Raw genomic sequence first — 144,179 nt, 5'->3', positions numbered from 1 at the left:
CCAAGAATAACAAGGCTAATAACTTCCTTTTCCCCGGGACAGCCTCTGACATACCCAGAGACATCGATTACATTTCCCTTACTTCTCCTCTCTCCAGGCTAGACTTCCACAGTTCCTTTGATCACTTTTCACTTGGCGTGAACAAGGCGTGTAACAAGGTGGCATGCAGGGTCTGACTGGGGCAGAGGATAGGGTGACCTCAATTCTGTACTCCCGGAAGCTCCACCTCTCAAAGCTTATGGAAGTGGGACTGGAGGAAGGTTGAGCCAGGTTGAATTAAGGGGGGCAGAGCAGTCCTCAGTCAAGAGGGAAATAGGCTTAAGCTGAACTTGACCTAGGAAAGTGAGTTCATGCCAGGGACTGGTGGGAGTGGAGGGGGAGCTCTACAACCTTCTTCCTGTTGCCTGTGTCTTTCTGGATATTATTTCTGACACGGAACAGAAAGGCTTCCTTCCTAGGTGCTGTCCATGGGGTAACACCACTGCTGTCCAGAAGGCCCTGGCATAACATCCTTCAAAGTACAGGTTCTACACAGCAGAAGGTTGATTTAAGCAGGCTAAGAGTTAATCCGTATCCACTGAATTCTCTCTTCCTCATTCTCCAAATCTTATCAGTCCCAAGTCTTGGTGGTTCTTCAGTCTATGAGGGCATACGATTAAGTGCTAAATTCCCTTCAAGTCCAGTCAACAGATGATGAACACGGAGAAGAGACTTCTCTTTGTCTAAGGTTATCTCGAGTGGTGTCTTTCCTGGGGGTTCCAGCACAAGCAAGGCAGTGAATGAAGCTGTGTACTTTTTTTTTGGTGAGGCAACTGGGGTTAAGTGACTTGCCCAGAGTCACACAGCTAGTGAGTGTTATATGTCTGGGACCAGATCTGAACTCAGGTCCTCCTGACTTTAGGGCCAGTGCTCTGTCCACTGTGCCACCTAGCTGCCCTAAGCTGTGTACTTCTAATCACCCGTCTACACAATAGGAAAGGAGTTTTGTTCCAGGTAGGACTGTTAATGATGTCTCACTCTTGAGGAGTTCTGGGAGATGGAGAAGGAGAAAGGCTATGACCCCTGTCGGTTATCTTCATCTTTCATCACTAAAGCATTGGGAGTTGCTATCACTGCCTACGTGTGTACTGGATGGAGGGCTAGCCTCAGAGCCAGGATGTTCTGCCTTTGACACGTATGGGCCATGATGATGTTGCACATGCCACTCAACCTTGTGGTTCTCTGGGCAACTCTAAGACCCTTAAATTGTGGCGAGGGTGCTGCCTTGCCATGGCAGGAGTGTCCTCAGCAGGGAATTCCTGCGGCAGAGCAGTCCCAGGGCCAGCCTCCCTCCCCTTCCCCCGCTGACAGGCCGAGGGCGTTTGTCCTGCCCTCCTCAGCCTAACCTGATGTGCTCTTCACACACACACACACACACACACACACACACACAGAGCAGGCTAGGGCACAGGAATGAACTTTAGCCAGGTAGTGGGGGCCAGGTCAGGGGGCACTGGAAGGCAGGTGTTAAGAAGTGAAGGGGGACGGCTCCTATGGCCCCAGGCTCCCATCTCAGCTGTCCTGATGTCCTTTCCCAGAAGCCTTAGCAGGGTGGCCACTGCCCACAGATGAGCCAAGGGGTAGGGAGGGGAGGGCAGCTAAGAGGGGGAAGGCTCTGTGATCTTGTCCCTCTGCCCATAAGCTGGAAAGACAACACCTCCGCTGTCTGGAACTGCCTGCTAGCACAGAACCAGCCTCAGGGAACACATCTTATATCAATTACATTACACTTCCCACTCTCAGCAGATGATTTCGTTTCTTACTTAAAAAAACCAAACTGAGCATATGAGTGTAATAATATTACTGCACCATGGGGATAAGTATGAAGAATGCAAAGAAATATGGGAAGACACTCATGAAGTGATGCCGAGCGATGCAAGGAGAGCCAAAAAAAACAACAGCTGTTATCATCACGACTATGGAAACGAAGGCACCTCGAACAACAGGAAAAGCAGCCCCACGGCCCAGAACGAAGTGACTGCTGACTTGGGAAGCTCTCTCTCACTCTCTCGGTCTTCTGTTAATGGAAACCCCGCCCGGTGGTGAGACCCAGCGGCCCAAGCCCACCGACACCCTGTTAGGCTTTTGGGGGAGCATTCCCCAGGGAACATTCCACCAGGACCATGTTGTGGGTTTGTGCAATGGGTGAAAACAACATTTATCAATCCTAGATAACAGGACAGTCTTTCCTTACCTGTTTGCTAATTCATTTGGCTCTGCTGTGTTAAAATCTAAGGGTATGGTGTGACATTTTACCCCCTTTTTAAAGTATGTTTAATTGTCTTTGCTGATGTTTGTTAGGTTTACAATAGATTTTTTTTTTAAAAAAACACAAATGTTTGTTGAATTGAACTGAAGATGGTCACAGGCCTGTCCCAAAGCAAGAAAGACTCTGATGTGGCTTCCCAGTCTTGAGTGTCCCCCTTCTCTGGGGTCATCCTCTGGACTGTTGCTAGAGTGATACTTCTGAAGCCCAGGGATCACCACTACCCTCCCCTGCTAAAGAAAGGCAAGTAGCTTCCTACTGCCACTAGGGTTAAGTTCAAATTCCTCCGCCTGGCATTGAAAGCCCTTCACGACGGGCCTCTAGCCAGCCTCTCTAGAACGATCACACACATACACTCTATGTGCCGGCCAGAACAAAGAAACCTTCCACTTCCCACCAACGCGCCTTTGCACGGGCTGCCCCCCATGCCTGGAATGTCCTCCCCCCTCCCCCATCTCTAGGATCTCTGGCTTCCTTTGAAGCTCAGCCCAAGTGCCACCTTCTCTAGGAGACCTTTCCTGATCCCCTCCGATGCTACAGCCTCCCACCACCGCAGAAGGGACCCAGTGTTCACCACACACATATGTGGCACAACCTTGTCCGTGTCCATGTCGCTCCGCACCCCCCTCTCGTGGACCCTAAGACCTTGAGAACACGGACTGTTTCATCCACTGCATCTGCACGGCCAGCGCCTTGCACACAGTAGGTGCTGACTGGACTAATCTCTTGATGGTTGTCTGGGACATACCCCACTGATGCTGCTCCTGCCCTCTGACGGTGTCCCCAGATTCTCCCCCAGTGACTCTTATTAGGGGGATGCCAATCAAAGGCACAGGATCAGAAGACGGAATGAGGGTCTCATGCAGGGCACAGCAGTGAGATGGGTTCCACTAGAAAGCAAAGGGCATGAGGGGAACCAACATGAAATCAATCTGGAGAAGCAGGTTGGAGCCAGATGGTAAAATGCTTTAAATACCAAACAGGGGGGTTTGCCTGTTATCCTAGAGGCCAAGACCCGGGCCTGGAATCAGGACGACCTGAGTTCCAATCCAGCCTTTGACACTTACTAGTCATATGACCTTAGGCAAGTCAATTAACCTGTCTCCCTCAGTTACTTCATTTGTAAAATGGGCATAATACACAGGGTGGTGGTGGGGATCTAATGAGGTGTTTGCAAAGTGCTTTGGCCCGATGCCTGGCACACAGCAGGAGCTTCCTAATCGCCTGCTCCCTTTCCCCACACAGAGCCACGGTCAGACCGAAGCTATCCTGACGTCAAGTGACGGCTGATATAAAGGCAGGATTGGAGGGGAGGGCCCAGAGGCAGGGAGTCCAACGACGAGACCATTTCAGTGGTCCAGGCTGAGGGCTTGAGTCAAGATGGTGGGAGGACTCTGGCCAAGGGGAGGGACACGAGATGCTGAAGAGCCGGTATCAGCAAGGCTTGGTAAATGCTTTGGGGAGGAGTCTGAGGTGGTGAGCCCCTGGTGCTGGCTGGCAGGGTTTGGGAGGTAGAATAACCAGGCCGACTAGAATTCACTGCTGAATCCCCCAGCTCCCAGGCCCATCTCTGCTCATGCATCACAAACCCGGTCTCGCCCCACCATCCACCTCTTCTACTCCTCCTCCGCTGAGAGCCCCAGCGGCCCCTCTCTGACGGACATCATCAGACCCCCTCCATTGGGTGGGCCAGACTGGATTCCTACACCACATCTGTCCTTCTTGGCACAGGACTTCCCCTCCTACTATCCTGAGACGATGTTGGATAATGCTAATTTAACCAAGTCCCTAATTATACAGAGTCAAAATATGCCTTCACCCCACAGTTCTAATTCTCTGAAATCACAATGGAGAGAAAATCTAACCTCTTGTTTTCAGAGGACAACCCTTGAAGTGTTGGGAAAAGTGGATCATCTGCTCCCATTACATGAGGCAGGCACTGGACAAAGAGGAGGAGGAAGGATGAGCAAATGTTGGGTGGAGGGGACCCCCAAAGCAAATAGAGAAAACCATCTCCCATCCCTGTGGAGGTCATCACCACCAGAAACAGCTTCATAAACACGGCTGAACTTGGGAGTCAATAAAGACCTGGGTTCAAATCCCATCCTTGAAACTTACTAGTTGTTGGCCTCTCTGGACCTTAGTCTCTTCATCTAGAAAAGGGGAGAACTCTGTAAGTACCGACCTCTGGGAGTTATTCAGTTCAATGAACATTCATTGACTCCTAGCCATACAGAAGATGCCTTGTGGGAAAACCAGAGATAATGTTCACGTAAAGTACTTTGTAAAGCTTCACATGTTATAGAAGTATCAGTAATTCACATGATTTAGTCTTCAAACAGAACCCAGCTTCCTGGGGAAGGGGAATTAGGTCTCAGTTCCCCTCAACTGGGCTGGTTTTGGCAGGGCAGACACATTACAGGATAAAGGGGAGAAATGTGGGTGACACAGATGTCATGTGGGGTAAAAAAAAAGATTCCCCCCACCCAACTCACCTGAGGCCCAGCAGTCAGAATCCCAGCTGCCATTCCCTCCTCCTCCTGAAGAAAGGGCAGAGTCCTCAGAAGACCGAACTAAGAGAGAAGAAAGGAGGCACGAGACAAAGACAGGCTAGCCATTCACACATCCATGCACGCACACACACACACACACACACACACACACACACACACACACACACAGTTGGAGGATGACTCCTTTCCTGTCCAATCCCAGGGCTGCGGGTGAGGCTGGTGGGGCCTCCATCCTGACCTTGTAATCACAGCAGGCTGGGAGGGACAGGTGGGGCCTGGGATTCGGACACAGAGGTTGAATTTGAAGCTCTGTGCATGCAAGCTGGTGCCCTGGCACACATGACTGAAAACCTTCTATGCCTTGGGGATTTTGTTTTTTTTGTGTTTTGTTTTTTTGTAGAAGCACCTTCCCTCCAGGCTCCCGATAAAGAAAAAATAAAATCTCAAATGGGACATATAGAAAGCTAAGGTCACACATTACTGAATGAAGGCTGGTAGAAAGATGGGCTTCCAAAAAGTATCCCCAGAGAGGAGCACAGTGGTGGGTATTCTCCTCAATAAGGCTTCAGAGGATACATCACCAAACAGATTGCTATAGGTGGAGAGCCCACAGAAGTCTCGGGCCAGGGAGATCTTCCACTACCTTATTCTACCCAATGACTCCTTCTCCCTCCCAAACCTCACTCCAATTTTTCTGAAGTCTCACTTTTCAAGCAGATGGTTCAAATATTGCAGGTCACGGCCTCCTTACTTGGGCTCTGGATGCTGTGGCTTCTCCAAGGTCCCCCCACCTTCCCTGCCAAATGGACAAAAACCACCCTGGGGTCTACCCAAAGAGTCCTCCAGAGGTGTCTGCCCCTTGGGCCGGCCGACCTGAAATAAAGAGGACGACCAAAGTAGCAACCAGGGTCTGTAATGGAGGCATGGCGCACAGCACCCCAGTACTGGAGAGCCCCGGAAGGCCAGAAGAGTGGGTTTAAATGCACTTCAACAGGGAGGGAGTCTTTGGGGAGGCACAGCCAGGAGCAGCTGCTACAGAAGTTGTTTTGCATACAAACTAAAGTCCACAGAGGGAGGGGGGGGGCTGTCACACCTGGTCAGTGCAGAGGGCTCCAGGAGCAGTCACAGGAAGTTTCCAGAGAAACCACCAGACTCCATCCAAGTGGTTTGAACCTGCTCTGAACCATGGGGGCAGGGTCGGGCAGCACCCCCCCCCCCCATGGCAGCAGGCAACAAGGGGGGGAGCGGAAAAAGGGGAAGAGAGGGAGAGAAAAAGAGACGGGGGAGCAGGGTGGTGAAGGAGACAACAGGGGGAAGAGAGGAGGGAGGGGGAGAGAAGAAAGAGAGAGAGAGACTGGGGGAGAGAGAGAGAGAAAGAGAGAGAGAGAGAGAAGGGGGAGGGAGAGAGACAGGGAGAGAAAGAGAGAGAGGGAGGGAGAGAGGGAGAGAGAGAGAGAGGGAGGGGAGAGAGAGGAGGGAGAGAGAGAGAGAGAGAGACTGGGGGAGAGAGAGAGAGAAAGGGGGAGGGAAGAGACAGGGAGAGAAAGAGAGAGAGGGAGGGAGACAGAGAGGGAGGGGAGAGACAGAGAGAGAGGGGGGAGAGAGAGTGGGAGAAAGAGAGAGAGAGGGAGAGAGAAAGAGAGAGAGAGGGAGAGAGAGACTGGGGGAGAGAGAGAAAGAGAGAGAGAAAAGGGGGAGGGAGAGAGACAGGGAGAGAAAGAGAGAGAGGGAGGGAGAGATACTGGGGGAGAGAGAGGGGGAGAGAGAGAGGTAGAAAGAGAGAGAGAGAAGGAGGGAGAGAGACTGGGGGTGAGAGAGAGAGAGAGGGAGGGAGGTGAGGGGAGAGGGAGAGAGAGGGAGAGAAGGGGAAAGGGAGGAGAGAGGACAGAGAGAGAGAGAGGGAGGGAGAGAGACTGGGGAGAGGGGAGAGAAAGGGAGAGAGAGAGGGAGAGACGGGGGAGACAGAAAGGGAGAAAGAGAGAGAGAGAGACTGGGGGTGAGAGGGGGGAAGGGAGGGAGAAAGAGAGAGAGAGAGAGGGAGAGGGAAAGAGAGAGAGAGGGAGAAAGTGAGAGAGAAGGAGAGAGGTGGGGGGAGAGGGAGAGAGAGGGAGAAGAGAGAGAGAGAGAGAGAGAGAGAGAGAGAGAGAGAGAGAGAGAGAGGAGAGAGAGAGAGAGAGAGAGAGAGAAGAGGAGAGACTGGGGGGGAGAGAGAGAGAGACTGGGGGGGAGAGAGAGGGAGAAAGAGAGAGAGAGAGGGAGGGAGGGAGGGAGGAAGGGAGAAAGGGAGAGACAGAGAGATGGAGACACAGAAAGGGGCACACACCCACACCCACACCCACACCCACACAAGGTCTGGGCGGGGAGCCCCTCTGACCACTTGAGCAGTCCGTGGGAGGGCCACGCACAGTGAACACTCACAAATGTACACTCTCACAAATGCACAAGCTCACGCCCCCTTGGCCTGCAGTGCACACAGACACAAACACACTCACACGCACCCGGCCACACCCACTCTGACACTCTCAGAGAGTGCGCACACAGAGACACACACACAAACATACCTGGCCACAGACACACCCACAGCAGCCCCCCTCCCCCCGCCCCATTTCCCCCACGCACGAGCACGCGCACACACGCGCACACACGCGCACGCCCTGCGCACAGTCCCGCGCGCTCCCACAAGGAGCTCACCTTCAGGCCTGTAAGCAAGTGCGCCTGCACGGAAAAGGCCGCGGGACTACACTTCCCAGAATCCTCCAGGCGGGAAGTGGTCGGGGTTGGTCTCTCGTCCAAGACTCCATTTCCCAGAGGCCTCCGCGGCGGCCCCCTACTCCCCTGTGATTGTTCAGACTCCACCTGTTTTTCCGAATCCGCTCCTCCCCTCTCCCTAGCCTCCCCACACAGCTCTACGTCCGGGGGCGAAGCGCAATTTAGACAGACAGACAGACAGACAGACAGACACACACACACACACACACACACACACACACACACACACACACACACACACACACCCTTATACAGACAGCGATGGACAGAGCATTTATTCAAACACACTGACAGAAACGCACACTGACACCAGTATTGACATCCACGTGTACATCCACAATCATGCACACATACGCTGGCTCAGGTGGGTATAGATAGGGGCACAAACACACAGTTAATCTGGGAAACACAAAGACCCACAAACACATACACACAGGCACGCCCGAAGCTGCAGACAGACGCAGGGACACAGGCACAAAGACACACATTAGAGGTGGAAGGCCAAGGCAGGGGTGTTCACCCTGAGAAGGGGTTCCAGGAATTCCCCCATAGATAACTGATCAAAGGCTATCAACAGTTTTTTGAAAGAATTTCTTTTTTTTTTTTTTGGTTAGGCAATGGGGTTAAGTGACTTGCCCAAGGTCACACAGCTAATACGTGTTATGTGTCTGAGATTGGATTTGAACTCAGGTCCTCCTGACTCCAAGGCGGTTACTCTATCCACTGCACCTAGCCCTGAAAGAATTGCAAAGTATCACTGTCTGCAGGAAAAAAAATATTCTGAAGCACAACTAATGAGAGAAATTCAAATGAAAACAACCCTGAAGTTTTACCTTTGACCTAAAAAATTGTCAAATATGACAAAAGATGGAATAGTCGATGCTGAGGGGCTGGGGGAAGGCAGGCACCAGAACATGCTACTAGTCTACACTGGTCTGACTGTTCTGGAAAACAATGTGGAATTATACCACAAAGGGCTCTGAACTGTTTGTATCCTTTTGATCCAGAAATCTCTACTGGACCTATACCCCAAGGAGTTAAAGGTAGAAAGAGAAGTCCCCTATTTACCCAAGTATGCACAAAGTGGGTGCCCAAGGACTGGAAGACAGTTGAACATACACATGTGCAATGAATGTAATGGAACATTATCGTGCCATAAGAATTCAAGGAAATAATGAATTCAGAGAAATTTGGGAAGACTTCTATGAACTGCTATAAACCCTTCTTGGTATTGGAAAAGTGACTACTACTCATCAGTCCCTCGTGTTTGCCCTTGCCCTGGTCTGGCCACTGCCCTCTTTAGTCATTAGAGGGTGGGTACACTGAAGTCGGGAAGACTTGACTTTAAATCACACCAGAGGCGCGTCCTGGCTGTGTCCCCCCGGGGCACAGGGCGCCCTCCCTGTGCCTTTCATCCTCATCAGTAAAATGAAGAGCCATTACTTCATGGCCTTCCAGCTCTGAATCTAGGACCCTCTGAATGAGCTTGGTCAACCAAGAGCAGGAGGTTTTTCAGACATGGGGTGAGGACTGAGAGCCAAATTAAGACCGACATCATTTTAATATTTCAAGGTCTCATCCTATTGTCTACCCTACTTTGCCAGCTGGGAGGTTGGTGGGTGGGGAAGGCTAAAAAGTTGTAAACCAGCGCCCCTTGGTGGGCAATAGGGATACTGCACCCCCTTGAAGCACTGAAACCTAACAAGTCACTTGAGTCAAGTCAAGAAGCATTTATTGAGCACCTACTGTGTTCCAGACGCTGTGCTAAGTGCTGGGGATACAAAGAAAAGTAAAAAAAATGGCCCCCGCCCTCAAGGAGCTCATAGTCTAACGGGAGAAACAGTGAAGACATGTGCGAACAAGACATGGTGGAGATGATGAGGGTGCAGTGCCACCTGGTGGACAATCCATGTATCACACTGCCCTGACGGTTAATCCATTGACAACCTTCATTTTTGTAGTTTGGGGAAAACAGGGCAAGGAGCAGAGTGTGAGCTGCTATTGCTATGGCAGCACCTCACGCTTCATCTGGGAAGCCCAGCAAGGGCAAACCTAGTCCACTGTTGTCCCAGGAATAGAGGACAAAGGGTCCCTAGCTCCCTTCTGCTCCTCCCTCTGGGATAGCAGTCATGGCGGGGATGAGTTTTCCATTGCACTGCCATCTTCCTGGGCCCTTCTGCAGATTCTGTGCTGAACCGATGCCATCTGCTGAGTCTTGGCTAAACTTCAGCTGTTGTGTGGACTGGTCCATCTAGCCCCCATCTTAGCTCTTTGGATTAACTGCACTGGTGATGAGAAACATGTTAATAATACAGGGCAGCTAGGCAGTATGGTGGATAGAGCACCAGGCCTGGAGTCAGCAAGACCTGACAATGTTCAAATGGTCTCTGCCCCATCCTCCCTCCCTCCTTCCCATTCTTCAAACAGAGGCTATAGAGGAGGGTTTCTGTTCAGCCACACATTGGACTACTTCACTTGCTCCAGCTTGGAGATTCCATGAATATTCAGTCCCCTAAAACCTTCAGTTGTTTTCTTATTTGAATTCATCTAGACAAGCCTCTTCCAGCCCCATGCAGAGACTAGAATGACAAGTTATTGCTGTAGGGTACTCTCTAACACATAATGAAAACCTCTTTGAGGCTGGAGAGAGACTTCCAATGATTTGCTTGTGGGACGAGGCTGATGGTATCACTCACTAGTCAGAGCTCGCTACAAGCCTCATCTCACCCAAGGGAATTAGGGTGTGTGAGCTAGGCTCAGCCACCAGCACTTGGGAACTCTGCAGCAAGGGTGGGGATAGAGAAGGGTCTACGCTGCAGAGGGGAAGTGGGGGGCTGAGGTGATAAACACTCTGTAGGAGCATATCCCCTATAAGTTGGACTATAACGAAAGCTGAGCTCTCCAGAATCGATATTTTTGAATTATGGTGCTGGAGATGTTTGAGAATCCCTTGGACAGCAAGGAGATCAAATCAGTCAATATTTAAAGAAATTAATTCAGGCTATTCACCAGAAGGTCAAATACCGAAGCTGAAGCTTAAATACTTTGGCCACATAATGAGAAGACAGGACTCATTGAAAAGACCCGGATATTGAGATAGTCTGAAGGCAAAAGGAAAAGGGGATGGCAGAGGGTGAGATGGACAGATAGCATCATGCAAGCAATGAGCATGAGTGTGGACAGACTTCAGGAGATAGAGAATAGAATGGCCTGGTGTGCTATGCTTTTTGGGCTCATGAAAAGTCAGACACAACTGCATGACTGAGCTACAACCATATTCCCTTTCAGAAGTGGTGGAGGACTGGACTTCTGGCCCAGGGTGATGGTAGATGTAGTAACTGTCCCTCTGTCTGGTGGCTCTGTATGACACAGGGTGGGAGGAAGCATCCTGAAGCCCAGCATGAAACACCACCTATTGGATGGAGAGTGGGAAGTCTTACACTTGACCCACACCATCCCTACTTTTGCAATAGTGGCCCTGCACTGGGACCCCCTGGGAGCCGAGGCAGCAGCTGGGGATGTTCCAAAGACCAGGAGCAGCCTTCTGCTTGGTTAGAATGCCCTCTTATTCCCACTGCCATCTGGCTCTCCCCTCATCTCTCTCCTTCCTATCTGCTAACTTGTCAAAATCAACTCAAAATTGTTGAATACAAACACAGGAGTCATATCAGGGGTAGTTGGAGACTGTGTTCATTTGGGTTTGATTTGGCAGTTGCCCATGACCGGACAGCCAGCAAGTATCAGAATGATTGAATGGGTACATTTGTACAACCTCCTTGCTGGAAAACCCTCAAATATTAAGAAATAACATTTCCTCTGGTTTATGAAGCCCTTTCCAGATACCTCCAAAAGGTCTCTTGGAAAGGGAGGTGAAAGGTTGAGGACTAAGAGGTCTCTCATAAGGAAATGAATGTAGGGTGGTCCTGGTGTGAGAGTGGGCACAGAGAAGAACTCTGCTCTTAGAGTTGTTGCCTTCCTTATCTCCAGAAAGAAGTAGCCCCAGATCCCCTCAGGGGAAGAGCCTCTTCTATTCAGAAGGATTCTGGATATTGATATAGACACTGATCTCTGTGAGGAGTGGTCCAGGAAGCAATGAGGGTGACTGTGTTACTCTGATATTCAGGGATGTTAACTTCAAACTGTATTTTATGTACGTGATTTTTCTTCTCTAAGATTTCTAAATTTGTTACCTTGGGGACAGATATACCAGAGGGCATGAGAGAACTAGGCTGCCTTAAATGTCTCTCTCTAAGCCAGAAATGGCCCAGTTAATAATGTTAAATTAAATAAATTTGTTTCTGACAGACTTGTGCCTAAAACAGAGTACAATATTATTATTTTTTTTAAACAGCTATCTGAAGGGGGGGAGAAGGGGGTAGACTAAACATTTGAATCTGCCATTCAAATAACAGAAAATTTTTGTGTGTGCCTATCTGCCCAGTTATTACTCAATGTGCCGAGTTTCCTTTTCTAGCTTGTTTTATAGATAAGGAACCAAGGCAAACAAGGTTGAGTGATTTACCGAGGGTCACACCACTAAGTGTCTGAGGCCAGATTTGAACTCAGGAAGAAGAGTCTTCCTGATTCCAGGTCCAACACTCTATCCACTGTGCCACCCAGATGGCCCGTTTGGTAATCGCATTAAAAAAAATTCACAAGGAGGTGAGGGGAGATGCCCCAACCATTTTATAAAGCATACAGAACAGAATCATTCCCCTTTCAGACTCAGATGTCTCTCATTCCATTGGGCAGGAGATTAGAAAAGATCGTAGAGAAAGGAAAAGCAGACAGAGGCTCTACTTCCCCTAGGAAAGGATGGGAGCAATACAACCCCAAGAAAGACTTCTTAACTAGGATCCATGAACTTGATTCTTTTAAAGAATGTTCTGATAACCCTGTCTCAATAATCCATGTAATTTTATGCATTTAAAATGCAATTTTGAGAAGGGGTCTATAAACTTTGTCAGGCTACCAGAGGGGCCCATCCATGATTCAAAAAAGGTGAAGAGGGGGCAGCTAGGTGGCACAGTGCATAGAGCACCGGCCCTGGATTCAGGAGGACCTGTGTTCAAATTCGGCCTCAGACACATATCACTTACTAGCTGTGTGACCCTGGGCAAGTCACTTAACCCCATTGTCTAGCCAGAAAAAAAAAAAGGTGAAGAACTCTTGCCTTCGAGTGATGCCCAAGGCCCTCTTGGCTCAGGGAAGCTTCCTGTCCACTTATCCTCCCATATGGACACCCCTGTTGCATCCTTTACTCATCCAGGCTCTAGGCAGGCCACGATAGGAATACTCCTAGGAATAATTCCAAATTAAGGGGACCCTCTGTGGTCCTGGCCTTGAAAAGGCTAAACTTGGGGCATGTTGAATCCTTACAGCCTACAAGACATGAGGATTATACAAATTCTTCATGGAATCAAATAGAATCTCAGAATAGGAAGGGACCCCAAGAGGGCTTTTTATCCAACCAACCCCTCCTGGGAACACAAGTCCCCTCTACTACAAGCCCAGCCAATGATTATCTACCCTCTGTTTGAAAAGCCCCCATGACGAGGTACCCGCTACCTCAAGAAATGGCTTATTTCTGAAATAGGGAGCTGAGATGTCCCCTTCTAACTTTTCCCAGTTGGACCTACTAGTTCTCCCCTCTAAGAACAGGCCATGCTTTCCTTCGGCAACTCAAGGAGCAGAGGGGCTTGGCCAGCCTTACGCACAAGAGACATGCTTCTGGGTATTTTTTCTGGCCTTCCTCTCACCCTGTGCTCCAGCTGAAGACCACAACTTTTAGGCAACGTTAGGGGCTGCATGTTTTACTGAGTTCTGTGGGCCTGAAAGAAGTTCCTGTCCTTTCTTTTTGTTTCTCGGCCTTAGGGTTTGGTCTTCGTACCAAGTATAGTGACTTTACATCCTGTTGGAGATGGTTTCTCTCTGTTTTCTTATAGCCAGGATGGGGAAAAGGGGAAGGTGGTGATTAACAGTTTTTTCTACTCTTAACATTCACCCTTTTTGAACTCTTCTTGAGTTCAAATTTGGCCCTAGACATTTACTAGCTGTGTGACCCTGGGCAAGTCATTTAACCGTCTGCCCCAGTTTCCTCCTCTATAAAATGAGCTGGAGAAAGAAATGCCAAAGCACTCCAGTATCTTTGCCAAGAAGACGCCAAATGGAGTCATGAAGAGCTGGACATGACTGAAAAAACTAAATGCTTTAAAATTTATTTAAAGGCAGCTAGATAGTGCGGGGCTTGGAATCAAGAAGACTCATCTTCATGAATTCAAAACTAGCCTTAGACACGTACTAGCTGTGTGACCCTGGACAAGTCACTTCACCCTGTTTGCCTCAGTTTCCACATCTATAAAATGAGCTGGAGAAGGAAATGGCAAACCACTCCAGTATCTTTGCCAAGAAAACCCCAAAAGAGTTCACAAAGAGTCAGAAATGACTGAAACAAGCCAACAACAACAATGTCGACCTATCAGGACCACCTTTTGAAGGCTGGAAAGTCCCACTTTGGGAATTTCTGGAGGGGGCTCTGATTGATATCTGTGAATCACCTTAACTATCAATGATTCTATAAATTTTAACTAAGGGCTTCCCTGGATCTGTCCCAGGAGTAGGTAAAAGAAACATTCAATGAAATAATCCTTAGGTGGTCTTTTCCAAGGCCTCTTGTTCTTGTATGACAAAACAAGTAAATAGTTTTCAGGCCCACCCTTATTCTTTTTTCCTGTAACTTGTCCTGAATTGAGATTTCACTGGCATAGGAAACGCCGGAGGAAGAAACCCTTCCACCGATGCTTATTGGCAACTGTTGAGAAACTCACTAGTTTTACAGTTTCCTGGGTCACAGAGAAGTAAATTGCCCAGGGCACCACGGCCTGTGATATGTTGGAGGCAGATCTGAACCTCGGTCTTCCTGACACTGAGGCTGGTTCTATGTCCAGTGTGCCATGCACACTTAGGTGGTGCGATGGTGAGTCTACAGACATCTCCAGCTACTCTAGAAACAGCCGGAAGAGAGAAGCTAAGGAAGGAACCGAGCCCTCAGAAGACCCAGGTCGCTGGGCTGCTAAAATCAAGATAAGCTTGGGGTGACTTTAAAGATGCAGGGGGCTGGGGGTGGTGATTTCCTTTCTTTCTTTTTTTTTGGACTGGTTGTGGGTGTTAGGCCAGGAAGAGAGCTGAGGCTGGTGATAGAATCAAAGAATACTCACAGATGCACAGTCTAAACCATCTATTTCTTTACTTCCTTTGCTTTAAGAAGTGATCTGTACATGTCTTTGTGTTGTTTAAAACTCAAGTTTGTGGCTTTAACGAACAGATTTCTTCAGGAAGGTGCCCCAAATGGCTGTTATTTCAGACCACAGACTTCGTATCCTACAAATTTTGAGGATGTGACTGACTCCAGGTAGAGTCTAACACATACCAAAAGGGAAAAGGAAAACTAAGGGGCAAAAATTTTTTATAATCAATCAACCAATAAACATCTATTAAACACCTACTGTATACATGGCACTGTGCTAAGTGCTGGGGATACAAAAAGAGGCAAACAACAGTCCCTGCCCTTAAGGAGCTTATAATCTAATAGGGGAGAAAACAAGCAAACAAATCTATACAAAGAAGCTACATACAAGATAAATAGGAAATAAATAACAGAGGGAAGGCACTGGAATTAAGAGGCGTTGGGGGAAGGCTTTCTATAGAAAGTGGGATTCTAGGTGGGAAGCCCAAGAGGTCAGCAGCCCAAGCAGAGGGAGGGTGTTCTAGGCATAGGGTGTTCAGAGAGAATGCCCAGAGCTGAGACATGGAGAATCCTGCATCTTGTTTGTGGAATAGCCAGCAGGCTAGTGTCACTGGATTAAGGAGAATGTGTTGGGGGGTACACAAGAAGACTGGAAAGGTGGGAGAGGGCTAGGTTTGAAGGACTTTGGAGGTCAGACACTCCGTATTTGCTCCTGAAGGCGATAGCAAGCCACTAAAGTTTATTGAGTAGGATGGTGACATGGTTGAATCTGTACTTCAGGAAAATCACTTTGGTGGCTGACTGCAGCATGGAGTAGAGAGAGACATGAGATAGGCAGACCCCCAGCCAGCTACTGCCACAGTCCAGGTATGAGGTGATGAGGGCCTGTACAGGGGAGGTAGCTGTCATCAGAGGAGAGAACAGGGTCCGTTCACAAGACGTTGAAAAGGTAACACTGGCAAGCCCTGACAAGAGCTTGGATACGGAGGGGGTGAGAGATAGTGAGGAGTCCAGGATGACTGCTAGGTTGCAAGGCTGAGACACTAGGAGGATAGTATTGCCTAGGGAGGGTAGGAGGCAGGGAGACTTGAGGGGAAAGATGACGAGGTCATTTTTGGACATAGTGAGTTTCAGATGTCTACTGGACATCCAATTTGAGATGTCTGAAAGGCCACTGGAGATGTGAGACTGGAGGCTGGTAGAGCTACCATATCTGGCGATAGTTTGGTCGTTGGCTATTCAATAAAGAGATGAGCTTGACCCATGCTTTTCTCGGTGAGCCTCATACTCCAAGGCTTACTCTCCTGTGTGAAGTCCTATGTTTGATAAGGGATGAACGCCACCTGAAGAATTTCCCACATTCCTTACACTCATAAGACTTCTCTCCAGTATGGGTTTTGACATGCTCTGTAAGAGATGAGCTGTAGCTGAAGGATTTCCCACATTCACTGCACTGATAGGGCTTCTCTCCGGTGTGAGTTCTTAGATGGTGGGTAAGGGATGAGCTATAGCTGAAGGCTTTCCCACATTCACTGCACTGATAAGGTTTCTGACCAGTATGAGTTTGATGATGTTGAGAAAGGGAGGTACAGTAACTGAAGGCTTTCCCACATACCTCACATTTGTAAGGTTTCTCTCCTGTATGAGTTTTCTGATGTTGAATAAAGGCTGAGCAGTACCTGAAGGTTTTCCCACATTCGGTGCATTCATAGGGTTTCTCTCCTGTATGAATCCTCTGGTGCTGAGTGAGGAAGGAATTCTGGCTGAAGGCTTTCCCACAGACACTACACTCATAAGGCTTCTCTCCAGTGTGAATTTGCTGATGTTGATTAAGGACTGAGCAGTAGCTGAAGGACTTTCCACACTCACCACATACATAAGGTCTCTCCCCAGTGTGAATTCTCTGGTGGTAGTACAGGGAGGCCCTTTGGCTGAAGGCTTTCCCACAGCTACTGCATTCATAGGGTTTCTCTCCAGTGTGAATCCTCTGATGCTGAGTAAGGAAGGAATTCTGGCTGAAGGCTTTCCCACAGACACTGCACTCGTAAGGCTTCTCTCCAGTGTGAATTTGCTGATGCTGAGTAAGGACCGAATAGTACCTGAAGGCTTTCCCACATTCACTGCACAAATAGGGCTTCTCTCCAGTATGAGTCCTCTGATGGTAACACAGGGATGATTTCTGGCTAAAGGCTTTCCCACATTCATTACACTCAAAAGGTTTCTCACCAGTATGAATTCTCTGATGTTTGGTAAGGCATGTGCTCCAGCTGAAGGTCTTCCCACACTCATTACACTTATAAATTTTCTCCCGACTGTGTGTTTTCTTGTGGGTGACTGTCCCCTGCCCTAACAGCTTTTCCAGATTCCTCTGCTGTTCCTTTAACTTGTCCTCACATTTCCAGGTTTCTTCCAATTTCAAATCCCAGGAACCATCCTTTATAACTCTTTCCAACATTGGAGATGACATTTGGGCCTCAGACATACAGTCCAAGTCTGAAAGGAATAAAAAAATACACACATTTCCTGTTCTCTGAGCTGGGGGAGAAAACAAAAGCCTTCAATAGAAATATGAAAATGAAATCAGTGTTTGTCAGTGTCAATTCAGAAAGGGCACAGTCAGGAGAGACCTACAGCCAAATCTAGCCCTGCTACTCACTATTTGTAAGTTGTAAGACCATGGGAAGTCAGTTTTCTAGTCTGTACAATGGGGATAATAAAGTACATAACATAGCCACCTCCCAGGGCTGATGTGAGGAAAAGGCTTTGTAGATTAACGATGGCTCTATGGATGGGAGCCAGTGATTCACATTTATGCATATCCCAGTCCTGTGAGGTCTGGGGCAAGCTTTCTTCCCTCATCACCACACCCTAGAGCATAGGCAGCTTGGCCTTACAGGACAGGAGGAAAATGGTGGGAATGGTCACTGGAGGATGAGTTTAGCTGTGATGGGATGAGGGGAAAGACAAGAGGATGTATCCAGGGGAGATGGCCTTTCTGTGCATCTTCTGACACCCCCTAACCCAGCAATGGGTGTGGACAGTACACCTCAGGTTTTACAGACTGACTCTCACTTCTCTTTGCTTTCCAAGCCAGACTCCTAGAAAAAGCTGTGTACACTTACTGCCTCCAATTTCTCACCTCCCATTCACTTCCCAACCTTGTGATCTGGCTTCCATCCCTACCCCTTGATGGAAACTATTTGTGGCAAGGTCATCAAAGATCTCTGCATTCTTAAAGCCAAGGGCCTCTTCTCAATCCTCAGCCTTCTTGACCTCTCTGCAGTATTTGATGGTACCGACCCTGATCTGGCATGGTTTGCTTCCTGGCGATCAGAACAGTCTTTCCCAGTTCCCTTTGCAGGTTTATTGCCCATATCCTGCCCCCTGCACAAAATGCATGCACAGGGTTCTACCTGGGGCTGTCTCCTCTTTCTACACACTTTTTTTGTCAGTCTGTCAGTCCCAATGGATTCAGTGATCGTCTCTACACAGAGGGCACTCACATCTACCTCTCCAGTTTTCCTCTTTCTCCTGAGCTACAGTTCCACATCTCTAACGGCCTGCTTGATCTCTCTGCTTAGCTGTCCTAGATGTCCCAGAGGCACCTCAGATTTCACACGTCCCAAGCCGAGCTCTATTTCCCCAGCCATCCTCTGGAACTTTTCTCCCGCAGGCAAGGTCCACCATCCTTGCAATGACTCAGCTTCACAACCTGGAGACTCTCACAACCCTTGACTCTCACTCATCTCTCATATCCAATCAGTTCTTGAACCCGCATCCCAAGGGAAGGGGTTCTCCATTTCTCTAACAGATACCTAGACTGGGATGAGGGGCTTGCTCTGAACCTTCTATTCTTTGGTTACCCTCCCCCATAAGTAGATCCTCTGTGTGTGTGTGTGTGTGTGTGTGTGTGTGTGTGTGTGTAATGTTGCACACACTATCAGACACAGTTGATGGGCCAATTGGCTTTTCTACCTTTTGTTAAAAAGGGAAGACTCAATTGGTTAAGGGACGGGACATATTCAGAAACAAAAGGAATGCAAAAATAAAAAGCAACCATAAAACAAACAAACAAACAAACGATGGGAAGAGGAGTCACATCCCAAATAAAGGTATAGGTGTAGGGAAAAGGAGGCTACAAGCTTGCATAGAAGAGAGGGCACATGCTGGGAAATGAAAGAATATGATATTCAGCCTTGATATGGTAGTTAATAAGGAGTCACTATACACCCGTAAGCAGGACAGTGACGTGACTCAGTGCTCTGCAACCAAGGGGATTTGAAAGCATAGAATAACAGAGGGAAATAGAGAAATGAGCTGGGCTCTCAATGCATTCCATGAGTCACCCCAGGCGGGGATCCTGTGGGCAAGCAGAAACAGAAGTCAGGACTGAAGATGATCAGAGGGAGAAGGGAGAGGTGAAACCCCCAGTGGGTGAGCTTCCTAAGGATGTGCAATGGCGAGTGCACTGACCAAGAGAGGGCCTTTAAGACCTCCTTCAAGATCGGGATGACGAGGGAAGAAGACAAGAAGGAATTCAAAACGTGAGACAGGAAACCAGTGAGTAACTCGGGTGAAAATCTTTCTTGTTCAAAATGCACTTCAATGTTCAGGGGAGCAAAGGCCTCCAAGAAGCTGGGGAGCCAGACAAAACCCACTGGACTGGGGTCTTCTAGGAACACTCACTAGTACCTGCTAGAAGGGGGACCGAGGGACCGGAGGGGGAAGTAGCCTTGGAGTAACTTCTTCCTGACTAGAAGAGGGAGTGGAAGGGTCTTATCAGTCAGGGAAAGAGAGGCAGATTGATTTTTTTCCATCCCCCCACCCCCACGCCATTTCTGACCTAGAAGAAGAAAGATCAAGGAATAGGGGATGTAGGAAAATTCTCCCTTGAAATTAAACGTGGAGCTCTTATTCCTAAACCCTTTGTGAAGAGAAGGGTGAGCTGAGTAAGATGGGCCATGGATGACTCCCAACCAGGGGCATTATTAGCAAGGAGCCACCCAAGGACTTCTAGTATTCTAGCAATCATCAGCTTCCCAGAAGGCTGCAGCCCAGCTGAATGATCAGCCTGTCAATGCCTGCAAACACTTTGAGTAAAAGAAAGCGAAAGTGGTCTCCACAGAAGAGAGACATGTAAGCTTCTTGAGAGCAAGAACAATGTCATTTTTGTTTGTGTATGCGTGGCAGCCAGCACAGGGCTTGGCACATATCTGGTGAATGGACAAAGTTGACAGTGAGAAAATGGAAGTATTTTAAAAATTGTATTCCTAAGTATCATAGGAAGTGGTCACCTCATTTTTAGGTTTTTTTCCCCCTACTATAAAAAGCACACAGGTAATAAATTTTATATGCAAAAAAGTAGGTAAAAGAATCAAGGAGAACCACAGAAAAAAGTGATAAAAGTGAAATAGCCCCACTAGATTTCAAATATGCCTTAGAGCAGTAATTACACAAAACTCTCTAGTACTGGATTTTTAAAATAGCTCCATGAAGCCCAAGAGGACCCAGAAAAAAAACCAAATAAATGTAAGAGATTAGTGTTTTATAATTCCAAACACTGGGGAAATTTGACTTAATAAAAATAGCTGAGAAAAATCAGCAAACGGCATGAGAGAAAACGAGTTTAGTCCCACTCGTCATATAAATCACTATGCCAAATTTCAGAAGGATTGCTGATCTAAATATAAATGGATAGAAGGGGGCATCAAGCAAAAGGGAGAAATTAGAGACAAACACATAAAAGGAGTTTGTACATCAAAAACAATATAACCAAAATTAAAACAAAACATTTAAAGTGGGGAAAAATATTTGTAGTAAATATATATGATAAAAATCTGACATCCAGAATCTGTAAGGAATAGATACAAATTTCTAAGAGCAATTAATGCTCATTCCGCTGGACAAATAGTTAAAGGGTATGAACAGACAATTCTCCAAAGAAGAAATGCAAATCAATAATCATTTGAAATGGTTCAACCTCTCCATTAAATAAATATAAATTAAAATAGCCTTGAGTTACCACCTTGCTCATCAAATTAGCAGAGATGGTTAAGAACAATAAAACTTAATGTTGGTGAGGCTGGAGGTAAATAGGCATACTGTTTACACTCCTGTTGGAATTGGGAAATCAGTGCGATTGCTTTGGAAAATGAAGTGGTAACATGCAATAAGAGTTACAATACAGACTACAACTTTTGCCAATGATCCGACAACAGGACTAGGTCATGAGAATGATATTAAAAGGGCAGAAACACTTCCATCTCTATAAAAATATTCCTAGATGCTTTACTGGTAATAGGACAACCTTGAACATAACCTATATATTCAATAGGTAGGTGATACCTTACTAAATGGTAGGACACTACTATGACAAAATATTCCTATCCTATAAAAATGACATATATGAATACAAAGAGAGAAATGAGAAAAGACAAAGTGAGGTGGAGCAAAGAAAGAATGAATGAAAAGAACAATAAACATTTACTGTGACTTAAAAAAAACACAACCACAACTACCTACAAAGAACTATTGTATGAAAAAGCAAAGATGGAAGAGCTGGGAAAGGGACAGAGCATATCAGCTGTTACTGTTATCAAGTGGCTAAAGTTTATATGTGTGTATAGAACATTATTACAAATGTCTACTTTAACATCTGCGTGCAGTCTAAAGTCACAGTTCTCTTCAGGAATCTGTTCCTCATTTTATTTCAGTATTTGCTGAGATTAAAACAAAAACAAAAATAACACTCTACTCCATTAGGACAAGGGTCTCCTTGAGCTTGGAAGCTTGTGTAGACCAAACAGTCTATGTCTTTTCTCTCAGGTCTCACCTGGGGAATAGCCTCTCCTGCCCAAATCCAAGGGATCCCAATGTAAATCCAGGAATAGTAGCTACAAGGTCAAGACTGGCCTCTTCTGGGTCAGCACCTTGAACTCAAATGTACTGAGGGACAGCATCAGACAGACGCCCAGCAGATCCTGAGTGTTACACAGGACAGTGAAGGGGAAGGGTTTGGATTGGTGTTTTTTTTTTTTAAAGACAGGACCTGCTCAGTCCTGTCAAATGTCCAGGAGGACAAAGACTGAGGAAAAACCATGAGGTCTGGGCACCTTGACAGGAACAGTGTCAGTAGAGTGGTGAAGATGGAGGCCAGGATGAGGCAGGGTGTTAGGAAAGGGACCTCGGAGGCAGGGAGTACAGGAGCTCACTCCCATGGTTAGACAGTAGAAGGAAGAAGAAAAAGAGGTAACAGAGTCAAGGAAAAGGTATTTTTGTTTTGTCTGTTCTATTTTTTTAAATGGAGAAACCTGAGATGTTTAAAGGCAGAGATGGTGAATCTGTGACAAAGGCCAGACTTGGCAGGGTCAGGAAACAATGGCTGTGAGAGTGTGACCCATGAGCACAAGGAGGGGATGCTGAGGAGAGGGAGATGTTGGGGGGGGGATGCTGAGGAGGGGGCATGCTGAGGAGGGGGGATGGTGAGGAGGGGGGATGGTGAGGAGGGGGAGATGGTGAGGAGGGGGGATGTGAGGAGGGAGGGATGCTGAGGAGGGGGAGATGTTGGGGGGATGGTGAGGAGGAGGGATGGTGAGGAGGGGAGATGGTGAGGAGGGGAATGGTGAGGGGGAGATGGTGAGGAGGGGGGATGGTGAGAGGAGGGATGCTGAGGAGGGGGAGATGGTGAGGAGGGGCATGCTGGGGGGGATGGTGAGGAGGGAGGGATGGTGAGGAGGGGGAGATGGTGAGGAGGGGGAGATGGTGAGGAGGGGAATGGTGAGGAGGGGGAGATGGTGAGGAGGGGGGGATGGTGAGGAGGGAGGGATGCTGAGGAGGGGGAGATGGTGAGGAGGGGCATGCTGGGGGGGATGGTGAGGAGGGGCATGCTGAAGAGGGGGGGATGTTGAGGAGGGGGGATGCTGAGGAGGGGGTATGCCTTGGGGGGGATGGTCCTAAGGAATGAGAGTACAGGAGTGGAGATAAAGATCCCTTACGTTCACTTCAGTCCACGACTGCACATATGCCTAATGCTCTCGAAGGCCCCACAGACTCGGGGGCACTAGGCAGAGCCCCCCATGGAATCCTCCCTGCCACGCTGTCGCTCTGAGTCCTCACCGCCTCCCTGGGTTCGTCATTTGCTCACCTGGATGGGTGCCTCGGAGCTCTCCTCTCTCCGGCCTCCATGGCTCGTCCCCTCGTTCCAAGTGAGAGACCACCTCAGACTGGGCTCGGACCAGCCCTGCTCATGGGGAGAGAAATGGGTGGTGTCTGCTTATGCTCAGGGAGAAGGGAGTCAGCCAAGAGCTCAGCGCCAGCCCCTGGCCTTGAGGGAAGAGAAGTCATAGCCTGCAGGGTGGTTGGGGAAGGGAGAGGGCACCTCTGTGCTCTTTGGGAGGGAGACTGCCTGGGCTCAGAGAGAGGAAGGGCTTATTGGTCCCAGCAGGATGGGAACCTGGCCTCTGCAAAGGCCTCCTCGCTGGGAAGGACCCTGGGGAAAGAGAATAAAGAAGGGACAGTCCACTGGGCAGCCCAAATACTCTGGCCAAGTCTAGCTCTGCAAAGCACAGGGCTTTTTTTTTCCAGGAACAGAAGTAGAAACACACTGTGTATGGGCCACAAACGGACTGAGAATATGTACCCGGAGCCCAATATCAAGAACAGAGCTGATCTCCAGAAGGCCCGTAGCCAATGATAATCGAGAAGGCCAAGGTACCCAAAGGGCAGACTCTGAGTCTCAGAGGCAACTGCTCTTACCCAGCGAGACCAGGTTCCTGTAGTTCTCCAGCATCACGTCCCTGTAGAGGTGCCTCTGGGCAGTGTCTAGGTGTCCCCATTCATCCTGGCTGAAGTCCACGGCAACATCCTTGAATGTCACTGGCTCCTGAAACATCACATGCATTCTGGCTTGTCCAGGGGCCGTGCCCCACCTGAGCTTGGGGAAGGGCTGTGATGGGGTCGAGGTGCAGAAGAAACGGTTCTGACATCATTCAAGGCTTTGAGTATTTTAACTGGCATCTTTATTGAGCACCTGCCATGTGCCTCCTGCTGTACTAAACACAGTGCTTGACCTTGGCAAGTGGAGAAAGCTAGAAGCTGGTCCACATCTCTAGGTTAAAAGTGGGACTCACCTCTTCAGGAAACCCCAAATGGGATTACTTTCCAAGGGGGGTCCAAACCACAGGTTGGCATCATGAGTCTGGGGAACTAAATGGGGGACAGTGGGAGAAGATGAGGTAAAGAAGTGAACTGACTATATAGGGGTGACCACATGAGTCTTTTGTATATTTTCTGTGGAGTGAAATAGAGGTTGTCCTGTAACTTAGCAAAACTGAGTATAACCCTTCAGGGGGAAAATGGATATTCAATGAAATTGAAGACTTTTAAGCATTCCTGATGAACAGACCAGGGCTGAATAGAAAATTTGACTTTTAACTACAAGACTCAAGAAGTAAACATGGAAGAGAAATCATAAGGGAATAAACAAGGTTAAAATGTTTACATTCCTGTGTGGGAAGATGATATTTATAACTCCTAAGACGGTTGTCATTATTAGGGCAGTTAGAAGAAACATAGGTAGACAGAGAGGGTGTAGGTGGGAATTGACTATAATGGCATGATAAAAAATGAAGGGGTGAGGGGCAGCTAGGTGGCGCAGTGGATAGAGCACTGGCCCTGGATTCAGGAGTTCAAATCCGGCCTCAGACACATAACACTTACTAGCTGTGTGACCCTGGGCAAGTCACTTAACCCCCACTGCCCCCCCCAAATGAAGGGGTGATAAAAAGGGATGCACTAGGAGAAAAAGGAAGGGAGAGGAAGAATGGAGAAAATTACCCACATAAAAGAGGTGTGAAAGGAAGAGCTTTTACAATGGAGGAAAAGATAAATGGTGGCAGACAATGCTTAAACCTTACTCTCATTGGAATTAGCTTAAAGATGGAATAACAAACACACTCAGTTGGATATTGAAATCTATCTTACCCTACAAGAAAGTACGAAAGAAGTGGGGGATAAGAGAAAGGAAGGGAGGGCTGACAGATTTCAAATACAAGACTCAAGAGAAGCATAAAAAGGCAAACAGCAAAGAGAAATCACAAGGGATTTGATGAGACTAAACTGTTTATATTCTTATATGGGAAAATGCTATTTATAACTCCTAAAAACATTCTCATTATTAGGGCAGTTAGAAGACATGGACAGAAAGCAGAGGTGTGAGTTGAATGTGATGGCATGATTATTTAAAAAAATAAAATTGAGGGATGAGAAAGAAGAATTCATAGAATGGGGTAAGTTGTCTGACATAAAAGAGGCCTATAAGAGATTTTACAGCGGAGGGAGAAGTGGGGGAAGCAGGGAGGGGAGCACATAAATCTTACTCTCATCAGAACTGGCTCAAAGAGGGGATAATATGCACACTCAGTGGGGTGCAGAAATCTATCTTACCATACGAGAAAAGTAGGAAAGGAAGGGGATAAGAGAAGGGGGGGTAGCTGATATAAGAGAAGGCGGTTTGGGAAAGGGAAAAGTCAGAAGCAAAACCTTTTTGAGAATGGACAAGGTAGAAGGACAGAGGGAGAGAACAGGATAAATGGGGAGGGGAAGAAGGGAACAGAATGGAGGGAAATACGTAGTTGGTGATATTGCTATGAAAAAAAATTACAGTGATTTTCTCTGATAAAGACTTCGTTTCTCAAACATACAGAAAATGGAGTCCAATTTATAGGAATAGGAGCCATTCCTCAATTGATAAATGGTCAAAGGATATGAAGAGGCAATTTTCAAACAAAGTAATCAAAGCTATCTATAGTCACATGAAAAATGCTCTAAATCACTATTGATGAGAGAAATGCAAATTAAAACAACTCTGAGCTACTACTTCACACTTGTCAAATTGGCTAATATGACAGAAAAAGAAAATGACAAATGTTGGAGGGGATGTGGGGAAATTAAAACAGTAATGTACTATTGGTGAAGTTGTGAACTAATTCAACCATTCTGGAGAGCAATTTGGAACTGTACCCAAAGGGCTATAAAACCATGCATAGCCTTTGACCAAGCAATACCACTGCTAGGTCTGTATCCCAAAGATAAAAAAAAATAAAAAGGAAAAGGACCTATACGTACGGAAATATTTATAGCAGTTCTTTTAGTGGTGGCGAAGAATTGGAAATTGAGGGGATGCCCATCAACTGGGGAATGGCTGAACAAGTTGTATATGATTGCAATGGAATACAATTGTGCTATAAGCAATGATGAGCAGGATGCTCTCAGAAAAACATGGAAAGACTTACATGAACTGATGCAAAGTGAAATGAACAGTACCAGGAGAACACTGTACACGGTAACAACAGTATTGTGGTGATGATCTACTACGAATAACTTAGCTATTCTCAACAATACAACGAATGATCCAAGACAATTCTGTAGGACTTATGATGAAAGGTGCTGTCCATCTCCAGAGAAAGAACTGGTGGAGCCTAAATGCAAATCAAAGATACTTTTTCTTTCTTTTTTTTGTCTGCGTTTTCTTTCGAAGAATGACTTACATGGTTTTGCATGACTACACATGTATAACCTATGTCAAATTGCTTGCCTTCTCGATGCGGGGAGAGAGGGAGAAAATTTGGAACTAAAAATTTGAAAAAAAAAAAGAATGTCAAAATTGTTTTTACATGTAATTGGGAAAAAATAAAATATTAAGTGGGAAGGCCCTGTGTCCTAAAGATGAAGGATGAGGGCTCAGGTCTCTGCATGAGTGAAGACTGTCTGGGCAAAGAAGCTTGGGCACAACAAAGAGATGCGTGTGCACATTCTGGCATTTCAGACAGTGGAGAAAAAACCCACCTCACCTGAGAGCCGGCTGTTGGCCGCCCAGCATCCATTCCCTCTTTCTCGGTGCTCCCCTCTGTAGGAAAGGGCAAATCCTGAGACAGCACAGCTGGGGAAACATAAACAACCACCAGCACAGAAATCTCCAAGTGCTCCAGAAAGAGAGGTCAGAGAGGCTCTCCCCCCCCCCCCAAACACAGCAAGTGCTTGGCGATCATTCACGAGGACTTATACCTGTGGGACATCCATGGAGGGCTGGGAGGTTGGCAGAGCGTGTTAGGGCAATAATAAAGAACAAAAATGCACGTGGCATCTTTGTGGCAATGGATAACAACCCTTAGCACACTCTGAGGCAGCTAAGGGAAATTTCCCAATATGGATCAAAGCAACGTCATCGGTTCAGTTGTTTTCCCGTCATGTCCAACTCTTCATGACCCCATTTGTGGTTTTCTTGGCAAAGGTGCTAGAGTGGTTTGTCATTTCCTTCTCTAGCTCACTTTATAGATGAGGAAACTGAGGCAAATAGGCTTAAATGATCTGCCCAGGGTCACACAGCTAATGAGGGTCAGGCTTGATTTGAACTCAGGAAGATGAGTTGTCCCGACTCCAAGACTGGCACTCTATCCACTGCTCCAAGCAACAGCAGAAGCAGAATAATGTAGAATGGAACCTTCCTGAGCGCAGGGTTCTTCTCACTTTTATCCAGCACTCCTCACTTCTTCTGTCCCCTCCAGCACTTAGCATAGTGCCTGGCATAGAAATGCTTGTGCTGACTGACCGAAGGTACACTGGTGATGGAGATCTGCTCCCTGGGCAGCCTTTGGAAGAACTGGTAGAGTGTGAGGAGCTGAAGGCCCTCCCTCCCCTTCTTTGTACTCAAACCTCAAACATGGGAAGCATAAAATGCCACTGGCATCTTGGGTGAGTCACTTCTGGTCTCTACCTCTTAGCTGACTCAGTTGTAAAGGAGGGGCCTCTAAGGTGGCTTTCTATTCTCAGTCTGAGGTCCTCTGAACACCTAGGATTGTCTTACTCAGAAGGGAAATGACAGAGATGGGACAATGCTGTTTGTAAAGTTCTCCATAAAACTTCATGAAGAGCCACCTAATCAGCCGCTACAATTACTGCTAAATGTTTGGGGATGTGGGGATGGGAGCCTAGGCCTGGGGAAACGTTCGAGACAATGAAGAGGACACTGGCGGTGCGTTCAGGGCAAGATTGTGGAAGGGATATTCTCTGTGTCTGGCAGATTATATGTCAAGAGACAAAGAGGAGAAAGCACGCCTCATAAATTCCTCTTTTGTTCTGATCTTCTATGAGAAAAAGAAGGGGTTAAATGAGAAAATGTAAAACACACACAATTAAAAAGGAATTTGAGTCCAAGATGGCAGGAAGCTCCCCAGAACTTTGGGTGAACACCAGCTCCTCAAGTCCAGACAAACCCCCTGCCTGGATCTTGAAGTAGTTGTAGACGGGCTCCTAGGAACAACTGGTAATCTTTAAGAATGAATGAAGAAGTAGGTAAAAGCCAGAGGACTGGAGACTGATTTAAAAAATAAAAAAAAACACAAGAAAGGGATTGTGGAATTCAAGACAGATGACCTTGATTTTAATCATCAGCATAACTCGAGGACAGATCATGAGGCAGATCACAATGAGCCCAAAGAAAACAAAACCATGATTTACGAGGAGCCAGGAAAAGCTTTGCTGAACACAATTCAAGATGAGCTAGTGTTACCTTCCTTTTTTGGAGATGATGATTGAGTGAGGAAATCAGGGGGCCAGCTGCAGACTAAAATACTTGTCTGAATTTCAGCCCAACAGCTGACAAAGTGTGTCAGGACAACCTTGCAGACGAGATGTAGAAATGGGGAGTGAATGATAAGTCAAAGGGCCAATTTGTGGCTCACTGAATCAGTGTCCCCAAAGGCAGTGGCTTAACAGCTGGTGTCAACCTGCAATGTCAGGGACATACCCAACAGGGCCCTACCCTTAGCTCCTTTCTCATCAGTGTTTCTTATTAATGGCCTTGAATGGAGACAGAAAAGGTGTGCTTAGAAAAATGTGTGTCTCACACCAAGGTGAGAGAAGTAGGAAATGTAGTTGTGAGCTGAATTAAGATCCCAACAGAATGGAATGATGGACCCAAGCCAACAAGAAGAAACCCCACAGCAGTAGATGCCAAGACTCTTGAGTGTAATAACTCTAAAGAATAAACTCTAGAGTTTGTTTTAAAAAATCACAGACATCTTTTTACTGTGGTTTGCATGGGCCTTCCTCAAGAACAGCCCCAGTGGTACAGAGTGGTAGGTGGGACTATGCAGCCATGGAATGTGTGACTGATAACTGGAGCATGGCATCCTGGCCAAGAGGCAGCAATCCCAGTGTCTCCCGCCATCGTTGAAAGATCTGGAATATTTTGTGTAGCCTTAGACACTGCCAAACCAGAGACTGTGCAGAGGAGAGGGATAAGGACAAGGTCTAGGGAACACGGTGTGGTTATGAAGAATGGTTTCGAGAACTAAGGAACAGTGATGACCGCCAAAGACCCAACTCTGGGCCAATATGGATCTCCATCACTCTTCTTTAAAACAACATGGTTAGATTAGATGATCTCAGAAGGGTCCTTCCAACTCTAAATGTCCATGATTCTCAACTGGATGGAGAAGGAAAGGCTGAGGGATGTCATCGACTACCCAAAGGAGGAAGCCACAGGTATTCTGTCTGGCTCCAGGCAGCATGACTAGAACCAAGGACAGAAGGGATAGGAAGGTAGGTGTGGGGGCAGTGAGCAGAGCAGGCCATCCATGGAGTTCCCCATTACTGGAAATACTCCAGCAGGGGCTAGCTGACCACCCACCAGAGGCCGGGGCTGAGGCAATTCCTGCCTGGTCTGGGGCTTCCCTGGTTTCTCAGGTTTTCTAAGGTCTGACAACAGCAGCCTCCGGAGCCAAGACTGAGAGAAGAGGATAATGGACATCAACCGAAATTCCATCTTCCCAAGGGAATGCATAGAGGTCACCTCTGGAAGGCGGGACACACAAGGAGAATGTGAAGCTCTGTCTCCAAGGCTGTTTGGTGGTGTGAAGGGTGCTGGACGCCTCCATATTTAAGAAGGCAAAAACATCTCTCTTCACCCTCCTAACTCATAAGATGTGAATCAATTTTCTGAGTGAAGAGATCACCCTCATTAGGAGAGAGGCCTTGGAACAGAAGGGGCAAGGAAGCTGAGGAGCCCCAGGTTCCCTTCCAGTCTCCAATATGTCCTGGTCTTGAAACTTCATGACATTTGCTCAGTTTTCTTGTTTGTAAAGTAGAGATAACCACATCTCCTTTACTTGCCTCAAAGGACTCCAAGAAGAACCAAGTAAGACCACAGATGGGATATGTGAAAAGTCAAATTCAAAGACCATGAGAACCTTGCAACAAACCTTGCAGGTTGGCATTATGATTATCTCCATTTTACAGAGGAGGAAACCGAGGCAGAGGTTAAGTGATTTGCTCAAGGTCACATAGCAAGTCAGTAGCTGACTGTGGATTTGAACTCGGGTCTTCTCGACTCTGGGACCAGTGCTCTATGCACTGCCCCAATGTCACCACGTTGGAGAATATTCTCCCCAACCAAGCTTTTTTTTGGGGGAGGGTACATTATTGCCCACAGTGGCTCTGGAAGGACCATCTGCAAGGGGGCCAGGCTCCCCCACTCTTTCTAATAATGATCAATACCAATGGTGTCTTTTTAAAGTTTGCAAAACACTTCTCATACACGATCTCACTTGGGCCTCAAAACTACACGGTAAGGTGGGAGGCACTTTTCTGTTTTGGTCCAGAACTGTGATTTCATCCGCCTGCAGGGGATCTTCACCTCATCAGTAATTTACAGTCTTATAGCTTGGCCTCTTAGTCTGGGGGCCCTTAACTCTTTTTTTTTTTAAACCATCTTGATAACTGTATTTCCACATAACTGGTTTGCTCTGTTATCCTACGTACTTCACTTTAAGCATTTAAAACCTTGATTCGGAGAAGAGGTCCATAGGCTTCACCAGACTGCGGCCAAAAGGGTCTAGGACACAAAGGAGGTTAAGGATTCCTGTCTTGGAGAGTTGTCTGGGGGGTGAGAGTGACATACTGAAAGGTTAAGTGGACTTTAGAGGCAGGACCTGAACTCAGGCCTTCCCAAATCCCATGTTCTAGCCTCTCATTACCTTTCCAAGACCAACCCTCCCCATCTACTCATCCACGTGCACCCCCAAACCCCCGCCTACCTCCCTGATTCTTCTGTCAATCTCACCTTTCTTCTCAAGAATCTGGGTCCAATCCTTGTGCTCTGGACGCTGTGGCCTCTGGCAGGTCCCCATCATCCCAGGCAGGATGGTCAAGGATTGGTCCCCACCTTGGAGGAATCCCTGAGGCCCAGGGTCATTTTCCTCCATCTTTGGGCTCAGGAACCCAATTTGTTCTGGGGGAGCTGGGACCTGGAGGGACAGAGGGGTGGCCATAACCCAACCCAGGCCTGGGCAGGCTCTTCAGATCGGATGTCAGCTGGAAGGGTCCAGTAACCTCGGTCCAGATCTACTCCTGCACCCTGCTGAAACCCTGCAAGGTCCAAAGGGCCCACCAGCTGGGTGCCAGGTAGATGGCAATGACCTCTTGGGAGATCCACAGAGCTCCTGGAACTATGGCGTCACACACAAAGACACACGTGCACATGTTTCACCAGAAAGACTTCACCTAACACAGACCACACTTGTGCCAAAAATTACACACGCACAGACTGCCCCAACCTGGGCCCCTCCCTCACAATCAGAAGGCACCTAGGCGGCTCCTCGAACCCAGCCCCCCTCCTTAGAGTCACTCTGCCACAGCAAACACCTGTAAGGTATAGACACACAAGTGGCTGCTCAGACAGAAACACCACGGCTTCCACAGGTGTCTGGAGGAGGAAGCTTGAATGGGTGGGTGGGAGTGTGGGAGTGACAGAGAGGTGGGGAGGGGGAGGAGGAGATGGGGGAGGGAGAGGGGAGGAAGGACAAGCTGGAGGAGGACAATAATGGCTGGGGGAGGAAGAACTGGGTAGAGGGAGGAGAGGGGGAGGGGGAATTAGGGAAGAGGAAGGAAGGATGAACTGGGGAAGAAGAGAGGGAGGATGAACTGGGGAAGAGGAGGATGAATTAGGGAAAGGGAAAAGATCGTTGGGGGAGGGGGATGACGAAGAGAAGGGGGATGGACGGGGGCGGGGCGCTGCAGTTCCTCGTCCCCCTCCCCAGGCCCGGCTGCGGCCACAGGAATGGGGTTCAGGGTCAGAGTGTGAGGTGGGCCAGAGGAGGGGAGGGGCAGGAGCACCCCTCCCCGCCTGGAACCCCGAGGCCGAAGACACTTCAGCTGCTGGCGATCAGAGCAGACAAAAAGGACAGCCTAGCCCCCCAACCCCAACTCAACGTCCGCCCTACCCCCCCCCCGCGACACTGCGCCTGCGCGAAAGTCACCGATGCACTACGAGTCCCAGAATCCTCCATCGCATTTTTGTTTTCCCAGAAACCTCCGCAGCCCTAGCAGGGCCAGGGAGAGCGGGATTCTCTGGGAACAGACTAGGGGAGCCCGGATGTGCCCATCTACAAAGATTCTGGGAGGTGTGGTTCGGGAGTCGCTCGCCCCATCGTCCTCGAAGTGGAGCTGCTTCGTGACTTGTTCTTGATCCATCTTTTTATCAACACCCCTTAGTGAAAGCTACAACAAGTCTAGTGAGGAGAGCAGCGGCTGATCCACGTGTCGCCTGAAAGAGCATCGCTATTTCTTTCAATAAAGATTTCAGTTCTGGTGCCTGGGACGCCAGACCAGCTCTCCCCGAAGCGCCGATGTCCGCAACGGGGAGGCCAGGGTGGGTCCCTGGGGACCCCGTTTTGGGCGGCCGCCTTGGAATGAGCGCAGGGGCTCGGGTCTGGAAAAGACACTGATAAACGGGACAGGATTGCGTGCCGTCCTGGCTTAGATGTACAGGGCATATAACAGAGGTCTTCCGCTATTGGAAGGGTTGGATGTAACAGGGGGAAACTCCAGCTTTATTCTTAAAATAAGAGGCATCCCCAAATAAAATGGATCACCTCCAGAGGGGGTGGGTTCTCTCACTAGAGGTCTTCAAGCTGGGGGTGGTGGTGGCATTTTTTGGTCTATTTGTAGAGGGGATTCTTGAGAGGGTCCAAGAGGGCCTAGATGGCCTCTGAAAGTCCTTTGAAACTTGGACGTTAAGGAAAAAAGGAAACAAAGGGGAAAGAGGTCTATTTCTCAAACTCCCAGCTGGGATACTTTACCAACAAAACAAAACAAACTAAAAAAAAAAAAGAAAAACCCCAACAAAAACACCAAACCTGTATTTTATTCAAGGAGACATGGACACACAAAAGAAAAACGAAATGTGTTTGAAAACCAATGATTCAAATATTCAGTTCCAAAAAAGCCACCTATGTCAGATATGTATGAGGATCTCTATAGAAAGGAAATTCTTTATGTAAAATGACATTGAAGAATCGAGGATGAGAAAGTGGTTTTAGATATTTATTTTTAAAGGACTACATTTAGATGGTTTAAATATATAGTTCCAAGAGAAATACTTCAACAAAAGTGGCACATCTTGTAGAATGTTTTCACATTCAATCATTTGCTAGCAATGCCTCAGTCTTGATTTTTTCTTTAAAGAATCAAAAACTTTATTGGTATACACCCTGTTTGCCTGAAATGCAACCTCCTGTGAACACATTACTTTTTTTTTTGGTCTGTGTGAAATCCAAATTCCCCTTGCTTGGCCATTGAAATTTCTACTTGGTTCAAATGCTCCAAGCTGAGATGATGAACTCTTTTGTGGATCTATCTTTTCACAGAGATGTAGAGGACACAAGTCTTTGATGTTGACCAGCATCAGAAGGGTGAGTCACTATACTGGTAATCCACCTGTAGAACTATACCTGAAACCTGTACTGTACTGGGGCCCAGGCCCCGGGACTCTGCCCTCCTTTGCTGACTACCTGGGGTGGGCGGGGCCCAGGCTTGGGCCTGCTGCTTAAAGGCTGCTGGACACAGATGGTCCCGGGACATAGGCCACCATGGCTACACAGACCCAGAGTCCCACTCTGTGACATCTTGACTCATGAGTATGAACAAAATGTTAAATCAATATGAAGCCTAGCCCACGATCACTGCATATACCCTCTGCAGTGAAGATTTTGGTGCTTGGTGAGGGCTGCACGCCTACTGAAGGCACTCCCACATTCATCACAGCCATATGGTCTCTCTCCAGTATGAATTCTCTGATGCTGAGTAAGAAATGTGCTCCGGCTGAAGGATTTCCCACATTCATTACATTCATATGGTTTCTCTCCAGTGTGAGTTCTCTGATGGTAATAAAGGGACTGTCTCTGGCTGAAGGCTTTCCCACATTCACTGCACTCATAGGGTTTCTCTCCACTATGAGTTTGCTGATGACGAGTAAGGAATGTGCTCCGGCTGAAGGCTTTCCCGCATTCATTGCATTCATAGGGTTTCTCTCCAGTATGAAATCTTTGATGTTCAGCAAGAGATGAGTTCTGGCTGAAGGACTTCCCACATTCACTGCATTCAAAGAGTTTCTCTGTAGTATGAATCCTCTGATGCTCAGTAAGGTATGTCCTTCGACTAAAGGTTTTTCCACATTCGCTACATTCATAGGGCTTCTCCCCAGTATGGGTTTGCTTATGCTGGGTGAGGGAAGCATTGTAACTGAAAGCTTTCCCACATACATTACATTTGTATGGTTTCTCTCCAGTATGAGCTCTCTGGTGATAATAAAGGGATGAGTTCTGGCTGAAGGCTTTTCCGCATTCGCTGCATTCGTAAGGTTTCTCTCCCGTGTGAGTTCTCTGATGTTGGGTAAGGCACGTGCTGTGGCTAAAGGATTTCCCACATTCATTACATTCATAAGGCTTCTCTCCAGTGTGAATCCTTTGATGTCGAATAAAGACTGAGCAGTAACTGAAGGACTTCCCACACTCATTACATTTGTAAGGTTTCTCCACATTATGAACTCTCTGATGTCGGAGAAGGTTTGAGCTATCGGTAAAGGCTTTTCCACAGTCAGCACATTTATAGGGTTTCTCAATAGTATGGATTCTGTGATGCTGAATTAGGGACGAGCAGTACCCGAAGGTCTTCCCACACTCACTGCACTCATAGGGCTTCTCTCCAGTATGAATCCTTTGATGTCGGATCAAGGCTGAGCAGTAGCTGAAGGACTTCCCGCATTCGCTACATTTGTATGTCTTCTCCACATTATGAATTTTCTGATGTCTAAGGAGGGTTGAGTTATCACTAAAGGCTTTCCCACATTTACTGCATTCAAAGGGTTTCTCTAAAATATGAATTTTCTGGTGCTGAGTGAGGGACGAGCAGTATCTGAAGGTTTTCTCACATTCGTTGCATTTATAAGGTTTCTCTCCTGTATGAATTCTCCAGTGTCGAATAAGCTCAGAGCAGTAAATAAATCCTTTCCCACATTCACTGCATTCGTAGGGTTTCCCTTGACTTCCCTGCCTTATGTTTAAACTGCCCTCACTTCCTCTGGCTTTTAGTCCCCTAAACTTGGAGTACAAGGGACTATTCCTTGGGAGTCTTTCCATTACCAGCCCCTGGAAAGAGCTTTCTTGAGAAACTCTCTGCTTTGGAGTTGATGCCTTGGCCTCAGGCCTGGTCTCTGAGTCTGAAAGGAAAAAGAAAAAAAAAAAGAAAACCATATATACTTTGTTCATTGTGCTAAAAGAAAAGAAACCACTGCAGTGAAAGGGGATAACAAAAATGAAAATAATGCCTAGGAGAAGTATGTTTTTCACAGCTCTGAAATCCATTCAGTGCAGTTGGGCAATCTTGGAAAAACCAGGGCACAAAAGAGGAAAAATGAGCAGGAGACAGAAGTGTAGAGGGAACCAGTGTAGTATATGAGATAAGCCTAAAGAAAGATTGTTAGATGGTCAATATTGAAATATATTTTACATGACTTCATATGTATAATCAATATATTGCTTATTTTCTTAAAGAGTAGGGAAGGGGAGGGAGGGAGGAAGAGAATTTGGAACTCAAAATTTTAAAAAAAGAATTAAAAATTTTTTACATGTAATCGGGAAATATTTAATGAAATAAATAAATCTGTACTTTAAAAAATAGGGAAAAAACTAGAAAAATAATTAAAAGGAATTACTTAGGAAAAAAAAAAGAATGATTATTGGCTCTTTCAAGAGACGAAGGAGGTGGGAAAGCTGAGGGAACATATGGCCCTAGGTCAGCATCACAAAAGTATGTTTCAGTCTGTATTCAGACACCATCAGTTCTTTCTCTGGGGATGGATAGCATTTTTCATCATAAGTCCTTCAGAGCTGTCTTGGATCTTTGTATTGTTCAGAAAAGCTAATAAATCCTTTTGTTAGGGGCATTTGTTCTGTGAAGTTTGGATTTAGTCAAAGGGCCGCACTTGAGGACCACATGTGGCCTCAAGGCCCAAAGGTTCCCCACCCCTGGCCAAGTCCTTTACAGCTGATCATCTTACAATATTGCTGTTACTTTGTACACAGTACATTTCACTTTGCATCAGCCCATGTGCGTCTTTCCAGGTTTTTCTGAGAGCATCCTGCTCATCATTTCTTTATTTATTTTGCAGGCAATGGGGATTAAGTGACTTGCCCAGGATCACACAGCTAACTAGTAAGTGCCAGAGGTTGGACTTGAACTCAGGTCCTCCTGACTCCAGGACCAGTGCTCCATCCGCTGCGCCACCTAGCTGCCCCGCTGCTCATCATTTCTTATAGCACAATAGTATTCCATCATAACCACATACCACAACTTGTTCAGCCATTTCCCAACTGATGGGCCAGCCCCTCAGTTACGAATTCTTTACTTCCAGAAAAGAGCTGCTATAAATATTGTTGTACATATAGGTCCTTTTCCTTTTGGATTTTTATCTCTTTGGGATACAGACCTAGCAGTGCTATTGCTAGGTCAAAGGGCATGCACATTTTTATAGCCCTTTGGGCATAGTTCCAAATTGCTCTCCAGAAGGGTTGAATCAGTTCACAACTCCACCAACAGTGCATTAATGGTTCATGTTCCCCACATCCTCTCCAACATTTGTCATTTACCTTTTCTGTCCTATTAGCCAATCTAATAGGTATGAAGTAGTACCTCAGAATTGTTTCAGTTTGCATTTCTCCAATCAATAGTGAGTGAGAGCAGCGCTCTCCTCTTTCTGACTAGCCACCTTGTCCTTCTCCACAAACCACAGACCCACATGGCAACAGGATGACTCTTAATCTATTAAGTTGCTATTGTCTACAGGGCAGGACATTTAAAAAAAGTCAACATGGTCTTTGCCCCAAAGGAATTGATGAGCTGCCCAGGAAGGGGTGGGGGTCTCCTCACTTGGATCAGTCAAGCAAAGGCTAGATAAACTTGCCAGATATGGAGTGTGGGTGTGTGTGGCAGCCTCTCTTTAGGTATTGTGCGTATTAGATGGCTTCTGATTTCCTTTCCAATGCTGATATTTTGTGATTCTGTAAGGAAAAATGTTGTACTCTAGTGCAGGGGTGGGCCAAATCTGGCTGGCCACCTGATTTGATATGGCCTGTGAGCTAAGAAGGGTCTTTATGTTTTAAAATTCAACTGTAACATGTTTAGAGCCATTCTTAGCTCTCTGACTGTACAAAATCAAGCAGCCAGGCTTCTGCGTTAGGCCCCCAGACTGTAGTTTCTGGGCCCCACGTCTAGGACACCAAGAGGACTGGGCCGCTCTGTATCACTGGTCAGCCTGGGGAAGCAGATGCTGGGACCTCTACACACTGAACTGAGAGCAACAGCATGTGGAAGCTCTTGGGGTGAGGGACAGCAATGGTGCCCACCCTTCCCTGGCTGAGCAGCACCATTGGGGAGTTCAGATACCAAGCAAGAATCAGGGAATATGTATTTAATAGGATCCCACAAAGAATCACAGAATTTCCAGGGCTGGAAAAAGACCATCTGGTCCAACTCATACCCCATTCCTCCCCCCAAGAATCCCTTCTACAACATTCCTGACGAGTCACTGTCCAGCCTTTGCCTGAAGACTGGGAGGGCCGAGGTCTATGGAGAAGTGGCAGACAAGGACAAGTGATGGATTAGAATCCTGTAGGGCAACAATAGCCTGACAGGATGGGGCCAGCAGAGCAACTCTGCTCCACCCCAGCTCTGCCTGGGGGGCATTCACCATAATTAGTCCAACAGAGAACTGCCCACCATCTTCATGCCATGCTCCCACCTTGTTACTCATCTCTAGCTCTGACAACAGGAATCAAACCAATTCTGGAAAGGGTACCAACTGACTCCCTTCACTGGCCCTGGGACATCCCCAGTGGAAACAATCCTGGTTGGCCACCATTCCTCATACGTGTTGTCCTCCCTCAAAAGCAGGGGTGGTTTTATTTTATTATTATTATTATTTTTGTTTTATTTTTTGTATTTGTATCCTTAGCGTTTAGCATGGTGCCTGGCACACAGTAAGGACTTAAAGGCCTGTCCATCCATTCATTCCAGGGATAAATCAACTGTGGACTCAGACATTAAGCACTGGTGACTGAAGGCACTCAGCCCCAGGCCAGATGCCTTTACTGTGGTTCATGATGGCAGCAGGGCCTTAAGAGCCAACCTCACAGGGCCCACAGCTGGTACTAGGCCAATCTGATGGGTTATGAAGTGTCTGAGATATGAGCTCTGATGGCTTCTAATGCTGCCACCCCACACCCCCTGAAATGCCGCTGCTGAGGACCCCACCCTCTCTCTTGCAGCCATCTCATCTTCTGGATAATTCCAATTGTCAGGGAACCACAACTCTGGGACTACAGGTGGGCATCTAATTAAGAAGACAGTAAACAGGTAAGGAATACATTCAGAAACAAAGGTGGGGCAAAAAGCAAGACATTTTTTAAAAGATGACAAGCAGGTTAACCAGACATCTGAAGTGTGTGTGAAGGGCCAAAGATAAGGGCAAGCTCTGACATTCTGAGAAGAGGTCCTTGGTTAGCATTTCAAAGTTGCCACTGGCCCTAACTGACCAATTGGTCTTCCTGTGGCTATGTTCTTTCCTGGCTACATTCACTCACCTGGACAGGGACCTCTTGGGACTCTTCTCTTGTCAATATCCTGTAGGTTCCACGGTTCTTTCCTCTGTTCCAAATGGCAGATGACATCCGGTTTGGAAACTACAAGTCCTGCTCATGGGAAAAGGTACTCTAATTATTTACCAGTAAGCTTGTTTCAAAAAGTCTTTGACATTTCTGGCAGCTATGGAGGTAAACAATGTTCCTGTTCTACCTCGGAGGTCTTAGAGGGTTTTGTCCATCTGGGCATCTACAGTAAGTGACAGGGTATGTAAATGGCCAAACGCTATTCCTCCCGGACTTCTCTGGGTCTTGGGATTAGGTGAACAAGTGGTTGGAAGGGTCCCTGGCTTACAACTCAGCAGCAGAAGGAAGGACACATCTACAGAATGACAAATTCACCCAAAGCGTCTGGCAGTGAGTACAACGGGGACTCAAGAAGCCGGACCACCAGGCAGTGGGCAGCTTGGTTAAGATCAGAAGAGCTGAGATTTGCAGTCCAAGGCTAGTGCTAAATAACAGAGCATGATGGAAGGCTGGAAAATGAATTGTAGACTATACAAAGGCACATCAGGGAAAGGTGACACTTTGGTGAACAGGTACCGGAGGGTGTGGCCTCTGTCTTCTGAAGAGGAAAAGACCAGCTTCCTCGCAACAAGGAAAGAGATGCCACTTCGTGCCAGGCGAGAAGGAGCATAGGCTCACCTCTGACCTACTGGGTATCAAGAGACTGGGGGCAACCTTTCTGCCTCTCCCCATGGAAATATGATCTTGCTTTTAGTACGGGGACAGAAATGTCCCACAGAAAAAAATGAAATGTATTGTTGAAAAATGAACCTGGATTTTATTCCCTCCTAAGAGTGAGATTCTATCACTGATCAATATGTAGGAGGGGATTATGCCTTGGGGGTACAGGGAGCACCAAAGCCCCTCGGGAGGCTGCATCTGGACTTCTACAAACGAGCTACATGGCCTAACCCTCGTTCACTATCCTGCCTCAGGATGAAAGCTTTTTTTTTTTTCAGAGGAGATTCTTTGACGAAGAAGAGAAGGAGCAGCAGGGTCCCTGAAGGAGGTGAGGAGACCCTTCCTCTATGTTGAGGGGTATGCTGACCTTACCGCTGAGATGAGTAATTGGCCCCTGCTTATTTGCCCAAGTCTCTCTCCATAAAAACTGCTTCTTTCCCTGGTATGTGGTAAGCTCTCAATAATTTTTTTTATTCATTTTGTTTTAAATACAAGTTTAAAGATAACTGGCCACAGCAAGTTGTTTTTGGAAACAGGTGTGGCATAAATCACACCTGAGTAAGGGTTGCCCAAAGGACCTCGACCAGTGGGCTTCTGGGGCCAGAGCTGTCTGGACCTTGGTGGGCTTGGTTCTCCTTCCTGGGAGCCTGGGCTTTCCTGGGGCTCAGGATTTAACCGTGGCCTGTGAGATCTCTGTTTGCATCACACAAGCACTTTGCAGACCCTTCTGCACCAGACACATGGCGACCACCAGCAGCAACACTCTTATGCAAGCTCTAGTCTGCCTGGTCAGTTGCCAAAAGCAAAGGGGGCTCTTGACCTACATTTTTTTTTGCTAAGGATGAGGGGGAGACTTTGGTATATTTGTGAAGAAATCCTGGGGAAATAACACTAGGAGGATTATTCCCCCTCCTGCCAGGCCCCCAGGAAAGCAGGATTCTTCTTTCCTTGGTTTCCAGTGCTGCTCAGGAAGCACTAAACTCCCTCTGTTAAGAACATCAGAGGCTCAGTGGAGGGAAGGTGCAGGGACCATGCTGTGCCCAATGCAGGGGTGAGCCCAAAGGAGCGGTTCAGACAATGGTATACCCATGGATCTTAGCGTTGCAGAGTGAGAGGCAGAAGGGATTTTAGAAGTTATCTCACCCAACCCTCTTATTTTACAGACGAAGAAACAGAGACCCAGAAAGTTGGCGAGATTTGCCCAGAATGGCACAGGAAGCAAGGGGGATATGATTCCCACCCAGGTCCTGACTCCAGATGTGATGTGTTCCACTGCCCCACCCTGAGGGGGTGGTTGATAAGGGGACAGAGGATTGACACTTATACCAACTCACTAACTTTGGAGGCCCTCGGTAGAGGACATCTCTGGGAGAGGGAAGGAGGATGGGAAAGGGGCAGGTGGAGGCCCATGTAGAGAAGTGTCCACGTGTAAGAGAGCCCTCAAAAACACCCCCATCCTCAAGGGTTCCCTAACATGTCAGGGGGCTTCTATGGTGAGGAGCAAAGGAGTGGCCTGCAGGAGAACCAAAATGGCATCACTGTGCTAGAGTCATATATGCTATGTATGCTAGAGTCCATGCTGGAGTCGGACACAGTGTGTCCGGCTGTGGCTGCTCAAACTAACACGAGCTCGGAAGGCTCTAGCACAGGCCGGGCACCGATAGTCCATGTGAACGTTTGGAAGCGGTTCATTTAATTAGCTGGGAAAGGACCAACTCACCTCCTTTGATGAAGCGGAAGCCCTCTGGTGATGGGGGAAATGAGAGAGAGAAATCCATACAGAAAGGTTACTACAAGAGGGAGGGTCTGTCCTCAGCAAGAGAAGATGGTCCTCCCTTTTGGAGAAAGGAATCTATTTCTAGGGGGAAGATGTAGGGGTAGGGGTAAGAAAGAAGGACATTAATAGCAGAAGGGGGTATAAAAAGTAGCTAAGATGTTACCTCTCAAAACCTGAATGCAAGGGCCTGGGAAGGGAGGTCAGGGACCGGGGGGGATGTGTTGTTAAGAAGGGACCCCCCGACCTGGAGGGCAGTGCCCAGGTCCTGTAGGGAGGCATAGAAGCAGAATCGCTGTCCGCCTTGAAGAATAAGTGACTGTGTTTTCTCCCAATTAAGAAAGAGATAAGGAAGGGGTCTGTCCTGGCTGCTGGGAGGGAAGCCTGATCTAGAGAGGTGAAAGCAGCTAGACAATAGTGGACATGAAGGCACTCGGAATCACTGCTTGGTGAGTGATTAGAGTCCCAGGCCAAAAGCTAGGGGATGAGGAAACACCCCTGGCTAACACCCTGCAGGTGGGATGAGTCAAAGGGAAGCAGAAGAAGCTTCCCCTCCCTGACATTGACAGGCAGAGTCTAAAAGCCTCTGGCTGAGATGGAGGAACATTGAGGCCAGCAAGGGCCCTACTCTGTGCACCCGCCTTTGAGTGGGAGGGTTGGCTGAGAAGCTGTGGCCCTTTTTATATCAGAAAATGTGCTTCCGGGGCTCGCAGGGACCAGTTTTGAAAAACCCTGGGAAGGTATGAGAAGGGCATCTGACCTAACAGCCACCAGGAGGGCAGCTCCTATCTGTGCTGACCCAAACTCAGCTCTTTGTTCTGGGGATCAAGAGCTGTCCCAGAGTTCATCGGCCCAGCCTGCTTTTCAGGAGTCAAAGGAGGGGACAGAAAGCCTGAAGGAGCCTAAGAAAGGTCTGAGGGATCTGACTGTGCCTCCCAGGGGATTGATAGAGGCCCAGAAGGATGGTGGGACGAAAAGAACAAGACCCCATGTCCACACAGGATGAGTCCCTGCCTGCCCCCTGGCACAGGAACCAGCCCAGTAAAGCATGCACTTCCAACCACCCTCCTAACAATGGGGAACAGAAAACCCCCCTCTCCAGCTGTGGCAGGGTTAGGAATGTCTGTTCCCCAAACCCTCAGACCAAACCTGGCTGGGCTCTCAACAGGCCCCAGGAGTCTCAACAATCAAAGGAGACACTCTGGCAGACTGAGGGATTCTGCGACTTGGAGGAAAGCTGTCCTTACCCAGGAAGACCAGGTTCCTGTAATTCTCCAGCATCACCTCCCTGTAAAGGTCCCTCTGAGCAGGGTCTAGGTACCCCCACTCCTCCTGGGTGAAGTCCACAGCCACATCCTGGAATGCCACTGATTCCTGAAATGCCAAAGACATTCCTGCTTACGCTGCCCACCCTCCCCGTCCCTGCCGTCTTCACTGTGGGGGATGAAGCAACCTCCCACCTGCTCCAGAGCTATAGCTAGGATGGGGTGAGGCAGACAAGACAGATGTCCATTCAGCGGGGAAGAAAAGCATAGGAGCGAGCGTGCTAATTCACTGCGGCGAAGCTGCAACCCAGTGAGCCTGACCATTCTGGAAAACAGTTAGGGGTTATGCAAGAAAAATGTCAACACTATTAGTGCCCTATGACTAAGCGATCCCATTACTGGGCTGAAACCCTGAGGAAGCTATTGTTAGCAAGAAAACACCAATCTGCACAAAATTATTCATAGCAATATTACTTCAAAAGTTTGGAAACATACCACAAGCCCAATGGGGGAATGGTTGCCCAAAATGTGGGATGAGTATAATAGAACATAGGAAGGCTGTGGTGCCGTGGAAAGGGGACTGACTCCAGAGGGAGAGGAGCTGGGTTCAAATCCTACTACTGGTGTGACCTTGGGATGTTATCCAAACTTGCTGAGCCTCAGTTTCCTTGACTGTAAAATGGGGGAATTGGATCAAACAGGCCCTCGGGCTCCTTCCGTGATTTCTGCACCATAAAGAAGGGTGACTATGAAGACCCCACAGATACATGGGAAGACATGTATGAAGCGATTCAGCAAGAAAGAAAGCAGAGCAAGAGGAACGAAACACGGTGACCAACAGGGAGAAATGTCCAGTCTCAGGCTTGGGTTTTTAAAAATCCACTTCCTAAGTAGAAGAGAAGCAGTGGGCAGCTAGGCGATGCAGTGGATAGAATGCAGGGCCTGGAGTTAGGAAGACCCAAGTTCAAATCCGGCCTCAAGCACTTACTAGCTAGGTGAGACCCTAGGCAAGTCACTGAACCCTGCTTGCCTCAGTTTCCTCATTTGTAAAATGAGCTGCAGAAGGAAATGGCAAACTGCTCCAACATCTTTGCTTAAGAAGACCCCAAAAAGGGCCACCAAGAGTCAGACATGACAGAAATGATTAAACAACAACAAAAACAAAAATGGCTAATTAACAGTAGGTATGAAAAGGATTTGGTGTTTTGGTGAACTAGGTGCTCAGTGTGCCTCAATGGTACAAGATGGCAACATTGAAAAATGATATAATCTCAAAAAATTAAATAATCTTGGCCTTTGAGAAGCTAACAGTGTACTGGGGGCTCACTGGCAAAGGGGAAATCCAGACAAAATCAGGAAATGTTTTCTAGAGAAGGGAGCAGTCAACACAGGCCTAAAAGGGGTAGGATTTCAAAGGGCAGAGATAAACAGAGTTCTTTCCAGATGTGGGAGGCAGTCTGCACAAAAGCATGAGTTCTGGAAAACTGGCATCAGGAAGATGAAGATGGCCAGCCAAGATTGCTGTCTGCATGAAAGCAGATCCTCAGTTCCCAAACACCCATTTCTGCAAAAATCTAAAATTCACTCCAAATCGAATAATGACCAAGAAACTAGAACAATAATGAGAAACTAGAGTCAACGTAGCCATGGCCACCCCAGAACTGCACAAAAAGTCACTCAGAAGCCCATGGGCAGTCTGAAAGGAGTCTGCTGGCAAAGCCAGGGCCAAGGTAAGCAAACACATCTGCAGTCTCCCACAGGCTGGAGACTGGCCAGAGAAATGGACAGTCTTCAAGTCTGTGTCTGCAGGCAGCAAAGCTCCTCTCAAAACCCTGCAAATGGTTAGGCTTCCTTGGCAGCCCTAGGGAGTGTCACAGACAGCCCGTGTGATTGGGGCGCTCTGTCTGGAGACACCCCAAAGGCCCCGGAGGACTGAGTGCTTTAAACCTCAAAGTGCAAGGGCACCATGCCCCAGGAGGTAGAGGTCAGTTTAAGCACCCAGGTATTCTAGGCTGAGGTCTACTACCGACAACAACCCCATCCACAAAGTACTGCACGGGGTGGAGCCTGGCCCAGGCACAAAGACCCAATTCAGGAACCAAAGTTAGAGAGATGAATAAATCCAATGTAAGTAGAAAAAATTCTTTAAAAAAATCAAAGATGCCCAGAAATCTGGCTTAGGAGAAAGTAACTGTAAGAAGGGACTCCAAGAAAAAGAACAGATTTCCCATAAGGACTACGTAAATACTTAGAAGAAATAAAGCAAAAGACAAAAAAAAAAAAGAAATACAAATCTTGGAGGAGAGAATTTGAATAGTTCAGAATGAACTATCAGGATGGTTCTTACTCAAGAAATGGAATCCCTAAAAACCAGAATAGATCAAACAGAAATTAACGACTCCATGAGACAGCAAGAAACATTAGAATAAAACCAAAAGACTAAAGAAATAGAACAAAATGTAAAGATACCTGATGTCAAAAACAACTGACCCGGAAAATGGGTCAAGCAGAAAGAATTTAAGAATCACGGGACTCCTTGAAAACTAGGATTAAAAAAAAAAAGTGCGGACACTATATTTCAAGAGCTCATAAATAAAAACTGTTCATATCTATTGAAATCCAAGCGCAAAGTGGAGATAGGAAGAATCCACTGACTGATTCTACTATAAACTATAGAAGATATTGGCAAAAAAAAAAGATATTTCAAAAGGCAAAAGACAAAGCTTTAGAACCAAGAATAGATTACCTTGCAAAGCTGAGTGTATAATACTACAGGGGCAAAACTGATCTTTAATGAAATAGTGGATTTACAAACATTCTTGATGAAAGGCCAAGAGATGAGTGGGTCTTTTTGGCTGCAAACAATCAAGAGAAAGGTAAATTTGTATGAACAATGTGAACAGTCTGTATGATAATGTAGCACTAACGTTCCAATAGAGGGAGAGGAAATAAGGGTCCCTTCAGAGTACGGAGGAAGCAAAATAGGAGAAAACAGGATCTGGGAGTCGATGGTTCTGTTCTGAGGGTTTTAAGAGAGGAAAGAAGAGGGAGGGTCGAAGGAATAAGCTAGTGTAGAAAGGAGGAAGGAGGGGGTGGAACTTGCTGTGTAATCTGGGTGGGTAAGAAGAAGAATGTGGAGTGACTGGTAGGGGAGCGAGCACAAGGTCTGAAAGGGACAAAGGAGGGTTGAACACACAGAGACACTTGGATGGAGAAATGCAGTACAACAAATTCAACAGGGGAACAAATGGGGAAGGGATGAGTGGCCTCCATTCTCTCCTGGCTCTCCTCCTACCTCTCTGACAACAACTCCTCTGTTTCCTCTGCTGGATCTTCATACAGGCCATTGCCCCTCTAACTGTAGGTGTCCCTCAGGGCTCTGTCCCGGGCCCTCTTCTCTTCAACCTCCACACGACTTCACTTGGGGATCTCATCAGCTCCCACGGATTTAGTGACCATCTGTCTCTATCCTGATGTTTCTCAAATCTACCTTCCTTGCCCCAAATTCTCTTGCATCTCCAACTGACCTTCAGACATCTTGATGTGGATGCTCAGTAGACACCTGAAACTCATGCTCTCCAAAACAGATCTCGTGATCTTTCCCCCAAACCCTCCTTCCTCCTACCTTCCCTATTACTGTTGAGGGCACCACTATCCTCCCAGTCCTCCAGCTCTCAACCTAGGAGTCATCCTCAACTCCTCACTACCTCTCAACTCCCATATCCAGGCTGTTGCCAAGGACTGTTGATTTCACCTTTGTGGAATCTCCCCAATATGCCCCCTTCTCTCTTCTGCCACTGTCCCAACTCTGGTCCAGAACCTCATCACCTCATGCCCTGACTGGTGCAACAGCTGCTGGGGCTGGGGTCTGTCTACCTCAGGTCTCTCCCCATTCCAATCCATCCTCTATTCATCCACTAATGTGATTTTCCTGAAAGGACAAATCCAACCACATCACCATCCTGCTCAATAAACTCTGGTGGGGTTTCCCTACTGCCTTCAAGAGCAAATACAAAGTGCTCTGTTTGGCATTCAAAGCCCTCCCTCACCTGCCGCCTCCTACCTTCCCATCCTCCCGATTGGGACAGTTTGAAGTCACAGTAAGTCTACCTTACTCCCCCACACTTACTCTTTGATCTAGTGACACTGGCCTACTGGCTGTTCTGTGAGCAAAACTCTCCATCTCTTGGCTCTGGGCATTTTCTCTGGCTATCCCCTAAGCCTGAAATGCTCTCCCACCTCTGCTCTGACTCCTGACCCTTCCTTTAAGTCCCAATTAAAATTCCACCTTCTATAGGAAGCCTTCCCCACCCCTCTTAATTCCAGTGCCTTCCCTCTGTTAATTATTTCCTATTTTTTCTAGCTATCGATTGTACATAATTTTTGCTTGTTGTCTCCTCCATTACAGTGTGAGGTCTTTGAGGACAGGGACTGTCCTTTGCCTCTTTTTTTGTATCCCCAGTGCTTAGCACAGTGCCTGGCTCACAGTAGGCACTTTATTTTTGTGTTTACTGATTGACAGGGAAACAAACGGGGATGGGATGAAGGTAAGCAGCATGAGATAGTTCCAAGGCTCAACAAATTTCCTAATTTGGAAAGTGGGGAGGGGGAGGATTTAGCGTTTATTTAGTACTTTATAAGAAGGAAAGAAAAGGATTAGAGTCTAAGGAGGAGGCCCAGATTGCAATCTATGAATGGACTGTAATATTAGTGCATTAACAAAAGAAATGATGAAAGAGATGATTGCAGAGAATCCTGGGCAGCATGTGATATAGAGAGAAGTGACCAGAGCCAGGAGAACAATTCACAGGAGGACAACATTACCCAGAAAAACACCTTTGAAAGACTTGAGAACTTCAACCAGTGTAATAACCAAGAGTGTCTCTGCAGAATCCATCATGGGGCATGTTACCCATCTCCTGAGGGAGAGGTAATGATAGACTCAGGGGTCAGGTCCTACATTTTTGAATATTTGACTATGCTTATTCCTTAGGAAATGTTTTCCCCCTGGGTGGGTTTGGGATGTGAAGAAGGAACACCAACAATGATCGCACCTCCCCCCCCCCAAGTAAAAAAACCCTTTAAAAATGCATAAAAGAGAACTGAAGGAAGTTCAGGAGGGAGCACAGACAAGCAGGACAGTTTTGAAAGTAACAAGTGGAATTCATCATAAGACCAGTAGCATAAAATGGAGACCCATGGTTCCATATACAATTTTCCTTTTGGGTGTATGGAAATACTCATTTTTGAAGATGTTAGGTTTGAAATTTTTAAAAAGGTGAATTTGGTAGTTGAAGGAAGGAGTAGGGGGAGGCCAATATGGAATCTGTTGCCATAGTTCAGGCTAGAGGTGATATTATGGGCTGAACTAAGATGATGGCAAGATGTATAGGGAGAAGAGGAGATGAATTTGAGAGATGACGTGGAGAGAGAATCAAAAGGACGTGGAAGACGGGAGAGAAGAGAATGCACGATGAAGTGTGACTTCAAACTGTCCCACTTGGGAGGATGGGGCGCCATTAAGAGAATGAGAAACCAGGAGGGGAAGGTTTAAGGGCAAAAATTATAAGTTCAGAGGAGAGGAGAGAGCCCAAGATGCAGGACACAGAAAATGGTCCAGCGTACCCAAGAGCAGAGGGTGGCAGCTGGAAAGATGGGATGCGATTGGCTTTTGAATAACTTTAAATGCCAAGTGGAGGGCTTAAGGTCTAATCCTGGAAGGAACAGGGAGCCACTGGAATTCCTCCAGTGCCTGTGTGGGTGTTGGGAGGACCACATCAGAGGCAGGCGCTAGGAAATTCCCTTTGGCAGCCATGGGGAGGCAGGGAGCCCAGACAGGAGGCTATAACAGTCCAGATGGGAAGTGAGGAGGGTCTGTCCAAGGGCAGAAGCTGTGTGAGTAGACGATGGAGGGTGATATGAGGGCAGAAGTGACAGAACTGAGCCAGATTTGGGGGACTGTGCAGGCAAGCCACAGAGGATGAGGACTGAGAAGGGGCTGTTGTCCATGAAGGGGGCAGTTCTGGCTTTGGAGGGAGCCCCTTCCTCAGCTGGATGCAGCAGAAGGAGCCTAAGGCCGGAATAGAGATATGAAGGACCCCCCTGGAGCCGTCAGACAGCCTGGGGACCTCTTATGGGCCTGATTCCCTGCCGTGGGGGAGGGAACCAAGGTCAGGAGAAAACCTGCCAAGGATTTTTGGGCACAGTCAGGTTTAATGCAGCCTAGTGGAGAACCACAGTCTGACTTGGTCACTCACCTGTGCCCCCATGTGCCCCCACACTCCTCGAATCTTAGGGCCTAAGCTTCCTCTCTATCCCCCGACCCCTTTCACGGTGGCCTGGAGAAAACCTCATCCTTGGTGGGCAGACTCCCCTCTTTGCTGAATCTTTTTCTTACCTCTTCCCTACATGTTTGCACCTCCACAAGGTAGAGGGGGTGCAGTGCAGAGGTAGCAGGAACTTGGCATCAGAAAGTCTTGGGTTCCAATCCCACCTCCTCCTGCCCAGTAGCTGGGTGACCAAGTCCTGTAAGCTCTGGGCCTTGGTCTTGGAAGTAAGGATAATTATAGCACCCTCTTCACAGAGTGGCTAGACAGTGTTCTCTCAGGATAAAAGCTCTCCATAACCTCTGTCTAGACCCCTGCCCCCAGCTGCAGATGCTGATTCTGGGGGGGGTCCAGCCTTCTCTTCTGCCCAGTGTTCTCAGGGAGACCAGGAGGATTAGCCCCTTGGCACTCAGCCCCACAACCAGGGCATGGGGGCAATTTCTCAGTCTCTAGCTACTCTCATTTTTAATCAAGGTCTTCCATCTGAACTATCCCCCCTTGAATCATCCTCTCCAGCCCCTGTGAGACCCCTGCTCACCAGCCACAGCCTCAGCAGTCCTGTGCCTGGCTGCCTCTGCCCACCCTGTCATTCTCAAACACTCCAGCATCCCTGCTGATGGCCCCTGGAATGTCTCTAACGACACACTTCTTGGATCTCTGAGGCTCTTGGTCAAGGCCACCATTGATGGCAAACCCTTATTCTGCCTCACACAAACCCCAGAGAGCTGAGAGCGAGGCTGCGGACATGAGAACATGCCGAACAGGACACAGCTCTTCAGGTACAGCCAAGACCGAATCCTGTTCTTGAGCATGTCCACCCGGGGCACGGGGTTTTGTTCCTCTGAGGGGGGGAGGGATTTATGGGGGGAGGTGGCAGATAGCGGCAGAATTGTCAAAAAAAGAAAGAAAAAGGAAAGAGCGCCACTGAAGCGTTTTCTTGATGTGCAGAAGGAAGGCAGGGAGGCAATGCAAAGAATCAGGACAGCGTTGAAAGTCATGTGCTGAATTTATTACATCCTTTAAATGAAAACTGAGCTGCACGGAGTGGAGATGGGGGCTTTGTGCAGGAGCCTCCTTGTCTGCTCTAAGCTGTGGACAGAGATGTTCCAGAAAAGCCAAGGAGGAGAGGAGACTCAGCACAGCGAATGTGAGTCAGGAAGACCTGGGTGCAAATCCTACCTGCTACACTTTCTAGCTGGGTGAGCATGGGCCCATCCCTCAGAGCCTCACCTACCTCCCCCCATAAAATGGGCTAGTTTGAGGCCGATATATGGAAAGGCAAAGTCTGGCAATTTTAGCTACTGCTGTTCTTCCAAATCTCCCCACTCCCTAGCCACATACTTACTGTCACCCTTCCCACTCCACATGCAGTGAGCCTCTGCTCTTTTCCCAACCAGCCCACTGCTGCGGGCAGCTGGATCTGACACCTGAACTCCGTGCTCAGTCACGTATGGGGACCCTGCCCAACCCTGGGCTCTCCACAGGACTGTCCCAGAAATCCCTAATGTGGGATCCCTCTGCACAAGAGCCCATCACCTTTCTAGGCCCACAGACATCCCCTAGCCTGTTACATCTACCACCCTTCCTGGGAGAACAGTCCAGAAAACCCTTCAAACACCACCATACCCTTTCTTCTTAGCACTCCTAGCATCCCGAGCCCCACAATCTAGGACCATTTTTCTTTCCTGGCCTCAAGAACAAGGGTCTGTGAAGGCTCTCTATTCTCAGAACAAAGAGTTTCGTCTTTCCTCATGAATGTCTCTATTTCCCAAATCTGACGTGACCTCCCAGACAGAGTGATACTGGATCTGGTGGGAGTTCCAAGGGAAGAAGTCCCATGAGGCTCCTGTCCCAAAGAATGATTTGGTAATGCCTGGACCATCAGGGAGACGTTGGCAGTGGGAGACTTTGTGATGTCGCCCTTGGGGGGCTTTTGTCAAAGTCTTTTAGGCCCCTACGTTCGACAAGGAAGTTCACTGTTGTGACAGCCCTCTCCCCAATTTAAATAGATATGTTTTCTCTCCCTTTCTCCAAGACTAAATGATGCCCCTGTCCTCAGGATGCTACTGTTCCCAGCCTCTGTCCTCAGTCTCTGCCTTGCATGGAGCAGCCTCCCACGGCGCTCAGGACCATGGGCTGCCCCTCTGGTAAATGGACGGTTTCTCTTCGGTCAGTCTTGCTGAGTTAACTCTTTCGGTGAGCCTATGCCCTGGCACCCAGCCCCTACTAACCCACTTGTCATTGGCCAAATTCAAGGACCAGTTTTATCAGTCTCTGCTTCCCCTCTGCCCTGAAGGCCGCCGAATAACGCCGCCTGGAACGCTCTCTTCCTAGGTGTGCGGGACACAGGTCTACTCTGGTTCTCCTCATGGGCTCCTCTTGCCTCCCCAAAGGAGGCTTCCTCCTAGGGCTGCCTCTACCCCTAGGAAGTTCGCACAGCCTCATAGAAGGCTCCACAAACACACCTCTCTGGCCCTGGCTGTCTCACTCGGAGCTTGGGACCTCTCCCTCATGTTCCAGGCCTATGTTCCATGTCCACAACTGACCTCGTCCTCTTTCTCCAATAGCCTACGCTAGGCATGATGATGGAACAGAAGAGGCCCACATCTCTGTAGCTCTGGAGGGCAGAACAAAGGTCAATGGGAGGGAGTTACAACTAGAGTGAAGAACTAGAAATGAAACTGAGACCCAGGTGGGATAATCTGCCTTCCACTGCACCATCCCAGCGTCTGCTTGGCTGTCAAGGGTTTGAGTAATCCAGCAGCACGCTTTCTCAGTCACCAGCTCCTCCTAAGACCCTGCTGAGTTCAAAAACCTTCAGAGGATCCTCCACACCTCACACCTCAAGGACAATGTCCAACCTTCTGAGATCTCTCCAGACTGATCTGGTTCTGGATCCCACCTTCTCTTCCCCGGGCCCCCAACACAAGCCTCCTGCTTCTTAGCCAGACCCTCCACTCACGTGTGCACAGAGAGCACCCTGGCACTCATCATTGTCTGATGGGATCCTGCCTGCCTTCCTGCCTCTTCCATGAGAATCCCGCTCCCTGAGGGCAGGGATGGTGCACTGACAGTGGTCATGGAAATATCTGCAGGATGAACGAGTGAAGGACGAATGGGTAGAAAGAAGAGAAAGGGCATGAGGAAGGGCAGGAGGCAAACAAGGAGACCTCCCCACGGAGCCTGCCATCTACCAGGGGCTCAGGGTCCTGAATCTGGCTGGGGAGAGATGCTTCATTCGGGAGAGTGGATAGACAGGAGGCCACCACCTCAGCACAGAGAAGAAACCCTGACTCACCTGGGATCCAGCTGTCAGAGGCCTTTCTTCTTCTTCTAGGATTCCCTCCCGATAAAGAGCAGAGTCCTGGAAATGAAAATCTAGGAGAGAAGAAAGACGCTGTGAGAGACATAGTCATGGCGGCACCAGCACTGGGTGTGACAACCATCACCCCACCATATGCAGGACATGGTGGTAGGTGTTGGTGCCCTCCTGGAGCTTACAACCTGCTCTGGGCTCCCCTCTACTCCTGCTCCCCACCTTGGCAGGACCCCGTGTACCCCGGAAGTCACAGCAGACTGAGGGACAGAGCATAGTCTAGCCCACAGAGAATGAATTAGTAACTCTGTCCCCACAGGCTGGCAATCTGAACATGCCACTGCATTAAGTCAAGCTTGGGGACGAGCAGATGGGAAGCAGCAGGCTGGCTGTCCCCCACACTGCTCAGATCAAATCTTGAGGGACGCAGACCCAACATCATGGGCAGTCGCTGTGAGGGCTGGCTTCGCTGAACTGTTTTTCTGCTACCAGAGAAGGCTTGGGGTTGGGAAGAGGAGGGCATGTCTGCAGGTCTGTCTGTGGGGTAACAACAAAGGGGAGCAATACTTTGTTTTAAAGAATGGAACAGGGGCAGGTAGGTGGTGCAGTGGATAGAGCCCTGGCCCTGGATTCAGGAGGACCTGGGTTCAAATCCGGCCTCAGACACATAACACTCACTGGCTGTGTGACCCTGGGCAAGTCACTTAACCCCATTGCCTATCCCCCCCCACCAAAAAAAAAAAAGAATGGAACACAGTTCTAGGTACCAAGCCATAAGAATGACACTGACTGATGCAATATATTTCTATGCCATAAGAAACGAGGAACATGAAGAATTCAGGAAAGCGCGGTAAGAGTCACATGAACTGATACAGAATAAAGGCAGCGGTTCCAAGAAAACAACACACACGGTGAGCAGCGCACCTAAAAACTCCTCCCTGGCGTAAAGTCCAACAGTCCAAAAGAGAACGCTGAGCGATTCTAAGGACCCAGCATGGACCTGGGGAAAGGCTCAGAAAGGCACTCCTCTCCCTGACTGCAGAGGTAGGGGCCGCGGGTGAGACATACTGCACGTGCTGTTGTCAGATCCAGCTGCTGGCTGGCCAGATTTGTCAGGACGCCTTCTTTCTCCCTTTCCTTTTAAAAAGGCTTTGCTACAAGGGATGGCTCGCTCACTGGGAGTGAAAGTGATTAAAAACCAAGGATATCAATAAAAATAAGACCGAAAAAGAAAGCTATTAGCCAAATGGAACACCTCCAGGGGATGGTAGGCACCTGGATGGTACAAGGCCTGAAATGTTTGCCTTTGTAGATGCCTGAAGGAATGAGGAAGGCTCAGCCTGGAAAGGGGGACAGCTACATCTTTGTCTTCAACAGATCCCTTCATGTTGGTGTTCCTGTCCTTGTTTTCTGCTTTTCCTCCTGGACTCTCAGTACAATCTCATGACTGACACTTAAATGTTTGCAGAATGTTGGAAATGAATCTGGAAAAGTGATTAGGGCTTTGTGTCATGGCTAAAGAAAAAATCAGGACCATCTCCTTGAACAAGGAAACTGACCTTTTCACCTTCCTTACTCAAAGGATGTGGAAGGAACCCATTTTCGGAGCCCTCTGGAGAAATAACTTCCATAAGGCATGACCTTTGTTATCAGAGGGGCTGGGTGGCCCAATGGAGAAACTCAGGCTGAGGAATCAAGTGGCCTGGATTTAACATTAACTTGTGTGATCTTGTGAAATTCACTCTGTAGCTGCTGTTTCCTCATGTGGAAAGAAAGAGAAAGAAGGAAAGAAAGAAGGAAAGAAAGAAAGAAAGAAAGAAAGAAAGAAAGAAAGAAAGAAAGAAAGAAAGAAAGAAAGAAAGAAAGAAAGAAAGAAAGAAAGAAAGAAAGAAAGAAAGAGAGAAAGAGAGAGAGAGATCATAGCATCTACCTTCTCCGTTTCACAGAACTCCCACAAGAACAAAATGAAATCACAGACATAGTGAGGGCCAAATAGGATTTAAAGCCAGCCCAGCAAAAAAAAAAGCCTTTGGTGGATGAGGTTTCCAAGTGGGTGGGGACGCTGGCCACATCCACCAGCCCAGTGACCTGGGATGTCCCCAGGCCTGGAATGTTCCCCCTCTGCAACTCTGCCTGCTGCCTTCCTTTAAGTCCCAACTAAAACCCATCTTGTCCCAAAGCCTTTCCCCACTCCTCTTAATTCTGCTAATTCTTTCCCGTTGATCCCGTCTATCCCTTGCCTTGTGTATATTTGCTTGCAGGTTGTCTCCCCGGTCAGACTGTGAGCTCCTTGAGGGCAGGGCCTACCTTTGGCCTTTCTCTGGATCCTCACTGATTAGCACGGTGCCTCGTGGGCGCTGAGTAATAGTGGCTAACGTTGATACAGCACTGACGATGTGCCAGTGCTGTTAAGCCCTTTATAATTATTATCTCATGTTTTTCCTCCTTGAGTCTTTTGCCTCTTTTTGTACCCCCAGCACTTAGTCGAGTGCCTGGCACATAGTAGGTGCTTGACAAATGTTTACTGATTGTTTCCTTCAAGTCTTAGCCCAAGCATCATAGCGCCCCTTATGAGGTCTTTTGTCCCCCCAGCCTCTGTTTTACATATCATGGTTGTCTTCCCCAGGTGAGCTCCTGGGGCGGGGAGGGGCTTTAACGAAAGCCTAGGGCTCTTGGTCATGGAGCCCAGGCCCTCTCCCTCCTCAGCTGTGTGTGCCACTTATCCAGCCCTCCTCCCAGCAGCTCTCCCTTCCCGGATGCTCCTGGACATGGGAGTCCAGTGCACTCACTGTGGTCTGGACGCTGTGGGGCCTTCACCCAGATGCCCAACCTCACAGGTACAGCAGACAAAGGTGCCTCTGACCCAGGTCCTGCTCTTTCACATGCATCTCGGAGTCCTGCCCTGAAGCACTGCCCAGAGGGCCCAGGGTCAGATCTGTTTCCTCCCAGGAAGAATTCCTGATGCTCAGGAGCACCTTCTTCCACCTTCACTCTCAGAAGACTGACTGGTTCCTGTGGGGTCAGCAGCATGGCCATGAACGGGCTCTGAGGCAGCTGCTCTGGAAGAGAAGCTGGGCTCGGGAGGGACCCAACTCCCTGGGATCCTCTGGGATAAACAGGCTAACGCGGAGGGATCCAGCAGCTTTGAGCACCCCAGAGCCCTGCACAGATGGCCAAGAGACCCTGAAAGAGATAAAAGATCCACAGGATGAGCTCCAGGCAGCAGTTTGGCAGGGATCTCAGCTAATCCCCCATAGAGCTTCTGCTGGCCAGCTAGGGGGCCCTGGGCAGCTAGGTGATGCAGTGGACGGAGCACTGAGCCTGCAGTCAGGAAGACTGAATCTGGCCTCAGACACTTACTAGCTGTGTGACCCTGGGCAAGTCACTTCACCCGGTTTGCCTCAGTTTCCTCATCTGTAAAATGAGCTGGAGAAGGAAATGGCAAACCACTCAGTATCTCTGCCAAGCAAACCCCAAATGGACTCGTGAAGAGTGCAACATGACTGAAAAATGACTGAACAACAATTTCTCATATGAAATCATTATCATATGAAGACATGTGTGCATGTGTTCTGGTGAAAACACACACTTATATGGGTCCAGGGAAGACATAGTTCCATGACTCTTCTGCATACAAAGGTCACACACTGACTCTTCCTCAGACCACAGCCCTTTTCTCACATCAAGAAGACAGCCAACATTTATACAAAGCTTTAGAATCTGCAAAGTACTTTACATACATTATCTCACTGGACCCGGCTGCAGGGGTTGTTAATTCCTCGTTGTACCCGTAAGGACACAGAAGGTCAGAGCTGGCCTCAGTCAGGATTTGAACCTGGCTCTTCTCAGTTTCAAGTCCAGCACTCTACAGAGTCAAAGTCCCCAGTGGATTCAGGGGCATTAGCACACAAGCTACCAGCCCTCCCATGATCCAAGACCCACTCTCACACAAATACAGAATCACTGAACCTAAGATGGTTTGGGGAGCAAAGAGAATGTGAGAGGAGGCCAGAGACATTTTGAGGAAGGGAAGCAGGAAGAAAGTCTGGAATAGAAAGGCAGAAAGAAAGGGAAGAAGAGGTGGCATTAATGGGGAAGACAGAGAAAAAGAGGGATAACGGAAGATGGTGAGGGATGGGGGAAATGGGGAGGGATGGGGAAGATGGGGATGGATGGGAAAGATGAGTAGGGATGGGGGAGATGAAGAGGGATGGGGAGGGACGGGGAGGGATGGGGGAGATGAAGAGGGATGGGGTGATGAGGGATGGAGGAGATGGGGAGGAATGGGGGAGATGAAGAGGGATGGGGAGGGATGGGGGAGATAAAGAAGAATGGGGGGAGATGGAGAGGGATGAAGAAGAAGGGGAGAAGGATGGGGTAGATGAAGAGGGATGAAGAAGATGGGGAGAAGGATGGGGAGAGATGAAGAAGAACGGGAGAAGGATGCGGGGAGGGGAGAGGGATGAAGAAGATGGGGGAGAAAAGGAGGGATGGGGAGGGTCTGTCGGGGGAGAGATGAGGGAGCACGGCGGGGGGGGCAGGGGGATGGAAGGGCTACCGGGGAGGATGGGGATGACGGCGCAGGGAGACCTCTCTTGTCTCCGCGGGCGGCGCCCCCCGGCCCAGGGCTCCCCGCCAGCGTCACCTCGGTCGCTGCCACCGTGGTCCAGCGCTCTCTCTGGCAGCCCGCACCGCCGCGCCTGCGCAGGAACAGTTCCAGAGGAGCCAGTCCAGGCTAGTCCCAGAATCCTCCTCGCGCTGTCAAGGCCTCCGCGGCGGGGGGGGGGGGGGGAAGGGAAGGGGAGAGAACTGTGGACCACGTGGGTGAGGCTGAGAACCAAGGATGCTGGGAAGTGAAGTCCAGAGGGCTCTGGCGCAGGCGCACTGCCACATTGCTGGGCTAGGGAGTCAGAAGTGGGAGCCCAATAAACCCAGTGCGGGTGGAGGTGGGAGTGTTGGACGAGATGACCTTGGAGGTCCCCTCCAGCTCTAAATCTAGAATTCTGCGAACCTCTTATCCATGTAGACAGCTCTCCTGGGACACTGAGCATCCCCATCTGCATTATCCCCAGTATGAGCAAACCCAAAGAAAACTCTTTAATGGGCTGTAGGGAGGTCTCTAGGGGGGTGACCAAGGGATCTATGCTTGGCACCGAGGTGATTAACGTTTTAATCAACGGCTTGAGAGGCAGCGGTGACACAATGGATGGAGAGCTGAGCTCAGTCAAGAAGTCCTGGGTTCAAGTTCTACCCCTAACACCAATTACCTGTGTGACTCTGGGCAAGTCACTTAACCTCCCAGTACCCTAAGTAACTCTCTACAAGTAAAAGTTGTGGAGTAGGCACCAACATGCATACATAGAGAGAATTAGAAATTAGAAATTCCTTACACCAATGAAAGTCAGCATGCATTTATTAAGCACCTACTGTATGTCAGGCACTATGCTAAGCACTGGGGATACAAAGAAAGGCAGAAGACAGTCCTGCCCTCAAGGAGCTCACTTTCTAATGGAAGAGACAAACTATGAGCTTACAAAATAGAGACATGGTAAATTGGAGGGAATTTCAGAGCTTTGAGGAAGACCATGAAAGGCTTCCTGTAGAAGGTGGGATTTTAGCTGAGATTTGAGGGGAGCCAGGGGGTGAAGATGAGGAGGGAGAATGTTCCAGGTATGGGGGAGAAGCAGAGAAAAGGTTCTGAATAAGGAGATGGAGTGTGGTTTGTATGTGCGAGGAATAGCCAGGAGGCCAATGTCCGTTGGATCACAGAGTGTCCGGAGGTGAGTAAGGGGTGAGGACACCGGAAAGGTGGGAGAGGGGCCAGGTTATGGAGGGCCGAAAGACCAGAGGATTTTCTGTTTGATCCTGGAGGTGATAGGGAGACACTGGAAGTGATTGAGTGAGGGTAGGGTGTCCTATCAGATACTATCAGATCTGCACTTTTGACAGCTGAGTGGAGGATGCACTAGAGTCGTCAAGACCAACCAGCAGGCTAGTTCAGTGGTCCAGGACCAAGGGGATGAGAACCTGCACCAGGATGATGGCATTGCCCGAGGACAGAAGACGGTATGTGAAAGAGATGCTTTGTTGCTGTTCAATTGTGTCCGACTCTTTGTGATCCCATTTGGGGTTTTCTTGGCAGAGAGACTGCAGTGGTTTGCCATTTCCTTCTCCAGCTCAGTTTACAGATGAGGAAACTGAGGCAAACAGGGTGAAGTGACTTGCCCAGGGTCACCCAGCTAGTAAATGTCTGAGGCTGGATTTGAACTCAGCAAGATTAGTCTTCATGACTCCAGGCCTGGCATCTATCCACTATGGCGCCACCTGGCTGCCTCAGGAGAGATGTTACTAAGGTAGAATTGACAGGAGGGGACATTGGAGGTGAGTACAAGTGAGGAGTCAAGGATGACGGCTGGCTTGTGAACCTGGGTGCCCTCATTAGTAATAAAGAAATTATGAAAAGAGGAAGGTTTGGGGGAAAAGATAATGATTTCAGTTTTGAACACGTTGAGTTTAAGATGTCTATGTGACATCCAGTTTGAGATATACAAAGGCAGTTGAAGATGTGATAGTGGAGGTCAGGAGAGAGGTAAGGGCTGGATAGAAAGATCTGAGAATCACTTGCAGAGAGATGATGACAGAATACATGGGAGTTGATCAGATTGCCATTCAAAATAGCATCCACGGAAAAGAGAGTCCAGGACAGAGCCTTGGGGGACACCCACAGTTAGTGTGTTTGGCCTGGAAGAAGATCCAGTAAAGGAGATAGAGAAATAGGGAGTCAGGCAAATAGGAGGAGAACCAGCAATGACAGGAGAGTGTATCAAGGAGAAGAGGGTGGTCAACAGTGTTAAAGGCTGCAGAGGTGAAGAGCAGTGAGAAAAGACCTTCAGATTGGGCAATGAAGGGATTATTTGGAGAGAGAAGTCACAGTTGAATAATGAGGTCGGAAATCAGATTTGCAGAAGGTTTAGAAGAGACAGAAAAGAGGGGGTGTAGGCACCAAGGGGAGGCAATTATTTTTTCAAGGAATTTACCCATGAAAGGAAGAAGAGAGATACGATGATAGTTAGCAGGGGGAAGTGAAGTCAGTGAAGAGGGGTGCAGGGATTGGAGGTCCCAGGGTGGACAAATAACCGAGTCAAGGACTGAAAGACAAAGGGAAAGATCGAATGATCTTTTAAATCGTGATCAGGTAAAGGAATTTCAGATTTCACGAACAAGGAATTGGAACATTTATGAACTTCTCTGTGTGTAGTAGAGGTGGGGTGGAGGACTAGGTCATGGGAAATGAATGGGTTAAGGAACTGGGAAGTTAGGATGGTTGAGGAAGTATCGAGATGTATGTCAAATCCCCTAGTACGAGGGCAGGGGTTGGGGAGGAGAGACCATGAGGCAGGCATCAAACTCACTGAAGAAGGAAGGAGAGGGTCCAGGAGGTCTGTAGACAACAGCCACCGGAATCTTGATTGGGTCACAAACATGGATTGATTAAATCTCAGTGATGACAGGTTACTGAGTGACTGTGGGAGTGAGAGAGTCTGGAAATGGCATTGGGGAGCAAATTGGAAATAATAATAGTAATATAAGGCAACTACATGGTGCAGTGCCAGGCCTTGAATCAGGAAGACCTGAGTTCAAATCTGGCCTTAGAGACTTACTAGTTGTGTGACCCTGGGCAAGTCACTTCACTCTGCCTGCCTCAGTTTCCTCATCTGTCAAATGAGCTGCAGAAGGAAATGGCAAACCACTCCAGTAGCTTTGCCAAGAAAACCCCAAATGGGTCACAAAGAGCTGCACGTAACTAAAACAACTGAACAATAGTAATATAACACCTAGCATTTATATAGCACCTACTATGTATAGGCACTGTTCTAAGCACTTTACAAATCTTATTTCACTTTATCCTCACAACAAGCCTGCAAGGTAGGAGCTAATAATAATACTTCCTATTTTATAGTTGAGGAAACTGAGGCAGAAAAAGGTAAAGTGACATGCCCAAGGTCACACAGCTAGTAAGTGTCTGAGACTCGATTTGAACTCAGGTCTTCCTGACTCCAAATAGAGGCCTAATGCTCTACCTATTGCACCATCTAGCTGCCCCATATTACACATTATTACTATTATGCAAACAATGTGATTAAAACATCCATAACCTTTCACCAAGTAATTCAGCTTCCTGAAATATACCCCAAAGAGGTCAATGAATTTTTTTTAAAGGCTCCACATACACCAAAATATTTATGGTGGTACTTTTTATGGTAGCAAAGTATTGGAAACAAAGGAGATATCCATTGGCTGGGGAGATGGCTAAATGAGCTGTGGTCCAGTGTTAGTGATCTGTAAGAAAAAGTGTCTATGATGAATACAGAGAAGTGTAGGAAGACACACATGAACTGATACACCATGAATGAAGAAGAACTAGGAAAACAAAATATTAACCATGACTACTCCATTGTAAACACAAAGAACAACAGAACAGCTGAGACTGAATGCTCCTGAGTGGTGAGTCTCTAACCAGGGCTGCCATCTTGTAAGGTGACCTGGCCATGCTCTTTTCACTCTCAGCTCAGCTTACTCTCTCTCTCTCTCTCTCTCTCTCTCTCTCTCTCTCTCTCTCCCCCCCCCCGTCTTTCTCTGTCTCTGTTTCTGTGGCTCTATCTCTCTGTTTTTCTCTCTCTCCATTTCTCTCTCTCCTTTCTCTCTCCCCTCTGTCTCTGTCTGTCTTGTCTCTCTCTCTTCCATCTCTCTGTCTTCTCTCTGTCTCTGTTTCTCTCTCTCTCCCTCTTATCTTTCTCCCTCTCCCTCTCTGTCTTCTCTCTGTTTCTGTATCTCTCTCTCTCTCTCTCTCTCTCTCTCTCTCTCTCTCTCTCTCTCTCTCTCTCTCTCCATCTCTCTGTCTTCTCTCTGTCTCTGTTTCTCTCTCTCTCCCTCTTATCTTTCTCCCTCTCCCTCTCTGTCTTCTCTCTGTTTCTGTATCTCTCTCTCTCTCTCTCTCTCTCTCTCTCTCTCTCTCTCTCTCTCTCTCCACCCCTTTCTCTCCCTCCCTTTCTCTCCCTCCTTCTCTCTCTCCCTTCTGTCTTCTCTGTCTCCCTCCTTCCCTTCCTCCCTCTCTTCCCCCCAGTGAGGAGGTAGAACTGTTTTGAGTTGCCTTCCCAGAGCCCTCTGGGAGAAGTGACCTATTTCCCTCCAGGCCATTGGTGGTGGCTGTGAGCACAAGGCTACACCTGTCTCTTCTGCGTTTGCTCCCCTGTTTAGGAGACTGAAAAGCAACCTTGAGATGGAAGTGCCAGGCCTTCAAACTTGGCCAGGTCTGGAGAGATTGCTGATGTCTGGGGGAGCAAACACAACCAGAGGTTCAGGGGAAAGGGGTGTGCCCAGGCTTGGAGCTGCCTGGAGTGGGCTCAGCAGAGATGCTATGCCTGGCAGGGACCCGTCCCGCTGAGCAGCAGAAGGACTCCTCCATCACCAAGCCAATGCCCTGGGAGAAAGCCACAAAGGGAGAAAAGGACTTCCAGGGCTGGCATCAGAAGCACCTCTTACACAAGCCCACTTTACTGTTGCTGATCTGTAGATCTCTTCCTATTCAAACTAACACCTGGCACTGGGCCTCTAGTAAAATGCTAGACCAGAGGATACCTCCCTTAGTTTCCCTTATATTTTCTATGTGTGATAACCTCCATCAGACCTAAGATGGGGGAGCTTCCTTCCCGTTATTTGCTGTAGGCAGGTAACCACCCCACAAGAGAATACAGCCCTGTGTGCCCAGACGGTTTTACAGTACAGACTGAATGGGAGCTCTGAGATTAAACAGCAGATCCCCTCTGGGGACTCCAACCTGGTGACTGTGAATGGCCTGTTAGGGGAATGTCCAAAGGAGACAGAAATATGCAAACCAATGTATTCAACCAAGGTCAAGACAGGAGTCTGTATAGATCCTACAAATGGAAAGTGAGCCAGGCTCCAAACAGAGCAGGCTGGGTTACCTTTGGGGAAAAGACAACCTTTTAACGAAGCCAGGCTCTTCCCCGAAATAGACCCGGGAGCCTCTGTGCTTAGGAAGGACTCATCCCGCTCTGCTTGCTTAAAAAACTAACAAATTTTAAAACGATTCTATCAGAGTGGGAAGATACTTGTACAGATGTCACAAATATCACTGATTAGGAAGTCAGGGGAGAAGTGAGTATCCCACCCAGGAGAAACAGCAAGGGAGGGTGGACGGTAGTGTCAAGGGTTCAAGAAACATGAAGGAAGGTCTCTGGATTTGAGCAGCTAAGTGGCACAGTGGATAGAGCCCTGGGCCTGGAGTCAGGAAGACCTGAGTTCAAATCTGGCTTCAGGTACTTCCTAGCTATGTGACTCTGGGCAAGTCACTTAACTCTGTTGGCCTAAGTTTCCTCCACTGAAAAATGTAGATAATAATAATAATTATAATAATAATGTCTATCTCCCAGGGTTGTTGTGAGAATCACATGAGCTAATAATTATAAAGCACTTAGCACAAGGCCTGGTTCATAGTAGGTACTTAATACATATTTCCTTCTTTCCTTCATTGGTGACCTTAGAGAGACAAGTGGGCCCAATTCTAGGGTGGGTGGTAATAAAGTGAGTGGTGATGTGGGATAGTGGGAATGACATGGAATCTTATGTCAGAGGATCATGATTTAGGGAAGGCTTTCCCCACCCATCTGTAAATTAATGGATTGGGATTTGATTTCTAAGGTCCCTTCCAGTCCTAAAGTTTATGATAAAACATGGGGGAATGTTGGTCTAAGATTCCTGGACAGAGTTGGCTCACAACACACATACAAACATCATAAAACCTTTATTCAGGGGACTTGGCACTTTGGGGTGTTAAATATTTCCTCCCTGCTGCCCTGAGCTGAAGCTGATACCTGGAGAAAAAGGATCACTTGTCCAGTGAGGGCCAAGCTGTAGACCAGGAAGTGGGATGTCCATCTCAGAAAGTGCCGAGGCGCCCCAAGGGTCTCAGGCCATAAACTCCAGACGCCACAGAAAAATCTACAATCTAGGAGGTTTCCCTTCCCTCCCCTCGCCCGGCCTCAATAGTGACTGTTTCTATTCAGTTACTTTGCTCACTCTGGAAAACACAAAGAAATGGACCAAAGGCTCCAAAGTCAGAGGAGCTGGATTCAGGTTCTGGCCTGAATGCCTGACAGCTGAGTAGCTGTGAGCCAAATGCTCGAACCCATGGAAGCTCAGTTCTCTCACCTGTCTAATGGAGGTAATATTCATGTCACCTCTCTCAGGCGGTTGTTGTAAAAAGAGAGTGGTTGGCAACTCTTGAAGCTCATGAGAGAAAACCCCCCACAATCCAAAGCAACACAGCCAACTCCACTCTCTCCTCATCCCTGACAGGCGCCCCCCCTCCCCCAACTGCATGAACAGAAATGGAAAGCTTGGCTGGTGTGACTGTCACAGAAGAGAAACAGTTAAGAGGGCAGCAGCAGCAGACAAGATCGGGGATGCAGAACCGAGTCAAAGAATTGGAAGGAAACTGAGGCCATGAAGTCTAACCCCGGCCCTTACCAAGAAGCCCCTTTAAGCCCAAAGTGGTCACCTACCGTCTGCTTGAAGACCTTCGGTGTTGAAAGTCCCCTATCTCCCAAGGCCACCCATTCCAATCTGGGATGGCTCTAATTGTGATACATTTTCCTTTACAAAGCCAGGTTGCTATCTCCCTCTATGTACCTTCTACCATGGCTCCTAGATGGGGCCCTCTGGAGCCAAGGAGAACAAGCCCTCCCCCATGGCACAGACCCTCCAAATATTTAAAAACTGGCATCATTTCTTCCTTAAGTTGTCTCTTCTCCAGGTTAAATCAACACCTGCAGTTCCTCCAACCAACCATCTCATGGAAGAACCAACCGTCTTGGCCGCCATCTTTTGGACACACCCCAGTTGGTCTCTTTCTTCAATGAGAGGCCCAGGACTGAGTGACTGCACTGCATATATGGTCTGATCAGGGCAAAGTAAGGCAGTGATATCACCTCCCTTACTCTGGACACTGGGCCTCTCAATGCACCCTAGGACAGCACGGGCCTTCTTGGCTTCATGTAGTGGACTATTTCTGGGCTGCAAACGTTCACGTCTTTGTCAAAGGATCTGACGTCTCCTCATCCTTCTCTTGTCCTCTATTTATGAATTTAATTTTTGGTATTCAAATGAAGAATTTTATTTAAATTTCAATTTGGCCAGCACCTGGGTGCTGTCACTAACACATTAGCCAGGCAACTAGGTGGCTCGGCGCATAGAGCACTGGGCCTATGGTCAGGAAGACCCAAGTTCGAATCTGGCTTCAGACCGTCACTAACTATGTGACTCTGGGCAAGTCACTTAACCTCTGTCTGCCTCAGTTTCCTCATTTGTAAAATGGGGATGATAATACTAGTACCCACCTTCCAGGATTGTTGTGAGAATCCAATGAGACAATAATTATAAAGTGCTTAGCAAAGTTCCTGGCACATAGAAAGCATTCTGTAAATGTTAGCTATTATTACAATTATTGTTGAATCATTTCAGTCCTGTCCGACTCTTCATGACCCCGTTTGGGACATTCTTGGCAGAGATACCAGAATGGTTTGCCATTTCCTTCTCCAGATCATTTTACATGTGGGGAAACTGAGGCAAACAGGGTCAAGTGACTTGCCCAGGGTCACATAGCTAATATATCTGAAGCTGGATTTGAACTCACGGAGATAGGTTGTACTGACTCTATCCACTGTACCACCTAGCTGCCTTATTATTGTAATTACTATCTCCTTAATAACCAGGTCTGGAATTTTGCTAAGAATCAAAGTGAAGCTCCTGGTTCTACAGTTTGTAAATTCTGCCTTTTCCCTTTTTATTAAAATTGGGACATTTCAGCTCCGTTCTTCACCTCCACCTCTTAGAATCCTTAGTATCCTTCCAGACTTGAGTAAAGCGCCCTCTTTGACGTGTGCTCCCAGTTGCTGGCGTATCCCACACTCCTGGTACATACCTCTCTTGGAACCTATTTTTCCCCAGTAGAATGGAAGCTTCTTGAGGGACCAGCTATTTCACTTCTGCCTGTGTATCACCAGGCCTGGCACAGAGTAAGGGCTGGATAAATTGTTGACTGATTTTCCAGTTCTGTGGCATCTCTTAGACTCCCCAAGCTCCTTCACAGATCCTATAGCACCTTAGTAATCACTGATTGCTTTCATTTTTTCCTCTTTAATTTTATTGAAAAAAATGTTTTCCTGATGCTTTCTGTTTTTATATCACAGTCATGTCCAGTGGACTCTAGAATGAATCCTCCTTTCTGAGAAAGAACTGCAATTAAGCAAAACCATCCAGTACAAAAGACTTGCCTGACAGCGTACACAATACTCTGTCCTGGTAGCCCCCCACCCCACCTCTCTGCTGTGACAGAGGAGGAGGAGGTACATCTCTCTTCTCCATCATCTCTTTTCTGTGACTCACAGTCCAGCCTCCTTTTAGTGGCCTCTGAATTGATGCACTTGTCACCATTGTATACATTGTTCTCCCAATTCTGCTTACTTCAATCTGCATCAGTTCATAGAAATCTTCCCATGATGTTCCAAGTTCCTCATGCTCATTTCTGCATCAGTTCACAGAAATCTTCCTGTGATGTTCCAAGCTCCTTGTGCTAATTTCTTCCTGTGATTACATTCATGTGCCATGATTTTCTCAGCTATTCCTTTATTAATGGGCATCTACTGTGTTTCCAATTCTTGTTGACCACAAAGAGTGCTATTACAAACATTGTGGTATCTATTCAGCATCTGTGTCTGCCTTTGGCTTCTTTAGGGTATAAGCTGGTAGTGAGATGGCAGGGTCAAAGGTGAGGCCAGTTTAATCACTTTCTTGCCTCATCCCAAAGTGACATCCAACTGGACTAGTTCACACTCCACCAACAATGTAAGTGTGCCTATTTCCCTCAGCCCACCAGCACTAACCATTTCCATCTTTCTTCATCTTTGTTAATTCGGCGATCACATCCCCCACTTCTCTTGGTATTCCAGGTGGGATGTAGCTCGTCGGGACCTGGTGTCTGGAGCTTACTGAGGGCAGCCAGAGGCTTCCTAGACACCTCATTTGTTTGGGGTTTCCACTGTCTGCTAACCATTTTTGTTCTTTCCTCTCTAGTCCAAAGACCATCTTCTTGGCATAGAAGATAGAAGCAAAAGTCAAGCAATTCAGCTTTCTCACCGTCTTCCATTATCATCAGTTCATGTACTCCGTTTATTAGCCTTAACCTCTTCTTTGATTCTTCTCTGGAGCCTACCACTTACCACATCTAGTTCTTAGGACTCATCACCAGATGCCCCTCATTTTGGGCTTTGAAATTCCTAACTTTCCTTATAGAACCATGTTACTCTTGTTTTTGCTTTTAAGTTACTTGCCCTTAATTTTATCTACATATTTTTTTAAAAATCTTATTTTACTAACATCCTTTTTTACATTATTTTAATTTTTGAATCTTCTTCCCCTGGTTCCCTACCCATCAAGTGACACTTTCTATGATTTAAAAAGGAGGGGATAGGGCAGCTAGGTGACTCAGTGGATAGAGCACTGGCCCTGAAGTCAGGAGGACCTGAGTTCAAATCTGGCCTCAGACCAAACACTTGACACTTACTAGCTATGTGATCCTGGGCAAGTCACTTAACCCCAATTGCCTTAAAAAAAAAAAAGGGAAGGGAAAAGCAGCACTTTAACTACATCTGACAATATCTGAAATATTTTACAGCCATAGTTGTCCAGCTTTGCAAAGATGGAAGGGATGTACATTAAAAAGACAAAAAACAAAAAATACTTCTCCAGGGCCAAGTTTAGTCATTATAATAGTGTAGCCCCCACTCTGGGGAATCCCCCTAACTTTCAGTTAAACTCCTGGGCTGGTCTCTATAGGGTGGTTGCCATCTCATATCCTGCGCTGTGGGGTAGTTACTCCCACTATTGTAGTTATGAGCCCCCACCAGTGTGTTTCCTATTAACAATCAGCCAGCCAACTTAATTAGCAAAGGCATTTACTACAATACTATAGTAAGAACAAACTGGAGAAAGAAAAGGCAAACCTCTCTAGTATTTTTGCCAAGAAAATCCCATGGGTCATGAAGACTTAGACATGAGTGAATGACTGAACAACAAATCGTAAGAATAATTGGTATTAAATGTTCCCCCTGAACAAAAATTGGAGTGAACTCTCCCATAAGTACATACAGGCCTCTGTGGGAAAAGTGATCCCCAACTTAAAGTGAATTGGTAATGAAGCATACATGAGAGATACACTGTATAGGGCATAGGGGGACTCACAACTCATGCTTTTGCATGGCCTGGAAGTCCTTTCTTTTTCTGTAGTCCTCACACAGCTTCTGTTTGGCTCAGTATTTCTACTGGGCAAGCTGCCTAGCTGAGTTCTGCTCTTTTTTTGAGCTTGCAGTGGGCATTCTTCCTTATAAAGGGTCACGCTTTGTGAAACCGTCTCTCCCCTTGGGTGACTGACTGCCTCTCTGTATCGCTGTCCTCAGGAGTGTCTACTGCTCCTTACTGGATATCTTGCCTCCTACTGGTCTAGTACCTTGGATGGAGAGGCTGATGGGTGACAGGAGTCAATCAATAAACATTTAGTAAGTACCTACTATATGCCAGGGACTATACTGAGCACTGGGGATACAAAGAAAGGCAAAAACCTGTCCGTACTTGCTGTCGAGGAGTCACAGCCCAACGAGGAAGAGAAAAGGAGAGAAAAGTCCCGCACCCCTTCACAAGGTATTCCCAAGCATGGAATCTTGAAGTCCTGAACTGGTTGCTGTTTTTATATAGGCTTAAAGAATGTGACTGATTCTCTGCTTTCTCCTTTTTTTCTGCTGTACACTTCATAATGGAGTGCTCATTTGCTTCAGCCTCCAGCTGGTGGGAATCAGGTCCAGAACAGTAATTCCTCATGTCGTCACTTCCTCCACCATTGGAAGGCTGAAACTCTCATTAGGGAAAGTTACAAGTTTACCAGCCAAATTTCTATAGAAGCCTCCTATGGGGGCTTTTCTCTAAGCGAAAGAAGAAAGTATCCTATAAAGTAGCCTTACTTGGGGGGCAGCTAGGTGGCACAGTGGATACAGTGCCAGGCTTGGAGTCAGGAACACTCATCTTCCTGAGTTCAAATCTGGCCTCAGACACTCACTAGCTGCGTGTTTACCAGGGGCTACAGTTTACCAGGCACTGTGCTAAGTGCTAAGGATCCAAAGAAAGTCAAGAGATGGTCCCTGCCCTCAAGGAGCTTACAGTCTTATAAGGGAAGACAATGCACAAAAGCTGAAAAGGGGGAGAGAGAAGACGCAGTTCTTCTGTTTCTGATCCTGGGGTGCAGCTGCTTGCCTCTTCTGCCATGCTAACAGTATTAATCATGCTGTTGTATGATGACATTAAAAGGGGCATTCTTAGAGGCAACTGTGGTACGGTAGGGAGGCAAGTGAATTTGGAATCAGAAGGAATGAGGTTGAATCTTCACTCTGTTTAGGCAGTCAGGTGGCCCAATGGATAGGAGCACTGGACTGGGGAGTCAGGAAGACTTGGGTTCAAATTCTGCTGCAAACATTTAGTAGCTATGTAAATGACCCTGGACAAGTCAATTAACTTCTATTTTCCTCAAATTCCCCATCTGTAAAATGAGGATAATAATAGCACCTACCTTCTAGGGTTATTGTGAGGATTTAATGAGCTAAGTTATATAAAGTGCTCTGCAAACCTTAAAGCATCATATAAATACAATTATTACTAATTTTATTACCTGTACCCTGTGTGAGGCCTGAGAAAATTTTTTCACCTCTCTGGGCCTCAATTTTCTTTTCTTTTCTTTCTTTTTTTTTTTTTGTTAGGCAGTTGTGATTAAGTGACTTGCCCAGGGTCACACAGCTAGTAATGGGCCTCACTTTTCTAGACAGTAAGATGAAAGGCTTGGACCAGAAGACATCTAAGATATCATCATTCAGCTCTAAATCTTATGAACCTAGCCCTGCTGATTACGAACAATTGTTTTTGTTGTTCAGTCATGACCCCATTCGGGGTTTTCTTGGCCAAGATACTGGACTTGTTTGCCATTTCCTTATCCAGTTTATTTTATAGATGAGGAATTGAGGTAAACAGGGTTAAATGACTTGCCCAGGGTCACACAGCTAGTAAGTGTCTGTCGAGTAAGGGGCAGGATCTGAACTTTTGTCTTCCTGACTCCAGGCCTGGTGCTGTCTCCACTGTGCCAACAACCAGTTTTAAATCCATTTGGAGATAAGGAAATCATTTTGGCACAGCCATCGCAGAAACCTGTCTTACGTCTCTCAAAATGTCCAGGAATCTGAGTTCAAATCTGGCCTCAGATCAAACACTTGACACTTACTAGCTGTGTGACCCTGGGCAAGTCATTTAACCCCTAATGTCCACAAACCAGGATGGAGATCACCCCAAAGAATTTGGAAACTTCTCTCCAGATGATTTATGGCTAAAAACCAAACAGACAGATGACAAACTAACCTACACATGAATGGCAGATGAGAAGGTTTTGAGATTTGGGGAAAGGGAAGTTAATTATAAAGAATGACAGCCTCAAATGCTAACTATCCCTGATTTGAATCCCAGTTACTTTAGACTACAAGGATTATATTAAGGCAAGACTCTATGTGGTGCAGTGGAGAGCATGCTGGACCTAGAGTCAAGAAGACCTGAGTTCAAATCTGGCCTCAGACACTTACTGGCTGCGTGGCCCTGGGCAGGTCACGTAACCTCTGTCTGCCTCAGTTTCCTCATCTGTAAAATGGGGATAATAATAGCACCTTCCCCCCAGTGTTGTTGTGAGGATAAAGTGAGATAATATTGGTAAAGTGCTTTGCAAACCTTAAAGTGCTATATGAACGTTACTGCTACTGCTACAGAGTTGCTTGCATTCTGTCTCTCCAATGAGGCTGTGGGCTCCTTGACAGCAGACTGTCTGTTGCTTTCCTTTGCATCCCCAGCGCTTAGCACAGTACCTGGCACGCAGCAGGTTCTTAATAAATGCCAGCTGATCATTTAACATAAAGGGAAACCAAAGACACATCTGTGGTATTAGATCATGGTAGTTAATAATGTAAGAGAAAGGATTATTTCTCTCTTGTATTTAATAACTAATTACTGAATTACCACCAAGGTTTTCCCCCTTTTCTACTTCCTCATCTGGAGATCAACCAGCGTGGGAAATCTTACTCAAAGACTTACCCAGCCAGGAATGCTAAAATCTGATTAAAGACAGTAAAGAAATTCTAAGTTTAGGAGAATAAGTGGATTCCTGCTCCTTGTGTTTACTCAGACAGGTCTGGGAAAGTACGGATTCTTCCCTTTGTTAGAGGATGATATGGAAATGGATAAGTCTCTTTGACCAAGATTTGGGGGCTCAGTGTCACATACCTCAACACTCTCATTGGAATAAGCCCACCTCTCATTATAATATTAATTTTCTCATTAACCAATCAGAGTTGATTGTCAACCTCAGGAACACCCACTCTTCCAAGGGCATGTAAAGTGTAAGCCCACCACCATGATTGTCTTTGGCATTTGAGAATGTCACTGACCCAGTTTACTGACAATATGCAAGCATTATTAATAAAATGACTAAAATCAGGGGCAGCTAGGTGGTGCGGTGGATAGAGCTCCGACCTTGGAGTCAGGAGGACCTGAGTTCAAATTCAGCCTCACACACTTACTAGCTGTGTGACCCTAGGCAAGTCACTTAACCCTGAATGCCTCACCAAAAAGCAATAAATAAATAAAATGACTAAAATTCCAGAAACTATGTCTCTCAAACTTTTTAAATGTCACAGAAGTAAATCTTTACTGACTTTAGGATGAGACAGTGATGTTGCAAATGTTAGACTCAAAACAAACTATTATGAAAAAGAAGGGAAATTTTTCTAGTCACATGACAAAAATTCTTTGTGTTTAATAGGCCTCATAGTATATGCCATTTATCACGATCAATTGTTGTTGTTAAGTTGTTTTCAATTGCATTCAACTTTTTGAGATCATGATTGGGATATTTTTGGCAAAGATACTAGAGTAGTTTACCATTTCCTCCTCCAGCTCATTTTACAGATGAGGAAACTGAGGCCAACAGGGTTAAGTGACTTGCCCAGGGTCACACAGCTAGTAACTGTTAACTGTCTGAGGCTGGATTTGAACTCAGATCCTCCTGACACCAGGGCTGGTGCTCTATCCACTGCACCACCTAGCTGCCCCTATCTTGATCAGCACCTAACAGTTTAAGTTGAGAGGTCTAGTCAATTCTGCTTTTTCAATTTTAATTTACTTATGAGTTTAAGACTTAAACATTCCCCTTCTACACGAGGTTGTATCATATGTGGGGTATTCTTACTCCCATAAGTCTCAGGGACTTCTTGTCAAGGCTAAGACTTGTGAAAGAGGGTTATGAATAACTATGCAAAAATATTACAGTAACCTATGAACTGAATGTTGAATTCTAGGGAAGTGGCAGACATTTCTTTGCCAATCTCCTTCTCCCTCCCTGACTGATCTCTTTCCAGTTATGGGGGTAAAGGTGGAGGAAATCAAGAACGGAAAAAGGAAGGAATAGTTTGAAAATTGGAGACAGATAAATGCTGCCTGGGGTTCTGATACCACAGCACAAAGTGAATTTAAAGAACTTTGAGCTTTTATCTTTTTCCATTGTCCTTTTAAGCCCAGCAAACACAGTTTGCAATTAGACCAATGTAGAGAGCTAAAAGTCTAGTAACAAAAGAAAGACTTGATAATTTGCCTATTCTTTGAATTTGATGGTGTTACTGAGCTGTTTCGATAAAGAGATTTCTAGGGGCAGCTAAGTGGTGCAATGGATAGAGCACTGGCCCTGAATTCAGGAGGACCTGAGTTCAAATCCAGCTTCATACACATAACACTTACTAGCTGTGTGACCCTGGGCAAATTACTTAACCCCACTGCCTAGCCAAAAAAAAAAAAGGGGGGGGGAGACAGAGATTTCTATCCTTATTTTTTTTTTTTGGAAAGTTCAGAATGCTGTGGCTAATATTCTAGATTTCAGACCAGTAATCTCCCTGTTGTACCTAACTTGACTGTCAGCACCAAAAAGAAACAATTCATATATTTCGGGAAACAAAGCAGGGAGGGAGCAAGGCTTTGGTCATCCAGACTCCTAATTTTCACATCTTGACACTTGAGTATTAAAGTGATCAGTCTAAAGGAAGCTTTCCTCACATTCACTCCATGATCAGATTGGCCAAAGGGAGAGCTAGTTTCCCGTGTGAAGTTTCTGGTGTTTCACAAGCCCTGCACGCCTACTGAAGGCACTGACACATTCAGAGCATTTATAGGGCTTCTCTCCAGTATGAATCCTCTGATGTTCAGTAAGGTATGTCCTTCTACTGAAGGATTTTCCACATTCAATACATGTATAGTTCTTCATTCCAGTGTGAATTCTCTGATGTCCAATAAGGTATTCACTTCGACTGAAGGTTTTCCCACATTCAATACATAAATAGGGTTTCTCTCCAGTATGCACTCTGTGATGTTGAATTAGGAATGAGCTACGGCTGAAGGATTTCCCACATTCATTGCATTCGTAGGATTTCTCTCCAGTATGCATTCGCTTGTGTTGAGCAAGGTTTCCTTTGTCAACAAAAGGTTTCCCACATTCATTACAGTTGTAAGGTTTCTCTCCGGTATGAGTTTTCAGATGGCAATACAGGGACATGTTGCGGTGGAAGGCTTTCACACATTCACTGCACTCATAAGGTTTCACTCCAGTATGGACTTTTTGATGACGAGAAAGGCATGAGTTACTGCTGAAGAATTTCCCACATTCACTGCATTCGTAATTCCTCTCTCCAGTATGACTTTTCTGATGATCAGTAAGGGATATCCTCTGAATGAAGGATTTTCCACATTCAGTGCATTTGAAAGGTTTCTCTCCAGTATGAAGTCTCTGATGTTCAGTGAGGGATCTTTTTCTGTTGAAGGATTTCCCACATTCAGTGCATTCGTAAGGCTTCTCTCCAGTATGAAGTCTCTGATGTTCAATAAGGGATCTTCTTTTACTAAAAGCTTTCCTACACTCACTACATTCATAGGGTTTCTCTCCTGTATGCATTTGCTTATGTTGGGCAAGATTTGATTTATAAATGAAAGCCTTCTCACATTCATTACATTTGTATGGTTTTTTCCCAGTGTGAGCTTCCTGATGCAGAGTAAGGCATGAGTTACGACTGAAGTATTTCCCACATTCTGTGCATTGGAAATTCTTGTGCTGGCTTCTTTGACTTAGTGCTGTTGGGTCTTTACTTCCTCTAGTCCCTGTTCCTTTCATCTTGGGGTTCAAAGGACCATCTTTCATCAATCTTTCCATTAGGAGCCTTTGAAATGATTTTTCTTCAAATAATTCCTGCTTTGGAGTTGATATTTTGTATTTAGGCCTAGTTTCCCAGTCTGAAAGAAATAAAAAATATACATATACATACATATATACATACATACATACATACATACATACATATATATATATATATATATATATATAATATATATATATATATATATATATATATATATATATATATATATATATTCTCCAATCTTTGTCCAGGGGACAAGGACCAGGGCACCATAACAACAATAAGGGAATAATAAAATTAAAAATGATGCCCAGACGGAAATTGGTCTTTTCATGGTTCTCAAATGCAACTCTGTAATCAGTAGAAAGGCATGAATGGGTTGTATTTCATGTCAGCAGAGGGAATACCAATACTGATGTAATCAGGGATCCTTGAAGTGGGATAATTGCATAAAGGCTGCCACAGACAAGACAAGCTACAGGAGTTCAGAGAGGGCTGAATTCATTCTGCTGTGGAAGTTATATAAAGCTTTGGAATGGAGGGACATTTGTGCTGAGCCCTGAAGGATGGGTAGCATCAAACAGAACAGAAGGGGAAAGCATTTCAGTTTCAGGGATCAGTCTGTAGTTGGTTTTCAATCTATCCACTCTGAGATGATTTCTATCTAGAATAACAGTAGCTAACATTTATATAGAGCTTTAATTGAAAATTAAATTAAATTAAAATTACAAAGTGCTTTACAACTATTACCTCATTTGATTACAACAGTCCTGGGAGTAGGTGCTATTATCATTATCCTCATTTTAAAGATAAGGAAACTGAGGCAGACTTGTCTATGATTGCATGGCTAGTCAGTGTCTGAGGCAGGATTTGAACTCTGGTCTTCCCGACTCTAGGTCCAATGCTCTAGTCATTGGACCCATCAGACCACCTAGCTTAGATTTCCATCTAAATGAAAATACCCCGAAAAGAATTCAGAATCCGCAACTGAAGGTCAAGCTGAAGACAGATGTAGATTTGGGAGTCACCTGCACATAAGAGATATTTGAAGGGTCATTAAAATACTGCCAAGGGAGGCAATTTGAAGGAAAAGGAGCATCAGGTCCAGGACTAGACCTTGGAGAATACCTGCATCTGCTTCGGGGGCAGAAGAAGGAATAGCAATGTGGTGGTGGGGGTCAGGGTGAGATGGGGGTAGAGTATTCAGAATTTCAGCAGAGCAATAATTCTACCAATTCTAGTTTCTAGGGAAGTGAGTCAAAGAAGAGAGCTCTTAGCACAAGATGTTTTACTCCTCTAGGAAAGAAGATATAGAATTTGGGGGACTGACAATCTACTTGCCATCACAGGGAAGATCTGTGATTTAACTGTCATCTCTGAGAGAACTAAGGGGAAATTCTTTCCTGAAGAGACTTGGACAATTAATTGTGTGAGAGAGACAATGAGTCTAGGAGACCATGAGGGTTAAGTGTCATTTTTGCCAAAGACTGCAGAGGAAAAAAAAAGACAGAATCGAGAAAGGGGTCCTGCATTGGGGGTTAGAAGATTGTTGGTAACTAAGTCTTCTTTCAGTACAGTGATAGGGGAGCAAGCCAGGATGCAGAGAGGAAAGGAGTGACTAGATGGAGGCCATAGATTTATAACTCTAGTTCAAGAAAGTATTCCATTATATGATAAGCTCTCATAAAGAACCACCGAGAGTGTGTTTTCATTTTACACTTGAGGAATGTAGATTCCCAATATTGGGCTACCCTAGAATTTTTTTTTTGAGGAAAACTTATGGATTTTAAAAGAACAGTTTGGTGTCGAGTTATAAAATACTATCCCTCTGACTTTTGCAATCCTCAAGTCCCAGGAGTCTGGCCAAAAGGACTTAAGGATTGCAAATGCCAGAAGGTATGTTATAGGGGAGAAAAGTATTAGACTTAGGACCAGGAGAGATCTGGGTTCCAATCCTACATAGTAGGTTCTGTGGTCATGGGCAAGTACTTCATTGGTCTCAATTTCCCCAGATGTAAAATGAGGATAATACTTATACTACCAACCTTAGAGAGATTTTAAGAGGAAAGTGTGTTAAATTTTAAATTGCTATATAAACATGAGATGTAATTTTTAAAAATTTTGAGAGATGTAGGGACAAGTGGTTAGGAAGCACAGTCAGGGAGTATAGACTACTCTTTCTAGAATCATAGACTCATGGCTGTAAGGTACCACTTGCAACCCCTTTTCACTTTTCAGCACTGTTCTTTGGCGTTTTGTGGCTTGAGGGCATATGCAGTGCAAGGTGCACATGTTTTGTGTTCAGAACCAAGGCTGCAGTGAAGTTGTGTGATGCTACATGGACAAGTGCTGCCAGAAACATGATCTTTAATTAATTTTTGGTTGTTGCATGTTCAGAAACCTTTTACTGCTGCCAAATTGGGGTCACGACCCACAGTCTAAGAAGTGCCGATTCTAGTTCAACCTGGGCCTGGATAGGTATCTCTTCTGTAACACATCCCATAGGGTCCATCCAGTTTCTGCTCAAAGCCCTTCCTCTACTTCCCAAGGTAGGCCATTCCACCTTTGGACAGCTCTAATAGTTAGGAAGCCAAACTCCAGGTCTCCATTCGGGCATCACATTAAGGAGATGGTAAACAGGCTAACCTGGCAGCCTCACTGACTGGCTGGTCTTCCAGAGATGATCTTTTTTTTTTCTTTGTGAGGCAGTTGGGGTTAAGTGACTTGCCCAGGGTCACACAGCTAGTAAGTGTCAAGTGTCTGAGGTCGGATTTGAACTCAGGTCCTCCTGACTCCACGGCCGAAGCTCTATTCCACTGCACCACTTAGCTGCCCCTGAGACTCTTAAATACTAGACTGTTTTCACTCCCCTAGACAAGTATGTCTTGGGATTCTCCTCTTGTCAGTGTTCTGTAGATCAGATATCCAAGGTTCTTTCCTTTGTTCCAAATGGAACATGACATCAGGTTTGGAAACTACAAGACCTGCTCATGGGAGAAGAAATTCCAGTTATCATTAAGCTTGCCTCTCTAATGACTTTTCATTCCTGGCAACTATTAAAATAAATGATGCTCTTCTCCCACTACTGTTCTGCAAATGTTTCACTGATGTCTTCTTGCCCTGCCACTGAACCTCCTTCTCCCCTGCAATCCCCCCTCTCCTTCTAGCACTGGAACTATAATCAAATTAATACTCCCACTGCTTCTGGAAAGGGGATATCAATCCACTGACCCATCGATCCACTCAATATCTTTGTAATTCTTTGACCAAAAACCTCATTCTCTAGTTACTGCTCCCCTATACATGTTGTCATCTCCCCATAGAATATAAATTCCTTGGGGCCTAAGACTGCCTCTCTTTTGTATGCGCATCCCCAACAGTTAGCACAGTGCCTGAAACAGAGGAAGTATTCAAATGCTTTTTTGTTCATTCTTGGAGAATTTTTTTCCTTCCTCTTGGCATTGATAGCATTGATCTCTAAATCTGTGATCCACATGTCCTTCTGTTGCTTGGCATAGAAACAACCTCACCTCTAGGAGGTGAAGGGTCATCTCCACAAGGGGAACTAGTTGTATCAGTGAAAAAGGAGGCAGAGGGAAGGGTCACATCTCAGGAGAACTACTTCCAACTCAAAAGCACAAGAAATACAGTCATTAAAATGGCAACCAGCGTTAGAGCCACCAGGAAACACCTGCCATGATGTAAGGCTGTGAAATCCTCCTGAAGGGCTGTAGGAGGTCATCAGCATAGAGGGCATGATTGTCACATCTGCAGATGGCACGCAGTTCAGAGGGACAGCTCATACCCGGGAGTGGAGTCAGGGTCCAAAAAGATCCTGATGGCAACAACAGTGACCTGGAGCAAAGTCTTACATCTGGCTTCAAAAACACACCTTCACAAATGAAAGATGGGGAAGGCATGGCTAGGCAGAAGTTGGTCTGAAAAATATCTGGAGGCTTTAGTGCCCATGGCAGCTGGGTGGCGCCACAGTGCATAGAGCACTGGGTGTGGAGTCAGGAAGACCTAAGTTCAAATCCAGCCTCAGACACTTATTAGCTGTGTGACCCTGGGCAAGTCACTCAACCCTGTTTGCCTCAGTTTCCTCAGCTGTAAAATGAGCCGGAGAAGGAAATGGAAAAACACTCCAGTATCTCTGCCAAGAAAATCCCCAATGGGGTCATGAAGAGTCGGACAAGACTGAACAAGAAGGTCAATATGAGTCAGCTATGAGATATGGCAGCCGAGAAAGCTAAAACAAGCTAAGGATAAGCTACTGTATCTCAGCGGCAATAGGGAGCCCCTCCATGTTCTTGAGCAAGAGAGTCCCATGCTCTGTGCTTTTGGAAGGTGGAGGAGATTATAAAGATGCTAAGATGCTAAGACTTGAAGTAAGACCAATTAGGAGACCATTATAATATTAAAGAAATGAGCGTGACACAGTGGAAAAGGTACCGGGACTGGAATCACAGGACCAGGGTTCAAATACCAGCCCTGCGACCCCTGTAAATGATGGTGTTCAATTAAATTACCTACAAGTTCCTTCCATTTGTAAAATATATGATGCTAAGGAAATGTGATGAGGGTGGAAACTAGAGAGCAAGGGATATACATGAGAGGTATTGTGGAGGCATAGTCAGCCAGGTTTGGCAAAAGACTGGACACAGGCATAGGACGAGGGAAGAGGAGAAGATGAAGGACTGGTAATACCTACAGCATCCACCACTAAGGGCTGTGATGAGGATCCCAGAGGACGGTGCATGTATAACACCTGAACTTTCTCTCAGAGCCTTTGGATGCTGTGGCTGTACCCGAAAGAGCCGGGAAATAGAATCCGGGGGGGCTGACAGACCACTGCCATCACCAAGAGTATCTGTGACAGATCAATTACTTCATCTCCAAGGACTCTCTGAGATGACCCTGTGAGAGAAAATTAGCCCCGGGGGACTATGAGTGTTAACTGCCATCTTGCAGAGTAGGAAGAGACAGGACCGAATTTAGCTTTTCTTTAGTGAAGAAGAGAAAGCCTGAGAAACCAAACCCACCATCCTCAAGGAACTGAATTGTTAGACTGAGTTTCCTTTGTTGAGGAATCAGCTGATGGACATGGGTGCCTCTGGCTGTGATTTCATATTGTTGAAACATCTATGTGCATATCTCTTCACCTTTGCATTATCTTTACTGTTAATACATCATATCACCAATAATACCGATGTTTGTTAAAGCCTATGAGACTGGGCTTTCAATACTGAAAAAGGAGAGAAAGTTTATAAGAAAAAAAGACTCATCAGTTTTTACAAACCATGGTAGGGAGATAATCAACTAATGAAGGAAATGTTGTACTTTGAATAATTGACAAGGCTGTATCACAGGTGATTGCCTTAGGACTCGACGTGAGTTAGTTAAATGAGGTGAAGGAGTGGCACGAGGCTGGGTACTTGTTGCTAAAAGGTGCTGTTCTTACCTTCTAACACTCACACTCTTCTCTGTAGTATTCCTATAGTAAGCTTGCAACCCTTCTACATGTTGGGACTCATCCTGTTACCTCTGAGTTGAACGTTTAAAAGCCTAATACAGATGTAAAATACCTTTAAAACCCCGAAGTGCTATATAAATGTTAGTTATTACTGATGTCCCTATGGGAGAAACCAGGCAGCAGGTGCTGGGTAAAGGGAGGCTAGGGATGCCAACCATCTATTGGTGGTCAAGTCATACTGATTGGGTTGGCCTAGGTATTTAGTCATTTGCAGTTGCGTCTGACTCTTCGTGACCCCATTTGGGGTTTTCTGGGCAAAGGTACTGGAGTGGTCTGCCATTTCCTTCTCCAGCTCATTTTACAGATGAGGAAACTGAGGCAGACAGTGGCAGGACTTACCCAGACTCACATAGCTAGTGAGTGTCTGAGGCCAGATTTGAACTCAGGAAGATGAGTCTTCCTGACTCCTGGCCTGGTGCTCTATCCACTGCACCACCTGGAAAATCCCCTAAAACACTTTAAACTGCTCTGTATGAGCAGAGACCATGTCTCCGTTTTTCTAAGACAGCCTCAATGCTTCTCACTCACCCCATACAACCAACAGATGAGGGCTTTTCTTAAAGGGAGAAAACATTTTTTGGTCATTTGATAAGTGAAAGGAATAAGGTCCCTCCCACTTAAGCCTTCAGAATGCGGGAATATCCTTGTCTTGGCATCAAGGTGAACGAAGTTCCTTGCCTGCCAGGAACTTTTAAAATATTTCCAAATCTTGCCTGCTTTGAATTGTACCTGTTTTTTGTTTAAAAAGATAATTAACTTAAATCGTGTCAAGAGAGGCAGCATGGCATAGTGAGTAGGGAGCTGGCCTCAGAGCCAGGAAGTCCTGGGTTCGAGTCCCACATATGACCCCCACGGGCTGGATGGATTAAGTCACTTCATTTCTTGGCAGCCCAGGAAACTCTAAGACTATTTACATCGATAGAAGAGGTTCATAACTGGAAGCTTCCTATGGCTGTGTGATCACAGGTTGCCATTCCAAAGCGATGCCACATTGTTTCTTGAAGCACTTGGTGTATAAATGATAAATAAACAGTAATCGCCCTGACTTGAGATCTCTGACTTTCCTGGGAATGATAGGCTGATGACCAGGGCTGGACCTTGGTAGCTTTGTGTCTCCCTATCTGAAACCCTTGCTGCTGTGGAGCTCAGGAGACTGAACTATGGGATGGGGCCCAGAGGATGGGGTCTGGAGGGTTCCAATTCCATTCAGTAGATTTTAAAAGCCTGCTCTGTATTGGTCTCTGCCCTCGGGAAGCTGGCTGGAGAGTGGGCGGCACAAGACATGCACAGATGAGCCAATACAAAATAAATTTAAAAGGTGTAAAGCTCTAACACCTTGGGGGGGGGGGGCTCGGGAGTGGTGGGGTATAGGAGGCAGCACCTGAACTGTGTTTTGAAAGGAGGCAGGGATTCTAGGAGGCCAGCCTGAGAAGGGAGTGCATTCTGGAGGGGGAGATGGGATGTACACTGTAGGGACTGGTCAGATAATGAAAGGAGGGCACATTGGGAATATATAAAACATAGCTATTCTCATGCTATAGTACACAATTTGCCAGATTCATTTGTCTCTAAGTTGGCAAAAGGAGTCACCATTTTTTCCCCTTTGGAAGTGAGCATAGGGGCTGCTAGGTGGTACAGTGGATAGAGCACCAGCCCTGGAGTCAGGAGGACCTGAGTTCAAATTTGACCTCAGACACTTGACATTTACTAGCTGTGTGACCCTGGGCAAGTCACTTAACCCCATTGCCTAGCCAAAAAAAAAGAAGAAAGAAAGGAAATGAGTGTGTTTAATCAAGGATTGTTCTAGGATGGATAGCCAGAGAGATAAAGCAGACAGATCAACCTTTATAAAATCCCAGTTGACGAGGGGGTGCAAAGGGCCATGGTCTACTCTCCTTGTAGACACCATATCAAATCCAAAACAGTTGTGAGTCCCAAGCAGACACTCAGTCGATAACATACTCATAGACTGTCTAATTGAGGTAGAGATGGAGATAGCTAAAGTGTTCGATTATTAATAATATATTTCAAGTTTGGGAAAAGACACTTATTTGGAAAAGGGAAAAGATTAGAAGGGGGATAGATGGGGCTGTCAAAGTGCAATAAGTCCTTCAGAAATGACTGCAGAGGAGAAAGAACTAATAGAGTCCAAACGAAGATTGAAGCATACTCTTTTCACTTTTTTCATGTTTTTTTTTCTTTTTCTACTGCTTTCACAATATGACTAATGTGGAAATGTGTTTTACATGATTGCACACGTATAACCTATATCAGATTGCTTGCTGTCTTGGGGAGGGAGAAATTTGGAACTCAAAATCTTTCAAAAAATGAACGCTGAAAATTGTCTTTATATGTAATTGGAAAAAAATTAAATACTATTAGAACTGGAAAAAAAGACTATAGACGTCAGGGGTGGGGGAAGGGGACTAAACATTGGTTTAGTGCCTACTGTGTGCCTAGGAGAGAGTGCTAAGTGCTTTGCAGACATCCTCCCATTTGAACATCACCATGGCCCTGAGAGGTAGTTCATGAGACAGACTCCTGTGTGCCTTCCCTCTAGGGCACCCAAGGATTCCCCTTCCTCTGAGGTTTCTGTGACAGGCAAGAAAGGCACGAGGAAGGGTCCTCTCTTATCTGATCTATGGACTTCCCTGCAGGAGGTCCCTTTCCTAGGGCAGAGAATAGCCAAAGGCAGGGAAAATCCAGGAGGAAAATGAATTAGCTCAGTTTAACAAGGGGAAGAATGAGCTCCCTGTCTTCTGAGAATCAGGAGCCCTTTTGTCCTTTTCAGAACTCACTGGGAGGCTCTGACACCAGGAGTTTCCACTAATCTATGAGCTATACCCTTCAGGGCCTTGGGTATGGGGTACAAAGGCATGGTTCTTGCCCTTTTTAAAGAAGGTGCCCTCTTCCTGTAAGAAAGTGCTTCTAGCTGTCCTTGGCACCAGAAGGAGAACCTAATTTAGAATCACTGGGGCTCCCACATGAAAAAGGAGAAAGCCCATTCAGAACTCTGGAGATGGGGTCCCTTGCTTAGTAAATGATTCCAGCACCAGACTGAAAACTTAGGAGAAGAAGAAGAGTCCCATGCTAATGATGAAAAAAGTGCCCAGATTAGCCAAGGGGAAGCCAGGGAGACTGATTCCCCACATTCCCCTGATTTCCAGACAGCCAGGTTATAGAAGCCTCCAGCTGAGATGCTGGAGAGAACAGAAAACCCCCTGATACACAGTGCGAGCAGTGTCTGGCCTCTCCTAGATCAGGAAATGTACTTTCAGTGCCCTCAGGGATCAGATTAAAAAAAAAAAAAGGAGCTGAGAACACTGGGATAGTGTGAAAGAGCCACCTAATAAAACACAGCTGCCAGGAATAAATGTTCCCATTTATGGATAACTGTTCTGTTGTGCTGGAAAAAAGATCCATCTCAGAGCTCGGTCCCAGAGCCTTGGTTTGTCAGGAAGACAGAACAGGTTGGAAAGCTCTGGGGGAGGCACAAAGGGGCACAGAGTCCCACTGTCCACATAGGCCGTGGTAACACCCAAGGCAACTGCCACAAAACATGAGCATGAGAAGCCCCCTCAGATTAACATATAAAGACAGTTTCAGTTGGGCAGTGGTAGGGGAAGAGACCTCAGATGTGGGAAGCTCCTAGGACATCACCTTAGAGTGAAGGACAGACAATGGCTCCCCATGGGTGGAGGCCCCAAGACGTCGCTGTTACGGAGGCCTCCACAGGTGGAGGCAGTATGTAGGGCCAGCAAGGCTTCATCCTGGCTGAGAAATGGACAATCTAAGTATCATCCTTTCCTTCTAAATTTCAGGCTAAAGCCCAAAGCAAAAACCTGGATCACTTTGCCCTAGTTATGCTCTGGTTACCAGGGAGAGGTGGTTGGCCAAGGAGACAAGGTGAACTTGGACAGATAATATGGCCAGGTACCTACAGCAGGTTAGGAATATGCCTGCCTCCTCCCTCCCCATTTGGATTCCTCTGCCCATAGGGAGGAGCCTGAGGAAAATTAGCCTGAGCAACAGAAACCTCAGGGGCAGGTAGGTGGATAGAGCACCAGCCCTGAAGTCAGGCGGGCCTGAGTTCAAATCTGGCCTCAGACCAAACACTTGACACTTACTAGTTGTGTGACCCTGGGCAAGTCACTTAACCCCAATCGCCTAAAAAGGAAAAAAACAAAAAACAAAAACAGAAACCTCAAAAGGGACAGAGGATGACAAAGGGACAATGATTTCATGGAAGCACAAGAAAGCTACCTATTTCCCAGTCTATAAAGCACAGAACATTCTCTCGGGAACACACAACATTCTCACCTTGAATAGATTAAGAATGTGTGATCACTGAACCCCCAAACAAAAGCCAGCCAAACTCTCAAGGGACCACAGGGATACTAACGCTCATGGTGAACATCCTCTGATTCTAATCCCGAGTGGGAAGTGATCCTTACCCAAGACCATGTTCCTGTAATTCTCTAGCATCACATCCCTGTAGAGATCCCTCTGACCAGGGTCTAGCCATTTCCTCTCTTCCTGGGTGAAGTCCACAGATACATCCTTGAATGACATGGATCCCTGAAACACCAAAGGCATTCTTACTCATACCTTTTTCCTTGTAAAAGATCCGCCACCCCTCCTCCCACCTTTAGAATGCTGTTGCTGTTGAAGGGATTCTGTATCTTGTGGGAAGCTGGACTAACTAAATTTCCAAGGAAGAATAGACTAAGCAGCCTTTAAAACTCCTTCTAACTCTAACATCCTAAGATGTGGCCAGATGGAGAGGGCAGTGGAAGTGGGGACAAAAGGAAAGAAAAGCATATAAGACAAATGTGGTTTTGATTTTCAAACCAAGAAGGGATTAAGAAGAGAAAGAAAACTGGACACCTGTATCACTAATGGATATTGTTATGTACCAGACACACTGACTAAAATAATAGGAAAGACATTACAGCAATATATATTAAAATATACTTATTATAACCAAAAAAGATTTATAGTAGAAATACAAGGATAGTTCAACATTAGGAAAACAATTAGCATAAGAAGTCTTATTTTTAAAAACCACCAAAATCACTTGACTATGTTGGTAGATACAGAAAAGAATTTTAATAAACTATGGCCATAATTTATTTTAAAAATACTCAAGCTCGGGAATGAAAGGCTCTGTCATCAAATATGATTAAATTTGTTTAGCTAAAATCATGTTCTAGCATTGTGTGCAATGGAGAAACACTAAAAGCTTTCCTAATAAAATAAGAAATGAAAAAAAGATACTATTATATCACCATTATTACTTGACATACTACTTGAAATGCTAGCTATAGAAATAAGAAGGAAGAGAAATTAAAGGAATAAGCATTATCAAAGAAACAGTAAAATCATATCTAATTACAGAAATGATAATTTACTTAGAAAACCTTAGAGAATCCGAATGAAAATTAAATTCAGCAAAATAGCACATACAAAACAAATCCACAAAACCATTAATGTTTCAGTATTATTAAGAAGATTCAGGAGAAAGAGAAATACCATTAAAATATAAATGAATCTCATTAAATAGTTGGACGTTAGCTTAGCAAGTCTCACACAAGACTTAATCAAATATAACAACAAAACTATTATAACAAAAATAAAGGAAGATAAGTAATTGAAGAGGGAGTCAATTTTCATGGCTGGGATGAGCCAACAAAGTAAAAATGATGCCACTCAAATTAACTTACAAATCTAATGCTATGACAATGAAACTGATATTTATAGAATTAGACAAAACAATAAAATTTATTAAGAGGAACAAAAGATCAAGAATATCAAGAAAAATCACTGAAAAAGCAGCAAAGAAAGGAGGGGTTGGGACTCTCAGATCTCAAATGATAAGAGTAGTAATTATCAAAACCATCCTGAATTGGATAAAAAATAGAAAGGATGGTAAACAGAATAAATTAGGTAAGCAAGACTTTGGAGGGAGGGAGTGCATATAGCAGTCTGGTCTTTGATAAACCCAAGAAGCCAAAGTACTGGTGAAAGAAAGCTAAGTATTTGGAACTTTGGGCAAAACTGGGTAGCAGTTTAGTGGAAAATTAGTTCAGACCATATATGGACCACATCATATACCATATACCATAATAAATTGCAAATGGATACATAACTTAAATATGAAAAGTCATCTCCTTCCCAAATTAGGGAAGGTAAGGTTGTATCCTTCATAATAGTAGATAAAATTCTTAATTTGTCACAATGTGGGGAGTAAATAATAACAGACAAAATGCGTAACTCTGAATATACAAAAATTTAAAATGTTTGCACAAATGAAACAATGCAGCCTAAATTAGAAGAAAAGGTATGGACTACAAAAGAAAAATTAGAGGAAAAATGGAGGAGGTACCTTTCATAGGCATGGTTAGGGATAGAATTCTTAACCCAGCAAAGGATAGAAAAGATCATAAGAGACAAAATGCACAATCTCAATTATGTTAACTTAAAAAGCTTTTGGAGGGACAAAAATCAAAGCACTTTATATACAGAGTATTTTATTTGGGCCTCAGAACAACACTGTGAGGTGGTATTACAGCCAAATTTATCCTCATTTTATGGATGAAGAACTTGATAAGACCTTCCAAATCAGGTCAGCATACACCGTGACACTAGATGACCTCAGTGCAAAGGTTCCCACCTTTGTGGGATAATTATATATATATATATATAATTTGACAGAAGAAATGTGAACGGTCAAAGACTTATATAGAAGTCTCATACCTTTGCATCATGAATACTTTCTTTTAAAAAAATCACATTGATAGAAGCTAGACACGGCAATCGTCAAATAATATTACAAACAGTAAAAGTGACTATATCTTAAAAGGCAGAAGAGACTTATTATTGATATGAGAGTTATCCTAGAGTCAGCTTGGGGCAGGTAGGTGGTGCAGTGGCTAGAATATTGGGCCTGGAGTCAGGAAGACCTGAGTTTTAAATCCAGCCTCACACATACTAGCTGTGTGACCCTGGGCAAGTCACATAAGCCTGTTTGCCTCAGTTTTCTCATCTGTAAAATGAGCTGGAGAAGGAAATGGCAAACCACCCCAGTATCTTTGCCAAGAAAACCCCAAATGGGGTCACAAAAACTCAGACATGACTGGACAACAATAAAAAAGAGTCAACTCTTTGCTCACCATCAGACAATGGGCTCTTCAGAGCTAAGTTCAGAACTTATGATAATCAAGAAGAGTAAGAATGAGAAAAATATGTTATGTACATTTAAAAAGACTTAACCTTGATTTATTTCAACAAAGTACTGAAAGATTTTCTAAGTGGAAATGGACAACAGAAATGATATCAACTCTGACTATAATTTCATCCAGAAGTTAAAGCAATGTAAATTAAATGTCACAACAAGGAGATCAAAAGAGTCCAGAAAGCATCTTAGTCAGCAGATATTTGACATAGTTGCCATACAGAGGGAGGTGGCTGCTAAGGGTAACACTGGGTTAGCATAAAAAGTTGCCTGTAACAAATAATGATGGATGATTATGAGTAGTACTGTCTCATAAGACAGAGAGAAACATCGGAGGGTAAAACCAATTTAACAAAGGCTTGGAAAGATTTCCAGCTACACAAAGTCATCACAAGGGTATTCAAAGATGAAGAAGGAAAGAGAACTACGAACAGAGGAAAAATGGAAAAGATTTGCAAAAATCATTTCAACAAACTATTTTCTCTGTCAAGGACAGTGGAACTACCATGCCTGGACTGTAACATCACAGTCTCTGAGGTGCTTAAAGAGGAGATGGAAGTAGCACTGAAGAGAACAAAAAACAGGAAAAGTAAATGAACTGGACCAAATATGTACAGAGAAGATCTGTGCCAGAGGTGATTCAATTGTGAGAGTGTCAGGGAACTGTTATACACTGCATCTGAAGGAGAGGAAGATACGAAAGTCATAGGAAAGTCTTGAACTTTATAAATACTCCCCCCTGCAAAGGTCCCCCCAAAAGAACATCAATTACCACTGACCCATATGCCTATTCTCTCATCAACACAAAATCCTTATGAAGGTCATCTATAAATGAATTGAGGGCATACTCGATAAGGGTATTGGTAGGGAATAAGCAGGCTTTCACAAGAGCTGTTCAACAACAGACCACATGTTTGCCATTTTGCAATTAACTTAAAAATATAGAAAATATAAGATCCCATTTGCTTGTTCACTGATTACAGAAAAGCACTTGATTCAGTAGAACAAACCACTGCTCTGCAGACTCTGTTATGACAAGATGTCTCCTACTCACACATCGAGAACATTTAGGATTCCTTAGACGATCTCACAAGAGAAATAACCCTGTTCAATGGCCCTGTGATAATAAACATCATATAAAGCACATATCAGGAGGTTTAAGCTTGCCCAAAGTATGCATCACTATGTTGGAGGAGACCCAGTGCAGAGTTTAGATCCAGGAGGGATTTCCTGTGGCTGGTGAGGTCCTCCAGAGGCTTCTGACATTGCGAAGCTTCCTGGAAGAGAGCTACCGTCACTCAAAGGAATTTGGCCCATCCATCCATGCAGAGAAGACCAACTGGATGAAGAATATTTACTGCCTAGATTTCAACAAGCATTTCACTTGACACCCTCTAGATATTGTCCAGTGGTATGTGTATTTGTGATGGACAATAGAGCTGGGCAATGACCTGGGCTGAATTGAAAAAGAAGAGATTACTTTGGGAAAATGCAGAATTCGTTGCCTGAGTCTGAACTTCCTATGAAATTAAAGGTCCATCTTTTGAAGACAAACACTTAAATGGTATTGCTATATAGCAGCAAGCCCCGAAATACCCCTGCCTCTCTGAAGAACTAAAAGATGAGGGTCACAAACAGGCAATGGTGGATATGGGTAGGCTGTTCCCAATAGCCAAACAAGATTTCACAAGATGAGGAAGAAAGATGTCATGAGGAAGAGAAGATGGGCTGGCCATATGGCTATGTGGTCAGGAGAAGATAGCCAGAGTGTGTCACTGGTAGCCTTGAAGAAATCAATGAAGGCCTCCATCATATTGAGTGGGACTTCCTCTTTCCTTACTTCTGTGGAAAACTTCATGGGGGAAAGTGTATGAGAGTCATATGGAATAGGCAGGCATGGGTGGACTTTGAGCTGCATTACTGGAAGAAATTCCCACACTAATGAGACTCCAGACTGTATTGAATATTTACAGATAAGAAAATTGAGGCTTGGGGTGATTGTGTAACTCACCATCGTAGCTTGGCTACTGTGGGAGAGAGATTCGAACCTGGGTCACTTGTGACTATCGCCTCAGCACACCTGTACTCCACCCAACATGGCAGCAGAAAGTACAGCCTGTGGGAGAAATGAACTAAAAGTGCACAGCCTGGGTCAAGGGATCGGAGACATAGCACTGGAAGGGGTTTGGGAGGCTATAGAAGCCCACCTCCTTATTCTCCACAGGGAATAACAGAAATAAATGTGGATTCAGCTCAAGAGTCGAGGGGAAGAGAGTCCAGTGGTCTAGTGTGTGAGTCATTCTACCACTCCACTGAATTAAACAAGTATTGTTAGGCACTGACAAGGCTTTGTACTCAATTCTGTTGATGAATAATGACAGGAGCCTGCAGTCTTCTGGGAGCATGTGATGTATATGCAAATAAACAGAATCACTAGGGATGTATTAAGTCCTTCTGGTCTCCTGTGGCCTGGATGGTGACAGTGCCCAAGGAGAGATCAATCAATCATTCCTGGGTGCCTTGGTTTGCTCATCAGTAAAATGGGGGTGATCCTAGCACCTGCTTCTCCGAGCTGTGAGGATCACATGACATAACACATGTAAAGGACTTTGCAAAACAAGGTGTCTACACTTCCTCTCTTCTGACTCCTCAAGTCTTTCAATCTGGCTCCTGGTCTCCCTCACGACTAAAACGAGATTGCTTGCTTTGGCTATGTGGCATTGAGGTCAATCAAAAACACCAGCCAGAAAGCAGTAGGACTAGTGATTGGTAGGTCAAGAGGAGAGAACCTGAAGGAAGGGCCTGAGGCAAGTGAAGAAATGTCCCTGTGGAGTCCTCCATCTACAGGTCTCATTTCCTATGGGAGAAGGTGACTACAGAGGGAGAGCAATCTGTCTGTCTGCCCTCTTAGAATGGACTTTATCTCTTCTGAGGAAGAGATAAAATGCCAACTTACCTGAGATCTGGCTGTTAGGATCCCCCCAGCAAGTGTGTCTTTCTTCTCTGTGCTCCTCTCCTGGTGAAAGTCTTCCAGGAAAGCTGTAACTGGGAGAGAATAAAGGGGCCAAGAGGGACAGAGAGAGAAAGTCAAGGCTAGAGGTGACAACCACCACCATGACGTTCATATAGCCCACTATGTACTAGATGCTAGAGATGTATGGAGAAAAAAAATGAAACAATTCCTGTCCTCAAGCAGCTTACGTTCTGCTAGGGCCAAGCTTCATGCTCAACACTTTCCAGGGACAAGGCAGGGGCCCTGCTGTCTGAGTGCTTGATCCGGGATCACTGAATTTGAGAACTGGGAGGAACACCATTGAGCATCTAGTCCAATTCTTACAACCAAAGGAATCCCCACAATAACATGTCCATGAGTGGTCATCTATCTTCTGCTTGAAGATCTCCAAGCAGGGGGAACCTACCACTTCTTAAGAGAGCCTGCTCCATTTGGGGACGCCTCTAATTTTTGAAAAGTTGTTCCTGATGTGAAACATAAATTGGCTTCTTTTCAACCCTCTGCCCTTCCCCCATAGTGCCTGGTTCTGCCCTCTGGGGCCAAACAGAACAAAGCTAATCCCTTCTTGGCATGACTGGCTCTTCAAATACTTGAAAACCTGGTTTTCTTTTCTCCAGGCTAAACACATCCAATTTCCACAAATAATCCTCAAAGGTAATCAAGTCAAGGTCCCTCACCATCCTGTTTGTCCTTCTCTGGACATCTCTGGCTTAGCAATGTTCTGATCTACCCAGCACTCCAGATGAGGTCTGACAAGGGCAAAGAACAGTGGGATCATCACCTTCTTGTGCCTGGAAATTATGGCCTTCCTAACATATCCCAAGATGGCACTGGCCTTTTGGGGCTGGCCCATCACAATGCTAACTCACGTTGAGTTTGCAGTATACAAAAACATTCAGATGCTCTTCAGAACAAATGTTGTCTATACGTGGTTCCCTCAATGGTGGAGTTTTTGTTTTGTACCCAAGTGTAAGACTTATATTTATCTCTATTGAATCTATCTTATTAAATTAAGCCCAAATCTCTGGCCTGTCATTCTCCTTTTAGAGTGTCCCTCGGCTAGGCAGTGTGTTAGCTAGCCCTTCCATGTTTGTGTCATTTGTTTATTTTATTGATTATACCAAACTGTTTCCCTGCATTCACTGCAGATGCCCAGGGATGGATCTTGTCCCTGGGTTGGTGAGCACGTGGGGGGAGGGGAGTAAAGTATAAGAAGACTAGAAAGGCAGGGGGGAGCTAGGTTATGAAAGGCTTTAAATGCCAAACAGAGCATTTTGAGGTGCTAGGGAGGTATTAGGGAAGCGTTTATTGACTAGGGGCGACATGATCATATCTGCAATTCGGATAGAGTCTATTTACCAAGATACACACAGGAACTATATAAATATAATTACAAAACGCTCTTTAAACAAATAAAGACAGCCCTAAACAGTTGAAGAAATATTGATTGTTCATGAGTAAGCTGAGCCAATATAATAAAAATAACAACTACCCAAATTAATGCCAGACTACCAAAGGATTATTAAAAAGAGCTAGAAAAAATGATGAAGAAATCCATCTGGGGAAACAAAAATGTCAACAATCTCAGGGGAAATAATGGGGAAGGGGCAGCTAGGTGGCACAGCAGATAGAGCACCGGCCCTGGAGTCAGGAGGACCTGAGTTCAAAACCAGTCTCAGACCAGACACTTGATACTTACTAGCTGTGTGACCCTGGGCAAGTCACTTCACCCCAATTGCCTCACCCCCCCCAAAAGGGAGAGAAAGAAAGAGAGAGAGAGAGAGAGAGAGAGAGAGAGAGAGAGAGAGAGAGAGAGACAGAGAGAGAGAGAGAGAGAGAGAGAGAGAGAGAGAGAGAGAGAGAGAGAGAAAGGAAATAATGGGGAAAAAAAACAGGAAGGAAAAGGGTCTAGTATCACCACATCTCAAACTGCAAAGTGGTAGTCATCCAAAACTATTTGATACCGTTTAAGAAAAGGAAAATGGAAGACATGCAAAGTGGAACTCATCAGTGGAAGAGATTAGTAAATAAGCACAGAAGCCCAGTGCTTGGTAATCCCAAAGACACCAGCTACTGGAGGTAAGAACTCACTAGTCAACAAAAATTGGTAAGAAAACTAGAAAGCAGTTTCTTTCTGGCAGAAACTGGGTATAGACCAATATTTCATATCATATACCAGGATAAGCTCCAAATGAGTATATGACTTAGAAATAAAGGGTGAAATCATAAACAAATTAGAGGAGCAAGGAAGAAATTACCTCTCAAATCTATGAAGGGAGAAATGTTCATGACTAAATGATGGATAGAAAGTAAAAAAGAAGATTAAATGGGCAATTTTGATTATACAAAATTTAAGTTTTTGCACCAATGAAATCAATTCAGTTAAAATTAGAAGGGGAGTAAGTACTTGGGGGAAAATCTTTGCAAGCATGTTTCTCTGATTAAAAAGTCTTACTTCTAAGATATATAGGAAACTAATTCAAATTTATACCAATAAGAGCCATTCCCCAATTGAAAAATGGTCAAACAGGGAGCTTTCCCAGGAAGAAATCCAAGCCATCAACATACATACACAACTATACCTATCTATCTATCTATCTATCTATCTATCTATCTATCTATCTATCTATCTAATCTATCTATCTATATCATCTATCTATCTATCTATCTATCTATCTATCTATCTATCTATCTATATCATCTATCTATCTACCTATATCTACCATCTATCTATCTATCTATCTATCTATCTATCTATCTATCTATCTATCTATCATCTATCTATCCATCCATCCATCCATCCATCCATGTCTATCATCTATCTATCTATCTATCTATCTATCTATCTATCTATCTAATCATCTATCTATCTATCTTCTATCTATCTCTATCATCTATCTATCTATCTACCTATATCTATCATCTATCTATCTATCTATCATCTATCTATCCATCCATCCATGTCTATCATCTATCTATCTAACTATCTATCTATCTATCTATCTATCTATCTATCTATCTATCTATCTATCTATCTATCATCTATCTATCCATCCATCCATCTTTAGCATCTATCTACCTATCCATCCATCTATCTATCCATCCATCTATCCATCTATCTATCTATCTATCTATCTATCTATCTATCTATCTATCTATCATCTATCTATCCATCCATCCATCCATCCATCTATCTATCTACAACTCTGAGGTTCTACCTTATACCCATCAGGTTGGAAAAGTAGACCAAAAAAATGAAAACTGCTGGAGGAACTGTGGGAAAACAGGTACACTCGTGTTGGTGGATTTGTAACTTGGTCCTAGTCTTTTGGTTAGCCAGGCATGGAGTGGGTGTGGTAAGCAATGCTCCAAAAGTTATTAAATAAAAGTTATCATTGGGCATTATAGATCCAAGGCAAATGGGTATATGTGTTCAGATCTCCCAGGATCCATGTTTGAGTATCTGTTAATACACATTTAAGAATTTTGTGTTTTAAGAATTTCTTTTGTGGTGAAGGAAACAAATAGCTATCCTATACCTGATACCCAACTTTGTACGTTGAGTACCTTTCTAGAAGGAACCTTGTTTATTCTTTATTGGAGGAGTTCCTAAACATGAGCCATACTAAATTATGTTTAAGAAAACTGTCCTTAAGAAAACTTATATGAGCTGATGCAAAGTGAGCAGAACCAGAAACACATTATACACAGTAACAGCAATATTGTAATGATGATCAAATCGAAAAGACTTAGCTACTCAGATCAGTGCAATGATCCACAATAATTCAAAAGGATTCATGATGAAAAATGCTATCCACCTCCAGAGGGAGAAGTGATGGACTCTGAATGCAAAGTGAAACATTTTTTTCACTTTGTTTTTTTTCTCTCTGCAACAAGGCTAATATGGAAATATGTTTTGCACGACTTCCTATGTAGAATGGGTATTGTATTTCTTGCCATCACAATAGGTAGGGGAGGTAGAGAATTTGGGACTGAAAATAATTTTTTTTAATTTAAAAAGGAAAGAAGGAAGAAAGGAAGAAATTGTCCCTGAAATTCTGGGATAGGAGTGATGAGTCAGAGAGTGTGAGAAAAAAAATATGCTTGATCCTTCTCTTTGGGGTTAGGTTTCCCAAAGATGAAACTTGGTCCGTGTGAATCTGGGGCTCCTTACAGGAAAGCGTCTCCTTGACAAGGTAACAAGTGTATTAAGTGCCCACTATGTAAGTACCAGTCATTATGATAGGGATCGAAAGCAAAAATACAGCTGTCTGCCCTCAAGGAGCTTACATTCTAATGTGTCTCTGTAGCCCTAATTCCCCTTATTTGTAATGGGAGATAATTTGCCTACACTTAAGACCATAGCTATGATACATGAAAAGCTAAATTTAGATACTAGTGATTTAAGGCCAGGATAACAAAAACCTCTGAAGGTTTCCTAAAGCATAAGGCCCAGCCTACCTAACCTTACTGTGAACAGGATCTCAGTAAAGAACATTCTCCCCAACAAGATAGTTAAGACTAGCTATCTGCACACAGCATAGCTGGATGGTGTAGGCTAAATCTACAATCCTTCACCTTCTTCCACCTGTCTCCTCTTTGGATATTTATTACTCATCCCTCATGCCTTTCTATGTTTCACCTTTCATTTACACGATATCCTCTAGTAGCAAAGCCTACTCACTATGCTTCAGATGCTGTGACTTCACCCAGGTCACCATCTTCCCAGGCCCAACAGGCCTGTTCTGCTCTTCCACATGAATCTCTGGATCCTGTCCTGAAGCCTTGGTCAGAGGCTGGTTTGTCTCCTCCAGGGATGAATCCCTGGTCTCCAGGAACCTCTTCCTCTATTTTCACTTCCAGGAGTTTGACTCAGTCATGTGAGGTGACCAGAATGGGCATTCTCCGACACTGGGATGGCCCCTCTCGCAGGTGGGAATTTTGCTTTAGGGGGGAACGCATGGCGAAGATTCAACTCTGAGACACTACAAAATAGGCTTTGCTGGAAGGAATCCAGCATCTTCAGTTATGGTCCCGGGACCCTGGAGAGATGGGCAATTCATTTTGAAATATAAGAAAGGGTCCACAAGGTAAGCACCCAGTAACAGGAATCTCTGGCAAGCACTCACAGAACTCCTGGAGCTAGCTTAGCTACTTGGTCATACATGGAGACAAAGGTACAGGCGTGTCAAGGAAAACATGTACGTGTGAGTACCTGAGAAGACACACAATTACCAAGGAAGGTGCACGTGAGGACTGTCTTCAAATACAAAGTTCATACACAGTCTCTCTAAGGCCCTAGCTTTCAGTTCATTTCTCAAGGCATGAGGACACAGAGATTGCCCAACTCATCCAGTTTCTCAGAGTCAAATTCCCCCAATGGGCTCCCAACCTGGTACAGACATTTAGGGATACAAACAGGGTCGCGTAAACAGACACACCCACATTCTTGTGTGTGCCTGGAGAAAGAAGACAGTGATCATCAATGCTTATATTTATAAAGAACTTTTGAGGGGAAAAAAGGAAGGAGAATGTCTGGAATCTCAGGGAGAAAAGGAGGAATGGAGGGTTGGAAAGAAGAAAAAGAGGAAAGGGGGAAAGATGGAGAAAAAGAGGGGAAGAAGGGAAGAGGGAGAATAAGGAGAAGAGGAGGGGGAGGAGAAGAGGGAGGGGGAGAAGATGGGAAGAGGGAGAAAATGCAGAGGGGAAGAGGGAGAGGGTGAAGAAGGGAAGAGAGAAGATGGGAAGAGGGAAAGGGAGAAGGGGAGAAAAAGAGGGAAAGAGAGAATGAAAAGAGGAGGGGGAGGAGAAGAGGGGAAAAAGAAAGGGAGAAGGGAAGAGAGAGAAGATGGTAGGGAGAAAATGAGAAGAGGGAAAGGAAAGGAGAAAAGGGGAAGGGGGAAGGGAAGAGAGAGAGGGAAGAGGGGAAGAAAGAGGGGGAGGGAAGGAGTGAAAAAGGAGGAGAGAAAAGGGGGTGATGGGACTGGGAGAGGAGGAGGAATGAAAGAAGAGGTGAAAGAGGGGACAGGGGGGGAAAATTGGAGGACGGGAGAGAAGGACAAGCGCAGGGGCAGCTCTGGGGCCCAGCCTGGCGCTGAGGGCGCAGGCTCAGGTTCAGGGTCCCCACACTGAACCCCCCGACCCCAGGCACACAAACTCTGCTCCAAGTCACCTCATGCCCCAGATCAAGAAGACAGCCTCATCGGGCCACTGCTCTTGCGCAAAAGCAGCCTGCCGAACTACTATTCCCAGAATCCTTTGTGCCACCTCCCATCGGCCTCAGCGACCCAGAGCTAACTTCCATCCGGTGTGGATGGATGATCACCTCTGGACTGAGGAAGCAGGAGAGGGGAGTTAGTCCTTGGAAGGTGGGGGTGGGGACTGGAGCGCATTGTGAAGGGCCTTAAGTGTTGTCTGAGTCCCTTCTACTTTACAGGAGAGGTAGTAGGGAGCCACTGAAGGTCTGTGAGCAGGGGAATGACTGGAAAATTAATCTGGTAGTTTTAAATCGGGCCTTCACAGTCAGACTTCTCCCTACCTTTCCAGGCAAACTGCAAATCCCTCTCCTTCACACACTCTAATCTAGCAGGATTTGACCCACTTCCTGTTCTTCCCTCCCTCCTACTCACAGGACATTCCACCATGTCTCGGCAGGTGTCATCTTTGGACAAGCCCCTGGTTATGTTGGGAGGCGCTCCCTCCTCACCCCTTCCTCTCAGAATCCTGAGCTTCCTTCAGGGCTCCCTTCATGGCCAACGGGACCTGGCCAATGTCACTGCCCTGACTTCATCATCTCATCAGCCCTGGACCTTTTCTCCTTCCTCTTCCCTCTCGTGGCGAGCCCCAGTGAGCATTTTCAGTCTCTTCCTGTCTTCCGGCGCCTTCTCTCCTGCCTCCGAACATGCCCATGCCTCCCCCATCCTCAAAAAGCCCTCACCTGACCCCAGCTGGTCGTCCTGTATATGTTCTGCCTTTGTGGCCAAACTCCTCCAAAAGACGGTTCGGACAGGCACCTCCCCCTTCTCTTACAATTGTTCTGACCTTACCATTTTATTGAAACTGGCTCTCCAGAATGACCAATGATGTCTGAGTCACCAAATCCAACAGCCTTTTCTCAGTCTCCATTCTCCATGACCCTGGATCACACCCTCCTTCCACAGACTCTCTTCTCTCTCATGACTCTCTTCCCCCCGCAACCCCATCTATGTCTATTTCTTTCTCTCTCTCTATGTCTCTCTTTCTTTCTGTCTCTGTCTCTGTGTGTGTCTCTCTCTGCCTCTCTCCTTCCTCTCTGTCTTTCTCTCTGCCTCTGTCTCCTTTTTTGTCTCTCTCTGTCTCTGTTTCTCCTTTCTCTGTGTCTCTCCTCCCTCTCTCTCTCTCTCTCTGTCTCCTGTCTCTCCTCCGTCTCTCTATTTCTGTCTCTCCTCTCTCTCTGTCTCTCTCTCTCCTCCTCCTCCTCCTCCTACCTGTCTGACCTCTCATTCTTGGTCTCTGCTGGATTTTCATCCAGGTCAATCCCAGTAACTGTGGATGGCCCCCCGTGGTGGCCCTCTTCTCCCTCTATGCTACTCCACTTAGTGATCTCATCACCTCCATGGATTCAATTTTCCTCTCAGGAGCAGCGGATAGAGTGCAGGGCCTGGAGTCAGGAAGACCTGAGTTTAAATCCAGACTCAATAGCAGTGCAAGTCACTTCATGTGATTTGGGCACAGGAATGGCCTGGTCCCTGAGTCCAGAGGCAGGGGGAAGGTGTCCTAAGGCTTGTTGGTCCAGACAATCTCATTCTAAGAGAGGAAGAGGCAGCAGATAGGAAGCAGATGGTAGCTAAGGAAGCAGCAACATAGACTTGTAGCAGCAGTGAAGAGAGCGCCCAGGAGGACACGGAGTGAGACTGGGCAGTGGGGACCTGCCTGGGCCGGAGGCAGCGGCCAGCGATGAAGCTCTGATGGGAGAGACCAGGGCAGGAGGGAGCCATGGGCTCAATGACCAGAGGAGCAGTGACATGACAGCAGAAGCCGATTCCCACCTGTTTTGTGAGTCATATGGACTGTGCATGTCTGGGGGAGGATCAACTCTCTGGTGACCTTGAATTCTTTCCCTACTGGAGAGGACTCGAAACCAGAGTGGTGACAAAAGTCTAGAATGATTGTTTAGGTTCCCAACACTTGAATGTGTAGCAACCCTGAGTTCTTTCCCTGGTTTGGGGGTGGCCCCTAGGGTGGCACTGTAAGTCTAGAGTGACTGTGCAGACCTCAGGGGAAGGTAAGAATCACCAGAGGGATGGGTTGCTTACTCCCTTAGAACCCCAAGTTCTTTTTGAGAAGATAGTGGGTGACTCTCAGCTCCAGGGTGTACACAGACTCAAAGAGGTGCTTAGGGAAAGCTTTCCTGTTTGTCTTTAGGCATGGATATAGCTCTTCCATATTTCTTGTTTTGTGTAATGCACAAGTTCTATGGCTCATTCCTTGCTAGCTTGGTGCTTGCAAAGGAACTGAGAACCACCAGATGACAGCTAGAAATTCGCCCGATTCCAATGTTCTAAGAGGTGTTCTATGTAGGCACAAGCCAGAACTATTTTTGAGAAGTCTGCAAGACTGGACCTGGTATCTGTGACCCCAAAGCCTCAGAAACATTACGAAGGACAAATGAAAATACAATAATATAGCAAACATTTATTAAATATTGTGTGCTGAGAACTGTGCTCAGCACAGGGGAAATACAATGCTTAGATAGGATGCACTCCCTGCCCTCGAGGAGCTTACAATCTAGTTGAGGGATAGGACATCAACACAGGTAGCCATAGTACACGATATCACCTAAGTGCCTTAGAGCAATGGCGTCCAACTCAAAGAGAAATGGGGCCACTAATCTATACCTAAAGATCCCTGCTGGCTCCATGATGATTCAGCTTTCAAATGTCATGTGATCTATGCTTCTAATGAGTTTTTATTTTGTCAGCTGTTCCCCAATTGCATCTTCATCTATTTCGGGGGAGTCTTGGGCATCATTTGACACATCAGCATTTGAGAATTCTAGAACAAGGTGCTGTCTGAGGTCAGTGGGAAGACTGTTAGCAAGCAGGGAAAGCTTTCTTGAAGATGGTATTCGGTTTGGCCTTTCCAGACTCACAGAATGGGCTGAACAGACACACGGGGCATCCCTGGGCTGGAGGAGTCCTGTGGGTTGGTATGCCAAGTGTGGAACGGGGAGGACCACGGCAGGAGCCTGGAAAGGAAAGCGGTGTTGGGCCACAGAGGCCCGCAGAGGCCAGGATTAGGCATCTGGACTCTACTGGACACTGAGAAGAGGAGCTGCGTGTCTACAACGTACAAACAGGCGTCACTCTACCAAGCCTTCTTAACCATTTTGGAGGTGAAGCCCTTTGGCGAGTCACTGGCCTCCCCTCAGAATATTTTTTAACATTGGTAATTGAAGGAAATGCCAAATTTCAGTTAGAGGTTAGTGAAAATAAAGATGCCCTGATTCATGGGCCCAACCCTCTAAAATCCATCCACGGGACCCCAGGGGAAGGACCGTGTCTGGTCTGTCTTTGAGAAGTGGTTTAAATTTTGGCTTATGGCCAGCAGGGGTCACTGTCTAATTAGCTAGGAATAACAATGGATGAGCTGTGATTAGGGCAGAGAAGGCAGCTGCCCTTCAGAGGGGCCTGATGAAGTGGCTGGCTCAGCATCAGCATCTGGGTGCTGCCTCCTCTCCAGATTCAGGGCCCCGATTTTGGCAAAGGCGGGGTCCATTCATCCAGGCAGGGAGGGTGGGGACTGGAGGTGGGGAAGAGGGAGGAAGAGTCCGGCTGTGGAGCCTAGGGAGGCAGAGGGTTTGAGGGCCCCTCAGCCAACCTGACTGCCCTCCACACTCTGCACACAGGTCAGGGCGGAGTCATGGCAGGGAGGTCCCTCACAGGCCACTGAGGGCAACCTGAAACAGGACAGGAACTATTTCTAGAGCCATCTGGCCTCTGCTTGAACACCTTCAAATGACGGGGAGCTCACTACCTAGAGAAGCAGCCTCATTCACTCTTAGATAGCTCTAATTATTAGAAAGTTTTTTCCTTACACAGAGCAGAAATTTACCTCTTGGCACCTTCCAGGCACTGGTCTTAGTTCTGCTCTCTGGGCTTAAGTAGAAGGAATGAAATCCCTCAGAGCCCTCCTCCCCAGGGAAGATGCCAAAGCAGCTTCTCCCCTGACTCTTGCTCTGGGCTATCAGCTACTTCTGGGTCCTCAGGCTCCTGCTCCCAGTCAGCCCAGGAACCCAGGCCAGACTCCACTTGGTGAGGAGCAGAGGCAGAGAGGTGGACAGAGAGAGACAGAGAGAGAACATGAGAGAGACAGAGACAGAGAGAGAGAACATGAGAGAGAGACAGAGAGAGAAAGGACAGAGAGGGACAGAGAGCACCTGCGCTCCAGCCCAGCCTAGCTCCCAGGCAGGTCAGTTCACCTCTCGGTGCCCCAGGCAACTCTCTCCATGCCTGGAACTCCCTGATCAGTATCAGGAATGCCTGTACTGATAAAATCGCAGCGCCAGAGCAAAAACATTTTTTCCAAGTTAGCAAAGCACAGTGAGGGGACAGACCCTGGGTATGTGATAATAATAGCTGGCATTTATATAGCGCTTGAAGCATTCTCATTTGATGCTAACGACAACCCTGGGAAGTAGGTGCTGTTATTACCCCTATCTTACAGATGGGGAAACTGAGGCTGAAAGGGTGACTCAAGCTCAGGCTTAAATTTGTCCTCCTCACTCCACATCCAATGTCCTAACCACGACATCATCTAATGCTAAACGACAGTCAACAGTAATGGATGCCACACCGAGGGAAAGAGAAGCCCTCAATGCAGCTTTGGCATGGGTTCGAGCAACATTCAGCATGAAGCTAATGTTCTCATGAGCTCTTCCGTGGTGAGAGAGATGAGCAAGCGGGACAGGAATTCCATTTCTTCTCTGAGGACTCAGCCCGTGGGCTCGGTCACTCCTGAGACCTGGAACCTCATCCTGGAGAGACCTGGCACCTGCCAATGGTGGACGTTCCTGTGTGAAGAATCCCTTCTGGGAAGCATCACAATCCAGGGCTCTAACTGGGGATGGGACGACAGTGACAAAGGGCCCACTTTGGGCTCAGGATGAAGAAGAGCTAACGACCACAGCTGCCCCAAGAATGGAATGAACCATCTTAGGAGGTCGTGACCTTCCTTTCCCCAGGAAGAGTCAAGCAGAAAATGGATAAGAAAAGGGATGTGTAGGGGGATTCCTACAAGGGACGGGGCTTAGGTGGCACCCAGAGTCCCTTAGAGCAGATGATTCAAATAATTAACCTCCTCTCTTAGGGAAAGAAAACATTCCTTTTCCTGTCTCTTCTCCCCGCCCCAAGATGGGTCAAGAATCCATTTTCTGGGTTCTCTGGAGGATTCTGTGAGGAGTGGCCCTGATGGAGAGAATCAGCACAAAGGAACTGTTTCCTGGCTGTGATCATGTTAATTAGTCTTATGATCTCAGGACATTCAGTAGCCTCACTTGTCTTTGTTGTAAAAGGGGCTAATAGCAACGGCCTCGCCTGCCTCCCAAGATTCTGGGAAAGACAGAAATGAGATCATGTTGGACAGGCAGAGGGCCAGTGATTCAAGGTCTGGACAGCAAAAGCATTAGGAAGGAGAGGCTTCCAAGGGGGCGAGAAACCAGAGTAATTCATCTCTCCCAGCAAGGGAACTATCTCAATGAAGAAGGTATGCACTCCTAAATAGAGCTTCAGGAGGACATCACTGCACACGGTGGAGGGGGAAGGATGGGGTGCAGAGAGTTCAACAGAAGGAGCCAAACTTTCCCTCTCCCCCCATCTCCTTCTCCCTTTCTCTCTCCCACCCTTTCTCTCCCTCTCTTTCTCTCTTCCCCCCCTCTTTTCCTCCCTTCCCCCTTTCCCATCTCCATCTCCCTCACACCTCCCTACCACAGCCTGAGGTCAGGGAGATGTTAATTTCCAGGACTCTATCCAAGGTCCCTTTCCCACCAACCTCAGGTGTTTACCTCTTTCACGCCCTAGACATGTCCTCCCCACACTCATCTATACATCTCACCTCTCTTGTCAAGTTTCTGAATCAAACCATCTTCTCAATGGGCTCTGGATGCTGGGACTTCACCCAGGTCTCCACTTTCCTGGGCTGGAAAGCCAGGAAATGCTCTGCTCTAGGCTCTGTAGGGACGCCTCAGCAAGAGGTTTTAGAGTCATTTGTCTCCTGCTAGGAAAAGCCCTGACTCCCACAGGCATCCACTTGGATTTTTATTCTCAGAAGCTGGGGAAGGGGGCTTGGGAATGAGGGGGGAGATAGCCACAGCCAGGTCTTTGGGGGTCAGCTGTCAACCAGTGTTTCTCCAGCCGGGAGTTTGGGGGACACTGTCTCTTCAGGAGGGACCCAACTCTCTGAGGGTCTCAGAAAGGGGCTTCATTAGACGAAATCCAGCAGCTTCAGTCACACTCTTAACCCAGGGTCATGCAGAGGTGGCAAGAGACCCTGAAAGATACAAAGACCAAAGGTGAGCACCAGGAGGTAATGTGGGAGCAAGTCCAAGCAAGCACCCCCAGAGCTCCTGGGGCCGGCTCTTCGGCAGTCAGACATGAAGACACAGGAAGGATGCAGGCATCGGTGGCTGGAGAGATGTAGATCTTCCAACACCAAAGTGACATTAGAACCTAGCCCTGCACCTCCCACATAACGTGTGCTGAACTGAACCACGCAGAGGCTGGGCCTGAGGCCTCCTAGCAAAGGTCACAGTCCATCCCACGTCTTCACTGGGGAGGGCGGGAGAGGAGGAAGAGGAAGGGCTGATGAGGGCAGAAGGGATGGGGGCTGGGCTAAGGGTGGGACTGAAGGACCAGGGGGGAGACAGAAGGATAAGAGAGGGGGTGGAGGGACTCCTCCTAGTCTCCCAACCTAAGCATCCCCCTCGCCTCCTCACTCTCTCACCCTCTCTACCCAATTAGTCGTCAAGGCCTGTTGGTTTTACCTATGCACTGTCAGCAGCTGACCTGTATATGACAGTTTGTTACATTTCCTTCCTATAATTAAGTGACCAAATTGCAGTCTGGTCAATGAAGGGGCAGGGTTTGTGGTGGGAGCATTAGGAGGGAGCCTGTGGCCCAGGTCTGCTGGCTTCTGGCCTTATTTTGGAGGTCTTTTTAATCCTGGGAGTGTATCCCAACAGGGCCTGTTCACATGGTATGCTCATATACCCTAACCCTTCTACACTACTGCCCTGAAGAAATTACATCATCTTCCTTCTAACCTCCCTCCCACAAACGGTTTCCCTTTCCCTCTATCATGAACCAGGAGATCTGAGTTCTAGTCACCTGGTTCCCATCCTTGTGTCTCTGATGATGGGAGGTCCTTCCATATTTCCTCCTACACTTGGTAGATCCTGGGAAGATGCCCCATTACTGCCTGTCCAAGGACATGAGCAGGGTGGCTAATGAGGGGCAGTCTCCCTCCACCAGAGCTCCCATGTCCCTGCCACATCTACTATTCTTAAACAGTGCCCTATTTCTTTTACCCTATTTGGACACACATTTATACGGGCCTTCACACAGCCACCAGGATATTCCAAGGCACTGACTTTTTCCATCTGCTGACCGAGTTCCAATGCCCTTGGTCAAGCCTGCTGCCAGGGCTATTGGTGGCTCACATCTAAATGCATTTGTCCTGAGTGTCCCCAGCTTTTGCACGGGAGCCTTCAATTCCTCAGTCAGAGACAGAGAGGCTTCTCTGGTTGAGCTCTCTAGTCTGCCATGAATCATAACCAAGATTCTAAATCCCTTTGGCCAACTGGAGCAGCCAGTGCAGATGTATGCTGCCAGAGAGGTGGCTGGAAACTCAGGTGAAGAGCTCAACGCAGAGGTTAAGAAACAAGACAGAACCCCAGCCAAGAAATGCACAGGACAGAAGGCATGGCCAGGAGCTGGGGACAGGAAGTCAAGGATAGAGAATAAGACATTCCTAAATGCCAACCAACCCTTCAATTTCATTCACGTCCCAGCCCTCTGCCAAAGGGATTCTGGGCAGCCTTATGACGGGGGGATCCCTGTGGACTTCTGCCAAAGGCCTCAGAGAGGCCCTGCAGAAGCAGCTTACTCATAATCATGCAAAATGCTCTGATGGTTTGTCTGCAGAATTTCATGTCAAATACCAAGAGGAAATAAGTCTGCTCTTCTTCCTCGACCTCCGTCTACTCTCACTGTCTGGCTTCTTTGCAAATACAGAAGATATACCCTCTTTCAAAGAGAAAAGATATAAGAAAATAAGCCAGAAAAAAAGGAATTGAGAGCAAAGTGAAGTCAAGGGGTTATGTGCCCCTGTCCCCCTCAAAACTTATTCTAAAATATTTGAAAGAGCTAAAAAGAAGAGAGCAAGAAAGGAATGGACTGAAACATAGAGAAGCACAGGGCTGTGGGGGTCCCTTGCCACAGGGAAGTGCAGGGGGGTTGGAAAGGAGATGAGGTTTTCAGTCTTTTGTTAGGTTCTACTGGCGTGCTATGCTTTTTAAATCAAATGCATGCCTGGGACTTGGAGATTAGACAAGTTAAGTACAAAAGGAAAAGTCAAGTGATGGGTAGAAAATTAATGATTCATTACCTATTACTTTAACTTCCAACACAGATGTTACTTAATTGTCTCAACAGAGATTTCTTTTTTCTTTCTTTTTTTCTGTTGGGGAGGGGGGAGAGAAGGAAGTTAAAATTTTGGTGACTGATATTTTAGAGACCAGCACTCCCTACCTGGACTCACCAGGAGTGGCGTAGGGGGTGTTGGGGTACATGGGGTGCTCAGGGAGGACTCGCACCTCTGGCGTGAGCAATGCTGAGCCCTTTCCAGGGCTGCTCATCCACTTTTGGTGTCTACCTGGCAGTCAACTCTCACCTGTGGCTCAAGAAGCTGTAGCACGCACAGTGGCCACACCCTGATAAATCAACCCGGGCAGATGGGCTAAGCCAGGTTGGGGGTCACCAACAGGCCTCACACCCGTTGGTAAGTTAGAGGGTGTCTGCTCCAAGCACAGGAAGACTTTCCCCAGTGGAATGGACAGATAAGAATAATTAGTTCCAATGGCCATAAAGGCAGCTAAAGCAAGTGCTGTGGAGTGTGTAGAGCCCGGTCAGGCATCAAAGATGCCAAGGTCATCCTGGGCCATCGCCAGTCATCTTGAGTTTTGTTTTGTCACTGGACTCTGGTGACTCAGGGACAGAGAGCGAGGCTGACGATTCTGTGCGACTCTGCCTCATTCAGGTCCAATTCACGAGTATGTCAAGACATCATCCCATGATGTCGTTAGTCCTCTTCATAAATGAAGGGAAATGAAGGACAAACACCACCACCACCATTGCCAGGAGGCAACTAACATGCATTATGGGGAGAGAGAAACAAAGGGTACAAATAGCCTTTTAAAAAATCACTCAATCCCCCTTGTGACAATTTGTCACGTGGGCATCTACCAAAGTGTGTCTGAATAAACATTCATTACATACCTACAGTTACTTTTCAGTGTGAAGTTTCTGATGCTTGGTGAGGGCTGCACGCCTACTGAAGGTATTCCCACATTCACTACATGCATAGGGTTTTTCTCCAGTATGAATTCTCTGATGTTGAGTGAGGAATGTGCTCCTGCTGAAGGATTTCCCACATTCAAAGCACTCATATGGTTTTTCTCCAGTGTGAGTTCTCTGATGGTAATAAAGGGATGACCTCTGGCTGAAGGATTTCCCACATTCACTGCATTCATAGGGCTTCTCTCCAGTATGGGTTTGCTGATGACGAGTAAGGAATGTGCTCCGACTGAAGGCTTTCCCACATTTACTGCATTCGTAGGGTTTCTCTCCAGTATGAATTCTCTGATGTTCAGTAAGGGATGAGTTTTGACTAAAGGCTTTCCCACATACACTGCATAAATAGGGTTTCTCACCTGTATGAGTTCTATTATGTTTGGTAAGGCATGTGCTCCGGCTAAAGGTCTTCCCACATTCATTGCACTCATAGGGTTTTTCACCAGTATGAGTTTTCTGATGTTGAGCGAGGATTGAGTAGTACTTAAAGATTTTGCCACAGTCAGTACATTCATAGGATTTCCCTCCAGTTTTAATTCTCCGATTTTCAGGAAGGGCTGAGCTTTGGCCAAAGGTTTTCCTCAACTCACTGTTTTCTTGCAATTTTTCTCCAGTGTGAACTTTTTGATGTTGGGTAAGGCAGGTACTCCGGATAAAGGCTTTCCCACATTCAGTACATTCATAGGGTTTCTCTCCAGTATGAGTTTTCCGATGCTGAATAAGAGCTGAATAGAAATGGAAGCCTTTCCCACATTCTCGGCATTCATAGGGTTTCTCTTCTGTATGCATTTTCTGATGTTGAGTAAGAGCAGAGCAATATCTGAAGGCTTTTCCACATTCAGTACATTCATAGGGTTTCTCTCCAGTATGAATTCTCTGATGTTCAATAATATACGTACTTCGACTGAAGGTTTTCCCACATTCCCTACATTCATAGGGCTTTTCTCCAGTGTGTGTTTGCTTATGTTGAGTAAGCGATGCATGGTAACTGAAGGCTTTCCCACATTCACTGCATTTATATGGTTTCTCTCCAGTATGAGTCCTCTGATGGTAATAAAGAGATGAGTTCTGGCTGAAAGCTTTCCCACATTCATTACATTCATAGGGCTTCTCTCCAGTGTGAGTTCTCTGATGCTGGGTAAGGCACGTGCTGTGGCTGAAGGATTTTCCACAGTCATTACATTCATAGGGCTTCTCTCCAGTGTGAATCCGAAGGTGTCGAATGAGGGCTGAGCAGTAACTAAAGGATTTCTCACATTCATGACACTTGTATGGTTTCTCTATATTATGAATGATCCGATGTCGAATGAGGGTTGAGCTGTCGCTAAAGGTCTTCCCACATTCACCACATTCGTAGGGTTTCTCTCCAGTGTGAATTCTCTGATGTACAGTAAGGCATGTGCTTTGGCTGAAGGTCTTCCCACATTCACCACATTCGTAGGGTTTCTCTCCAGTGTGAGTTCTCTGATGTCGACTAAGAGCAGAGAAGTGGTTAAAGGCTTTCCTGCATTCACCACATTCATAGAGCTTTTCCTGGTTTCTTCTTTTCTTTTTTTTCTTCAACCTGCCTTCACACTGATTGGCTCTTAACTTGGAGTTCAAGTGGCTGTCCCTTGTGGGCTTTTCCATTATTGGCCCCTGAAGGGACCCTTCTTCACAAGTGCCTTGTTTTGAAGCAGATGACTTTGCCTGGCTCTTGGTTTGGGTGTTCTGGTCTGAAAGAAATGAAAAACAGAAACATTCTCTTTTCCTTGTGCTGAGAGAAAAGAAATAAAAATAATAGAAATAAAGTTGAAAATACTGTCTAGGAGGAGTCTTTCACAGATGTCAAATGTAGCCTTGCATTTTTGGGGAAAGATACGGAAAGTGGAATAAAAGTAATCAGTAGAGAGAAGTGAAAGGAGAGCTAATCCAAACCATGAAAAGGGGCCAAGAGGCAGCTAGGTGGCACAGTGGATAGAGCACTGGCCCTGAAGTCAGGAGGACCTGAGTTCAAATCTGGCCTCAGACCAAACACTTGACACTTACTAGCTGTGTGACCCTGGGCAAGTCACTTAACCCCAACTGCCTAAAAAATAAAAATAAAAAAATAAAGAGATGTGAAGTTCATTGAAAGAATGATTAGGTATTTCCAAAAAAAGGTTGAATAAAGGGCAGCTAGGTGGCACAGTGAAGAGAGCTCTGGCCTTGGAGTCAGGAGGACCTGAGTTCAAATCCAGCCTAACTTAACACTTACTAGCTGTGTGACCCTGGGCAAGTCATTTAACCCCAACTGCCTCACCAAAAAGCAAAAAAAAAAGGGGGGGGCCAAGAGCTGGAAGGGACCTCAGAGGCCTCTTCATTTCACAGGTGAGGAAACTGAGACCTAGGGAAGTTCAGTGACTTACCCAAGGTCACACAGGCAGTGTTAGGGGATCACACAGAGAAAGGCTAAAGATAGACTGAGAAATATGGATCAGCATTGACATCTGACCTTAATTCTGACCACGTGCTCTGCAGTCCATTATGCTAACCCAGGGATGGGGAATCTGAATTCAGAACAAGATTTGTCCTGTGAAGTTTGGACTCAGTCAAAGGGTCCCACTTGAGGACCTAGGGGGCCCCATATGGCCTCGAGGCTGTAGGTTCCCCATTGCTGTGCTGACCCACTCCATAAGCCTTCATTTGACCCCACACTGGGACTGTATACTAGCCCAGCAGGCACGCTATAAAGGGTCTCCTGGCTAAGATAGAGATTTCCTCGGTTTCAGGGTCTCCTTGTTAGGAATTCCTCATGTGATCTGTCCTGATCACCTATCTGCTCTCTGACCTTCAGTTCTTAATGAATTTCCTTGTTCCAGACAGCAAACCAGTCCTGGAAATTCCCAACTTAATATTACTTTCTTTCACACCTTCTATTGTCCAGCCAAACTAGATTAAGAGAATGTAACCATAAATTTTGGCCAGATTTTCAATAAATCAACGAGAAGGATCTGCTTTAACCCTTGGCTAGACATTTAAATTAAGCCAGAAGGTTGCACCCACCCCACCCCCCCACACGTTTCAGCAAAGGGCATTTTTATGGCTGTTGGTCATTCAGGAACTGATTATTCAACTTAGGAATCATCTATCCCCTTCATTTCATTTCCTTCTTGTCTTTCGATCATGTCGGAAATCTTATTTTAGCCACTGTTAGAGTTTTATCTCTTTTTCCCTCTAAACCTTTCCATAAGTTGCCAAATTTATAAACTTTCATGGGTCAACTATGTTTTAAAAAAGAATTTGGCTACAAATCATTAATCAGTCAACACTGTGGCAGTATCTCACTGAAAATACGGACTGGTTGACAGAAAATTAGTCAGTGGATGCAAAAATGCCCATTCACTTCATTCCTTTTGTTTAGTGTTACAGATGTTTATATCCACTGGTGAATTTCAGTTCACACACACACATGCAGAGGCATACACAAAGATATTAGCATTCTCTTGAAGTGAAATATGGAACAGTAAAAAGAAATGTGAGTGGAACTCAAACAAATGTAGAAAGGTGATCATTTTTGTGCTTGGTGAGGTGTTTTTAAAAAATCATGTGCCAAATTAATAATTTTGTTATCTTCTTTAAAATATTCCTCCCCACATGGTTAAATATCATCATGGTAAGGGGTAGCTCCTCAGCCCCTCTTGGGCCAGGTCTGCACCTCTCTATCAGACACCATGGCCACAGCAGGACCCTTTCTGTGAAAAATCAGGCCATATTCACTATGGCTTCTTGGACTATTCTAACATGGGCAAATGAAGGACTTTGCCAAAATAACACCAAAGTTAGGATGGTGCTTAGGTCTTGTTTTGAAGTAGAGATGAGCTGGGGCAAGGGATGATGAAGAATTTTGTTGTTCAGCCATTTTTTCAGTCCTGTCTGACTCTTCATGACACCATTTAGGGTTTTCTTGGCAAAGATACTAGAAGGGTTTGCCATTTCCTTCTCTGACTCATTTTACAGACAAGGAAACTGAGGCAAATAGGGTGAAGTGACTTGCCCAGGGTCATACAGCTACAAAGTGCCTAAGGCTGGATTTGAACTCAGGAAGACAAGTCTTCCTGACTCCAGGCTCAGCGCTCTATCCTCTGTGCCACCTCCAGTGTCTTCATTTTTGGATGCATAATTATGAAAGATTAAATCAGCATTACCGGCTGGGTGTGAAGACAGGGCAGGGGTGTGGAGCAGCAGAAATGTAGTAGAGCCGGATCTGGATGTAGAGGGCCTGGGTTTAGATCTCAGCTTTGCTACTGACTGACTTTGTAACCTTGGGCAGACCACTTCATCTCCCCGGGCCTCAGTTTCCCCATCTGTAAAGTGAGTGGTCAGGCCAGATGACTTTTGAGGTCCTTTCCAGCTCTAACATGATGAGATGGCTTGCTACCCCCCAAAGTTGGCTCATGCCAGCGAGGCCCATCCCAGAAAGGCTGGGCACCAGACGTCAAATATTTGTGGACACTCGCTCACAAGACTGGCAGCTGGAGGGCTGGTGATCTGAATCAGTGGAGACACTGGCCATACCTGGAGTCCGTCAAATATAGAAGTCCAAGTCCTTGCACTCCCAGGGCCAGCAGAGTGCCTGGCACACAGTAGGCACTTAACACCTGTTGACTGGTTAGCGCCCAATAACTGGTACATACCAACCAAGTGACACACATTTATTGTGTACCTGCCATGCGCCAGGCTGTGGGGAGACAAGTTCAGTGAATGAATCAGTCCCCAGGAGGAGAGAGCTCATGTTCTGATTAGGGGATGGGGCAGAGACAGCTCTAGGGGATAAAGGGAAGCAGAGGCAGCATGAATGAGAGAAAATAAAGATGGATACCCAGCAGCTAGCCATGTCTTGGGGCAGCAGGGGCACTGGAGGAGCTGGGAGGGATCAGGAAAGGCTCCTACAGACCACCAATGCTACGGGGACTCAGGACAAGGACCTACAGGAGACAAGAAACCTTCACTGAGGGGCCAAAACCGTGAAGGACGGGACGGGGTACGTTAGTAAGGCAGACAGGAGGACACTTCTTTATCTAGGACCTGAATGACGGGAGGCAGGGTCCTCCACCTGGGATCTGTGAGTGGGCGACCAGAAGGCACACAAAGGGTGAAGACCGGCAGATCCGTGGGAGGCAAACAGCACGCAGACCAATGGAGGGCATGACTCGGGGAGAAGGGGAGAGGAAGAGTAGGCTGGGGAGCTTGGCGTTTATCCTCCCGGCCAAAGGGAGCCACAGTGGGCTCTGAGTAGGTAAGCGACATGACCAGAGTTGGGCCTGCCTCCCTGTGTCTGAGGCCCTGGGCCAGTGGTGCCTCTCGCAGGGTCTGTGGTGCTGCAAAGGCTCTGGTGGTGGGCTAGCCAAGGACCAGCCTCCGTAGAGCTGAGGAGGCTCCTCACCAGCGCAGTCTCTGCATGAGGACGAACCTTTCAATCACAGCAATTCTGGAAGGCTATTGGCCAAGTTATGAAGGGGCTGTGAGCAGTGGAGGAAGTGCCTACCCCTTCCCACAAAACCATGAGCCTTCAAGTGCAGAAGTAGATGCAAAGTACTGCAGGGGACACAACAAAGTTAGGAACGAAAGGCCAAGATGCATACAGAGGTGGAAGGGCTAGCCATCAGAAATGAAGAAGCAGACAGGAAAGCAAAAAGTAGGGTCGGTTCAGGAGGCCAGAGGCCAAGCAAACATTAGACATCACCGACCTCTTAAGAAAACATTGAAACTGAAGGAACGTTTTCCCAGACAAGAACAGAACTGATCTCGGGTGAGGGGGTGGGGGTGGTAGGGTGGAGGGAAGGGGGTGTGTCACAGGAGGGAGATGATTAACTGATTGGTCCCTGATCGACATTTCCAAAGGAGCCCTGGCACTCACTAACCAGCTAGCCTTCCAAGAACGTGCCACCTGGCTGATCTCCACTCACCTGGACAGGTGTCTCTTAGTACCTTTGTCTTGGCAGTTCCCTGTAGATCCAGTATCCATGGCTCTTTCTTTTGTTCCAAATGATAGATGACATTAGGTTCGGACACCACAAGTCCTGCTCACGGGAAAAGAGACCCCCATTACTTGCCAAGGAAGCTTGTTTCTCTAAGGTTGTATCAGCCCTGTTAAAGTGAGGAGGGGCTTTTGTTTGACACTGGAGTTCTTGGAAAGGTCTCTTCATCTCTCTGGACATTTCAGAACATGGGACCTGTCATGTCCAACAGCCCAGGTGCCCCTAGATGTGCTTATGGAATATCTCTAGCTCACAATCCTGCTTGAGGATCCAGGGAAGAAAAAAGCTTTTGGAAGAGTTCCTAGCCTAGTACTTGGGGAGGAGAAGGAAGGAAAGCTAGTTACAAACTGACTGGGGCTGGGGGATGTCTTCAGAAAAACAAGCTTACCAAAAAGTAATGGGGATTGACAAAAGATGGGTGGATTTGTCTCTCAAAACAAGGACATTATTATGTAGTTAAGAAACTAGATCCCAAGGAGGTGGGCAATGGGTTAAGAATGGCTGCTGTACTGAGCATATATCCTACTAGGGAAAAAAATGAACCTTTAATGGAATGGAGGCCATTCAAGCATCCCTCATCAAAAGACCAGAGCTGAAGAGGAATATTGACATATGAGTCCAGAGAAACCCTGGGAGGTAACTGTATCTGAGAAACTAGAAGGAGCTGTAGGAACATGAAGTGCTAACATTCTAACAGGCAGAAGAAACCAGTGTCCCTTGAGAACCTTAATGTCTTCAAAATTAAGCAAGAAAAACAGAGGGATTAGTTCTTTTGTGTTTTAAGAAGGAAAATAGAAGGAAGGGCAAAAGGAATACACTAATGGAGAAAGGAGGAAAAAGGGGGTAGAATTCCTTATTTCTCTCTATTGGAATGTGTGAGAAAAGTATGAAAAAATGGAGAAAGTGGTGGGAGGAACGGGCATCAGATGACCCTCACTCTTACCTGAAGTGGACAAAGGAGGGCTGACCACACACATAAGTAGTTTGGTGTAGAAACATGTCAAACTTAACAGGGAAACAAGGAGGGAGAGGGGCAGGGGAGTTAAGAGATTCTCAGGCAAGGTTACATCTGAATAACACTTTATTGAGAAAATGACAGGGGAAAAAAACCTGCAAAGACCCATGGGAACTGGTGCTACAGTTAATCTGTGCCAAATTGTGTGCCCTGTACTTTACAGAAAGAAAAAGACGTTCACCTTCCTTGGAACAGTGGAGACAGACTTGTCCAGAAGGGAGGGTTCCTACATACTGGCTGGTCCATTAAGCAGGCAAAGAAGCATCCTTCTGTCTCTGCCAGTAGAAATATATGCTCCCACCCCTAGGATGGAGAGGGAAATCTCCCCAAAGAAAACTATACAGATAAACTAAAAAAAAAAAATTAACCCATACTTCCCATGTGGAAAGTAAGAATTCTATCACTGACTAAGGTACAGGGAAAATGATGTCTTATTGTAGATAATGGTCAGAAACCAAAGAAAGGAATTCCGTACTTTTGGTGGGTTCTGATGCAAGCTTTGGCTGATAGAATTCTGATGCGGGGGGCATAGAAGGCTCCCCTGTAGTTATCCAAAAGCATTCAGAGTACGTGAAAGCACACCAGAGGACCTGGGATCTAGCTAGGTTGGCTTTATTCTGAGTCTGTCTGTCTGTCTGTCTGTTTCTCTCTCTCTCTCTCTCTCTCCCCCACCCCAGTGTTTCTTGAGAAGCGGCAGCATTTACAGGAGTTCAGCAGAGGGGTTGCCCAGTGGTCTAGCTCTTGGGTCTCTTGCCTTTGAAGATACTGTCCTCTGGTTTAGGGTGGCCTGGTTTTAGGCATAGGTCTACCCCCAGTGACTCAGGGGCCTCTATTTCATTGCCTCTTCCAACAGTGCCAAGTTCAATGGTTGGGGGAGCAGGCCAAGTGGAAGTCTGCCTAATGTCCCCTCACAAGGAATCTGAATGGGGCACTCCCGTGATGCCAGAGGTTGGGAGTTCTGAGCTTTAGTGGGCTAAGCTGATCCATGTCTACATCATCTCAACCATCGACATGGCGTGCCTCCTGGAAGCTAGGAGGCCACTAGGCTAGGAAGGGGTCAGAAATGGAGCCGGTCAAACCTGTCAGGCTGATTAGCAGTAAGATCAGGCCCAGGAGGGGCTTCTGGGTAAAATGGGGCCTTCATGCTTGGCCTTTGGCTTTCCCAATCGTCATTATCTAAATTTAAAGGCCCTGGGGCAGTGGGGATGTTTCACCTGAGAACCCTGATCCAAAGATGCTGGGTGTCTTCCAGTCTAATAAAAATGGCTTCACGAACAGAAGAAGCTGATGCAGCAAATCTGACATGGAGCACACTGGTGGAAGGCCACCTTCTCTCAACTGTTTGGCATTAGAAGGGTCCCACAGAGGATAAGCAGTGGTGTGGAGTTCAGGGCTTGGAACAGGTAAGGTGTAATGGGAATGTCTCCTGTGGGGAGGCCATCGCCCTGCAGGTGAGGAATGGCCTGCTAACATTTGAGTGAGTAACCTCACCTGGGTGGCTATTTTTATGGCCTGGACTGGGGAGGGGGGAAAGAGACTGTTCCCCCAGCCTGAGATCACCTTTGTCTTCATTCCTCTCCAGGCTGCAATCTTGACCTCTGGACTTTCTCTACCAGGCGGAGCAGGCCAGGGACCGTCATCTCTTCCCCTCCCACCCCCCCATCCCATCTTCACGTATGTCTTCGCCTATTAGAATGTAAGCTCCTTGAGGACAGGAGCTGTCTTTCTTTCTGCTTATATTTCTATTTGCACTGCTTGGTATAGCACCTGGCACACAGTAAATGCTTAATAAATGCTGATGGACTGCTTCTCAATCAGAGAGAAAACTAGCTGGGGCTTTTTGTGTATGAGTGGATGCCTCCTGTGACAGAAGGCTCTGGTGGAAAGGAGGGCCCAAGGACCCTCTTCTAAATGTGGAGGGAAAATAAGATAAGAGAATGGGAGGAAAGCCCTTGGAAATGGTATAGGGCTGTACCAATGTGAAGGATTACACTAAGGAGGAGAGGTGTAGGAACCCCAAGTATCTTTGGAAACTGTGGCCAAGGGGAGGTGATGAAAAACAGAAAAGGGAACTCCTTCCCTGGAAACAGGATTGAGTGACATTCAGTGTCTTGGTCAAGGCCACCCCCCAAATTAAATTCCTTTCCCTTCTCCCCAGATTAGCCATGGTAGATGTGTACCAGAGGCCTTATTTAAAAAAAAAATCCAACAATTCACCTACAACTAGAAGCTTTAAGATCCTAAGATGTGGGGGAGGAGAGGGCAGGGTGTCTCATTTTTGAAGGGACACAGCAGATGGGAGTTAGAGAGTCCAGGTTTCTTTCTCCACAGCTGGTTAGAATTTGGAGACTAGAGGCCTCTCATCCCTGGGGTCACCTTTGGTTCCAGAGGTCACTGATGGGCTGATTTCCCATCTGCCCTGAAGGAAAGACAGATAAAACTGTCCATAAAGGAGACTCTGTGTGACCAAAGGAGTGATCATAAGGGACAGTGGGTAATTTTACCCCATTTCTTTAGGGTCTTATCAAATCCCTACTCATACAACTATCAGCCATTCTTGAGAAACAGAACTCTGTGGGGATGAGTCTTCTGGGGAGCCAGGTCTGGGTGGGGCCCAACACACCCTAAGTCTATGTCTCTGGTCTCTGTGCCCTGAGGAAGAGGATTGGGAGCAGAATTAACATCCTGTGAGTTTGTTTTTGGGAGACTGGTTTCAACCCAGAAAAAGCCTATCTTCCTGAAAAAGGAATGTTTCCTAATGGGCAGAAGTGGAGGGGAAAGAAACAGTATTAATGACAGATGGGAAAAGACAGGAAAGTTGGTAAGAAGTAGTCTCTCGGGCCCTGAATACAAGGGCCTGAGTGCACCCAAATGACAGGATTTGAGAGTGGTACAAAACCCTGTGTGCTGTCCAGGCCAAAATAGAACACAAAAGCCATCGCCATGAGATTGTCCTCAGCGAGTGTTCCAACAGCATCAGGGCAGCCAGCCTCTCAAGGCAGCCAGCTCTATCTTGGACAGTTCCCATGATCACCATCAGGCCCAAGCCGGCCCCTGCTCCTGGTTCTGGTCTGGGTCCTCCTCCACATGACAGACCTTCAATACCAGAACACAGCTCTCACACCCCTCTTGCCCCCTTCTCTCCTCCAGGCTTCCCATGTCCACTTCCCTCCTTTGTAACCTTCCCCACCCCAGCTGCTCTCCTCTGGGTGCCCTACAAGGTAAGGAGCGAAGGGCTCCCTGAGAGAGGCAGAAGGCAGCCTGTGTCATGCATGTCAAACCACCACCATCACTGGACCAGACCCTGAGAGAGACACCCCAGAACCCTTAACCCAAGAGCCCTGGAAATAGCAGTGTTGTCCAAACCACTGGATCTGCTTCCATTCCAGCCCCCAGAGCCATCATCGAGGGGAAAAATCACTGTAGAGAAGGAGCCACCTTCTTTATAATTACCAAGCGCCACCAAAAGGCAGATGGGCGCAAGAGCCTTGGGAGGGGCAGCGCCCTCAGACCACCAGTCCTGCTTCCAGCCCAGCCCTCAGAGCCATCCTCTGGGGAAGGGGTCAGCCATCCCCACCAATTGTCAACCAACTGCTACTCCCAGGACAGGAGGCAGGGTCAGCCTAGCTGAAGCAGGGGGGTACCCTGAAGGGGAGAGAGGAGGCAGCGTGTGCCAGGTAAGTCAAACTAATAACACTACCTCGACCACCATCTCGCTGAAGACCCTGAAGGAGACGACCCGAGGGCCTGAAGCCAAGAGCCAGGGCCTGACGCCATCCCCCTGGGAAGCAGCCCCTGTGGAGAGGCAGCCAGGCCCTGCCCCCGCATGGGCTGCAGCCATAGCTCCCAAGAGCCCAGAAGGGAACGTCCTTGGCCCTGCCAAATGGCTCAACATCAGAAACTGATTTAGTTTTATCAGTGACTGCCATTAAAGAGGAGGCATCCCCATCTGCTTTGCCCCTGCCCCTAAGCACCATGGGACCTTTTCATCTGACTTGGCAGCTGAAGCCTCCCACATATGCTGTCTCCCCATTAGAAGTGGGCCCCTTGAGGGAGGGACTGTCTTATCTGCAAAACCAGCTCTTCACACAGTGCTCTGCATATAGTAAGTGATTAAATGATTCATTCACTCATTCACCCAAGGGGCCTGTTTTAAGACAGGTTTCCTTTTTGGAATTAACAGAAGAATCCTAAAAGCCTGGATGGGGCCAGTGGGCATGTCTATCGTTTCCTGGATGCAGGGACAGTTACATTCTAACTTTATCACTATGTCCAGGAGTAAAGGAGGTTCTGGGTTCAAATTCTGACTCTAACACTGTGTGATTTGAGTGAAGTCACTTCAGTATCCTGTGCCTCAGTTTCTTGATTTGTAAAACAGGGATAAAAATACTGACTACTACCTACCTCACAGGTTTGTTGTGAGGGAAACATTTTGTAAAGCCTGAAAGTGCTATATATTTGAGTTAATTAGTAATTTTGTTAAAGTAAATTACCCTTGGCTGCTGGGAAGGAAGCGTGATCTAGAGTCTTTGGGGATCCCAGAAGGAGAATGAAGGAGCAAGGTCAGGGGCCTGGAGCTGGGGTCAGAGGCCCTCACTATGTGCCTCCCCCTCATACCACGTGCTCACCCAAACTTCCAAACAGGCAGGCAGGTCCCAACAGACCTAAGCCTGACGCCAGCTCAGATGGCAGAGGGCAAGAACGGGAAACTCTAGTCTACAAACGTTCCAGGGAGGAGATGGTGGGGACCCTCCCCCAAGGGGAAATACTTTTTGATTGCTATACCTCACGACAGTATAGCTGGGCAGCAGGATCTCAGCTTGTAGGAAAAGAAGGGCAGGGTCCAGGACAGGAAGGTGAAGATCCCCTAGCACTCTGCCCTGCCAGAACACCACCTCAGCAGCACTGCACCCATTCCGGCACCTACACTTCAGGAAGGATGCTGATCAGCTGGGGAGTGACCAGAGGGGACAGCCCAGTGGAAATGGGCCTTGAGATCAACTGTGAATCTCCACTGAAGAAAGAGGGGAGCAGTGAAGACTTCAAGTATTTAAAGGACTTTTCTGAAGTGGGCAAAGGACGGTGCAGTGTGCACAGACGTAGTTTGGTATACGAACATGTTAAACTCTGTGTTTGCTGTTCTGTTTGGCCCCCAATTTCAGGATGAAAATTACAGACTCGATTTCAGGAAAACCTTCCTCACAATGAATGCCACCCAACAATGGCATGGGTCTCTGCCCCCCGATGGTGCAGGGTCCCTCTCCCTGGAGGTCTCCAAGCAAGAGCTGGCTGAGCCTGCTGGGGACCCTGGAGCAGGGGCTCCTGCCCAGTGACAGGCTGGTACAGAGGTCTCTGACATCCCAGGACTCTGCCCTTTTGAGGCCCTGGGGAAGAAGCCCTAAGAACCTTGGGACGGTGGGAGAGCTCCCAACTGTGGCATCGCCAGGGACACACCATGCCCTCTTGGCTGTCTGTGCTGCCCCTGAACCCCCTCCTCCTGAGCAGGGGTCTGCGGGCCTGGAGGGTGGCCCAAAACACTCTGCAGGGGACTCCTTACTGTGCTCCCAGGAAGGAGGGGGTGGCCAGCCAGGGGCGCACTTGGCCAGAGGAGGGCGACCCAGCCTCCGAGGAGTTCCCTATGCTGAGAAGGATCTGTCAGGGAACAGCCTCTGAAGAAGCACAAGGAAGCTTCCCACTCCCAGCTCAACAAAGGCCAACAAGAAAACCAAGGTGGCGCAGGGCATGGAGCTGCAGGCCTGCAGGCAGGTGGACCACGTCCAGCTGGGTGACCCGGGGACAACCACTTCAGCTGTCTCAGCCTCAGTTTCCTCATCTCTAAAATGGGAACAATGCTAACACCTCCCTCCCAGGGTGTCGTGAGGAACAAATGAGATCATACATATAGAAAGGACTTTGCAAACATGAAAGTGCCGGTTTCAGTCCTATCGCTGAGCCCCACGACCAAACACAGCTGAACTCTACAGAACGATCACGAGGCAAAGAGGCCTTGCAAACGTGGACTCTGCGTCCTGGCCTGGCCTGGTGACGCCCTCCCTGTCCTTACCCAGGGAGACCAGATTCTCATAGTTCTCCAGCATCACGTCCCTGTAGAGGTCCCTCTGCGCAGGCTCCAGCTGCCCCCACTCCTCCTGGCTGAAGTCCACGGCCACGTCCTTGAATGTCACTGGCTCCTGAAACATGAGAGACATTCCGGCTGCATCCTCCGCCTTCCTTCCCCCTCCCCACCCCAAACACCACAGCAGCAGTGGAACTGGTGATGATGCTCAAGCTAGCTAAGAGAGGAGACAGTCCGAGGGGACGGGGGTGGTCATTCCAGGGCAGGAAGGGTACAGGCAAGCCAGGTGAGGCTGGAATGCAGCTAGCAGGGACGGGCCAGGAAGGATACTGGCCTGAAGGTCCCAGGAGACAGCCTTCAAGGCTCTCCTCAGGCTTACTCCAGCCTCCCTTTGCAGCTTGTTTCTCCACGCATGGGGCCACTGAGACCACTGGCAGTGCTTCCAGAGCTGGTCCTGCCATTGCTGGCCAAGGAACACTTTCAATTCAATCCAACAGGTATTTGTAAAATGCTTTCCTACCACGTGTGAATCACTGGGCCAAGGAAGCATGGGAGGCAGGGTTCAGAGACAAAGAACTGAATGGCCCCTACATCCTACTGGAGGAATAGAACACGTATGTACATAATACAAGGAAATGTGAGGAGAAAGAATGGGTTAACAACTGGAAGGAATTCTCAATCAGGGAAGGCTTCACAGAAGAGGTGGAGCCTCAGCCAAGCTGCAAAGGAAGAGGAGAATTCTTCCTGGCAGAAAAGAGAAGGGAGTAGACTCCAGGCATGGGGGATGGCCTCGGCAAAGGCGTGGACACAGGACATGGAATGCTGAGTTAGGGGAAGGGCCAGGAAATCAGCGTGGCTAGAACGCAGAGAATGTTAAAGCGGGGATGGGAAATCAGTCTAGCCAGGCAGGCGGGGGCAGATCACAGAGGGCTTTCGATGCCGAGCCGAGGAATCCGTCTCGGATCCCAGAGATCCTGGGGAGCCGCTGCAGCTCCTCAGGTGCCGTGGAAAGGCTCCCCATGCCTGTCTGGTCTCATATCAGCCCTCCCCATAAACGTGCTGCTCAGGGACTCTGGCCCAACCCCCTCCATCTGCAGACTCCAGGCATCTTCCCTTTCTTTGTATCCCCAGTGCTCAGCACCGGGCCTGGTGATTGACTGACTTGATGTGGGCCGTTCCCCATCCCTGGGGCGCCTTCCCTCCTCACTTCCACCTCCTAGGACCCCTCGTTCCCAAGGCCATCTCCCATACACAGCCCTTCCTGATTCCCCCTTCCTCAACCTCCAAACGTTCTTTATATTTACTTATCTCTGTACCTGGCATCCCCCTGCCCTTGGAATGTAAGCTCACTGGGGGCAGGGACTGTGCCCAGCACAGAGCCCAGCACATAGTAGGAGCTTAGCAAAAGTTGGAATTGTTGCTTGTTGACTGAATAGGACAAAGGAGCGAATGCTGTGAGTCGAGGAAAGGGATCCTGAGGGAGGCAGGAGGCAAGTGGAGAGGATTCCCTGAGGAGGCCGTCATCTGCCAGGAAGGAAGCGGCCCAGATCCCCAAGAAGCACGCCGGCCACTTGAGTCCCTGGCCTGGGCTGGGCCTGGCAAAGATGTTGCAGAGCGAGGAAGGCGACTGAGGCAGCCCTTTGGGCAAGAGAAGCAGCTCCACCTCACCTGGGACCTGGAGGCCAGGAACTCGGCAGCCATCTCCTCCACCTCCTCATCAGGGTTCCACTCCTCGTGAAAGGCGAGGTCCTGGTACAGAAAATCTAGGAGACAAGACAAGGGCCATGGGATCCAGCCCTCTGCCCAGCCCAACCCCAGCGGGAAAACAGAGGCCAAGGGCCATCTGCTGCCCTCTGCGCCCCTGGCTCTAGCCTGGCAGCCACAGGGGCCTGTAGCAGACAGAGCTCAGGCCTGGGGGGAGCCGCCTACCTAGAGGGCATAGGAGCGGCTCTGTCCCTACTCCAGTCCGGAACTCAACCAGAGGCACCCAGAACATGGCCATTGCTGTTCTGTCAGCCCCTGCACTCATCGGGCCAGATCCAAGTATCTTGGACAGTTCTAGGTACCGGACCACCTCTAGTGGATGGAAGCCAGGACAGCACAGGGCTTAGAACTGTGTTAGAGGCTAGAATGTAAGCTCCTGGAGGGCAGGGGCTGTGGCATTTTTGTCTGTGTCTTTAGCATTTGACAGTGTCTGGGCCAGAGTAGGTGACGGATAGAAAGGGAGGCTGGTTGAAGCAACTGACCATGTTACAGCTGGGTAAGAGAAAACTTAGTGGGGACACAGGCTGCCTTCAGCAGAGAGAGGCCCCCTTGCTCTGCAGACCCCTTCCTCCTCTCTCCTCTGGCAGCCTCATCCATTCCCTCTGTGCAAGTGACTCACAAATCTACACCCGGGGAGGAAGGTTTGGAAAAGCCTCAGAAGACCTGTCTGAACCGATGCAGAGCAGAATGAGCAGAACAGAGAAACACTCCATGCCATAACAACATTGTAAAGAGGATCGACTTTGGAAGCCTGATTCAAGACTCAGCAACTCTGACCCAAAACACAACGACCCAGGATGGTTCCAAAGGCCTCACGATGGAGGGCTGATGGACTCAGATGGACTTTTCTTTCTCGCCTTCCTTTTTTTTTTTAAAGACATGTTAATGTAGGGATTTGTTTTGTGTGACTGTACACATTTATAATAAACTTTGATTTTCTTGCCTTTTCAATGAGTTGGGGAAGAGGAAGGAGAGAATTTAGAAGTGAAAAGAAAATTGAATGAAAGACAGCAACAGCAGCCAATCTGCATCCTGGCCCTGCTCTCTCTGCTGAACCTGAGATCCTCATCTCCAAATGCTCCCCAGTCATTTCCACCCGGCTAGCACCTCAGCCTCCAAAGTCAGCAGACCCTGGTTCCTTTGATTTCCCCTCTCCCCCCTTCCCCACCTCTTGCTTCTACTATTTCTTTCTGTGGTGTCACCATCCCTTCTGTATCCCACGTAGATAAACTGAGCTCCCTGGGAGCATAGGCTGTCTTTCGCCTTTCTTTGAGTCCCTGGCACTTAGCACTGTGCCCAGAATGTAATAAATAATAAAAAGGTACTTAATCAATGCTCATTTGACAGACTACTTTCTGGCCAAATGGCTGACCCTTTGTCCCGAAACATGCACTTGGTTCCCCCTTCTCTATGTCTTTGTGCACAATTCTGTCCTTATACTTGGAGTTACCGTTTTCTCTCTGTTTGACAAAATTGTACTACAATTATTGTCGTTGTTGTTTGTGCTTTGTTTTTGAAGAGGACCAGTGACATCATGGGTGAATTGGACTGAAGTGGGGCAGAGCTCCACAAAGTCATCAGCCTCGCTCTCTCTTCCAGTCATCGAAGTCCATGGCAGGATAGAAAAAGAGTCTGGCAACGGCCCACGAGGCAGGATGACCTTGGTGTCTTCCATGTCTGCCAAGCTCCAAGCGCTCCACAGCGCCTGCTGCCACCGCCCTCGTGACCTCTGCAACAAATGGTTCTCCTCCGCCCATTCTGCTGGGGGGGGGTCTTCACATGCTTGGGGTAGACACCCCCCCAACTCACCGAAGGGTTTGAGGCCCCATTAGTTATCCTCAGCCTGGTTTAGCCTGCCTGCCAAGACAGTTTACCAGGATGTGGCCACTGCGCATGCTACAGCTTCTTGGAGCCACAGGTAAAAGTTGGGTGACAGGTGGATGCCAAAGGCGGGTGTGCGGCTCCGAAAAGGGCTTGGCAAGCTTCACACCAGAGGCGCTGGTCCTCCCTGAACATTCCATACCCCCACCACAATTTCCCAAAATGTGACCAAGGAGGCTGCAGCTGGTAGATCACTTGAGCCTGGGAGTTCTGAGCTGGACCCAGGCTAAAGTGGATCACGTGTCTGCACTAAGCCCGGCACCCATACAGTCAGCACTTGGAAGTGAGGGTGGGGGTACACGTGTGACGGGTGGGGAGCTACCAGGCTCCCCAACGAGTTGTGCACTGTTCCAGGTTGGAAAGAGAGCTTGTCAAAGCTTCTGTTTGGATCAGATTCAACCCACAAGTGGCAGCTGCACCTCTGGCATGGATGAGACAGAGATCCAGTCTTTAAAAAAAAAAAAGAAATTGAAAGGAGCTACCATTTAAGGTCGAGCGCTAGCCACCTGGCACTAGAAGCGTAGGCCAAGGCTGAAGGGCCAGTCACCTGTCAGGGATGTGGTCCAGGAGGCAGGGCTGAATAAGGGGGGTTCTTAACTTTTTCTGTGGCCTGGACCTTTTGGCAGGCGATCTGGTGAAGCCTATGGAGCCCTTCTCAGAACTGTGTTTTTAAATGCATAAAATAAATTATATATCAAAGTATTCAAAGTTCCAAGTTCATGGAGCTCATGAAAGCTATTTATGAGCCTCCAAAGGGTTAAGAAGCCCTGGACTAGCTGCCCTCTGGGGACTCTCCCAACTCCAAGAATAAACGATTCTAAAATTAAACCATAACATGCCTTAGGCACCTCTTCATTTAGTGAAGGAAAATATTTCTGCTCACCCCCATGACTCATGGGATAAATGAGGAATTAACGTTCTGGTTCCTTGGAGAAATTAGCTCCAGCAGACATTCCCTTTACTATCAGAGAATCTGGATGGCCTCAGGAAGGGGCCACAGAACAGGGGGTTTTAGGAAGAACATTGTGGAGCTGGAGAGGAACCATGGTAGGATGACAAGGATGGAGAAAGGCCTATGGTCTGTGAAATCGGAGGTCTTGTGGAAGGAATTAGGGCTACTTAGCCTGGAGAAAAGATGTGAGCCTATGGGTTGCTACTCTCAAGTGTGAAGGGCTGGTGCTCAGGTGGAAGGAGGGGTTAGCACTTAGACAGAGCTGGCACATGGCAGGTGCTTAATCAACGTTTACTGATTGGTTGGTCTTGTTCTGCTTAGGCCCCAGAAGGCAGAATTAAGAGCAAAGGGCAGGTGCTACAGAGAGGCAGATCATGGCAAGGAAAAACCGCCTGTGAGCATGAGCCCTCTCCCAAAGGGGAATGGGCTGCCAGTGGAGGTGGTGAGCGAGTTGCTCCTTGCGTGAAATCTTCAAGCAAAGGTCGGACAGCGGTTTGTTGGGGTTTTGTGAAGGGGATTCCAGCACAGGCACAGGCCAGACTACAGAGGGCTGGGACCCGTTCTCTGAGTCAGAAGACCTGGACTCCTTTCCTGCTTCTGCCAACATCTATCTTATGAAATTCATTGTGTAGCCTCAGTTTTCTCTGTCAAATGGGGATAAAAGCACATACCTCCACAAGGCTACAGGAATCATAAAATGTAACCACAGGGGTGATCCAGAAAAAGCCAAGTTCACAGACTGTGGATTCAAAGCCAGGACAGCTGACACCTTGACTGGTCTAAACAGTGCATCCATATCAACAGTGTGATCTCACTGGAGGACGTGCTCCCCAGGGGGCATCAGACCATCAGACAGTATTAGTGTGTTCAGCGAAGCCAGGAGGTCCAGGGGAAGAGACCCTAAACCTCTGGACCCACTGCATTTCAAAGCCATGGAAGGCATCCTTCCTCTCCCCTACTCTGTCCAAGGATACTCTCCCACCATATCAGATGGCTGGACTTTTTTTATCTCTCTCCCCCACACTCTTTCTGTTAAGGGCAGGCACTGTGGCATAATGCATACAGTACCAGACTCGGAGTCAAGAAGACCTGGGTTCAAATCTTGACAGACACTTGCTAGCTGTGTGATGGAAGTGAGTGTCTGAGACAAATCCTCTCAGTTTCCAAATGTGCAGAATGGGGATGATTATAATCAAGTCTACCTCATCTGGTTGTTGTAAAGGTCAAATGAGATTGTGCACACACAGAACACTTTGCAAATCTTACAGGGGTCAAAGATATAGGACAGAGTACTCTAGAGGTGTGGGTGGTTATTATCACGAAGCCTCACCTTTCCTCTCAAGCAGTTGGGTCGGCGAGTCCTCCAGAATCAACACCTCCTCACTGGGCTCCAGATGCTGTAACTTCATCCAGGTCTCCACATTTCCAAGCATGATGGTCAGAAACTGTTCTGCCCTTTCATGTGGATCTCCAAGATCATCTGTGAAGCCTTGGCAGAAGGCATCATAGTCTGTGTCAAGGTCCTCTCCTCCATGGATGAATTCCTCATCCCCAGACGTATCATCCATCACCTTCAAACTCAGGAGTCCGACTTGTTCCTGTGGACCCAGGACGTGGGAGTTCAGGGGGACCGCCATCCCCAATACTTAGGGCAGTGTCTCACTGGCTAGAAGCCTGGCTCTGGGGCTCTCAGCAGGGATCCAGGCCTCAACACTCCATGGATTCTGTCAGTGGAAGGGATCCAGCAGCTAGGTGGATAAACACAGCTCAATTTCAGCTGGCCTGGGCATGTGGTCAAGACCCTAGAAAACAGGAAGCAATTCCTTAGACGGAGTGATCTCAAGCAAGCACCCATAGAACTCCTGCTTACCTGCACAGTCATACCTAAAGACACACATGTGCATGCCAGTCCAGTCATGCCAGGCATCCTCTCTGACAAACACGTTTCACATACAGACTTAGCCTCTGCCCAGCTAGAAGACTCACAGCTCTGCTCAGCCCCACACCCACTGCCAGACCCCCCTCAAGACTCACAGCTCTGCTCAGCCCCACCCCCACTGCCAGACCCCCTAGAAGACTCACAGCTCTGCTCAGCCCCAACCCCACTGTCAGACCCCCTACAGTGGCCTTAGAGACCTACAATCAGAATAAATCCTCACACACAGACTGGGCAGCAGAGGGATGGAGTTCAGGAAGCAGGACCCTCTGGGGAACGTCACTGCTCGTGCACGAACACACATCGACACACATCGACATACATGCCTACACTCACACATTCATAAAAACACACTTAAAAACTTAACTCTACAAACACTGACTGAGCATTAGCCAGGATCCGCACTGCACTCGGCACAGGGACACAGACACAAATCAGTCACACACAAAGATGCGCTGTCACTGACATCATGGACATTGACATGGACACTGACGATGACATTGACATGGACACTGACAAGGCACCTTCACAGACCCTGGCGCACGTGGGGAGGAAGGACCCTGCCTGGAAAGGGGGCAGGGACCGGGACCAGGCCCAAGGCTTGGGGGAGGGGGAGGGCGGTGGGTGGAGGAGGGAAGCGGGGCGTGGGGGCGTGGTGGTGACGTCATGACAACACGTGACGTCGTGGCAGGCGGGGCCGGCCCATCTTCACCGTCGCCCCTAGAGAGAGGGACGGCAGGAGGGAGGTCAGGGTCAGGGGACAGGGACGGGAAGGGGGTCAGACCCCCAGTTCGGCCGCCTGGGTCCCGGGGGCCTCAGTCACCTGACGCCGCGGGTCCGAGCCGACAAAGAGGACGCCGCTCAAGTCGGTCCGAGGCTGTGCCTGCACCTGCGCAGAAGGAGCTACCCGACTAAGACCCCTCCCCTACGGCTCCCGGAATCCATTTTCCCAGATGTCTCAGCGGCAGGTGTTTAGTCTGCTTGAGGAGGGATTCCTGGGAAAGAGACTCGGAGCAGGAATTCGTGTGGCTCAAAGGATTCTGGGAACTGTAGTCCTTAATCTCTTGCGCGCAGCCACAGTGCACTGAGGCGGTGCCCTAGGAAGGGGCAGGATGAGAGAAATGGGTAGAGTGTCGAGGTGGGGGGGGTGATCAGAGGCGAAGGGGCTTGGGAGCCTTTCAGATTAGTCCTGGATTTTTTTCTGTAGAGTCAGAGGGTGTTAGAAAACACCCTGATCATGCCACACTCACTCCCGTCCTCAGTAGCTCCACAACCCACCCAACGCCTGGCTACGATGCACACACCGCTTTCCCCGTATTTCACAAGTTCCTCCTCTTCACGAGGGACCAACCAGATGACCAGTTGCCCAGTCTTGTGCTGGCCTGCTCCATGCCTTGTATGGGGTCTGCCGCCAATCCCAGGAATGGATCCTACCCTTGCTTCTCGGCCATGCTTCAGGACAGCATGGTGTAGCCCTGATGGAGAACTTCAGCTGGCCCCGTCTACGAGGCCGGAGCTGCTAGCCATTTCTTGATTTGCCTTAACGGGGGTTGCTTTGAGAAGAGGTGGACTGGTCGCTAACGTAGGAATGATGGAAAACTTGGAAGTGACCACTCCATTTTAGAATCCCTGGTCAGTTGCACACAGAGATATACTGTCCTTGACACTTGCAGACATTGATGCTGATATTAACAACTGTACCTTCACAGACCCTTGCACACATGGGAAGGAAGGACCCTAGATAGGGGCAGGGACAGGGAAGTGGCCCAAGGATTTAGGGAGGCAGGAAACGGTGGGTGGAGGAGGGAAGGCGGGGTGGGTTGTGGTGGTGATATCATGACAACAGGTACCATCTCTGGCTGGGCCGGGTGGCTCATCTTCCCCCCCGCCCCATGAAGGACGGTTAGGAAGAAGATACTGCTCATTCTCTCTGGCTGAGGGTCATTTCTTTTAAATCTTCTCAGACTTCTCCTTTACCCTATCACCTTCCAGCTTACATCATGCTTGTCTGTAGGTCGTTTCTCCCCATTATACTGTTCTTCCATAGAGAAATAAACCGTTTATTCAGCTGTCAGTATGTGCCAGGCAAAGTTCTAAGTGCTGGGAGTACAGTTTCTACCCTCAAGGAGCTTACATTCTAATAGTCGAGGTTGGGGAAATAGAGGAATGGGTTGGGTAGGAGGAGGGTCAGTGAACCAGGGCAAGGCTGCTGTGGAAGTCTGAAAAGTGGGAACTTATTTCTTCTCTCCCTGTCCCTTGAGGGAAAGGAACCTTTGATAAAGTGGAAAAGCCCCATCTCTGGAGTTCGAAGACTTGGCTGTATTCCATCACTGTGTTCAAACGCAGCCTCTAATGTTCATTCTCTACCTGTGTGTGTGTGTGTGTGTGTGTGTGTGCCTTATAAAATAAAGGATTTGGACTCGATGGCCTCTGAGTGCCCTTCCCACTCTCGATCTCAGATCCAAGGACTCTGCCAGTTTTTACCTTTGTGTGGTTACTGTGGGGATATTTTAAGATACAAAGGAAGATAAAGTAGATCCCTTAAGGAATCTGCTAGGTTCAGCAAGCAAGGAGAGGCAGCATGAGGAGAGGAAAAGAAAAGATGCTTTGGTGAGGGAGCAAGGCCAACCAGAAGGAAAAGATTGGTGAGGTTTTCTTGCCCTTGTCTTGGACCAGGGAGGTGACATTGAAAGATGAGAGTTCTTATGGGGGTTTTTTTGTGCCATGGACTCCTTTAGGTAGAATCGGAGAAGGCTGATAAAACTCTCCCCAGAATAATGGGGTTTTTTTTAATACTTGAAGAAAACGCTGGATTTCAGTTAAAGGTTAATAAAAATAAAGATGTTATATTTTCACCCAAGTTCACAGACCCCCTGAAGTGTTTTCACACTGGGGCTCTGTGGACCCCAGGGTTAAGAAACCCGCTATTGGAAACTTCCTGGCCTAGTCTGAGAAACTGGCAGGCTAAATGCTACAGAACTGTGGTTTGCAGGGGATTCAAGTGAAAGACAAATGGTACCCCTGCTCCCCATCCCCTTCTGAAGGTCAGGGAGCCACAGACCCAGGCAGGACTTTGGGGGCAAAGACTCTCCCTGAAGATGCCCTGATACACAGAACTGGAAATACTTGAGGATTTATCTAGAATCTTAGGGACTAACATTTACTCAGTCATTGTTCTCTGGTTTTCTCCTTTCCTTTAAAAAAAAATCTTTGTTTTGTGGTGTCATGGACAACATGCTTAGAGTAGTAGTGTCAAACTCACTGAAACCAGGAGCCACTAATCTGTAAAGAAGGATCCTTGCAGGCTGCATGTTGGTTTAGTCTTAAAATATAATGTTATCTATGTTTTATAGTATTTTTATTTATTTAAAAAACATTCCCCAATTACATTTTAATCTGATTCTAGCTGCACATGGGAGTGGTGTGGCTCGGGGCAGCATGTTTGACCCCACTGCCTTAGAGTACCTAGGGAGCATAATACATATGTTGTCCCAGATTCCTGAAATTATGAGCCAAGAATGAGAAAATCCCTCAAAGTATTTCTAGGCCCTCGATGTTCCGAGAGAATCTCTGGCACAAGCGCTGTTTGCATCCCAGGCTTTTAGCAAAGAGACTGGTGATGTGTACTTAATAAATGTTTGTTAAGTTGAAGGTGAAGAATTTTTGGATGAATATCAATGAACAGAAAAACAGAAGTGATATTGTTATGGAAATATACTACAGACCACTTGGACAGATGAAAGAAATAGATAAGTTCGGGAAGAGATCAGAATGGAAAATGTTACCCACATCCAGAGAAAGAACTAATGGAGACTGAATGCAGATTGAAGCATATTCTTTTCACTTTATTTTTTATTTTTATTTTCCTTTTGGTCTGTTTCCTCTTTCACAACGTGATTAATATGGAAATATGTTTTACATGACCAGACATATATAACTTACATCAAATTGCTTACCATGTTAAGGAAGGGGGAAAGGAAAGAGAGAGGGAAATAAATTTGAAACTCAAAATTTTTAGAAAATGATTGTTAAAAATTGTCTTTACATGTAATTGGAAAAAATAGAATACTATTTTAAAAAAGGAAAGAGATCAAAAGCCTGGTGCAGAGCCATGATAGAGTAGGGATGTGGGTCATCCATGATCCAGACATCTCCTGGAGTGCTCACCCTCTCTGCCAAAAGCAGGACAGCTGGTCATTTCCTAACTTTGCGATAATTTCATCTTTCAAAAGGTGAAGGAAGCAAAGAAGGGAGCTGCTCTTCTGGACCTGGCTCTCACCAGCAAGGAAGGATGGGAATCGATGGGGAAATGACTGGGTCTTCTCACAATCTGTGATAAAAGTAAATCCTGGAAGAACGGGAAGCTCTCCAGTAAAATTCTGGAAACACCAACAAAAACAATTTCAATGATGAAAAAAAGAGAGAGAACTGTCTAGAGAGCCTAATGTGGAGATACCTGGAACTCATCCACCTGCTTGGGTTTTAAAATAAGCCTGTTAAAGGCAGAAGCAAGAACAGGTGAATTCAGTCGATCAATCAACATTTAATAAGTGCCTCCTAAGTGCCAGGCACTGTGCTAAGCTCTGGGGATTCGAAAGAGACAAAAGACAGTCCCTGCCCTTATCATCTAATGAGGGAGACAACAATGCTTTCAAAAGCCTGAGTCCGCCAATGAAGGTGAAATCAAAGCAATTATTAGGAGCTATTTTTCCCAATTAAATACCAGTAAAACTGACAAAGTGAAATGGATAAATATTTGCATATCAAACATATTTACATATAATATAAACTGCCCAGATTAACAGAAGAGGAAATAGAATACTTAAATAACCCTGTCTTAGAAAAAGAAATTGAACAAGCCATCAATGAGCTCCCTAAGAAAAAATCCCCAGGACCAGAGGATTCACAAGTGAATTCTACCAAATATTTAAAGAATGTTCAATTCCTATACCATATAAACTATTTTGAAAAATAGGTAAAAGAGTGCTACCAAATTCTTTTCATAGCACAAATTTGGTGCTAATACCCAAACTAGGAAGAGCAAGAACAGAAAAAGAAAACCGTAGACCAATTTCCTTAATGAATATCAGTGCAAAAAATTTAAATAAACTAGCAGGGAGATTACAGCAATATAGAGGTCACCTAGTCCAACCCCCTCTTTTCCAGATGAAGAAACTGAGATCCAGAGAAGATAAGTGACTTCAAGGTCACATGGCCATTAAGTTGCAGAAACAGAATTTGAACCCAGGTCTTCTGACTCCAAATTCAGCCTTCTTTCCACTTACACATGCTGGTTATGTTGCACCTCTGCTCAAACATCTTCCTATTGCCTCTCAACTGTTCCTGAATCCCTTGTCCCCTTGTCCTATCTCCTGACACACCTCATTGCCGCATTATTCCCATCATCTGCCTCCTCTGGTTCTACTCACAAGCTGCTGAATTCATCTGGAGGAAGTCTCACAACCATGCCATCTGGGTACCTTAAGAATTCAAGCTGAACTGGGCCCTCATTGCAGCAAGGCAATCCTTTCATTCCTCCCTAATTGATTCTACATCTGACTCCCCCAGAAGTGATTGTAAACCTTTTCTTCTCTATCAAGCCCATCACACCTCCTCTCTGCTCCTCTTTCCCATCTGAAGACCTGGCCTCTTACTCTACTGAGAAAGCTGAGGCCATTCACCATGAGATCCCCCTTCAGTTCTTTCTCGTAATCTCCATTAGAGCAATGGGGTTAAGTGACTTGCCCAGGGTCACACAGCTAAGTAAGTGTTATGTGTCTGAGGCTGAATTTAAACTCAAGTCCTCCTGAATCCAGGGCTGGTGCTCTATCCACTGTGCCACCTAGCTGCCCCTCATACAGTGATTTTCCTAAAGCACAGGTCTGATGGTGTCACCACCATCCCCACCTCAATAACCTCCAGTAGCTCCCTATTCCCTTCAAAAGCAAATATAAAATTCTCTGTTTGACATTCAAAGCCCTTCATAATCCAGTCCCCTCCTACCTTTCTTACATCTTACTTCCTCACACACATGCTTAGCTCCAGAGACACTGGCCTCCTGGCTGTTCCACAAATAAGACACTCAATCTCTTAGCTCTGGGCATTTTCTCTGGCTGTCCCCCATACCTAGAATGTTCTTTCCTCCTCATCTCTACCTAGTGACCCCACCCTGCTTCCTTTAAGTCCCAACTAAAACCCTGTCTTCTGTGGGAAGCCTTCCCTAGCCATTCTTAATTCCAGTGTTTTCCTTCTGTTAATTATTTCCCATTTATCCTGTATCTGGTTTGCTTTGTATATATTTGTTTGCATATTGTCTCCCCATTAGATTGTAAGCTTCCTGAGGGCAGGAACTGTCTTTTGCCTCTGTATATCTCCAGTGCTTAGCACAGTGCCTGGTACATAAAAGACACTTAATAAAATTTTATTGAAGGACAGATTGAGAGTAGGAGTGGTTTTATTCTTAGGATCCACAGGACCTAGCACAGTGCATGGCACACAGCAATCACTTAATAAATGCTTGTTGGTGACTAATGTGAAAATAGGTTTAATATGAATGTATGTATAGAGCCTATATCAGATTGCACTCCATCCTGGGGTGGGGGGAGGAGAGGGATGGGAAGAAAATTTGGGACTCAAAATCTTATGGAAGTGAATGTTGAAAACTAAAAATTAATTAATTAATTTTAAAAATGCTTGTGGATTGGTTGATGTGTTGATTAGTTTTACTGAACTGTTTTTTCCCTTTCTTCTTTATTAAAGGTTGAAGAAGGGCTATATGGGGAAATGTAGGTGATGAAAAAATAAATTTAAAAACATTACTAAATGTTTGTTGGATTGAATTGAATCCCCTGAGACTCCAGGACTAATTGTGGATTCTGTTCTCACCCTTCCTGGAACAGTCCAGGATATGGGTATGGTCAGAATCCCACACACCTATGGAGGGTGTTTCTGAGAGGGTGGATCCAGGGACACTCTTCCTGATCTTCCTCTCAGTTATCATCCCTGAGATCTTTACACCTGACCACTGGTTCACTCTTGGGGGAGGCAGAAACACTGTGTAGATTGGGGAATGCATGTGCCTTGGTATCCTAATTTGAGATATCTCTGTACTCAGAGACAGAGAAGAGTCCCAAACAGTCCCCTAGATCCCTAGGGTGGTCATCAGTAGACCTGTGTTCTGGTCCTCAGGCTCTGCTGCTAATTCATTGTGACTTTTGCCAAGGCCCTTCCCTCACTGAGCCTCAGTTTCTCTATCTGTGACTTTGAACAGGCTGTTTCCCGTGCCTGGAATGTCCTCCCTCCTTTCATCTAAGAAATGCTTTTTCATTCATTCATTCCTTCCACCCTTCCTTCTTTCTTTCCCTTCCTTCCTTCTTCCTTCTTTCCTTCTTTCTTTTCCTTCCTTCCAGCCTTCCTTCCTTCCTTCCTTTCTCTTAGAAATCCTGGCTTCCTGTAGGCCCCTGGATGACCATTGGGTCATCTGCTGTGGAAATTCTTCCCTAATACCCATAGATAATGCTTCTCACTCTTCCTCCTACAATCATCAGGCACACGTCTGTCTGTTTACACAGCATAGTCGTCGATCCCCCCCCCCCCCAGAACACAAGCTTCTCAAGGACAGGGAGCATATTTTTATGCTAAGTGAGTGTCTACCAAGGGGCTCAGTGAAGAGAGCAACCAGGTGGCCCCAGGAGCCCCATGGCTAGTCACAACTTCTATCTGCCTCAGTTTTCTCATCTGCAAAATGGGGGAAATAGTAGCACCTACTTCCTAGGGAATAAAATAAGATAATATTTTTATACTAAATTAGATATTAAATTAGATAATGTGAAGATAAAATAAGATAATATTTTTTAAAACATTTGGCAAGCCTTAAAGTGCTATATAAATTCTAGTCAGTATCATCATTATTCCTTATTATTTTATTGTTGGGAACTAGAAACCATGCCTGAAGTTTTTCCCCTAGACCTCCTTAATCTTAGCGGCTTTCTTTTGAGACTCTTTCCACGTTATATGTTTCTATCTTGCACGTGGTTGTCTTCATGTTGTCTCCATTAGACTGTCAGCTCCTCAAGGGCAGGGACCGGGTTGTTTTTGTTTGTTTGTTTGATTTCCTTTCTTTGTACCCCCAGAGCTTCGCCAGCTGTCTGCCACATAACAGGTGCTTAATAAGTGCTTATTGATTGACTGACTGATGGCCACTCAATCAGAAGGTCAGGGTCCTGGGGGAGCTGATGTCTTGAAAAGACAAAGTTGGGAGAGTTGAGGTTCCAAGGGTTGCAGGAATAGGAAACCCAAGGAATCGGGAAGCTGGGGGCTGTGAGAAACAAGGCAAGAGCCAGGGTGAGCTAGTACCCTGGAGAGCACCCGTTAACTACCATGAAGAGGCCAGATCCGGCTTCTAAGACCGAAAAAGGCAGCAGGAATTCTATCGAGGCCTCGAGCTGGCCTTCTCCTCTGCTGAAGAGGATCTAAAGGGCCAGTGCTTCAGGTACTGTCACTAGTGAATCCCTCTCGGTCCAGACAATGCTCCCACAAATGGGCCATCTTGCCCACTGATGAGGGAAGTGAGCTCTGTTGGGAAGGGTCAGAGATTGAAGGTATAGGATAGATCATCACACTCAGATGCTCAGTATCATGTCTCTCAAGCAGCACCAGACCTTGCCTCGGACTACACGAGACCACAGGGAAACAGCCGTGTTACACTGCTCCTGACTGCCCGTGCAGCCAAGGTCACAGACAACACCAGCAGGGAAGAGAGGAGGGGGAGCTGCTGCAAGCTTATCATAGCCTTCTCTTTTTCTGTCATACATTTCTCTCCTGTCTCATACAAGGGAAAGTTCCCTCCATGGCTGTCACTGCTACAGGAGCAGCTGGGGAGGGCAGTGATTGATTCTCAGTCCACTGGCTTCTTTAGGGGGAACCAGGGAGCTTTACCTGTCATCAATTTCCTTATCTTCTCATAAACAGGAAAGTTTCCTCCACCATGTCACTGCTGTGTCCTTCATCTTAAGGCCTGGCTGTTCAACAGCATGGGCTCTCTGGTTCTCATTTCCTATTCCATCAGTCACTCATTCATTTGGCAAGCATTTATTAGACACCTACTGTATACTAGACATTTTCCTGGGTGCTAGGGTACAGAGACAAAAAACCCCAAACAGTCCTTGCCCTCAAGGAATTTTCATTCTATTGAGAGAAATAAGGTATTCACATAAAAGTAAATATAAGATACCATATATACACAAAGGAATTTGGGAACACTAGTAGCTGAAGCACCCTGTAGGAGCTGGGCTTTGGAGGAAGCTTAGGACTCCAAGCGGGGGATGTAAGGAGGGAGGACATCCCAGGGAGCTCCTAGACATAGCCACAGCTGTGTTCCTCTGCCTTGTGCGCCTTTTTTTCTTTTAATCAGCAGTATTTAGCAAGTGCCTGGTGGTGAAAATAGTAATAATGATAACTATTATTATTATAGCATTATATAGTAGAGGGCTGCCTACCCAAGCATGTGAAGACTTTCTCTGGCAGAATGGGTGGATGAGAATAATTTGTTCCAACAGCCATGAAGGCAGCTGAAGCAGGTGCTGTGGGGTGCTTAGAACACAGAAGATGCCAAGGTCATCCACTGCATCTTGGGCCATCTCCAGCGGTCCTGACTCTTGTCCTGCCACTGGACTTCACTGACTCTGGAAGAGAGAGCGAGGTTGACGACTTTGTGCAGCTCTGTCTTACTTCAATCCAATTCGCTCACAAGTCAAGACGTCACCGGTGATGTCACTGGTCCTCTTTAAAACCAAGGACAAATAACAATAACAACAACAAATATAATCCCATTTGAGCCTCACAAACAACCCTATGTAGTAGGTACTGTTATTATCCTCATTTTACAGTTGAGGAAACTGAGGCAGAAGGAGATTAAGTGACTTGCCCAGGGTCACAGAGTTAAGTACTTAAACCACGGTTTTCTGGGTCCAAGTCCTCAGCTATCTATTCTAAACTCTCCAGAAGCCCCAGGGCTGGGGTGGAGGTGTTGTAAGGAGAAAGAGGCCCTTTCATTCTGAGGGAAAGCAGAACAGGATGATCTGTGGGATGTAAGCTACAGGACAGGAACTATTTTGGTGGGAGAAACGCTCACTTTTATATGCACCACCCCCCATGCTGGGCACCAGAATGTTGTTTTGTTGTGTATAGAGCGGTGATTCTTTGGCATAATGAATCCTTAATCCTAGTACCTTCCCTTTGTTAATTATTTCCTAAGTATCCTGTATATAGATTGCTTTGCATAGATTTATTTACGTGTCTCCCCTATTGGATTGTAAACTCCTTGAGGACAGGGACTTTCTTTTGTCTCTTTTTGTATTCCCAGCTCTTAGCACAGTGCCTGGCACATAATAGGTATTTATGCCTAATGTTTATTGATCGACTGATTGACCAGTGAGGAAACTCCCCTTCCCAATGGAGATGAGCCCCTGTTTAAACAGAATAGCCTTCGAGGATGACCTGGGGTGCTGTGAGGTCTCAGGACTTGCCCAGGGTCCTATGGCCACTAGGTTAGAGACCCAAGTCTTCCTGCCCCCAAGGCTTGTTCGGTACCCATCCCCCACCGCCTCTCTCAATAAATGCTTGTTAAATTGAATTGAATCATGAGGGATTGTGAGGGCCAAAGCCTCAGCCAGGATGCTGGATTAACAAGCCACCTGTGACGGACTGCTCCCCCTCCTTATTTTAGAGGAGGGGGGTCTCTTGGGAATCAGGCTGCTTCCTTCTCAGTGTCTGAATCAAATGATTATTTATACACATTAAGGACTGTCACTAATGAGAGAGTTAATTGGTAACAGGAAAGTGCCTCAGGGGAAACAGAAGAGCTGGAAGGAGGAATTTGCGGTGGGAGCCAGGCGGAAGACTGTGAACAGTGAGAAGCGCTGCTTAGCTGACTGCCTGGAGAGAAGCTTCCTCTCAGGGCCAGGGGCTGGGAGCCTGAAGCAAGCTGCTTTCAGAGTGGGTGGGGAGGGCAGGGACTGGAGGAGAAGCTGGCCCTCCGAGCCAGAAACAGGGACTGGGTAGAGTCCTGCCTTCAGAGCGGGAACAGGGGCTGGGGGCATAGAGAACCTAGGGGATGGAGCTGGGGCCGTGGAGAGCACTGCCCCAGGAGCCAGAAGCTGACCCCATGGAGGAGCCAGCCGAAAGAGCCAAGGACAGGGGGCTGAGAAGGGCTCTACCTCCAGAGCCAGGTCCTGGGGGCCCACAGAACCCTTCCTAGAGGGCCAAGAGGAGGGCCTGAGACCTGGAGAATCCCGTACACAGAGCCAGGAGCAGGGGCAGAAAGGGTGATCCAAAGGGCCATAGCTTCCTATGAGCTTAGGAGGTCAGTGGCAAAGCCTAACACGGATAGGCATGGAAGGAATGGGTAGAAGTAAGGGGAGAACTATGATTGTGCCTGGAGGGCTGGGGGACTAGGGAAGGTGACGTCCAGCCTAAGACAGCCTTGGTCACTTCCGGGAATCTCTTTGGGTCCCTTGGGACTGGTGGGGTAGACAACAAGGAGTTGTATTGTCCTGGAAGAGGCCTGGCACTCTATCCACTGTGCCACCTAGCTTGGTACTGGAAGACCAGTGCCAAGAAATAGATCAATTAATGAATTAGCATTTATTAGGGGCCTGGTATACAAATAGCAAGAATGAAACAATCCCTACTCAATGCTCATTAGATTGTAAACTCCTTGAGGGCAGGGACTGTCTTTTGTCTCTTTTTGTACCACTTAGCACAGTGCCTGGCACATAGAAGGCACTTAATAAACGTTGATTGATTTTGTCTTTCTTTGTATCCCCAGTGCTTAGCATAGTGCTTGGCACATAGTAGGTGCTTAATAAATATTTGGCCAGTTAGACGGTAAATGTAAAATGAGCTGGAGAAGGAAATGGCAAACCATTCCAGTATCTCTGCCAAGAAAACCCCAAATGGGGTCACAGAGCGTCAGACATGCCTGGAAAATGACCGAGCCACAAGAATTCTGCCCAATTCCAAAGTGAATTTGGTGGGTAAATGCTATGTGGCAGCTCCTTTAAGTGAGCCCAGGTGTTGGGGGAAATCATTCCCTGACTTCTGTCCTTGCTGTATCTTCACAGTTAGTCAAAAAGCATTTATTAAGCTGCGACCACGTGCCAGGTACACATTAAGCACTGGGGATACACTGAGAAGCAGAGGACAATCCAGGAGTTTACAATCTAATGGGGGAAGACAAGGGGCAATAAATATATGCAAAGCAAGGCATTTACAGGATAAACAGAGGGAAAGCGTGGGGATTAGGAAGGGTTGGGAAAGGCTTCTGGTAAAAGTTAAGATTGAATTGGAACTTGAGCTGAAGCCAGGAAAGCCAGATATGGATATGAGGAGGGAAGGCATCGAAGGCACAAGGGACAGCCAGGCAAAATGCCAGGAGCCAATGGAACAGCCGGTATCACCGGACCAGACAGTACCTGCAGGGATAGAAGGTATAAGAAGACTGGAAAGGTAGCTCAGGGCTGGGTTATTAAGGGCTTTGAGCACCAAAGGATTTTGTATTTGAATCTGGAGGTAATAGGGAGTCTTTGGAGTTTATTGAGTATAGAGGGGTGACATGGTCAGACCTGCTTTAGAAAAATGACCTTAGTGGCTGTAAATATTACAGTAAATATCCCTTTGAAAGAGCTAATTGATATTAATTGGTTAAATGAAACTGAGGTGCCAATCACTGATGATCTATTCATTCATTCATCCCTCTCCTGGCAGTGTTTATGACTCTCCAGATTTTACCACCAATCCAATTCAATTCAGCAAACATCCATTAAGTGCCTACTGTGTGCCAATCCGGGCACCTAGATGGCAAAAAGGATAGAATACTGGGCCTGAAGTCAGGAAGCCTCATCTTTTTTAGTTCAAATCTGGCCTTAAACACCACCTGCATGACCCTGGGCAAGTCATTTAATCCTGCTTGCCTCAGTTTCCTCCTCTGTAAAAGAAGCTGGAGAAGGAAATGACAAACTACTTTAATATCTTTGCCAAGAAAACCCCAAATCAGGTCACAAAGAGTTGGACTGAAAAAATGACTGAACAGCAAAAATGTGCCAAGCACTGTACTAAGTTTTGGTGATAAAAAAAGAAGGCAAAAACCAGTCGCTGCCCTGGAGGAGCTCACAGTCCAAAGGAGGATGCAAATTTAAATGCAAACAACTATATACAAAACAAGGCATACAGTGTACAGGATAAATTGACATCTATTCCCCTCCCCTTTTCAACTCCTTTTTACATACAATATTATTTTCTTGCTTTAGGATATGAGGTCCTTGAGGGCAGGGATTGTCTTTTTGCTTTCATTTATTTATTTGTTTATTTGCTTGGGTGTATATCCCTAGTCCTTAGCACAGTGCCTGGCGTACAGTAAGCACTTAATAAATACCTCTTGCCTGCTTTGCTACCTGCCTGTTGACATTGGGGGAAACATACCAGGATGGGGGCTCAAGCTCATAGCATTACAGAAGAATCACTCTCATCCCCTCAGTGCCACCCCTAGAAGCCTGAAAGGTAGATGTGGCTTTCTTCAGGGACCTGGACTCATTTGTGAGAGCTCTTATGGGCTCTCTAAAGCATATGCCTAATGGAGACAACCAGGACCTGATCCAAAGTCCCCTCTAAAACAAGCAGTCACCCAGACTCTGCTTGAAGCCTCCATGGTTGGGAAGCACATCCCCTCCTCTGTGAGCAGCCTATTCCTCTCTGGGGGCAGCTTGAATTATTAGAAGGCTATTCCTCAAGCCGAGCTCAAATGTGGCCTGTCGTGATTTCTACCCATTCCTCCCAGTAACAGCCCCTTTGGGCCAAGCAAGACAAGTCCAATTCTTCTTACGAGTGACAGCCTTTCAAATATTAAAGACCGTTATGTTCCCCCTGAGCCTTCTCTTAGCCAGGCTGAGCATTCCCGGTTTCTTCAGGTCATTCTCATATGCACAGACTCGAGCCTCTTTGCCTTTCTGACTGCCCTGCCATCTTGGACCTTCTCCAGTATATTGATGTCCTGCCCAGAACTGAACACAGTCCTCCAGATGGAGTCTGGCCAGAGAAGAGCAAAGTAGGACTTTCATCTCCCTAGGCCTGGACAAAATGCTTTTTTAAAAGAAGCACCCTAAGATTGAATTATTTTTTTTTTTTTTTTTGCTATATCACACATGACTTATGTTGAGCTTCTGGTCCACTATAACTCTCAGATCTTTTTCAGATGTATTATTATTTAGACACATCTCCTCCACCTTGCACTTGTGAAGTTGATTTTTTTGGACCTAAGTGTGAGAATTGACCATTTGCTTGTTTGGAGACAATAGCTATCTCTCTCTTTTTCCATTTCATCTTCTTAAAATCAGTTCAACAGTCTAGCCTGCCAAGATCTTCCCAAATCTTGACTGCCAGCTGTTCAAACCAGCTTTGTGTCATTTGCATTTTGGATAGGCATCTAAGGTTTTTGGGAAAATCATTAAACAGCACAGATCCCTAGGGCACTTGAATGGAGACCTTCTTGCAAGTTAATTCTTTTTTTTTCTTTTTTAGGCAATTGAGGTTAAGTGACTTGCCCAGGGTCACACAGCTAGTAAGTGTCAAGTGTTTGGTCTGAGCCCGGATTTGAACTCAGGTCTTCCTGACTTCAGGGCTGGTGCTCTATCCACTGCACCACCTAGCTGCCTCCCAAATTAATTCTAGAACCATTTTCAACTGTTCTTTGTGTTGAACCATTCAGCCAATTTTAGCTTCCCTGGTTCCTTCAAGTATCAGCTCAAATCCCACCTTCTGACCTTGTCCTTTCCCAGCTCCCTCCCCCAAACTGCCATGCCTTCCCTTTTGATATCACCTGCCATCTACTTGGTATATATCTAGTATGTTCATTGTAATTTGCATGTTGTCTCCTCTACTGGACTGTGAGCTCCTTGAGGGCAGGGACTGTTTTCAATCAATCAATATATATTAAGCACCTACTATGTGCCAGGCACTGTGCTAGTGCTGGGGATGCAAAGAAAGGCAAAAGATAGTCCCCCAACTCAACAAGCTCACATTTTAAAGGGGCAGAGGACACATAAAGAAACTACCTCACAGGAATGTTGTGAGGATAAATTCAAGAATGATTTATTTTAAAACGTACCTACTATGTGCTGTACCTTGTACCCTGGCTGGGTGAGATGCTAATACATAGAAATTGCTCCAAATAAATAGCAGATATTAACATGACATTATCAGAGATGCAGTACAGGGGCAGGGGAGACCACTAAATTGGACATAAAGATCCCTGTGGATTTATATTGACTTAGTTTTAAAATACAATACTATTTATATTTTATTGTATTTTTTATCTATTTTGTTAAATATTTACCAATTACATTTTAAACTGCTTCAGCCCCTTTCAGGAGCATTCCAGACTACATTCAGTCACCGGCTGTATGCTTGACACCTTTGGTACAATGGATAATTAGCTGACCCTGGAACCAGGAAGATCTGGGTTCCAGTCACACCTCAAACACATCCTGCATGGCCCTGAGCAAGTCACTTGATCTCTTAGACCCCTAGGAAGCTCTCTGGGACTAGGACTTACAAGGAAGGCACTGACCTTCATTGTCGGGGGGGAATGAGCTCCCCTACATCAATGAAATCCCAGGTTCAGTCCCTATAATAATAATGATTATTATTAGTGAAAGACTGTCCTAATGCTATTAGAACCACTGATATTTCAGGGTCATTGTGAGAAAGTGCTTTGAGATCAGTAAAGCTCTATAGAAAGTATTGTCATTAATTTTCTACACAAAAAGCTAGGTGGTCCAGGGGCCAGAGCACCAGGTTTCCAGTCAGAAAGACTTGAGTTCGAGTCCTGCCCGAGACACCTACCATCTGGGTGAGCCTGGAGGGTGGGGCGAGTCTTTTTACCTCTCTGGGCTCCAGTTTCCTCATGGACCTGATGGTCTTCCCGTTTCCATCTCTAAGCTCCTGTGATACTGTAATGTTGAGGCTCCCACCGTCACTTAAGGAAAATTTAAGCAATACCCACTTTGGTCACAAGAGGGCAGCCTCTGTCCAGAAGAGCTCTTTCTCAGAGCTGCAGACACTGAGTTCCCTGTGTATATCTCATCTCTCCCTCTCATTGAAAGCTCTAAGCCCAATCTACCAACACCCTGGGGTCCGTCAGGGTGAGTGTGGTCACACTTACAAGACAGGCCCAAGAAGGGCTTTGGCTGTGGTGAAGGGGTCTGCCCACCAGACCCTACTGGCTCTCTCTTCATCTTTCTCCCCAGAAGTCCCTGGTTTTTCAGTTATTTCAGCCATGCCTGACTCTTCATGACCCATTTGGCGTTTTCTTGGCAAAGTTACTGGAGTGGTTGGCCATTTACTTCTACAACTCATTTTACAGATGAGGAAACTGAGGCAAACAGTTAAGTGACTTGTCCAGGGTCACACTGCTAGTAAGTGTTTGAGGCCAGATTTAAACTCAGGAAGATGAGTTTTGTTAACTCCAGGCCTGGCACTCTATCCACTGTGCCACCTAGTTGCTCTCTTTCTCCCTAGGACACGCTGTGTGCACTCTCTTTCTCCTCTTACTCACCTAGAGGTGTTCTCTCTCTGTCTCTCTGTCTCTCTCTCTCTGTCTCTCTCTCTCTCTGTCTCTCTCTCTCTCTCTCTCTCTCTCTCTGTCTCTCTCTCTCTCCCCCTTGGAGGGCATTGGTAGAAGGAGCTTCCTCATCTGGGAGTTCCCCCTATCAAGATCCCTTTTGGGTTCTCTCTCTGCCTCCCCAGAATCCCTTTTCCCTTCAGAGAAAGAAGCTCTTACTGTGGGGTCTCTTGTCAAAGGGAAGCATTTGCTGTTTCTGTTCCCTGAGGCTACAGACAGCCATCTTCCCTCCCCCAGTGCGCTGCTCTTCTGGAAGAAGCAGTGCCCAATGTGTGTGTGTTTGTCCTAAGGTCTCCCCTGAGCTAGGCAGTGGAGGAGGAAGGGGCAGGCCCATCAGCGTGCAGCATGGCCCTCTAGGCTAGATCCTTCTGCTGTTATTTCAAGGTTCCTTGGAGAGGGTATAGACCCCTCCTCCCCCAAGAGGTCCCAGGCAGACTCTCTTCTTCTGGCCCCCAAATGCCCAAGGCCAGAGAGCTGGAGCGACTGCAGCTCATTGAGATATCTTCCACTCATTCTGGCCCCACCAGCAACTTTTTGACCTGGCGATGATGGTCATTTGTTCCCAGGTTACTCAGTCCAAAAAATATTTATTAAGTACCTGTTATGCGTCAGTCACTGTGCTAAGCTCTGGGGATATAAAGACAAAAGACATTTCCATTTCCCAAAGAGCTCACGGATCTAATGGGGGAGACATGTAAACAACTCTGTACAAACAAGATACATACAGAGTAATCAATAGAAAGAAGGCACTATAATTAAGGGGGAATTAACAGAGAATGTAATCATGGAAGGGCTTCTTGCAGTGGATGAGATTTTAGCTGAGCCTCATCTTACAATTCTATAGCCTCATAGACTCTGAGTCCCAGAGTTTTGGGATCACAGCATCATAGTTCCAGAGCTAAGCAGGACCTCATCAGTCACTAGTCCACCCAACACTAGGACAAGAATCCCCTCCATGCCATTCCTGCCCGGTGGGCATCCAGCCTCAGCTTGAAGAGCTCCAATGAATGGGAAACTCACTCTCTCCTTCCATTTTTGCTACCAAGCTGCGATTGTTTGGAAATGTTTCCTTATTCAATACTTGAGTATATCTGTGATGTTCCTGAAGTGGGCCATCCCTCCATTGGTGCAGATCTCAGCCCCTCTGCCCCTTTTTATCCTATAGGAAAGAGCATGGCTCTGGAGTCAGAAGATCTGAGAATGCTTACTGCTTGTGTGGCCTTGGGAAAATCACTTAACCGTCCTTGGACTCAGTTTACTCATCTATAAAATGAGGACGTTGGATTATATGGCCTCTAAGGGCCTGTCTAACAAGAGAGCTAGGGTTCCATGTCTCCTGTCCATGTCTTCCATAAATCTTCTGCAGGGGGGGATCTACCCCCAAAGCTAAGATGTCTTCACCTTCCCTCGGGACCACTAAGCACCTGTCAGTCTATCATTCTGCTTATCATCCTACTCACCACAAGAAAGACTCCTTTTCACATCATACAGCCCCTTGTAGGCCACCTGCTGGGGCACATTCATTTCCCTCCAAGGCCCTTTTTGGGACCGGCAGCTCTGATCCTTCAGAGATGGTGAGGATCCGGGCTGCCTCCTGAAGTAGATGGAGTTTGGTGTCTAGAAGCAGCTTTGATTTGTCCAAAATGTTGCCCTGCTTCCTAGATGTGATCCAGGGTGACTCCTCAGGTCCCCTGCTGAGCCCAGTTCCCTGCCCATCTGCTCCGGCTACCCAAGGTGCCTTCAGTCACTCCCCATCACCACTAGAAAAAAGTACACAAGTCTCCATAGGCTGGGATTACAGATGTTCCAAAATCCAGATCTCACCTGCCTTTCTTTTTTCTCCTTAAAGAAAGGTTCTATTGGTGTCTTTATATCATAATTATTTCCCACCCATGCCCAGATTGAACCCTCCTTTGTGAAAAAACAATAACAACAACACGATTAAGCAAAAACATCTGATATAGAAACCTTGTCTGACAATGTATTCAACATCTTGTCCTTATGATTCCCCACCTCTCTATTGTGAGGGAGAAGTGATATTTTATTATCACCTCTTTAGGACCAATTACTCAGATTTCAACTTCCTTCTAGAAATCTTTTCATTTATGTTGTCTTTTTTTTTTTAACTTAGAAAATGTTTTATGAGAGGCTGGCATGGGTAGACTGTCCTCTGAAGGCCAGTCCTTGAAACATGTACAGATATTCCCTGCCTGGTTTCAGTCCAAGTGACCAGTGGATGACTCAGGGATTCATACTGTATGATCATGAAAAACCTTCTAATTGGTTTCAGGCAGGGAAGGACTGGTGATTCAGGGGTTGCTGAGCCTGAACTGAGTATGTATACAAAAGGGATGATCCGCCCATATCTCAGCTGATTTTCTCTTTTCCTTTGCAGCTACAGGACTACTTTGAGCTGATCCCCAGAATTGGATGAGGGAGAAACATCCATCCCGTCTTCCACCCAATCATGCTATCTGTGACGAGATGACTGCTTCTACCTCTGTGTTTATTCTTTCCCGATCTTAAGTGAATGAGCATTCCAAGATGGAAGTGCCCAACTGATCTTGTAAGTTCAGGTATTGTAAGGTCCCACTAGAAGCCAGAACTGAATGGTGGCAGTAACAGTGGCCTAGCAGCAGATCAGCTCAGTGTAATAGGAGATTCCCAGTGACAAAACGACCTGCTCAACTGTAACACAGCTGAACAGCATGCTTGGCCCATCCCAGCACCGGATCAACCTGTTGATCAGAGATTCCATGCCTTGAAAAGCAGAAGAGACTCATCTGTCATTGATGACATCCAATCAGATACCTCTGGGGAAAGAAAGGGCGTTGAGACCCCTGTTTGGGAGTTGGGAGTTGCTTTGGC

General features: G+C 46.8%; 1 protein-coding gene across 3 annotated transcripts; it reads right to left on the bottom strand.

The window, feature by feature from the left end:
* Window positions 1-33,201: 33,201 nt before the first annotated feature.
* LOC110202045 (uncharacterized) lies at window positions 33,202-125,654 on the bottom strand. 3 transcript variants are annotated; one of them, XM_078146338.1, is made up of 10 exons: window positions 125,460-125,654; window positions 124,031-124,502; window positions 119,772-119,866; window positions 118,092-118,218; window positions 110,941-111,054; window positions 104,949-106,728; window positions 73,160-73,550; window positions 72,595-73,075; window positions 65,629-65,633; window positions 33,202-35,094 (listed from the first exon to the last, which is right to left on the bottom strand). In XM_078146338.1, exons 2-10 carry the CDS (start codon window positions 124,335-124,337, stop codon window positions 33,850-33,852), a joined length of 4,545 nt encoding a protein of 1,514 aa, XP_078002464.1. In that variant the 5' UTR covers window positions 124,338-124,502; window positions 125,460-125,654; the 3' UTR covers window positions 33,202-33,849. The 3 variants fall into 3 exon arrangements, with proteins under 3 accessions (XP_078002464.1, XP_078002462.1, XP_078002463.1); XM_078146336.1 differs by lacking the exons at window positions 65,629-65,633; window positions 72,595-73,075; window positions 73,160-73,550; ... (4 more) ...; window positions 124,031-124,502; window positions 125,460-125,654 and adding exons at window positions 38,809-38,916; window positions 42,574-42,700; window positions 52,216-52,295; window positions 55,023-55,416; window positions 56,879-56,983 and having other exon boundaries at window positions 33,202-35,387; XM_078146337.1 differs by lacking the exons at window positions 65,629-65,633; window positions 72,595-73,075; window positions 73,160-73,550; ... (4 more) ...; window positions 124,031-124,502; window positions 125,460-125,654 and adding exons at window positions 38,809-38,916; window positions 42,574-42,700; window positions 52,216-52,295; window positions 55,023-55,416; window positions 56,792-56,939 and having other exon boundaries at window positions 33,202-35,387.
* Between the last annotated feature and the right edge of the window lie 18,525 nt (window positions 125,655-144,179).

This window comes from Phascolarctos cinereus, unplaced genomic scaffold (genome assembly GCF_003287225.1).
Source record: "Phascolarctos cinereus isolate Bilbo 61053 unplaced genomic scaffold, phaCin_HiC Scaffold_726;HRSCAF=1367, whole genome shotgun sequence".
In the NCBI taxonomy this organism is placed as follows: Eukaryota; Metazoa; Chordata; class Mammalia; order Diprotodontia; family Phascolarctidae; genus Phascolarctos; species Phascolarctos cinereus.
This window is presented reverse-complemented; position numbering and strand designations above follow the sequence as displayed.

What these genes read in the sequence shown, in the direction of transcription:
- LOC110202045 (XM_078146338.1), bottom strand. Translation starts at nt 124,337, where the DNA reads ATGGCGGTCCCCCTGAACTCCCACGTCCTGGGTCCACAGGAACAAGTC. An exon ending in CCAACTGCTTGAGAGGAAAG is followed by an intron (nt 119,867 to 124,030) that starts GTGAGGCTTCGT and finishes CTTGTCTCCTAG; the next exon opens with ATTTTCTGTACCAGGACCTC. An exon ending in TGAGAATCTGGTCTCCCTGG is followed by an intron (nt 111,055 to 118,091) that starts GTAAGGACAGGG and finishes TCCCGTGAGCAG; the next exon opens with GACTTGTGGTGTCCGAACCT.